General features: G+C 42.9%; 2 protein-coding genes across 3 annotated transcripts; one reads left to right on the top strand and one right to left on the bottom strand.

Moving 5' to 3' along the window:
- Positions 1 to 48,843: 48,843 nt before the first annotated feature.
- UGT8 (UDP glycosyltransferase 8) lies at positions 48,844 to 123,415 on the top strand. Of its 2 annotated transcripts, none has more exons than XM_069978455.1 (6): positions 48,844 to 49,063; positions 74,528 to 75,348; positions 112,788 to 112,930; positions 118,851 to 118,927; positions 120,475 to 120,694; positions 122,575 to 123,415. In XM_069978455.1, the coding sequence occupies exons 2-6, from the start codon at positions 74,530 to 74,532 to the stop codon at positions 122,921 to 122,923; spliced, it is 1,608 nt and encodes a 535-aa protein (XP_069834556.1). In that variant the 5' UTR covers positions 48,844 to 49,063; positions 74,528 to 74,529; the 3' UTR covers positions 122,924 to 123,415. The 2 variants fall into 2 exon arrangements, with proteins under 2 accessions (XP_069834556.1, XP_069834554.1); XM_069978453.1 differs by lacking the exon at positions 48,844 to 49,063 and adding an exon at positions 70,228 to 70,391.
- Positions 123,416 to 128,682: 5,267 nt separating this feature from the next.
- Positions 128,683 to 141,430, bottom strand: LOC138796600 (EF-hand calcium-binding domain-containing protein 14-like). Its single transcript, XM_069976210.1, has 7 exons — positions 141,353 to 141,430; positions 140,452 to 140,635; positions 137,216 to 137,260; positions 135,594 to 135,698; positions 134,153 to 134,329; positions 129,529 to 129,598; positions 128,683 to 128,701 (listed from the first exon to the last, which is right to left on the bottom strand). Exons 2-7 carry the CDS (start codon positions 140,522 to 140,524, stop codon positions 128,683 to 128,685), a joined length of 489 nt encoding a protein of 162 aa, XP_069832311.1. The 5' UTR covers positions 140,525 to 140,635; positions 141,353 to 141,430.
- Positions 141,431 to 144,179: the final 2,749 nt, after the last annotated feature.

Raw genomic sequence — 144,179 nt, 5'->3', positions numbered from 1 at the left:
ATACGAACCCGAACCTCGGCAGGTTCGGACCATCCTTACTTCCAGCATATGTCTGAAGCGAGTACTGCCGGCGCCGAGTTTTATATGGCAGGATCATCTGATCTGGCCAACCAATCGCTGCTATCGACATGTATGGGTCCTAAGTGATCGCAGGATGTACCAAAGAGTCTCCTGCATGTTTATTGGCATGTAAATAGCGCCCAATTTGCGACAGGTAAGCCTTAAGTATGTAGTTTATTAAAAAATATGTATTTATTTAGAGGGGAACTATCATCAGGTTAGACAAACCTAACCTACTGATAGCTTCCTATTGCACATGGGGCGCTGAGGATGAAGGTATGTCTTTCACCTTCATCTTCAGTGCAGTTTTTAATATAGTCATATGTCCGGTAAGGTCATTTGGAGCATTCCCCCGTTCCTAGAGTGCCGATCCGCGCTCTAGGGGCGGAGCAATGCTCCAAACGGCTTTACAGGACCTAGAGTAACATTAAAACTGCATAGGAACCACGCCCATGCACAATAGGGAGCTATCAAGAGGTTAGAGTCGGCTAACCTGATAGTTCCCCTTTAATTTATTCATAAGTATGTATTTTTCGTAAAAATCAGACTGTGATGAAATATGTTTACCCAATATAATTCATATGCAGAAAAATGCTGTAAAATCTTGTCTACGTCTATGCGCTCTTGAACACTATATAACGACATAAAATCTAAAAAGTTGCTTCTATTTTTGTTGAAATGGTAGCTAATAGTGTGTTAATAGAGGCTATTAGTGTTCTGGGAGTAATTCTACCCTAACCCCAGCTTACCCTCCATATCTAAACAAGGCTGAATAGACGTCCTAACATATAAAACTCTCATTTAGCCAATATCCCTAATTAAGCGCCATCTCTCCTTCACCCGCTGATGGGCTGCCACTGAAGGAAGGTCAGGTACAATAGATAGAGTAGCCTTTTCTTGGAAGGGTTGGATGACGTCCAGTGTTCCGTAAGTGCAAGGTCTTGTGGGATTACGTTAAAGTTTGTCTAACTGAAGCCATTATCCTAGACTCAAATAGAGCACATTGTGAATACATATTCCATCGGATACTCTGTATAGGTTTGTAGTAGGAAATGATACTATTTAAATTGGGATACTCACAGGGGAATTCATGTTTATGGTAAGGTTTCTTTTTCATATTACACTTATATTAATCAGTCATTGTCCAAATGTACAGTACCTTTTTTAATAAAGACTTCCCAGCAGAATAGATGTTTACTTGTAACAATTGTGTTACTTTAAATGAGTGTAGGCTCTGGTAAACTTTCTAATATAACACATAAGCTCTCAATTTTAGACTAAAAAGACTAATTTTAGACTAAAAAGTACAAAAGAGATAGAGGCCATGTTCACATGGCACAAGACACCGGCTGGGTCACAGAATGGCCGGTGTCAGAGAAGATCATACCTGATGGTACTGCAGTACCGGCCAGATAATCTTCACTGCTGCTGAATTCGGATGCAGGCGCATCAGTGTGCGCCCGCATCTGAATTCCTTGTTGCACTGACCCCGCTGCACTGCACTGACACTGATCCCGCTGCACTGACAGGTCAGTGTTTTGCGGCGCCGCTAGGGATTCCAGTTGGAGTGTATACTAAGGGGAAGATTTATCAAACATGGTGTAAAATGAAACCGGCTCAGTTGCCCCTAGCAACCAATCAGATTCCACCTTTCATTTTCCAAAGAGTCTGTGAGGAATGAAAGGTGGAATCTGATTGGTTGCTAGGGGCAACTGAGCCAGTTTCACTTTACACCATGTTTGATAAATCTCCCCCTATGTGTATACACTCCAGACAGGATTCCCTCAGCTGCAGTACAATGTAGGTAAAGGATTTATCACGTCCGTGTAGCAAATCGGCAACAACGGCTGTGATTAATCCTTTACTTATGCTGTGCAAACATAGGCAGACACTGTAATTTTACCAAATTTTTCATATGTACACATTTATGCCCCTTAAAGTCCCATGAAATGAAAAAAAAAAAGGCAGGAAGACCGGAGTGTGGGAACATAATAAACAAAGCATATTTACCTGTCCCCATACCCCTGTAGAGCGCCACTCCCAGGTCTCACTGTTGACGCCGGCTGTCATTTTTAGGCAGCATCCGGGTATGTCATGTATTTGGCTTCTCCAACCTTAATGTCACGCCCTAGTTCATTGATTGCCCGCTCAGCCAGTCAGTGACTGAAGCGATGTCCTGCCCTAGTTACTGATTGGCTGAGCAGGCAGTCATTCAGTTGGATATGTGATGTTGCAGCTGGAGGAGCTGCCGAAGGCTGGCAGCTGTCAGGAGCATCGCTACAGGGCACAAGGATAGGTAAGTATATCTTGTGTATTGTGTTCCACAGTGGAATTTTCAGCGCGGAAATTACACAGTGTGAACAAAGAAGCGGAAAGCCCATTAAAGCCAATGTACATTCACAATTAGGGATGAGCGAACTTTTGAAAAGTTCGATCCTTTCGTGAAGTTCGGATTCGTGCGAACCAAACCTAAAATGAACCTTGCTATAACGGCTGAATAATTGCAGCTACAAAAGTGGGAGTCTGATAGGGTATAGTTTCGTTTAGTTGCAGTTGCTATTACAATGAAAAAAGTGGAAATAATCAAAGTGCAAAAATAATGAAAAAGAATTAGCCAAGGTGTAAGTGATTACATGGGACATAGGACACAAAGTTCCTTAGACCCAGTAGGGTGGAAAACAGACATTTGACAGTGAAACCAGCAGCAGTAATAGAACTGTATTGGACCCAGTGTGGTTGAGAACAGACAATTGACGGAGGAGGAGGAGGCAGTAGCACTTGATTGCACCCAGCCCAGTATGATTGAGAACAGACTATTTGAGAAGGAGGAGGAGGAGGCAGTACCTGATTGCACCCAGGCCAGTATGGTTGAGAACAGACAATTCACAGAGGAGGAGGAGGATGTTCAGCCTTGGAGTGGTGGCCTGGGAATTCTCGCTGATGATGTTGTTCACTGCACTTTCTAAAACACAGACGATTTGGATAATGTTAATCCCATAGTCATGCCTGCTCACAAACAGAGTTGCGTCCTCAAAAGGGATCAAAAATTGGCAGGACATGTTCGAAGAAACCTTTGCATTATGAGATTTATCACATGTGCCATACAAGGTGTATGACGCAGCCCTCCCTGCTGCACTGCAGAGACAATGTTCCTCCCTTTGTGGGGTACAACACTTCCCACCGTTAGTTGACCTTGGGTCAGCCATTCATATATCTCCTTCTCCTCCCTGATGGTTAAGAGAAGCTCCTGCCCACTGTGGCTCCGTTCACCCAGGCTCACAAAATGGAGTACAGCCTGGGGCTGGGTTCACACTACGTATATTTCAGTCAGTATTGTGGTCCTCATATTGCAACCAAAACCAGGAGTGGATTAAAAACACAGAAAGGATCTGTTCACACAATGTTAAAATTGAGTGGATGGCTGCCATATAACAGTAAATTATTTACTGTTTATTTACTGTATTTACTGATTATTTCAATACAACGGCCGTTGTTTTAAAATAACAGCAAATATTTGCCATTAAATGGCGGCCATCCACTCAATTTCAACATTGTGTGAACGGATCCTTTCTGTGTTTTTAATCCACTCCTGGTTTTGTTTGCAATATGAGGACCACAATACTGACTTAAATATACGTAGTGTGAACATAGCCTTAGAGCGCCGGGCCTGACATTGTTGGTAAGACACTGGGGCAGGTTGGACTGCAGCCAAAGCGGCGGATGGTTGCAAGCTGGTGGAGGCAGAACTGGTGGCAAGAATGGGCTAACTTTCTGGTGGTCTTCTTGGGGAATGTTGACCCAATGGGCAGTAACAGACATGTACTGCCCTTGTCCATAATTAAAGGACCAGACATCAGCACTGGGGTGCACGGTCTTGGACACCAAGAATCCCAATGAATCCCAATTTTTCTTCAAAACTGTGCAGTGATGGGACATCCGATGGGACTTTTTTTTTCTCGGACAGTGATGGGACTTTTTTTGGACTGTTTTTTTTTTTTTTTAATTATTATTATTATTATTTTTGTTGCAGCTAAACGGCGTTCTCCTATTTTTTGAACCTTTATTGTAAAGATATGAACTGAGATTTTTCCCTTAATAAATTCGATAAGCTTGAACACTAAAGGTGCTTTCATGTGTCTTGTGTGATACTCACAGACAGCTGTCACATTACATTTTTGATGAGGCAGCACCCAGGTATATCTGAGGAGACTAATTTAAGGTCTCACCCTAACAGGGGTGAAGTCACACAGGGGTGATATTCACAGAAAACCAGGATACAAGGCATTATAGAAGTAATAATCCCTTGTATCCTGGTCTATTCTGTGAAAAAAGTACAATTTTGCTTCGCCATTGTTATTATTACCAGATTCGTAACAAACTTTTTGCAAAGTTCATAACGAATTCGGTTCGTAACGGTTTGGTTCGCTCATCCCTATTCACAATGTACGAGCAGAATTTCGGGCGGATTCCATATGCATTTTGACATGGAATCCGCCCGAAATTCCATGCGTATTTCTCAGTGTAAACATACCCTCAGGGCGGGTTCACACTAGGGATAAGTTCCGCCGGATTCCGTCACTTTTACCCGCTCGTGGAAGCAACGCGTCTCCACCCGTGCCATAGACACCATTATATGCACAGGCAGATTCCGCCGTCCGCTGAAAGAATTGACATGTCAATCGTTTCGTCGGACAGCGGAATTTACGCGCCCATAGAATAGTGTCATTGTGACGGACAGAGATGCTTGCCGTTGCGAGCGGGTACGAGTGACGAAATCTGCCGGAACTTATTCACACGGATTCCATAGTGTGAACCCACCCTTCGAATACTGGTGTGTATTACTCCATAGCTTTTTTTCCCCATTATGTGAAATAACCACTAACTGTATAGATCTGTATGGTAGCTGTATACTTTACTCCATTGTTCTATCTTTCATATAGTTGATTCACAAGTTAAACAATTATGGCCCCAACAAGCCACTGTATCTAAGATCTACAGAATTTTGCAGCAGCTTGTTTTCATAAGTCTGTCTGTGTCTGCCAACATCTTGCTTTCTCTGCTCCAGCACATGAATAGATGAGGTAAAGCTTGGAAGCCAATTATATACAGAACTTATGAATGCCATAAGCAAAACAAACGCTGACACTTTCTCACAAGCGCAATGAATATTAATGCATAAACAGAACGATAATTTTATTGCTTTGCTGACAACTGATTCTTTTCTAGTGTTTGTACAATATAAAGGAACGGTACGTTTACTGACACGGTATTGAATCCTACCTACAAATATGGAAACGTTCATACATTTTCATCATTTGTTTTTACATACATGTGTCTCTTATTAGGAATCAATAAGCATTATGGCCAAATATTGAACTATCAACCTAAAGTTAGAGGGGAACTCCAATGAAATGTTTTCCTTTCAAATGAACTGGGATCAGAAAGTTATATACAGTAGATTTGTAATTTACTTCTATTTAAAAATCTCAGGTTTTTCAGTACTTATCAGCTACTTTATGTCCTGCAGGAAGTAGTGTATTATTTTCTGTCTGACACAGCGCTCTCTGCTGCCACCTCTGTCTAAGACAGGAACTGTCCAGAGCTGGAGATGTTTTCTATGGGGATTTGCTACTGCTCTGGACAGTTCCTGCCATGGACAGAGGTGGCAGCAGAGAACACTGTGTTAGACTAAAAAAAAAACACCACTTTCTGCAGGACATACAGCATAAGTACTTAAAGTTAACCTGTCATTATAATTTTTAAAATCTCAATCAACAGTAGATGTGATATAAAGCAAGTTTGCAATTTGCATTCATTTCTTTTTTTTTAGTTATCATGGAGAACACGACACTTCCTGTGTATCCCAGGCCATCTGAGCGCTCACAGAGAGAAGGCAGTCATGTGACTGATGGACACGTTGAGCCCCGACTCTGTTTTGGCCGGAATTCCTCTGTTTAGTCTGTTTTTTTCAACCAGCAGAAGTCAGAAAATCTGCCTTCAGGAGACTGGACCTGGATTTCTGGTAAGTACAGCTTTGTTTTACAGCAGGATAACAATAAAAGAATAATAATGAATGTATATTACAAACTTTCTTTATATCACATATACTGTTGATTTAGATTTTGAAATTTATAATGACAGGGACACTTTAAGATTTTTAAATAGAAGTAAATTACAAATCTATATAACTTTCTGACACCAGTTCATTTAAAGAATAAAAAAAAGAACTAGAATTCCCTTTTAACTTCTCAAAAAGACATAGATAGAGGGAGATTTATCGAACATGGTCAAGTCGAACAAGTCGAATTATCTCAGTTGCCCCTAGCAACCAATCACATTCCACCTTTCATTCCTCAGATTCTTTGAGAAATGAAAGGTGGAATGTGATTGGTTGCTAGGGGCACCTAAGACAATTTTACTTTACACCAGTTTGATAAATCTCCCCCTAAATTTTCAGAAGACTGAACCCTATCCAGACCAGATTTCACATGACAGATTTTCAGTCCGCCATACAATATGCATAGTGGCCATTTTCATTGAGAAGACCACCCAATAGCGGATTACTTTTCAATGGAATTTTTTTTAAACTATTTTAACATTCTCATGAATTCCAGCTCTTATGGCAGAACATTACATTAGACATCACACTACTTCGGTCAGCTTGCCTTCTCAGATACTGTAGATGGTGGTGTGTGTTATCCAGGTAAAGCTAGGTTCACACTGCGTTTTTACAATCCATTTTTTTTCATCCTTTTTTTGCAAAAAATACATGAAAAAACGGATGCATTTGTGTGCATCCGTTTTTACATTGACTTGTAAAAAAAAAAAAAACGGATCCGTTTTTTTTTTTTACGGACACAAAAGTAGTGTCACCTACGTTTGTGTCCGTAAAAAAAAAAAACAACGAACCGTTTTGACCCTTTTTTTTTTTTTACAAAAAACGGATGAAAAAAACTGATTGTAAAAACGCAGTGTGAACCTAGCCTTCACATTCATATTCCAGCGATCCAAATAATGTAAGAAAAAATGTAATTCATCCGATCCGGACATCTTGTACAATTACTCCATTGTCCAGCCCAGTTCTATTGAACTCCAGGACCATATTATATATAGCACATACTCTACCTGAGAGGTTCTTTTGTACTACTGTTAGATCACTAAGTACATCTAGCCCACAGGTCTCAAATTCAGGGCCTCCAGCTATTGCAAAACTACCATTCCCATCATGCCTGGGCAGCCAAAGCTAAAGCTTTGGCTGTCCGGGCATGATGGGAATTGTAGTTTTTAGAACAGCTGGAGGCCCTGAGCTTGACACCTCTGATTTCTTGTAGGTTTACTGCCTTTAAAAAAAATATTTAGCTGCTTCCACGCAGTAATCTTTCATTCTGATACACGTGGAAACAAGCTTGTGTAACCTTTAGAATTTAAGGAGTGTGATAAATATTTGTATCCATGAAGAGCACTACACACTTCAAGGGATAATTTAGAAAAAAGTGTGCCAAATGTAATGCTTGGAGCACCACCTAGTGTGCACTGTCCCTCATCTAACACAGCTGTAGAATAATTATTGGACATCCCGGCTAGTTTGTTCTGTAACTTATTAGGACATGTCAATATTTGATTTCCATGTAAACCAATTATATAAACATAAATTCTGTAAATTAACAGAAAAGCTAGTCCAATTCATATATATATATATATATATATATATATATATATATATATATATATATATATATACACACACAGTATATATATATATATATATATATATATATATATATATATATATATATATATATATTGACTCTGACTAAACTATAAGGATAATTATTTAGTTGCTCGAATAATTTCTTGTATGTGCAGAACATTGTAAACTCTCCCGCACTTGCTTAGACTGACCCCTTCTGGACACATTGGGGGAGATTTATAGAACATGGTGTAAAGTGAAACTGGCTCAGTTGCCCCTAGCAACCAATCAGATTCTACTTTTCATTCCTCACAGACTCTTTGGAAATTGAAAGGTGGAATCTGATTGGTTGCTAGGGGCAACTGGGACAGTTTCACTTTACACCATGTTTGATAAATCTCCCCCTTTATTTCTACATATACTTATACCATATTTGCTGGCGTAAAAGACCACTGAGCGTATAAAACGCCCGCCAACTTTTCCAGTTAAAATATAGTTTGGGATATACTCGCCATGTAAGACTAATACTCTTCCAACGCACACCAAATAAAAGTTAGTAAAAGACCATCAGACAGCAGCGAGATCTGAGAGGAGAGAAGGAGATAGACACCTGCAGCTTGCTCTGCCCTTAATACAGCGGCGGTGCAGCCATTTTGGAGTTCCTCCCACCATACACGGAGACCGCAGATTCTCCAGTCCAGTTCCAGAGTTTTTCAGCACCCGCCCTATAAGACACCCGCTGTATAAGAACATTGACTTTGGAGAAGATTCTGGGTTAAAAAGTAGTCTTATACGCAGGAAAATACAGTACTTACTTTAGCACCCTTGCTCTGTAGCATTTGGGTCCTGGGATTTGAATCTGACCACAAAACATATTTGCATGGAGTTTGTACAGTATGTCCTCTCTATGTAAGGTTACGTGCACACTACGGAATATGCACAGAGACTTCAAGTGGATTCTGCCACATGGCCTCCACTTGAAGTTCTGTCCGTCCCATAGACTCAAGAATATTCATCAGCAAATTCCTCCATCTGCACAAAAAATCGACATGTCAATTCTTTGCGCGGACAGCGGAATTAGCTGGTGAATATTATTGATAGGACGGGCGGAACTTCAAGCGGAGGCTGGGCAGCGGAATCCACTTGAAGTCTCTGTGTGTATTCCGTAGTGTGCACATACCCTAAGTTTTTTCTCTGATACTCCAATAAATACACAAAAAAAATACTGATAGGTTAATTTGGCACAAATGTAACATGCAGTTTAGCTTGGTGACCCAGGCTTACTGCAGGGGATATTTAGAAAAAGATTTCAAAGGTATCAGCAGCCATTAGCTGGGTCTTTCAAACTAGGAAGGTGTTAGAGGTTTTTTTTTTTTTTATACCTTTGATGCTGTGGATTGGAACTTTATGAGACATCTCCTATAGTGACACATTGGCTGAGCACAACAAACTATATTTTTTTATTTGGGACTTTTGAAGGATTCTGGACTTTTACTTATGTTTGCTGTTGCTCCTAGGAGGTATTGATGTTGGTGGGGTGTTGGCATACTTTTATTTTATTCCTCTCTCTATGAAATTGTGGTATATGTGTGACTGAGGTAGAGAAATGTGATAGCGAGATCTGCAGATTATATTGGTGCTATACAAGCAGCATGAATAAAAATGAATAAGTATTTTCACTTTGTCCTGTGGCTGGGCCTGGGGCCCTTTGGCATTTAAGGTGGCACTGTCCATGCTGGTTTGCCCTTTTGTGCTCAAATAAGCATGTCGGCATTTTGCTTTGGACATAAGTAAGTAATACTTACTCAACAGCAATATATGTAATGATATCTGTGCTACCTTGATCTAGTCTGAATTTATTTAGGAGTCAAAAAGTTTATTATGGGGTGAAGCATTTTGTAGTTATTCTCGTGCTGTCACCCTTCTCGTCTTCGGGTACTATTATTTTGGCAGTATGAACTTTGAGCACACAAGGATGTACTAGGTATAGTAACAATGGCAGCTGAGGCAGTACAATGTTGGTGGATTTCACTGTTAAAGATGAGTGCTTGTGTTGGCTGGATGGAAACAAAATCAGAGAAGATGTTACCTGTTAGGCCTCTTTTACATGTATCAGGTGCTGGTGGGAAACTGATCCCATTCATTTGAATGAGACAGTTCAAACTATCCAGTGCTGGATTGACAAACACCAGTTTCAGACTGGCCCACCAGAGGATCGACAGATCCTCTGGTAGGCCCCCAGTCTGCACTAACACTGACTGATATGTCGTTTATCACTGGCTCTTCATTGGTGGCCCCCAGGATCATTTCCTCTGGTGGGTCCCAGATACCCCAGTACGACACTGCTGAGCATGCAGAACAGAAGAACACATCTTGAAGCTCTGTTCCGTCCATCATGTCCAACAACTGATGGTTAATGGGGAAAAAAGGATAGGACACCTGATGAAAACTAATGTATTTATCAGTTGTCATCGGTTTCTGGTAAAACGAGGGAGTCAGACTCCCTGATATATGTGAATAGCAATAGGATAGCATTGGAAGTCTTTCAGATGGGGTTATAAATGTAGCAGTCATCTTAAAAACATGTGAACTTTTGTTTTTGCAATGTGTTGTAGACTGAGTAACGTTTAGGTTTTTTTAGGCCTGAACCCTGGCTAAATATAGCATCATGTACAACCATTTACATGAACATGTTGTTTTCTCTTATGGATGAAGTTATCCAACAAATATATCACAAGATTCTGGTCCGGATTCTGAGCCCAATCTGGTGAGGCGTGCACTTTTCTAAATGTTAAGTTTTTTGCCGACAGGCGGTTGGTGCTGTTACTTCTCTGGACATTGAAGTTATCCAACAGTCACTGACAACATGCAATATTGTCTAACAGATTTTACCTCTAGAGGGCGACATTTTAACAGAAATGTGTAAAGGTATTATCTCACTGATCTATTCAGAGACTCAGTTTTTCAGTGATTTAATCTATGGCTTATCTTCTTTTTTTTACTCTTAGATATGTATAACATGCCGAATTGATGCTCATCGCTTAATATATTATATTATATTAATATAATATATAGCTTTTGGGGACATTGCTGAAAACATGATAGACTAATATATGTGTATTGGTAGCCATAAATGGAACTGAAAGAGACATGGAGCACTTCTTCGGAAACCAACACATATCCGATTTTTTTCTTCGAGCTGGAACATTTGCATTCAGCAAGGCATGACGATCATTAATACATAAGCCGGTAATATAACTAGCATCAGTCATTTATTCCTGCACCGCCAGATAATGCTGCCGAATCCTTTGGGGCTTTATATACATACAGTGGTACCTTGGTTTAAAAGTAACTTGGATTGAGAGCGTTTTGCAAGAAGAGCTCACAGGTTTTCAAAATTGTAACTTGGTGTAAGAGCATTGCTTTGGTTTAAGAGCTCCCTGTGCTGGGTGGGAGGGGGAAAGGGGGAGAGTCTGCATAGTGGGGTCTACAGTCCTGTACTCCGACCCAGGAAGTCTCCCTCACCTTCCAAATCATGGCAGATCCACTTCAGGCTGGGGCTTACATCAGGGGACAGGACTGTGGAGGTAATCTCTCCATAGCTGTAACCCCTCTCTCCCTGGAAAGAGTGCTGCATGTATGTGCCCACATCTGCCCTGCTTATTCCTTCATGCTCCCTGCAGTCTCTGTCCGCCCTTGTGTTTCCCATCCTCTCCATTACTGTACAGTAACTTATAATATCACATATTCTGCTGTTTCTTAATTATTTTTTTTTTTTTCATTTGTTTTACATGCTATTCAAAATAAAAAAATCATTATTTTTGGGGTGTGGAACCAATTGTCTGCATTTCAATTATTTATTATGGAAAAATTTGCTTTGGTTTAAGAGTGGATTTGGATTACAAGCACGGCCCCGGAACGAATTATGCTCGTAATCCAAGGCACCACTGTGTATGTGTGTATATATATATATATATATATATATATATATATATATATATATATATATATGTTCCTCTACCAGCACATCTTCTAGCTTTCAGGCTGGATATCCAGTGAAGTTAGCCTGGATTTAGGGGTCTTCAAGGCAGTCCTTATCAGCAAGTTTAGTGGATAGAATTAGGACTGGGGCGGCCATGTTGAGTCCAGCACTGCACTAGGTTGGACAGAATTCGTGTCCGCATGCCACTAAGCCCCAACTATGAAAGTGTCCATGCCCCCTCCGGTCAGTCTATCTATGGAATTTATTTAGAATTTTTACTATTAAATTCTTGACTGCGAGTTGAAAAGATGACCGTCAAGAGATAAAACAAAACGGCCTTAGTGCACAGATTGTAAATTCCCACTTTATAACCATCATAAAATGGAACAACCGACTCATTCTAGTTTGCATAGAAGATATGTTTGTTATCTGCTTCGTAGGATTCTGCCACTTCACATATGTGTTATATTCTTGTATTACCAGGCCATTAGATCATTTGTTTATTACACACACGCATTTGTATAACAGTTCTGTATGTTAGGAAACAGAGTTTCATTGTTACCTGTAAGGATACTTCAGGCTTCTTTTGTAGGCCCAGACAATAGTTTCAGATGTCATGGTGGTTTTAGCTTTCTTTTACTGGAAAAGGCATATAAATAGGTCTTTTATATACGTTCTACAATGTTAGTTGCTGCCACTTAATGCCAATATAGTATCATAGTTGGAAGAAGGTTGTATAGGGAGCTAAAGACTTCAAAGGGGTTGTCCAACAAAAATCTTTTTCTTTCAAATCAACTGGTGTTAGAAAGTTACATAGATTTATAATTTACTTCTATTTAAAAATTTTAAGTCTTTCCATACTTATTAGCTGCTGTATGTCCTGCAGGAAATGTTGTTTTATTTTCAGTCAGACACAGTGCTCTCTGCTGCCACCTCTGTCCGAGACAGGAACTGTCCAGAGCAGGAGAGGTTTTCTATGGGAATTCATAGAAAACTGAGACAGAGTTCCTGTCTCAGCCAGAGGTGTCAGCAGAGAGCAATGTGTCAGACTGAAAATAAAACATTTCCTGCAGGACATACAGCAGCTTATAAGTGCAGAAAGACTTGACATTTTTAAATAGAAGTAAATTTCAAATCTATGTGACTTTCTGACACCAGTTGATTTGAAAGAAAAAGATTTTCACTGGACAACCTCTTTAACGCCTCCAAAGCAGCATGGAACATTCAAGCAAGAACTATCAGCCAACCTGGGCATGAACTGACCCCTTGAAAAACATGGTGTGTTGTATGGTCCTTCAAGCCCTATAAAGAGACTGTCTACATAGTTTAAAAGCGACTGTTGAACTGTTCTCCTTTTAAAGTCTCTATTTTATATGTCTCATTTCAATCTGTCTCTTTCTTAGCTACGTGTATTTTTTATTGTACTTGTAAATCAGAAACTTTTAAACCCTGTTAAAAATTTAACTACTAAACTACTATAATCTATTGTATCACAGCAAGCAAGCATCTGGTATCACAGTATCACAATGTATTAAAAATTTATACAGGAGGTACTCTGACTAATGAAGAGGTCGAGACAATGAACAGAGGTTCTTTCTGCAGATTATTTATCGGAAGCAATCTGACCCCCCCAAACCACTTGTACCTTCAGACAGCTGCTTTTAATCCAAGATCTGTCCCGGGGTCCGTTCGGCAGGTGATGCAGTTATGGTCCTAAAAGACCATTTTTAAACTTGCAGCCCCGTGCCCAACGGCCAGGGCTTAGATTGTGTATGCATAAGGCTGGCACAACCTCTCTGTCCCTCCTACCCGCCCTCCTCATCATTAGTAATGCTCCAGGCAGATTGTCTCCTATTCATCAGCTGTGTTAGCACGGCACATGAGCTGGATTGTTAAGGCACCTGTGCAAATGTTCAGACAGGAGAAAATGTTCCAGTGGCATTCCTAATGATGAAGAGGGTGGGGAGGAGGGACGGTGAGGGTGTGCCAGCCTAATGCATACACAATCTAGGCCACAACCGTTGGGCACAGGGCTGCAAAATTAAAAGTTTTTTTTTAGGTCAATAACGGCATCACCTGCCGAACGGACAAATCTTAGATTAAAAGCAGGTATCTGAAGGTACAAGCGGTTTAAAGAGAACCTGTCACCCCCGTGCCAGGTCAGAGCCCGGCCGAACCCCCACTAGAGCCCCTTATACTTACCTTGTTCCCGAAGTTCCGGTCCTGCAGCCGCTCTGGGGATGGAGATATCACTGTGGGAAGTCCGACGCGCGCACTGCTGATATGAGTACGACGCTGTCATTCTCTATGGGCGTTGGACTCATCTTAGCAGTGTCGGACTCACCTCAGTCTTCACCTCTGTCTTCTTTCTTTTTTTTTTTTTACTTATTCAATGTTTTTATTAAAAAACAAAGTTTTACAAAAATACGATACACATCCTTGAGAAACTTGCAAAAGAAGCCAGCTGCTATAGAAAGTCCAACTTCATAATCCAATGTACGGCTGGTGAACATACAAATGTAGAAACATCATCAAAGTCCACTGAAAACTGAATTGATGATATAACAGCAATTCGGATCCTAACGGATCATATCATAGTACTAGAAATATAAAAAGGCTTGAAAAGAGAAGAGAAAAAGAATGAGAGAAGAAAGAAAAAGGTGCCAATGCAATCATTCCAAACACAAAAAGAGGATTTACGGTACACACTACACCGAAGGACCCAAATTAAGTAACAGACCAGGGATTATATCTACTATATTCCGGTGAGTTCAGAAAAGTAGACCAAGGTAGCCACAATTAGTGATGATCTAACAGTAACATGTTTGAGTCGAACCTGGAACCATAGTGGTGTTTGGTTCGAGGTTTGATTCAAACTCGAACCCCATTAAAGTCAATGGGAGATGATAGCAATAAAAATCACAGATTATGGCGCAACCAATGGGCCCCAATGTTCATTAGAGTGTTGTTACACAGTACTTTTTGGCTCTGCAGAAAACAAGCCCGTACATGGCTCTGTAAATTTAAAAAAAAAAAAGGAAAAAAAGGGAAATTTAAATCCAAAAACTTTAATTTTCAGGGTCCTTAAAGGGTTAAACATAAGAACAAACAGAATAATATAATTCTTGCCCAAGTGTTAATTATCAAATATATGTTCATGACTTTCATGACTGGAGTGGTGAACCGCATGTGCAAGCCCAAGAGCCGCTACTTAGGGAACAGTGTTCTAAAGAATTTAGTAAAATAATATAGTTTATTGAAAAGGAGAAAATCTATTTTATAAATCTGTGATACAGATCGATTAGTTCTGAAAGTTTGACATTGTTGCAGTGTTGTATGTGACAAGATTGTTATTGATATACTACAGCTATCTCAGTCTAGTAAAAGATCCCCCCGGATGCTTAGTGTTATTTTCAATATTAATGAAGGAACAATGTTGCTGATAGAATGAACCCTTGAAGGTAGATTTATCTGTGAAGTCAAGGGGTTAAATTACCAGCAGTTTGTACAGAGCTGCCTCAATCGTGACTAAACTGTATGTTACAATTCTTTTATAAATGCAGCCCTCTATATCTATATTTACCAATGAATCACAGTTAAAGGGGTAGTGCGGCGGTAAAAAATTATTCACAGAATAACACACATTACAAAGTTATACAACTTTGTAATGCATGTTATGTCTGTGAATGGCCCCCTTCCCCGTGTCCCACCACCCCCACACGTGTACCCGGAAGTGTAGTGCATTATACATACCTGATCCGCGCCGACACGCGTCCGCCATCTTGTGCCAAACGTCATCTTCAGCCGGCCGGCCCGAACACCTTCGATCCTCCCGAGTGCCGGCCGCGTCATCAGCTGCTCAGCCGCGATTGGCTGAGCATAACTGTGCTCGGCCAATCGCGGCTCAGCGGCTGATGACGCGGGCGGCGATAGATAGCACAGGTACTACTCCCCCATTATCTGCAGATTATGCCCAGCACCGAGCAGGGAGGGGGGAGGTAGATGGCACTTCTCTCCCTCCCTGCTTGGTGCCCTGCAAATGTATTTATTGAATACATTTATGGGATACTTTGGGGAGCAAGGACACTTGCTCCCCAAAGTATTCCATAAATGTATTCAATCGCAAAGTACAGTACATAACATTACATTACATACACACATCCATTGTAATTCCAATGGAGTGTCCAGCAGAGGCACACTATATATAAAAGTCAATGGTACTCATTGACTTCTATATATAGAGCGCCCCCTGCTGGACACTCCATAGGAATTACACCATTCGTCGTGACGTCACTGCTTCTGAGAGAATTCTAACACTTCCTGATACACTAAATTAAGGGAAATAGCAGTATATGAGCATTTCCCATAATTAATGCTCATTAGAAAATTGTATAACTTTCCATAAGTAATAACATATAAAAAATACATTTTGGCCGGACTTCACCTTTAAGTCAAAGTATAATTGACTTTAATGCAGGGATGTTCAGTGACTTAAAATTAGTCCTGGCAAATTGCAAGTGACTTTTTTGCTCTGGTTCACTTTTTCTTGCCCGGCTATCATAAAGACTTCTCCAGCCATGACTGCTCTCTGCAAGGCATCAACAACATCTATATAAAATGTCCCAAGTGTATTGCTTTACACAGTAACCATGCTCCCTCTGTGCCCTCATATAAGTAGTTAGGCCCAGTTTATGCCTCCAAATAGTAGTCTGGCCCCTCTTAGCCCTATATAGTATTATAGTATCGGGTCCCTTCTGTACCCTATATAGTAATAGGAGTCTTCTGTGCTGCGTCTTCATATAGTAATAGGCCATTCTTCTATGCCATAGGCCATTCTTCTTTAGTAAGTAGGCCCCCTCTATGCCATATTCCCTCTTGATGCTCCTATATATTATAGGCCCCCCTCTATCCCCACATAGTATTAGACCACCAACTTTGCCTGCGTCTGTATAATATAGGTCCCTTCAGTACGGCAGCCCCACATAGTATAAGCCCCCTCTTTGCAGAAGCCCCCATATAGTATAGATCACCCTATGCAACAACCTCTATATAGTATAGGCCTCTTCTGTGCCACATTATCCATATAGTAAAGGGCACCTATGCTTCAGTCACAAATATAATCTTCCCCCTACACACCCGGCTGCAGTCCCTATATAGTATAGTCCCAAATAAAATATGCCCCACTTTATAACATCCCCATAAAGAATCCTCCCCCCCTATAACATCCCCATATAGAGTAGCCACTCTTTGTAACATCCTCATATAGAATAGCCCCCCCTCTTGTAACATCCCCATATAAAAAAGCCCCCCTGCAACATCCACTTATAAAATAGACACGCCCTGCTGTGCAGCCCCTATGTAAAACAAAAATAAATATTTTTTTCTGTTTTTGCAGTACATTTTATGATAAAATGAAGGGTGTCTTTAAAAATACTATTGGTCCTACAAAAAACAAGCTCCTGTATACAAGTTTGCCAAAAATCTTTGACGTGGAAGGGGTTAAACATGAGCACATAACTTGTAATATCTATGTGCAGGGAGGATCTACATAACTTGCATCTATTGCTATTAATGGTGTTTTTAGGTATCTGGTTTAGGGCTCAGTAGCCGATTAACAATTGATAATGGTTTCAAATAGCTCACTTGATAGGTTTCCTTTTACTTCTTATATGCACATTCCTCTTTGTCAATGAATGAGGAAGGTCACTAAAAGGAAATCAGATATAAAGCAAAACAGATAGAGATTAAGGACTAGACATAACATTCAGGTAACATGGTCTTATTCTTCTTTAGTGCCGGCATAGACAAAGAATTTATAAAAGAAAAACTCTCTTGCCTCTTGTGCTTTAAGTCTTTCTTGCCGCCCTTTGTGTTCTTCCTTATTCCAGTACAATACTCGCTTTCTCTGGGTCCTTCCTTACTGCTCATCTTTTCTTTTTCTCCAGATTTTCTGGCATCTCCTGATATTTGAGTAGTGGAATCCAACATCCTGGCTGTGGCAGCTCTGCAAGTACTGAATTGATTAAATATTTTAGGTAGGGATGGTCCGAAACTGCAGAGGTTCGGGTTCGTATGAACCCGAACGCTCGGCAATGATTCCAGCTGTCTGCCCGCTCCGTGCAGCGGGTGGATACAGCGGGAGGACCGCCTGGAAAACTGGGATACAGCATATGGCTATGGCTGTATCCCAGTTTTCCAGGCGGTCCTCTCGCTGTATCCACCCTCTCCACGGAGAGGGCAGACAGCGGGTATCGTTGCAGAACGTTCGGGTTCGTACGAACCCGAACCGAACTCGGTTCGGACCATCCCTAATTTTAGGCTATGTTCACACTACGTACATTTCCAGCGGTAGTGCGAACCGCAAATATACGCCCGTAGTTTTGAGGTTGATGCGTACGCTTGGAAGTATACGATTTCCGTCCGCACAATGCACTCTACGTATGAGCCTACGGCCGGATCGTATACGGCGCCGTGAAAAATGAACAAGACCATTGTTTGCTGCCGGAACTGTTCCAACTCACGGCCGTGGATTTCAATGCGGTCCTGTACGGAGTACTTATTTCAGCCAATTTGAACTTAATTTTTAGATAAAAAATGTTCTGTGTGGTTTATTGGACTGGGCGAAGATTTCCAAGTAAATGACCTGTTTCAGATCGCTTCGAAACAAGCTAGGGAAGCATAACTGTACTACGGGCGTATGTTCGCGGTTCACCCGCATGTTCGCAATCCGGCCGCATGTCTGTTTTTCCCATGGCCGTAGTTTCAGCAGCACATGTCCGGCCGCATACGAACTACGGCCGGACATATACGTAGTGTGAACATAGCCTTACATAGATACAGTGTCATGCCTGTATAGGCTTCTGTGCCTGGTGCCATACCTGTCTAACATTCTGCTGGTCTGCAAGGGTCCTTGACTTCAGCTTTTAAACACTGATGACTTATTCTAAGGGTCCTGTTACACAGGTCGACTACGGTCTGATCATTTTAACTGGACCTAATAGATGGCCCGATAATCGGGCAATAAGGGCTGCATGGACATCGCTAACGATGTCCATGATACCTGATACCTTACCACTCCCCGCTCCAGGTCTTCTCTCCTGTGCTCCGCAGCTTCTTGCTCCTGGCGGCAGCAGCGTCTGAGCGGCCTGTCAGCTGACAAGTGCAGCCCTTGGTCTAAACTGTTCATACATTACCTCTCCACACTCCTGGTTTTCTCCTGCCCTCTGCTTCGTTCCTGGCAGCAACCCGTCCCGGCCAGTGATTGACTGAGTGGCCTGTCAGTGCACAATCCCGGGAAGCAAGCAGAGGGCAGGAGAAGACCGAAAGCGAGGTAATGTATGAACAATTTATTCAATTGTTAGCCATCGGACGTGCATTGCTATCACATGTGGTGATGCATGCCCGATAATTTTAGGTCTGGACCTAAAGAAACGATCAGCTGATGATCGTTTCATTGGCTGATCGTTGTCTCTATTATGGTCCGTTTACACAAAGCGATAATTCGCCCAATCAATTGTTTAACAATTTTGGAGCAACAATTTGGTTTTTATAACAATCAGCATTTAGACAAATAAATCGTTAGAAAAATCGTTAGAAAATTTGTTAGAAAAATCGTTATTGCGATCGCTTAAGCCCATCTCACACATAGGGTGAATTTTTGAAAGACTGTTTACACAAAGCGATCTGCGAATTTTTAGCGAACGACCAACGACGATTTGAGAACATGTTGGAAGATCACAATGGAAGATTTTTCGCTCGTCGCTTGATCGTTCGCTGTGTTTACACGAGCCGATTATTGCTTAAATGCGATAAGTTTTGCAAAAATTCAAACGATAATCGTTCCATGTAAATGCACCATTACATGGAAAGATGATTGGCCAAATCGGCCTGGTTTGGCCGATTATCGCTCTGTGTTATAAGGCCTTTACACAGAAGTGTACACCTGCTCCAGAGCAGGTGTAGAGTTCTGCTGCGGTTTCTGCCTCTAAATTGTGATAAATTAGGTGCGGGAGGAAGTCATGCCTCTTCCTAGCCTTGCTCTACCCCCCCCCCCCCCTTCCCGCACCCATCAGGCAAGTGGGGCTTATGCTTGTCATACGCCGCAGAAAAGATCAAGACCTGCGCCTTTCTTCGTGGTGTACGCAAGGGTGCAAGTTTGATGCGCCCCTTAGTGTTTATCTATGTATTGTAACTTAATGTGTTTATTATTCCTGTTTTACATTACAGTGTGCAGTATCCTTATCTAACCCCAAACATTTATTGCAGATGTGCAGAGTACACAGTGCGGATATGATGCAAGCTTACTAGCAGAATCCACTCCATACGCGGTGGTTGCCAGTTGTATGAACAGCTGACACTTGCCTGAGATAACTCTTATGGAGGCAATTAATCTCCGATATGACACAATAACCAGGTACTAAGGGTTGCTTGTCATGGCATCTTAGTATTCCACAGGCAGTACACAATACACTACAATACAGAAACTTGCAGAAACAGTGTATAATCGCCTGATCAGGAAATCACTTGTTCAAGTCTCCTAAGGGGCCAAACAAAGTTCAAGACTCCACAACAGCTGTGTATACATGGGTATTCTTAAGCATGAATGAGCAAATGTAGCAACCGGATTTGCCGATCACAGTGGGTATCAGGGCCGAGGCCAAGCGTGGAGATGTCAAAAGTTTAGATAAATTACACTAATGCTTTAATATACTACATAAATGCACACACAAACACACAAACAAAACTACACAAACTCACACATACATTATATATATAATTTGCACATGTAATTCAACAGTTTATGGCTATTGTGACTGCTAACGTCCTCCACCATCCTATTTGTTGAGCAGTGTAATTTTATATCAGCAGCAAGAGAAAAGAAGACTTCCATGTGTCTATAGGAGCGCTGGGGAGGTGGAGGTTTGTTAAGGAAACACATTATTAAAGGAGTCATCCAGGATTAGAAAAATCACATCTACTTTCTGGCAAAAACAGCACCACCCATAGCCATGTTGTGGGGTATTGCAATTTTGCTCAATTTATTTCACCAGTATTGATGTCAGGACTTGGGGACTGAAGGACACGCGACAGGTGATGCCATAGCACTGACACCCGCCCCACTGTCCCTGCCTAATTACCTCACCTGTCCTAACTGGCAGCGGATAACTGGTCGACAGTCCCTGGCCTGCACAGCTGTGGAACAAAAACATGGACAGGACAGATAGAATACAACAAAATGTAGTCAGAAGTCCTAGTCAGCAACAATCAGTCAGCGCAGTAGCAAACCGTAGTCAAAAGAGTAATCGAAAGTCAAAGCTAAAATCTGGTCACCAGGAACACCATTAGAATTTAATGATAGGGTAAGATAACACTCAAGAACTGAGGCTCTAGACTTGCAGGCAAGGAGGGACGGGAATAGACGGATTTATATGGGAGGCGAAGTCCCAGCCCCAGGACTCATTGGGGCCTGGGACAACAACTTCCTGCAAAGCACTAAAGCTGACTGGCAGCTTTATCTGCCAGTCAGCATCACAGTAATAATGAACAGCTGAAAGCCTGGCCAGGGAGCGGTGGGGCCCCAGCATTGTAGCTGGGGATGCCGCCGTCGCACCCCTAGCAGCCGGCTGAGGGACACCGTTGGCGCATCTCACAGGCCGGCCCCACGCTCCATGAACGATTTTTCGACAAAAAGATTATCGTTTAAATTTGAACAATATAACGATTTTCTGCAAGATAATTGTCCTGTGTAATAGGGCCCTTTGAATGATGATAGTTACTTTTAACTACTTGGAGTTACGACTTTCAGTGTAATACAGGTGCTCTCTAAGGAACCAATTCCTTTGTGGGATGGATACTGTACCTCTCCATCCCATTGTGCTATGACCTTGTTTTGAGTTCTATCACATTAAAACATGCAATGAATTTAATAAAAAATTTACCATTAAGAAAATTTTTGTTGATTCCCTGTGTGTTAAAACTGTCTACTTTCCCGACGATTAGTGGCCAGATATTTTATTTAATCCTATTCATAATGACTCACTTAACCAAAACTGACAACATCAATGTGAAGAGTTATCAAAGCGTGACTAACTCTCTCATGAGCCTAGTGTCTGGAAAATGATTAACCCAGCCTGGTAACCAATTGCAAAGCAACATAAACATCTAATATAGTCATTAGAAAAACAGATATACTCTAAGGGCCCTATTACATGGAAACATTACAGTGCAAAAAATTGTTAAATCTTTCGAATTTATGTGTGTACGCAGGCAATGATCAAACGACTGCCGAAAATTAGTTTTTGTGTCACTGATCGAATCTTTTGAGCTGACCATAAAATCATCAGTAATCATTCTTTACTAGTTTACAAATCTTACAGTGTATATTTATTCCTATGGAGACGCTGGAAAGAGCCAAGTAAGCACTTTTAGGCGGCTCCATAGGAATGAATAGAGCCGTGGGTCACATGGCGTACCTGTGGCTTTATTTTAACAAAGAAGCCAGGGGCCCGATAAGGCGATCAGGGGGTATGGAGGTCAGACCCCTGCAATCTCTTACTTGTCCCCATCCTGTGGATAGGAGAAGTTCACACAACGTAAGGATTCATTAAACAATGGCCGCTGTTGCAGGTTTGCAACCTTGACTGTTATTTAATGCAGTGGCCAATTGCATTGAAGTCCATGGAATTTCGGGTTTCTATGTGGTCACACAAATAACTGACATGTGAGTTTTGTGTGGCCGCTATTCATTGAATAGGGGCTGCACAAAACTGACAGTGCAGACAATGTAAAGTGCGGCTCCAGCCACACTTTACATTGTCTGCCATGGTTAATTGGAACCCGCACCCGCATTCCAATTAAAAAAAAAAGAAGGTTATCCGGCCAGTACTGCAGTACTGATCGGGATGAACTTCACAGACAGTGGCTGTTCTGTGACATGGCTGTGTCACAGAATGGCCGCTGTCATACACTGTGTCAATTTGGCCTATATCAAAACTAGGAGTAGGTGGAAAACACAGAAGACATGCATATCTTTCAATGAAAGTTTTTGTCTGTTGGTTCCACTCCTGGTTTTGTCTAAAAATGCTGATCAAAATATTGCAATAGTGAGCAAAATACTGTATGTGAAACCAGCTTAAATCTGGTCACATGCTTGAGACTGGGTGTGTCCAAAAATGTAGACATTTTTGTATGGAGGTATGGATTTTGGTGGAGCTACGCCGGGAACACAGACATTAGTCAAAAAAAAACAAAAAAAAACATATTAAAATGGCATGGCTAAATATATTATACCCCAGACCAAACTGTTCCAATGAAATTAACTCCAAATGACAAAAAAAATTCAGACCCCAGACCAGACTATTCAGAATGGTCCAAAAGTAGCTGGACAGTATGTGTAATAGGGTTATGAAGGGGAGATTTATCAAACATGGTGTAAAGTGAGACTGGCTCAGTTGCCCCTACACTCACGGGCGGATTAACTTTACCATAGGCTCCGGGCCAAGCCTGGGCCCCTCCACCCCACTGTAACTATGGCAGCACTTGCCTGTTGTTCATAGTACAGGATAGATAATGTCATGATTCCCTGAGTTGTGCAAAATTGAGATAAAAAGCAGCGATTGTTTGCAAATCTGGCAGAACTGTAGCCAGGAGACAATACACCACTGAAAGTATAGGTCTGTTTGGGCAGCCATGGGCCCCCCAGGAGCCTATTATAATCCACTACTGGCTGCACTAAATTCCATCCTTTTCACAGTGTCTCACTAGTAGATTTGCACATCAATATGGGTTTTCCTGGAGAGCCATTAGGTAGCGTATGGCTGACACCCTACTGTCATCAAAATGGTGTTTGGTTAGGTACTGAAACTTTTATGTACTGTTTAATATGATATATGTGTTTACTGTATAACATATATTTTATCAGATTTTTATCTTTAGATGTTTTAATATTTTCAATATGAAAAAAAATTAAAGAGATTATCCAACGAAAATCATTTTCTTTCAAATCAACTGATATCAGAAAGTTATGAAGATTTGTAATTTACTTCTATTTAAAAATCTCAAATCTTCCCATACTTATCAGCTGACGTATGTCCTGCAGGAAATGTTTATTTTCTTTCCAGTCTGACACAGTGCTCTCTGCTGACATCTCTGTCCGAGACAGGCACTGTCCAGAGTAGCAGAAAATCCCCATAGGAAACCTTTCCTGCTCTGGACAGTTCCTTTCTCGGACAGAGATGTCAGCAGAGAGCACTCTGTCAGACTGGAAAGAAAACACCATTTCCTGCAGGACATACAGCAGCTGATAAGTACTGGAAGACTTGAGATGCAAACAGGGTAATAGCATGCTCAGCAGCTGGTTCAGCAGAAAGTAGCCCTGAACTTATGAAATTGTGTGATCAATGTTCTAGTAAATGTAAGAATATCAGGATGGGATTATTAGACATGGAGAGGCCAAAGTATAGTGTAAGGTCCTTCCCGGGCATGAGGCCACCTAATCGTGGTGGGATGGTTCACACTATTTGCAAATGGTATGCCAAGAGCCTCATCATTTTTATGGAGATTTTTTAGCAGGTGGGGGCGGCTTTTAGCACTTTTCATATCTGTATTGGGACTGTGTCTTGCCATTAGTGGGGAGCTTTCTCATTTTTTGTATTTTTAGACTGTAAACACATCCGCAGTGGATTTCTCGCTGCGAATTCGCAACGAAATTTGCTGCGGATCCTTGCCCTGTAATGTCTATGGGAAGCCATACTTGCAGCGGGATTGACATTCCGCTGCGAGTATGTTAGGAGACCGCCCCGTTAAACCCTGCCGGCCGAAGCATATACATTACCTGCTCCGCGACCTGGCTTGCTTCAGGGGTTCCCGGCTTGATGTTACATTCAGCCAATCAGTGTGCTTCCCATACACATTACAGGGCAGGGATCCGAAGCGGATTTCACTGCAAATTTGCTGCTTCCTAATGTGAATGGTTTTATAGGAGAGCTGACCAAATATGTCTTTTTGCCTGTGTTCCATATTGGGGGAGTGGATGCCTCTACTTGGTGGTGCCCTCCACTCATCCCACCCAGGTGGCTATTTTTACAAGTATTAGTTGTATCCTGCATGCCCAGAGCATATGCTTATTATTAGCCAAGGAGAGACCAAAATACAGTGTAGGGTCCATCCCGGCCATGAGGCCACCTTAGGGTGGGATAGTTGTCAATATTTGCAAATGGTATGCCAAGAGCCTCATTATTTTTATGAATATTTCTTTTTTTTAGCAGTTGTCCTAAAAAAAAAAAATCTAAAATGTTATATTACTTTTGCTCTTCCATTTCATTGATCAGTAGGTCTCGGAATCCAGACACCCACAGATCAGGTCAGTATAATAACAAGGTACGTATTTGTCACCTACCTGTGGAAGAGTTGGCTTGTAGGAAAGAGAGGTTGTGTGATGCAGGAAACCTTTGGTCTATAAATATGGGGGCACTTGCCTAAGCATTGTTGCAGACCATGTATATCCCTTCATGGCAATAGTATTCTCTAATTGCAAGTCCAGGAATTTAAGAATCTGCGGCTGACATCTCAGTGCCAGTTACCACAGGGCTCAACGTACCTTCAAAGGCACTAATATTCATAACTAACTACCGTATTTTCCAGCGTATAAGATGAATTTTTAACCCCAAAAAAATCTTCTCAGAAGTCGGGGGTCATCTTATACGCCGGGTATGGTTGCCACATATGGTGGGAGAGCTCAAAAATGGCCGTAACCCCAGCATATGCGGCGACCGCAAAAAACAAACAAACAATACAACTCACCTGTGACCCTTTCCTGGCAGCTGCCTGTCTCCTGTCATGTTTCCGGTGCAGACAGTGTGATGCGGAGACATTGCCTGTGCCTGAGGTCCCTGAAGCTCTCCTGGCAGCCGAGCGTCCCATTGAAAAAGCTCGGAGATGCTCAGCCGCTGGGAGAGCTTCAGGAAAATCCCGAAAAAAAGAAGCCTTTGTCAACCTGAAGCTCTCCCGGCAGCCAAGCGTCTCCGAACTTCTCCGATGAGACGCTCGGCTGCCAAGAGAGCTTTGGGAAAATCCTGTCCAGAATCGACGGAAGTCCCCACAGCCTCTGTCAATCTCCCGAAGCTCTTCCGGCAACCGAGTGTCTCCGAGCTTCTCCAATGAGACGCTCGGCTGCCGGGAGACCTTCAGGGACCTCCAGCAAAGACAGTGTGCATCACACTGCCTGCACGCGGCTGCCAGGAACAGGTATCAGCTGAGTTGATTGTTATTTTTTTCTTCAACTTCAGTTAACCCCTGCCTGACCACAGCAAGGCTCCAGCTAGTAAACCCTGCTGCAGTTAGGCAGGGATTAACATTTTCTGGCGTTTAAGACAAACTCCTGAAAATCTTCTTAAAAGTCGTATACGCCTAGTCGTCTTATATGCAGGAAAATTCTGTATATAATTCAAATACAATATACTCCCTATACAATTAAAACATTTATGTCATTCAATGAACAGCAAAATATTAGTAATTCAGCATTACAATGTCTAACACTGTAATCAGGTAAAAGTTTGGACTTTCCAGACACAGACTGTTAATTGTACTTCTATAGCCCACATCTATGTCACAGCCTGTGTGTAGATGTATTGTTGTACTGATGCAGGACAACTCAGGCTCCTTGCACTGGACGCCCCTGGTTGCATTCCACTGAACACAATGACATTTTGAAGGGATGTGCTCTCAACAAAGAGTTATTCATAAGATTAAAATAAGGAATTGTAAAATAGTGACGAGAGCACATACTTTGTATTCTTTGCTTTTTTTCATCAAAGCCTTAATAAATAGGATAAAATCACAATAGCTTACAAGCATATTGCCAAATAAATACCATACTGTATGTGTCAAAATCACATCCCACATAAATGTTCTTTATTTTTGGCCCTCACATTTAAAAAAAAAAGAATTAAAAAAGGGCGTAGACCTCAAAGCAACGTTACTGTGTGTTTGCAAGCATGAGTAGACAGGATAAATGTAAAAAGCAAAATTTAATCAAATATGCTAAAAGGTAGATAGACTCATGCATGTATAAAAACAATATAAAACATTGCATAAATAAGATATAATGTACCCATAGGGCATATTTATACATGCATGTTTGCATACATGCATATAGTTCATTATGTGATATTTATATCTTATTTATACATTATTATATTGATTACAAGTAGGAACTTACCTCTCCCCATGCCCGCAGTGAGTGACGGGACCGGCCTCGGGATCCCCACCAGAAGGCCTTTTCCCCCACGAGTTGTGATGACAAAATCTGTCCCGGCTGATGAAGTGGAGTAGCGCCAGAGATCCCGGAACCCGACGGGGATCCTGAGGCTGGTCCTGCCGCTCACCGCACGTGCAGGGAGAGGTAAGTTAGTACTAATAGTAATAGTAATAATTTTCCCTCCAGCTCCTGCCAGCTGGCAGATTTTAGTGGATGGATATGGCATGCCACCACGGGTATTGTAAGTATTTTACACCCCTTGCAAAAGTCTGTACTTCAAGTAAAAATGGCAATAAAGTAGTACCTAAGTTTTGCCACTAGATGTCGCTACTGTATGTAACTGTACTTGTACATTACCCAGCTGTAGTAACTAAGGGGTTATTGTTTGTTATAATCTGGGCACCAATGAGATCCCTCTTTTCTCTTCACCTTTCTCTGTGTTCCTTTTTCTTCCCACTTTCTTCTCCACCACTCACAGGGGACATTACACCTCCTGTAGGACGTTGTCACATGGGGAGAGGAAGTACACACCCACACTTAGTGAGTCTTACCTAAGTCTTGGTAGAGAGAGGACGCAAGATAGGACTGTCTCTGCTGTAGTCCAGCTGGGCCCTGGCTTTGCCAGGTCCCCACCTAGTCAGTGTCCAGTGTAGTCTAGTCCGTGGTAGTGGATAGACGCACATGGGAGACGCAGACACCAGTTTCTTGAAAGCACTTCTACTCACTATGCAGTGTTAAGCCACTAAAAGAGGACAAGTCGGAGATCACCCCAACCCACGTCATGAAAATCTCTAACAGTGAAGGACAGTATCCTGATAACAATAAGAACTGATCCGGATAGAGCAAAGTTGCTAGAAGCCTTATTACTCTATCTCACAGCGTGGGTGTAACCAGGTAAACTTGGCCACTCTGCTCAACTCAGGTAACGAGGTCTGGGGCTTGTGTCACCCTCATAGGATGGGTCACCCGACACTGTAGGGCAACAGGTGGTGTAACGACAGCTAAGGCACAAGTAAACTTCTATTTTCAAGTCTTCAGTATTCTACTTTTCCTTGTTCTTCTAAAATTCCGGCAGAGGACACACTTCTACCCTGGGTTTGTACTCTCAGTACAAACTCCTCTCCACTGTTCTGGACTCTCAGTACAAATTCCTCTCCACTGATCTGGAGTCTCAGTTCAAACTCAGTTCACAGTAGTCTCAGTTCACAGTAGTGACGTCACATAGCATGATTTGGCAAGTGACTGGTCAAATGCCCCCGTGGGCGCACACCACATGGATGCCATTTTTTCTAAAGTGGCAGCCATACTGTGTGTCACCTTTGAATTAGCAACTCAGTAATTTTTATTTAACTATAGTTTACAAGTGAGAAAATACCATATAGAAAATGACATCCATGACAAAACAGAAAAAAATGTCTCTTCAAATCTCTAATGTCTCTTTGAGTAAAAGAAATAATTACAGAAGTTTCCCAGCTGCTGACTTACTAGGATTTTTACATTTGGGAAGAATACCTCTTACCTCCTGGCATATTATTGACCAGATAAAAAATATGAACACTGAGTTCTTCTTTACTAAGTTAAAGGAGAAGTCCAGCCACAGGACCTTTTTCCCCAAATGCAGGGGCAGTGGGAAAAAAAACAAACCTCACCTCCCCCCGTGCCTGTGTAGCAATAGGTCCCTAATCCGGGACCCCCACCGCGCTCTGGGATCTCTACCAGAGCCGATGTCACAACCTGGTTGATGGACAGCCCGCTGAGCCAATCAGTGACTGGGATGGGACACCACTCTAGTCACTGATTGGCTAAGAGGGCTGTCCATTAGTTGAGGCGGGCATTTCCCCCCGAGTCGTGATGTCATTGCAACTCGGGGGAAAATGCCTTCTGGTGGGGGTCCCAGAGATGGTGAAGTGGTACAACGTCGGCATGGGGAGAGGTAAGTAAGGACTGCTTGTTATCCACTCCCCTGCTGCCTGTAGGATCCTTCATACAGCTGCACTTCTCTGTATGCTAGCCTCAGGGCTTGGCAGGGCTTATAAGGGAAACGGAACTTTCAAACAAATGAATTAGAACAAGAAAAATAAACAATAGTAAAATGATCAGAGTTCATATGAAATCAGTTAAACAGGTTATAGAATGTCCAGAAAAATAATTATGTCTACTATGTTTTTACTATGTTTAACTTCTGTTTAATCAACAGATAAATTATATTTTCTGAAGATTTCTATTGCAGATATTGCATGAAATCTGTTGCAAAATAATTTTTTGCTGCAGCAGAAATTCTGCCATGTATATTATGCCAGGGATATGAAAATGCAGTATGCCATAAAATCTGTACCGATTTTCACTCAAATTTGTATTTTACTCGGAATGAAGAATCTGCATGTCTTACTGCCACCTGCATGGCAAATAACTGCATGATTTTGACAATAAACACAGGGGCAGGCACTAACTGCAGAGGACCCCTGTGCAAATAATGTGCTTGGACCCACCATAACCCACTAAGGCCGGATTTACATATGACTGGTGGTGCAGCTGCGTTTCCCTCTGGTGCAGGAGGGAAACGCATCATTGAACTGATCACATTGTTTTCAATGGGACCGTTCAAAACATGCAGCGGGGAAATAGTGTCAGGACGTATCTTGCAACGTCCTGGCACACAGCCGCTACGGCGCCGCACCCATTTAAACGTATGCCATTCGGCTCTGGCTTCTGGCGCTTAGCCCAAGAGGAGTGCCCTGTCTGTATAATACCAACATAAACATATCTCTCCCCCAGTAATATATAGCCCTCGTTGCTCCCCCAGTAGTATATAGCCCCCCCTGTTGCTCCCCCAGTAGTATATAGCCCCATTGTGTGCTCTCCCACAGTAGTATATAGCCCCCTGTGAGCTCTCCCCCAGTAGTATATAGCCCCCCTGTGCTCTCCCCCAATAGTATATAGCCCCCTGTGCGCTCTTCCCCAGAAGTATATAGCCCCCCTGTGTGCTTTCCCCCTCCCAATTAGCCCCCCTGTGTGCTCCCCCAATTAGTATATAGCCACCCCTGTGAGCTCCCCCAATTAGTATATAGCCACCCCTGTGAGCTCCCCCAATTAGTATATAGCCCCCCTGTGAGCTCCCCCAATTAGTATATGGCCCCCCTTTGAGCTCTCCCAATTAGTAAATGGTCCCCTGTGAGCTTTCCCAATTAGTATATGGCCCCCCTTTGTGCTCCCCCATTAGTACATAGCCCCCTGCTGCCACTATACTCGCAGCGCGATGACAATACGCTGAAAGCACCTTAAAATCCCATTGAAAATTACAGGAAAACATATAGGAAAAAAATGTCAACTGATGAGAGAAAATTGTGACAACTGATGGAAAATGATGGAAAATGAATGAAAAAAGGATAGAAAAACTGATGACAACTGATGCATTTTTGGCATCAGTTGTGGTCAGTTTTTAGAAAAAAACTGAAACTGACGCAACCTTATATATGTAAACCCAGCCTTATAATACCCCACCCTCCTTTCCTATATAAATAATTACAGTGCAATTACATTCAGTGACTCACAGGGGGCATCTTATCTATGCCAATGAAAGGTGACGATTTCCTGATTGGAGTTAATTTTTTTTATTTTTCATGTTAATTTATAGATCTACCTTTTGTAGAGGCTATATTATGTGGTCTACTAAAGCACTAGGGACGGGGCTTCCATTTTTTTCTGAAGCTTTCCTCTCTTATGACCCCATGAAAGTTGATTTACAATTAGTGATTACTTGTACTTGCTCAAAAGCACTTGTCTAACACAAATCATTTCAATCAGAAAAGAGAGCTGGCTGGTACATTAAAATTAAAACGGTACTGTCATTTCAAAAAACTTTTGCCATGTCACTCACTACACCAAGTCCTGCCCCCAGTGCACCAAAACACCATTCTAGCCTCGGGTTAAACTGCAGTGAAACGGCACAGAAGATGAAGGTAAGGAATGTACTGTACCTCCATCCTCGGCCTGTGCGCTACAGGGACATATCAGCAGGTTAGATTTGTCTAATCCGAGAGTTTCCCTTTAATTTTAGTATATATATATATATATATATATATATATATATATATATATATATATATATATATATATATATATATATATATATAGTGACATTCTGGGGGTTACTCACTTGCTGGGATCGCCATCTCCTGGGCCTGAGACGGTTGGCACATCACAAATTGCAGTCCAGTCAGTGCTGTATGCTTTATACTGACCTCAGTCAGCTTTATTTATCCGTTCAAAAAAACACAAGACATAGGCAACACTGCCAATAAAATAAAACCTAGGCCGTCTAGCCACTGACTAACACCACAGCTTCCCTAGCTGTCACTTATGAGCCTAATGCTCAATATCACCAGCTCCACTGGTCTTACCCAGACTTCTTGTCTGCAGCTCCCACAGGCCTAGTGCTGCCTGTTCTCCCACCCTGGGAGTCTTCACCTGGGAGCCCTCACCTGGAAAGCTCTGGGGTCTCTAATAGATCTCCACCAGGTGGTTTCAGAGCCTCATTAGCTCTTGGACTGGAGTGGAGTATCTGGAGCAGGAGCTCCACCTGAACTCCAATTCCCACTCCAGAGGCATAGAACTGCCTCTTACAGCCCCACCATGCCACATATCCTCCCCCCCTGACAAAGGCCATAGGACTTGTCACTTTATTAACACCCCCTCCTGGGTCAAAGGTCCTACATTGGGGTAAGATGTGACACCATTCATGCCTCATTTTCTTTTTCTGGGGACACACATCACACTTTTCATGAGGTTTTTGTTTCCCCCGCATTTTCCATAACACAGAACCACCGTACCCCACTTTCTCACTTTGCCGTTCATTTCTTTCATGACCACATCCATAAGTGGAGACATGCATCGGACGGCTGTACTGAGAACCATTCTCAGCGTGCACACAGTCCTTGTTCTCATATGTAATTTGGGTTCCCTTATTGGTAACATCCAGGCTGTTACCCTTGGCAACATGAAACCTCTCACTTCCAGCTACATTGGATGGGACTGTATGAGTGACACTCGGCTCAGACATTGACTGACAGTTCTCACTACCTCTCACTTCAGACAGGGCAACATACAGACTGCATTCACTCTCAGTCTCCAAAGTGAAAGTCTTCATATCAGCTCCTTCATGCACATCTTGGTACTGAGGACATGATTCCTCCAAAGTTACCTCTTCATTATTCACATCAGCCTCAGTAACTTCAAGACTCCCTGTAAGAGGTAATGTGTGAGCCAACACAAGCTCTTCAGCCGGACATTCTCTGGCCACCATCTCATCATCTGCTACTTGAGGCATGTTCACATTAGTCACAGGAACAGCTTCTGGGACCTGACAAAGAAGAGATTCTATAACAATAAGCTGTGGCTGTTCTACTACTGTGTGACCACCACTAACATCACTGGATGCTGCTGCTGTGTGACCCTCACTAACATCACTGGAGGCTACTACTGTGTGACCCTCACTAACATCACTGGATGCTGCTACTGTGTGACCCTCACTAACCCTACTGGATGCACCACTCAGGTCTATCTGGCTCTGCATTGTAACATGGTCACCCACACCAGGCTTACTGTCAGACACAGGGGGCGCTCTCAGACAAACCACGTGCATACGGCTTCCTACCAGGCCAAGCACATCTGGCTATCTCCATGCAACATTTCAGTCTACAACCATATTCACACTGGTCACTTTTTCCCCTTCTTTTATTTCGGAGATACCTATTGGGCACAGCACAGCTGTTGTAGGAACATAGTTTAGGTTTGAGAATACACAACACATTTTCACAATGTTTCCGCACCACATGCATTCTCACTGCATCACTTTGGGAAAAACGTGCCCCACAAACCCAGCATACATACCGCTTACTGCCACAGTCACTTCTCACATGCTGTTTGACTTTGTAGGTCACTCTCTTGGCATAATATGAACCCATAGGCTTGTGAGTCTGCTCACCCTCCTTGTTATCATCTGCAGCAGATATCTGGTTGTCACTAGCAACCACATTGGCCTCACTTGACTCAGTAAAGGCCACCAAACTCTCTGTATTGCTTTCAACCACAGCACATGCATCCCATGCAATACTCTGGTCCTTACACACCATGACCTCTAGGGGCAGCACTGCACCTTCATCACATGCAATCATCTGGTCATTATACACCATGACCTCTAGGGGCAGCACAGCACATTCATCACATGCAATCTTCTCGTCATTACACATCATGACCTTTAGGGGCAGCACTGCACCTTCATCCCATGCAATCCTCTGGTCATTATACACAATGACCTCTAGGGGCACACTAGAGCGAATCCCCTCTGCTGCTTTTTCTGCTTTAGAGGTTAGTTCACACTCTGCATTCATTGGAACTAACGCTGTAGTACACCCATCATTTACCTGCTTAGGTTGTGGGACATAATTATGGGTTAAATGCATGTTAGGCAGCAAATCTGACATGACCTTACTGCTATCACATAACTGCTGGGTGACATTTTCAATACACATTGCATGCAATACATTATCATTAATTTCATCTGACTTTTCAAGTCCATGTTCAGACTGTGCAATAATCTCATCAGACATCAGGATGGTCTTGTCAGCCACAGGATTCTTCTCCTCACTTGGTAGCATTGCTGAACATTTGGACTTATTTTGGTCACAGTTCACACAGTAAGATAGTGAGGCTCCACCCACTGGTAACACTGGGACGTGTGTATATGGTTCTCCTGGTTCCTCCCCCTTAGGCAGTGGTACAGTACACTTTACTGGGGACTCTCCCTCCCACAACTGCCAGAAATAAGGAAAGTCTCTGAGTATGAGTATGAACTCCACCTGAAGCTCCGCACAGACCTCCAGCACATGATTTACTGTCCCATAACAGGTTTTAAAGTCAATTAGAATAGTCTTACCATACGGCTCTGGTCGACTCTTCACAAACAGTATAATATCCGGGTGGACCCTGGACACCTCCTGGCGACAGTCCAGGTCAACCAGCAGTGGGATGCCACCCACCAGCAATTCACAGGTTTTTGGTTTAAATTTCTCTGATCTCCTGACCAGAGGACAATAAGATGCACAGACCCCCGCTCCCATGCACCTCCAACATGGCTCCCTCTGCTCAGTGACGGCCACTTGCTGGTGTGGTTGGTTGCTCCTAGCAACAACATCATGGCGCCTCTGCAAAAGTGACTTTTTAACACTTGGGCACTGGGCAAAAGCACATCCAACTATACAACAGTCCATTCTCATACATCTCAAGCCTGGCTCTGGCTGGTTGGCTTTAGGGACGGCACCCTCACGCTTTTTATCTGGAGAATCAGACCAGGATGCAACTGGGACCTTGGTACAGCAACCACTGGGCTTGGACCCCTGTGCTTTCTGGTTAGTAGCCCCCTGCAGTGCAGTGCGGGTATTTGGACACCAGCTCTGTGTAGCAGTACATGCACTTTGTACAGACGCTCGCTTATCCAATGTCCTTTGCAGTTGGGCCTCAACAGCCTCCCGCTCTGCTTCAAACTGCGCAAGGTTATAACCCATTTGTTTAGCCATGTCTTCACGGCGCTGTATGTCCCATATACGTCTGACATAGTCCTCTGCTAGACCCATGGCAATTATATTCTTTATGCAGCAGAAACACCAGCTTCAAACATAAGCAATACTGGCCTTATCCAGACAAGACAGTCTCTGTATGTCTCTCTCCACAGCAACACAGTCTCTGTATGTCTCTCTCCACAGAGACTCAATCTCTGTAAGGCTTCAGGCTCTTTAAATTCAGCCACAAACTTCATGTGCCATTTTTCTGCCCACAGCAATCCTCCACCATATGTGACAATCTGGGGGTTACTCACTCGCTGGGATCGCCATCTCCTGGGCCTGAGACGGTTGGCACATCACAAATTGCAGTCCAGTCAGTGCTGTATGCTTTATACTGACCTCAGTCAGCTTTATTTATCCGTTCAAAAAAACACAAGACATAGGCAACACTGCCAATAAAATAAAACCTAGGCCGTCTAGCCACTGACTAACACCACAGCTTCCCTAGCTGTCACTTATGAGCCTAATGCTCAATATCACCAGCTCCACTGGTCTTACCCAGACTTCTTGTCTGCAGCTCCCACAGGCCTAGTGCTGCCTGTTCTCCCACCCTGGGAGTCTTCACCTGGGAGCCCTCACCTGGAAAGCTCTGGAGTCTCTAATAGATCCACCAGGTGGTTTCAGAGCCTCATTAGCTCTTGGACTGGAGTGGAGTATCTGGAGCAGGAGCTCCACCTGAACTCCAATTCCCACTCCAGAGGCATAGAACTGCCTCTTACAGCCCCACCATGCCACAATATACATACTGCATATATATTTAGTGTATACACTACAATTAAAGGGAAACTCTCCGGTTAGAAGATAGATAGATAGATAGATAGATAGATATTGATATAATTTTTTTTCTTACTGGTAGTTTACTTGGCTGGTGTTCAGCATTAGAAATGCCTGCAAAATTTTTATTAGGAATTAAAAAAAGGTTGCGGTAACTGCTAAGAATATTCAGCTTTACTTAATTGAACCATTTTAGCCATTGCTGAAATATTCATGTCAGCATTGATTGTTATCTAGATCATGTTTCCTTGCTGGCCTGAATGTATCACAATGATGATGTTGTTAGCAGGACTCTGGCTGAATCACATTTTATACAAGAGATCTATTCAACCCTATACAGAGACTTTCAGAATAGCTAATCTACTGATGTATGTGGAGTCTTTTTTTAGGCTCATTATTCATTGCCTGTTTCATTACAAACTATACCATAGCTACAGTAGCTTCAGAATTCCTCTTGCAGCCCTATGGGTTCCTCTTAGATTGTTCTTTCTATTAAAGGGGACAAATCTAATAAAAAATATTACATTTGAAATAATTTCCAGTGGCACAATACATATGAGGGGTGAAAATTAAATATAGAGTAAATATAGACTAGGCTAGGAATATGTCAGATTTTTACTGTGGCTATTTGCTATTTATGTGTCAGAATGTGGTACACTGTTAGGGTACTATTACATGGAAAGATTCGGCCGATTGCCGCTCCGTGTAATAAATACAACAATCAGCCGATGACAACAATCAGCTGATGACAACGATCATCGGCTGATCGTTGATATAGGTTAGAACCTATATTTGTCGAGCGCCAACCGCGCACCGCTACGTGTAGTAACGGTGCACGGCCGGCAACTGACGATATACTTTACCTATCCACGCTCCAGCAAGGGCTGCAAGGATATCGGTAACAATGTCCGTGCAGCCCTTGTTAAACGATTATCGGGTTGTGTAATAGGCCCAGCCCCGTATAATACCACCCTTATTGTATTTAAAGCGGTTATTCAGAGATACAAAAACATGGCCACTTTCTTCGAGAGACAGCCCCACTCTTGTTTCCTGCTTGGGCGGGGTTTTGCTGCTTATTTCCATTGAAGTGAATGGAGTTTATTTGCAAATCACACCTGAACTGTAGACAAGAGTTGTTGTCTCTGAAAGAAACTGGACATGTTTTTGTAACACAGGATAACCCCTTTAAGGCCATGTTCACATGTCGTAAGAGACCGGCCGTTCCGCGACCCGGCCGGACTCTGAAAAGATCATCCCAGCCGATACTGCAGTACCGGCCGGATGATCTTACCTGCCACAGAGTTCTGATGCGGGCGCATCCATGCGCGCCCGCATCAGAACTCCCCACTGCTCACTATTGAGCGTGCGGCCCATTCACTCCTTGGTGTGCACTGAAATGGTTTTCTGCGGACGCTATTCACTGAAAACTGACATGTCAGTTCTTTGCGGTGCCGCTAGGGATCCCGGCCGGAGTGTATACTTTGGGGGACATTTATAAAGTCCGCCGTTTTTTATGCCGGGCTTAAAAATATCCCCGCAGCTCCGGAGCTCAGGGGATTTATGTAGAGGCGCATTGCCTCTACATAAATCCTGATCGCACGGAGAGGGTGGCGTAGATTTTAGTATTGTTTTTCGTAGCGAAAAGTGATAAATGAAGCGCACTTCCCCCCCGTTCTCCACTCTCGACACACCCCCTCCCCGCCCCACTGGCAAAGGTGGCGTAAAATGGCCATTTGCAAATAAATTAATTCGCATCTGGCCATTTTACGCCACAAAATACAACTTGGGCTAGTGCAAGATCCCTGCTGATTGGATGTGTTCTGGGCATCATGGGAAAGCGCTTTTCCCGCCCGGAACACTTCCTGCTTTCTAAAAAGTCGGCTTCCATTTTAGAAAGCAAGGAAAAAAAAATTCGGAGTGGACTTCCAAAAATCCGATTCCGACCGTACTCAGACTTTTGGAAAAATCCGAACCAGATCCCATACCGGCCGAGCCAGTTCACTCATCTCTAGTCATAGTGTCTGACTGGGTTCCCAAACTATTATGTTATTCATATGGAACGTTGGAAGATGATACTGCTTTCCAAATAAAAAGAGTAGATGCTGCTCCATTACTGATCGAGAATAAGGACTGAGAGCAGTCTAAAAGACTTTCTACATATCACATATATAACCACAAGATTAAAAAACCATAGCTCCTTTGTTCCAGAAACAACACCCCCCCTGTCCTTTTGTTTGTGTGTGGTTGTGCAGATTACTTCCTGGAGCCAAACTGCAATATCACATACAATCTGGCAGGTATGGTGCTTGTTTTGGAAGGAAGCAGCTATTTATTTATTTTAATCCTGGAGAACCCCTTTAATCTTTTCTTACATATAATGGCATTGTAACAAATAACAAAAAAAATAACAAAAAACAAAGCTTCTCCAAATCCCTTTGTAATATGATATTATCCACCTCCTCCAGGTATGGTGCTTGTTTTGGAAGGAAGCAGCTATTTATTTTTTTTAATCCTGGAGAACCCCTTTAATCTTTGCTTACATATGATGGCAATAACAAAAAATAACAAAAAAAATTTCCGTCTGTAATGTGATATTATCCTCCTGTGTGCTGATCACTTTACTTTACTGAGCCCTGTGGTACCTCACTAGTAACTGTGACCCAATCAGAGTATGTTCCATCAATGACCACCCTCTGTTTTCTATCACTCAGCCAGTTACCCATTTACATATATTTTCTCCTAGTCCCAGCATCCTCATTTTATGGACCAAACTTTCATGCGCCACAGTATCAAATCCCTTTGTAAAGTCCAGATACACAACATCCACAGCCTCCCCCAGGTCCAGTCTATAACTGACCTCCTCATAGAAGCTGATCAGATTAGTTTGACAGGACCGATCCCTCAAACCCATGCTGGTGCTGCGTTATAAGATTATTTTCATAAAGATACTCCAGTAAAACATCTCTTACAAAACCCTCAAATACTTTACCCACTATAGATGTTAGACTTACAGGCCTATAGTTTCCAGGATCACTTTTTTACCCCTTCTTGAATATTGGTACCTTATTAGCTATGTGCCAGTCCTGTGGAACAATCCCTGTCATTATAGAATTTTTTAATATTAGGAATAAGGGTCTGTCTAACACAGTATTTAATTCCTGAAAAACTCTAGGATGGATACCGTCTGGGCCTCCTTTCTGTATCTGGGCCTCCTTTCTGTTACAATTTCTGTTTCATTCTCCTTTCTGTTACAATTTTTGCTTCTTTCTTTTTTTTTTTTTACACAATTTATTCTGCCTATAATTGCTCAATGCTTCCCCACTACCTTCTTGTTTTAGTAGTCTGAATCCTTTTTTTTTTTTATCATTTATTGCATCACTAACATTGGTTTTCTTCTATTTTTACTATGTGTATTCCCAGAGATGCTCTGAAAAATATCCATTTCTCTTGTGTACTCTTACTTCTAAAGGCATTGTCCCAGCAGGTAAGAGCGGAGGGAGGCGCGCGGAGCTGTGGGCAGATCATCCTGGAAGGCTATAGGAGATAGCGGCCTGCTGCCGCTGCTCCTATTACACGGATGGACAGCCGGCAGACCTAATGCATGACGGCTGATCGTTGCCTTTTAACAATAGCTATCACACCAAGCGATTATTGGCCTTAACGGCTGATAATTGGCCAAATATGGCCGATAATTGCTTGGTGTAATAGGGCCTTTATAAAGTAGGATTTACAAAGTGCATTGTTTGGGGCACATAAGTAACGCTCATAGAGATTACTTATATGGCAGGAAACAGACCAAATAGTAATGTTTTTACAGCTGCAGGGGGGATTTAATAGTGATTGTTTCCCTCTTACACAGAAAGATAATCTGACAGATTATCTGCCAAAGATTTGAAGCCAAAGCCAGGAATGAATTTAAAAAGAGGGGAAATCTCAGGCTTGCCTTTATGACCTGATCGCTGTTTATAGTCTGTTCCTGGTTTTGGCTTCAAATCTTTGGCAGATAATCTTTCTGTGTAAATGCTCCGTAAATGGACCCTTAACCCTTTCCCGCACGAGGATGTAACTGTACGTCCTCGCGCGGGTGCGGGCGTTCAGAGCTCAACCGCCGTGGTGCCCCGGGTGCCCCCTCCCCTAATAAAAGTCTGAATCAATCCCCTTTTCCCAGGTTTTAAATAAAAGTAAATAAATAAATAAATAAATAAACATGTTTGCTATCGCCGCGTGCATAATTGCCCGAACTATTAATTAATCACATTCCTGATCTCGCACGGTAAACGGCGTCAGCGCAAAAAAATCCCAAAGTGCAGAATTACTAATTTTTGGTCGCATCAAATCCAGAATTTTTTTTATAAAAACCGATCAAAAAGTCGTATATACGCAATCAAGGTACCGATAGAAAGTAAACATCATGGCGCAAAAAATGACACCTGACACAGCCCCATAGACCAAAGGATAAAAGCGCTATAAGCCTGGGAATGGAGCGGTTTTAAGGAAAGTGTATTTGTTAACAATGGTTTGAATTTTTTACAGGCCATCAGATACAATATAAGTTATACATGTTACATATCGTTTTAATCGTAACGACTTGAGGAACATGCATAACAAGCCAGGGTGAATGGCGTAAAAACACATTCCCCTCAAATAAAAGAAATGCGTTTTTTTTTTTCAATTTCACCACACTTTGATTTTTTTTCTGGTTTCACAGTATACTTTATGCAAAAATTCAGCCTGTCATTGCAAAGTACAATTAGTGACGCAAAAAATAAGGGCTCATGTGGGTCTGTCGTTGTAAAAATGCAAGTGCTATGGCCTTTTAAGCACAAGGAGGAAAAAACAAAAACGCAAAAACAAAAATTAGCCCGGTCCTAAAGGGGTTAAAGGGCTAAATAAGGTTCAAGAAGGAAGTGTTTTTAATAACACACTGAATACAAGAGCAAGGGTGCACAAACTCAGGTTAGTTACGAGAAAGATCAGATGCCATATGAGAAAATATTAGTTTATTACCTGTGTTATTTTTTATACGCATTCAATATCACAGCCTGTTCTTTATAAGCATCAATTAAAGTACATTAGGTGTCTGAGAAGGTTTACATAAAAATCCCGATCCTACCAGACTTACTGTATACAGCATTTACTCGCTGTTCTGTTATAAGGGTGTGATGAAATTTTAGACTATACAGTGTAGCAAGAAGATCTTTTCTTCTATACTATCCAGTTTCAGCAGGGTTGTGCATACGAACCTGCTTATAGTTTCTAGTAGCCCCTTACCTTCACTTACTGGTACAAGTCTCCTGACACTTGTAAAGCTCCTATTACACGGGGCAATGCAGAGGAGCTGTCAGCGCTCGCTTGCTCCTCGTTCCCCACTTGCTGCTGACACTATTCCATGCGTAATAGCATATAGCAGCGGTCTACTGCCGCCGCTCCCACGCTGCTGAGCGGCGGCAGCAGATTGTTGCTATATTAGCCATTTGTCTTTCAACATGTTGAAAGACAGACAACAGCAAAGATCAACCAACACATCGTTCATGTTGGCTGATCGTTGTCTTCTATTACACCTATATTGGCCGAATATGGGCGATAAACGTTTTGTGTAATAGCGCCTATTAAGTCCCTATTAAGTCAATCTTTAAAAAATATGTAAATTTACTTGTTAGGGGCACTGGGGGTGTTTCTTGGCCACCAGAACACTGTTCAGCCCACCTGCTAGCTCAGATGCTCACACCTACTGATGCATATGCGTAAGCAGGCAGGCTGGAATATGCGTTAGGCTGGGTTCACACTACGATTTTCCATTCCTTTTTATTTTTCATTTGTTTTTGCGTTTCCATTTTAATATGGTTTTTCCATTGACTTCCATTGACTATAAAAAAAAAAAAACGTATCTAAACGCATCCGTTTTTCTTTACATAAACAAAAATGAGGTCGGCTACATTTTTGTGTACACTAAAAAGACGAATGCATTTTGATCCTTTTTTTTGTAATTGATGTTTAATTCAGTCAGTTTGTGAGAGCGACGCCAGTAACAGTTAAGTGACTACCAGAAACTATCACCAGGTTTTTGATGCCTTTAAACGGGAAATTTTTACTGCAGCTGGAAAATATGTCCCAAACTGCTCACATGGATACATAGGGGAGATTTATCAAACATGGTGTAAAGTGAAACTGGCTCAGTTGCCCCTAGCAACCAATCAGATTCCACCTTTCATTCCTCACAGAATCTTTGGAAAATTAAAGGTGGAATCTGATTGGTTGCTAGGGGCAACTGAGCCAGTTTCACTTTACACCATGTTTGATAAATCTCCCCCCATAGTTTTGTAAGCAGTAAGAAGCCATTTCTAGTTAAGCTCCTGGGCAGAGGTTTGTATCTGTGACTGTCCATGTGCTGAGACCCCTGGCGATGACTAAGAAGAAAGGGCAGACACATTCAGTAGCATCAAGTAGTATCAAGCAGTCTAAGGCCATGTTCACACAACGTAAGTTCCGTACTAATCACGGTCGTTGTTGCAACAGCCGTGATTAGTACGAAACTTACGTTGTGCTGCAGGCAGAGGGAATCCCGGCCGGAGTGTATACACAGGGTATACACTTTAGCCGGGATCCCTAGCGGCGCCATAGAAAACTGACATGTAAATTTTCATTGAATAGCGGCCGCAGAAAACCCTGTCAGTGCAGACTATGGAGCGAGCGACTCCGGCCGCATGCTCCATTGTAAGCAGTGGGGAATTCTGATGCAGGCGAGCACGGATGCGACCGCATCAGAATTCTGCGGGGCTAAAGATCATCCCGGCCGGTACTGCAGTATCGCCCGGGATGATCTTTTCTGAGACCGGCCGTTCCGTGACCCGTCCGGGTCACAGAATGGCCAGTCTCTTACAAGGTCTGAACATGGCCTAAAGGATTTTAATGGAAGTCTATAGAACTTCCCGTAATTCTGTATACCGGAAGTCCCATAGGCTACTGAGCATGTCTGCCCCTTTGTTGCGATTGGCGGTGATCTTAGAATCCAGATCACCACTCATACATACGTATGACATGTCGCTATTATAGTTACACTTTAATCTTTATGTTGCTACCCTTCCCCAAATCATGTTCTAACAAAAACATTTTTAGGTTTTTACAAGTGACCTTTTCTTGTGTACAGAGATAGGTGCCGATATGTATGGACAGAGGTATGTTCTTCTGAGGTTGTTTGTGGGTTGCCCCTACTTTGATTTGCTCTGATATAAAAGACTAACGGTATGACCACCATTACACTCATGGGGAAGCTGTAGGGCAGGGGTACTCAACAACTTTTAGTGAAGGTCCACTTACCAGGGTCTATTATCAGGTGAAGGTCCGAGCTGAACATCAGCAGGAAACGTGTTTTGTTACTTTTCACAAACGTTGTTGAACTATTTACATACAGAATTGCTAGTGGGAAAACTGGCATTTTCTCTCTCTCACCGGCCCTTTAAAATTAGGTACACAGGGGGTGACTGCCTTAGTAGTATATAATTCCCCCTGTAGAATATAGCTTCCCTGTGCTCTCTCCCAGTATATAGCCCCCCTGTGCTCTCTCCCTGTATATAGCCCCCCCTGTACTCTCTCCCTGTATATAGACCCCCTGTGCTCTCTCCCAGTATATGACCCCCCTGTGCTCTCTCCCAGTATATAGCCCCCCTGTGCTCTCTCCCCCTGTATATAGCCCCCCTGTGCTCTCTCCCAGTATATAGCCCCCCTGTGCCCTCTCCTAGTATATAGCCCCCCCTGTACTCTCTCCCCCTGTATATAGCCCCCCTGTGCTCTCTCCCAGTATATAGCCCCCCTGTGCCCTCTCCTAGTATATAGCCCCCCCTGTGTTCTCTCCCCCTGTATATAGCCCCCCTGTGCTCTCTCTCCCCCTGTATATAGCCCCACCTGTGCTCTCTCCCCCTGTATATAGCCCCCCTGTACTCTCTACCAGTATATAGCCCCCCTGTGCTCTCTCCCTGTATATAGCCTCTCTTTGCTCTCTCCCACTGTATATAGCCCCACCTGTGCTTTCTCCCCCTGTATATAGCCCCCCTGTGCTCCCCCCTGTAGTATATAGCCCTTCTGTGCTTTCTCCCCCTGTAGTTTATAGCCCCCCTGTGCTCTCTCCCCCTGTATATAACCCCCCTGTGCTCTCTCCCCCCCGTGCTCTCTCCTCCTGTAGCATATAGCTCCCCCTGTATATATCCCCCTGTGCTCTCTCTCCCTGTATATAGCCCCCCTGTGCTCTCTCCCCCTGTAGTATATAGCCCCACTGTGCTCTCTCCCCCTGTATATAGCCCCCCTGTGCTCTCTCCCCCTGTATATAGCCCCCCCTGTGCTTTCTCCCCCTGTATATAGCCCCCCCCGTGCTCTCTCCCCCTGTAGTATATAGCCCCCCTATGCTCTCTCCCCCTGTATATAGCCCCCCTATGCTCTCTCCCCCTGTACCATATAGCCCCCCTATGCTCTCTCCCCCTGTATATAGCCCCCCTATGCTCTCTCCCCCTGTATATAGCCCCCTGTGCTCTCTCCCCCTGTAGTATATAGCCCCCTGTGCTCTCTCCCCCTGTATATAGCCCCCCCCTGTGCTCCCTCCCCTGTATATAGTCCCACCTATGCTCCCTCCCCTGTACATAGCCCCCCTGTGCGCTCCCCCCCTCCTCCCATATAGCATAAAAAAAAAAAGAAACCACTTATACTCACCTAAGTCCTGGGCGTCTTCTTCTCTTCCTCCTGTGGCCGCACTGCAGCAGTCACTAGAGACCGCTCTCCCCACCAGCGCAGGAACGTCACTCGGCGCCGACACCAGAGGGGGAGCGCGGCCTCTTGTGACCGCTGCGGCCAGTGAGAGGTGACTGACAGGGAGGGAGCCAATGGCTTCCTCTCTGTCAGTGCTGCTGCCGCTCGGTGTCTATGAGCGCTCGTTACAAGCGCTCATAGATACTTACTGTGCAGGGAGCAGCGCCGCAGCCAGGGTCCGGACAGCTGGCCGCCGCGGTCCGGGTTCGGACCGAGGTCCGCCAGTTGAGGACCCCTGCTGTAGGGTATGGTGGAACGTGTGGGGTGCTCTTTCTCCTCCGGGACCCTTACCTTTTCCCACACATGGTGACATACAGTATGAACTACATTTTTTTCTCTATTATTTATGTTATCATCAGCCATTTGTAAGGGATTCATTTTGTGTGTTTAGCGGGGCTAGCTGTATGTTTGGGGGTACCCTTGCTTGGACGCTAGCAGGGTATATGACTTTGCACTTTAAGTGATTTTAATTGTCTATTGGTGGTTAATTCAGGAGGCTTGTCTCTCTTCCTCCTGCTCCCTTTTAGTATTTTGTATAGAATGATTCTCAAAGGTTTTTTTTTATGTGCAGCTTACATGTGCATATGCTGTTTCTTTGTTTGGTGATGGTAGCTTTGTTTTAAAACATGATAACTAAAAGAAATAGTTAATGTAATTTGCCTGTGGCAGACTCTATTAGAAGATGACCGAGCTGACTGCACAGAGGTAAGTGTTAGGCTGCATTCACACTTTCGTGTTCCGCATGGAACATGAACGTGGAATTCCTGTAATTTACTTCTATTTAAAAAATCTTAAGTCTTCCAGTACTTATCAGCTGCTATATGTCCTGCAGGAGGTGGTGTATTATTTCCAGTCTGGAGAGCAGGAAAGGTTTTCTATGGGTATTTGCCACTGCTCTGGACAGTTCCTGACATTGACAGAAGTGGCACTGTGTCAGACTGAAGAGAATACACCACTTCCTGCAGGTCATACGGCAGCTGATAAGTACTGGAAGACTTGAGATTTCTCAATAGAAGTAAATTACAAAGCTCTGGCACCAGTTGATTTGAAAGCCCTTCTTCCAGCAACAAGGCAATATTACTTAAGCCCTAAGTCATCTTTCTTGGATTAGGCCATCAAGATTATACTCAGGGCATATAGAAGGCAGCTAGACTTATAGGCTGTAGTATCGGCTGGATGAACATCACTTTATTTGAAATGAAATGTGGCCACACTTGGGTGTGTCCACGCTCGAATTTGCCATAGCTCACAATGTAAAGTACGGCCGGGAGCCGTACTTTACATTGTAAGTACAAAACTGCACAAATTAGTGAACGATTAACATAGTGGATAAAACCTATGATGTTGGTGATTCTCCATTGCAGAAAGGAAGGCCAGCTAGGAATGTGAGGGGAATGGCTCTGATAATATAAGGCTGCAATAAAGGAGAATTTGAGCTTCTACCCATATACAGTAGATGTTATATATATTGAGAGTGATCCAATTCCCTATATCTTCCTGTGATGGCAAACCTATGACACACGTGTCAGCACTGACAGGCGTAGCCATGTTCGCTGACACGCGGCCACATCCAGAGAAGTATGCGGTCACATGCTCGAGAAGGACGCCAGCATGCACTGGTGGGGCCGCAATAACGGGATCAGGCCTCTGGCAGTGCTCCCAGGCCTGTCCCACCCCACGTACTGCCTGAACTGTGTGTGTTCGATGTTACCCGGCGCTGTGATTGGATGTGCCGTCTGTGCCACTACGCCGTGCTCCACGCTTTCCTGCACTTTGATTGGATGTGCTGTCCTGCACACCTACGCAAACTATGGCTCCACACTCTTGCTCAGCGTAGTCTGTGTCTCAAAGGTGCCAACGCTCCTTCTTGTGGACCTGACCATTCAGCAAGTTGTTGAGTATGGGGGAGGGGGGAGAGTTGCTGGTGAAGGGATGGAGACAGGGGCACTGAAGGTATATGGTGGCGAGGGGATAGAGACAGGGGGACTGGGATGTGTGTGCTGGTGAAGGGAAGGGGGCAGGAGAACTGGGGGTGTATGCCGGTAAAGGAATGGGGACTGTGGGAGTATGCTGGTGGAGGGATGGGGCAGGAGGACTGGGGGGGTGTATACTGGGGAGGGGATGGGGCAGGAGGACTGGGGGGTGTATACTGGGGAAGGGATGGGGCAGGGGGACTGTGTATGTATGCTGGTGAAGGGAAAGGGACTGTGGGTGTATGCTGGTGAAGGTATAGGGATAGGGGGACTGGGGGTATATGCCTGTATTGGATCAGTGCTGCACACCTCTGCCTTAGATTTTAGAGCCGGTGCTCAGTGGTAAATGGGTTCTTCAACCTCTGATACTGTACAGTAGAAACCACGGCACTCGTTTTACGTGCAAGAATAGGTGAAGGTTTTATTGAATAGTGTGATACAAGGTATATACTCTGACCATTGACAGAAAGTACATGAGATGAGACCAATAATGTATTGTGCAACGTTTCGGTCCAACCTGGACCTTCCTCAGGCCATAGGGTCTCTCTTGTGCTACATGTATGAAGGAGAGGGGTCGGTATATGCCGATGAAGGTATGGGGGCAGGGGGACTGGGGGTGTATGCGCTGGTGTAGGGATGGGGCAGGGGGACTGGGGGTGTATGCTGGTGAAGATATGGGGGCAGGGGAACTGGGGGTGTATGCTGGTGAAGATATGGGGGCAGGGGAACTGGGGGTGTATGCTGGTGAAAGGATGGGGACTTGGTTGTGTGCTGGTGAAGGGCTGGGGAGCAGGGGGACTGGGGGTATATGCCGGTGAAGGTATGGGGGCAGGGGGACTAGGGGTGTATGCGCTGGTGAAGGGATGGGGGCAGGGGGACCAGAGGGGTATGCTCGTGAAGGTATGAGGATAGGGGGACTGGGGGTATATGCCGGTGAAGGTATGAGGGCAGGGGGACTGGGGGTTTATGCGCTGGTGTAGGAATGGGGCGGGGGGAGTGGGGGTGTATGCTGGTGAAGATATAGGGGCAGGGGGACTAGGGGTGTATGCTGGTGAAAGGATGTGGACTTGGTTGTGTGCTGGTGAAGGGCTGGGGGGCAGGGGGACTGGGGGACTGGGGGTATATGCTGGTGAAGGTATGGGGGCAGGGGGACTAGGGGTGTATGCGCTGGTGAAGGGATGGGGGCAGGGGGACCAGAGGGGTATGCTCGTGAAGGTATGAGGATAGGGGGACTGGGGGTATATGCCGGTGAAGGTATGGGGGCAGGGGGACTGGGGGTTTATGCGCTGGTGTAGGGATGGGGCGGGGGGACTGGGGGTATATGCCGGTGAAGGTATGGGGGCAGGGGGACTAGGGGTGTATGCGCTGGTGAAGGTATGGGGGCAGGGGGACTGGGGGTGTATGCTGGTGAAGGTATGGGGATAGGGGGACTGGGGGTGTATGCGATGGTGTAGGGATGGGGCAGGGGGACTGGGGGTGTATGCTGGTAAAGATATGGGGGCAGGGGAACTGGGGGTGTATGCTGGTGAAAGGATGGGGACTTGGTTGTGTGCTGGTGAAGGGATGGGGGCAGGGAGACTGGGGGTATATGCCGGTGAAGGTATGGGGGCAGGGGGACTGGGGGTGTATGCACTGGTGAAGGTATGGGGGCAGGGGGACCGGGGGTGTATGCTGGTGAAGGGATGGGGTAGGGGACCTGGGGGTGTATGCTGGTGAAGGGATGGTGACTGGGGGTCTATACTGGTAAAAGGATGGGATGTAGTTGTGTGCTGGTGAAGGAATGGGGCAGGGGGACTGGGGTTGTATGCTGGTGAAAGGATGTGGACTTGGTTGTGTTCTGGTGAAGGGTTGGGGGATAGGGCGACTGGGGGTATATGCCGGTGAAGGTATGGGGGCAGGGGGACTGAGGGTGTATGCGCTGGTGTAGGGATGGGGCAGGGGGACTGGGGGTGTATGCTGGTGAAAGGATGGGTACTTGGTTGTGTGCTGGTGAAGGGATGGGGGCAGGGGGACTGGGGGTGTATGCTGGTGAAGAGATGGGGACAGGGGGTATTAATTTTTGTTATTTATACTATAAATAGTATAAAATTATTATTATTTTTTTTTTTGTCCAAGTGCCCCCCCCCCCTCTAGTTTTTTGCTGAACTTGGACACACCAAGCTGAAAAGGTTGCCCATTACTTGCCTAAACAGTTACTAATTGTAAAATACATATCTTAGTTGATGACAGTATTAGTATTGGTAATATCCTACAACTCTCATATATTCCCCTGTATACAAAGGTGAACCTTCCTTTTTAATTATTTATCTATTCCTTTGTACATATAAATCTATCTAGGTGTCACCGTGTCACCTTGAAAATTGACACCGTCTGTTGATTGAATTCAAGTCTTTCCAGAAACATCAGCTTCTGACTTCTCTCACCGCGCAACCCGCCGGCTCTGCATACTTGCCGCACACTTGTACCAGCACTACCTGTTACTTTCCTACAAAACAGGTTTTTGGTTTAAAAAACTCCAGGATAAGAGTGTCACCAAGTTTCAATGAGAATGTGTCTGCGGAATAGAACTGAGGGAAGGAGGAGTTAGATCTGGGAAAGTGAGAGAAAAAAAAAGGGCACAGAAGCCTGAGAGCAGGGAGGGCACAACCAGTGACTATCAACCTCACACCCATTCCTCAGGCACAAACAGATAGCAGGGAATTACTGAAACATCAAGCTGGGATCCCCACCTGAATTGCACTGGCAACCTGGCTTGTGGTTTCCTTGTCCTGCACTATACAGTACAAGGTGCTTTTCACCTTGATCCTCAGTCATTGAGTGGACACACTGCAAGAACACTCCAGGACTCCTCTACCCACTCATCTCATTACCTGTGGAAACTTATTATTTGCTGGTCTAGATCAATCATATGAGGTAAGGCACCAGCCATTCATGCTACTGTGTTATATTAAATAATTTTTGCCATAGCATCTAATAACGGATATAGTAAGAATTGGTATAAGAATTGGGATACAGGTGGCAGAACTGTCTAAAAAAGACTAAAAAATAAAATAAATAGGTGTCCCCAGTAACTATGATACTTTAGCTCCTAGCTCTAAAGCATTAAGGCATAAAATATGAATACAGTGGTACCTTGGGTTAAGAGTAACTTGATTTAAGAGCGTTTTTCAAAATTGTGACTTGGTTTAAGAGCATTGCTTTGGTGTAAGAGCTCCCTGTACTGGGTGGGAGCGCAAGTGGGACATGGTCTGCATAGCGTGGTCTACATCACTGTACTCCGACCATGGAAGTCTCCCTCACCTTCAAAATCATAGCAGATACACTTCAGGCTGGGGCTTACATCAGGGGACAGGACTGTGGAGGTAATCTCTCCATAGCTGTAACCCCTCTCTCCCCGGACAGAGAGCTCTGCATGTATGTGCCCACATCTGCCCTGCTTATTCCCTCATGCTCCCTGCAGTCTCTGTCCGCCCTTGTGTTTCCCTTCCTCTCCATTACTGTACAGTAACTTATAATATCACATATTCTGCTGTTTCTGAATGTTTGTTTTATTAGTTTTACCTGTTATTCAGAATAATAAATCATTATTTTTGGGATGTGGAACCAATTGTCTGCATTTCTATGATTTCTTATGGGAAAATCTGCTTTGGTTTAAGAGTGGATTTGGATTACAAGCACCGTCCCAGAACGAATTATGCTCCTAATCCAAGGCACCACTGTAATTGCATAATAATTCTTTAGGTGGTTGCCAGCTGGATCCCTATAATAATAACTGGCTCATTGCCCCATTGACTTGAAAAGGAGTGAAATAAATTAACCTGCTATGTTCATGAGCTATTAGGGTTTTATGTTTCTAAGTACAGTATATAGGGGGAAGTTTTTTTTTTTTACTATTTTACCCAGTAACATGCTGTCATGTTAGCATAGAGATGATAGATGTGTCACTTTTTCCAATCTTCTACTGAAACTTACATCAGCTTACTATGTGTCACTGCAAGTTGCAAGATAATAATCTAAATGTATACTACTAGATGAGAACTGTGATTCTGCTTCCACCCTTCTGGGTGATCTCACGGAGGTGGATATCTGTCAACTGAACTGAGTTAATCATTTTGCATGGGTTGTGTAATGCACTGTGCACTACTGTCGAAACTTTGCAGAATCGTGTACTGTGTCGCTGTCATAGTGACTTTAGGACCATTGCACGTAAATGATAGTGTTTTGCAGATAGGCTTAGAGATATGAGCTGGTCTGAAACTACATGTGCTTTCTGGTTAAATGATTTGATTTAGTTTGATTATAAATGTTAAAACCACAGTAGTAAGACATAGATCTAGATTCTAGAATTTTTTTGTTGGTCACAACCGAGTTCTGTGCTTGGCGAGTGAAGTTAATTTGTAGACATAAATGAATTGACCCGTCCCAATTTAAATCTATACTGAATTTCTCAAAAAAATGTGTTTATTATGCAAATCTGAAAGTTTTTCGTACGAATCAGAAAATGGCAGCTGCTACTGCTAGCCCTACACGACCACACGACCACACATCTCCTGCCTTGCCAAGAATGTTCCATATTATATTGCTGTTGCTAGGAATCCTACCCTGCATAGGATATATGTAAATATCCTCTTACCTGGTTATGCGACACCATCACCGCTAGCCGTGAATGGGGTCATCTGTCTCCAGGAAATACATTTAGGCCATGTTCACTCACTCTTTTTATTAGTAAAATAACGGACGTTATTTGGTGTGCAAAATGACTTTCATTGACGTCTATGGAAACAATGGCCATTAGTTTACACAATGCATAGAATAGAATAGATTGTCTGCAGGGGCCATCAGAATAATGTTCAGGACTTATTGGGGGACGTTATTTTGCAAACAACAACTGTTATTTTATGTTGTTCACACGCAAAATTTAGTCATTTTTTTGGCTGCCTTTTTACCTTTGAGACTCAAATAACGGCCGTTGAGAATTTTTGTGTGAACGTAGCCACAGGGTGGAATTTTTGTGACTGCAGAGTCACAGTTACATTTGCCTGTCAATGGTGCAATGCAGCCCCATCGACTTCTATAAGTGAGGAGTCACATGACAGGCAGTGGGACATAGTGATTCCTGGTTACGCAACCAAGAATCGGCATGTGGCACCATTGTTACAGGTGATTAGTTCTCCCCCAATCTGATGAAAGTTGAGCTAATGTCTGAGCCATGGAGGAGATTTATCAAACTGGTGTAAAGTGAAACTGGCTCAGTTGCCCCTAGCAACCAATCAGATTCCATCTTTCATTTTCCAAAGAGTCTGTGAGGAAAGAAAAATGGAATCCGATTGGTTGCTAGGGGCAACTGAGCCAGTTTCACTTTACACCATGTTTGATAAATCTCCCCCATGTGACTACTTTTTCTCGTGGTTATGGTCTACTACAATCAGCAAGCTGCTAAAAATTGAAGATACCGCAGTTTCTTAGCATCGTATTAGACAAAGCAATTTTTAACCATTACCGATTAATGCTAAATGGTCGCAAACAAGAGCTTATGGGAACGGCCTGAAATCATTCACCATAACACACAGAACAATAAAATCATTACTACAATTAGCAAACGTTTAGTGAACGATTAGCAATGATTTTATGGTCAGCTCAAAAGATGCAAACTACGAGATACAAACACATTTTTCAGCATTGCCTGTATACACACAAAACGATTATCGTTTAAATTTAAGCAATATAATGATTTTTCTCAGGATAATCATCCGGTGTAATAGGACCCTTATTGCCATATTATAGGCACACCCATACCAGAGCTAGAACATTTAATGGGGGACTCTAAAAGGTTTTCCTTTTCAATAGCTAACTTGGCACACAGTGGTGTAAAATAAAACACAAACATGTACTTTCTGTACCTTCTTTGCTCCCCCACCATCACCGCTATCACAGAGTCAGTTCCGGCTACACAACACTTCCCCCACTGCTGCAGTCACTGATTGGCTGAGTGGGCAGGTCCTTGTGCTGACACAAGGCAGTGCTCTTGAGTGGGGTCAGATGCCATGACAATGGTGCCACCAGGGGAGTGGGGAACATAAAGGGAACCTGTCACCCCTCAGGGTGAAGGCCGCCCGACCCCCCGCTAGAGCCCCAGATACTTGCCAAGCCCCGCTCCTGGAGCCGGTCCCAGGACAAAGATATCCTTGTTGGAAGCTCAGCGCACCCGCTGCAAAGATGAGTCTGACACCCATAGAGAATGACAGCTCCATTCATTCTCTATGGGCATCGGATTCACCCATGCAGCGCGCGCGCCGGGCTTCCGGCAAGGATATCTCCGTCCCAGGACCGGCTCCAGGAGCGGAACTTGGCGAGATGGGGTAAGTGTCCGGGGCTCTAGCAGGGGTTCGGGCAGCCTTCACCCCATCACGGGGGGTGACAGGTTCCCTTTAACAATTAGGCCACCCTGGACGTACCCGTACGTCCAGGGCCGCCTCCCTGCGTTCAGAGCGGGGCCGCGCGGTGGCCGCGCTCTGAACCGCCGCGATCCCGGCTGCTGCATGTAGCCTGGGATCGCGGCTATTAGCAGGCACGGTGTGATCACCATGCCCGCAAATCAGGTAATCGGAGGCAGCTGAAAAAGATGACAGCTGCGTCCGATTACCAGCTGCAGCACTTCCCTAGTGTCTAGTGGGTGAGATCGCTCCTCCGGGTTGTTGTCCCGGAGGAGCGATCTCTGTACCTGATGCTGGCCGGGGACCGCTCCAAGATTGCGCCGTCCCCGACTCAGCACTCGGATGCTTTCGGCAGCAGCAGCCGAAAGCAAACGAGTGCCGATCTAATTTATATTTGCTGTATAACTATACAGCAAAGATCTCAATGAGAGATCAAAGTGTATATACTAGAAGTCCCTCAGGGGGAATAACCCTAACCCCAGGGGGAATAACCCTAACCCCAGGGGGAATAACCCTAATTCCAGGGGGGGGAACAACCCTAACCCCAGGGAGAATAACCCTAACCCCAGGGGGAATAACCCTAACCCCAGGGGGAATAACCCTAACCCCAAGGGGGCTTCTAGTATATGTGTAAAAGTAAAAATAAAAGTGATGTTATAAGTAAAAAGCCCCCTCCCCTAATAAAAGTCTGAATCACCCCCCTTTTCCCATGTTATAAATAAAAATAAACAAATAAACATGTTTGCTATCGCCGCGTCCGTAATCGCCCGAACTATTAATTAATCACATTCCTGATCTCGCACGGTAAATGGCGTAAGTGCCAAAAAATCCCAAAGTGCAAAATTGCGCATTTTTGGTCGCATCAAATCCAGAAAAATTGTAATAAAAAGCGATCAAAAATTTGCATATGCGCAATCAAGGTACCGATAGAAAGAACACATCATGGCGCAAAAAATGACACCTCACACAGCCCCATAGACCAAAGGATAAAAGCGCTATAAGCCTGGGAATGGAGCGATTTTAAAGAACATATATTTGTTAACAATGGTTTGAATTTTTTACAGGCCATCAGATAACATAAAAGTTATACATGTTATATATCGTTTTAATTGTAACTTGAGAAACATATATAACAAGTCAGTTTTACCCCAGGGTGAATGGCGTAAAAACACAAACCCCCAAATAAAAGAAATGCATTTTTTTTTTTCAATTTCACCACACTTTGAATTTTTTTCTGCTTTCGCAGTGTACTTTATGTGAAAATTCAGCCTGTCATTGCAAAGTACAAATAGTGGCGCAAAAAATAAGGGCTCATGTGGGTTTCTAGGTGTAAAAATGCAAGTGCTATGGCCTTTTAAACACAAAGAGGAAAAAACGAAAATGCAAAAATTTAAATTGGCCGAGTCCTCTAAGGGTTAATTATATGTGTATGTTCTGTTTTCTCTGGATTTACTCATTGCATTACATTGCAATAAAAAAAATCTTTTAGGCTATGTTCACACTGCATATGAATCCGTCCGTAGTGCGAACCGTGAATATACACACGTACTTTTGAGGTTGATGCGTTCGCTTGAAAGTATACGATATACGGCCGCACAGTGCACCCTACGTATGAGCTTACGTGCGGATCGTATACGGCGCCGTGAAAAATGAACAAGACCATTGTTTGAGGACGGAAATGTTGAAACTCATGGCCGTGGATTTCCATGCGGTCCCGTACGGAGTACTTATTTCAGCCAAATTGAACTAGATTTTTTGATCCAAAAGGTTCTGTGTGGTTTACGGGGCTGGGCGAAGATTTCCAAGTAAATTACCCTCCTCAGATCGCTTCGAAACAAGCTAGGGAAGCATAACTCTACTACGGGCGTATGTTCGCGGTTTGTACACATCCGGCCGCATGTCTATTTTTCCCACGCCTGTAGTTTCAGCCGCACATATACGGCGGCGTACGATCTACGGACGGATTCATACGCAGTGTGAACATAGCCTAAAGCTGTGAGTGAAGGAAGTTATCTTTCTAAAAGAGTCCCGTTACACAGGCGATTATGTGCCAAATCAGGCAGAATCGGCAAGATATTTCCCTGAGTAAGGCTATGTTCACATAAAATAGAGAAAAGGCTGCCAATTTTGATATTTAAAAAAAAGTGTGTTTTTGCCGCGACTGACTGCAATGGCAATGCATTGAAGTCAATGGGAAGACGGACATCCAATGCACACAATGCATTGAATAACAGACGTTTTTACCGCAAACGTCAAAATAATGAACATGATCATTATTTTCGGATGTCTTTTGCAAACAGCGTACATTTTTTATTAGTTGTTCACACACAGTTTTTCTTTTGTCACCGTTCTTTCTCCGTTTTTACTATTAAACTCAATGGACTTTTCAATTAATCCACATCCAAAGGGCAATTAGTAACCACAAACTAGAATAATGTGCCAACAGCTGTCATTGCACTAAGGGGAGGCCAGACAACTGAATGACGTCTGTTATTTTAGACTCAAAATGACGGAGGTTATTTTAAACAGAGCTGAAAAAAAATTGTGTGAACATAGCCTAATAAAGACGATGATCAGACAAGGAGCTGATCCTCAGCTGATCATAGTCTTTCTCTGCATTGCTCTGTGTAATAGGAGCCCCATTCAAGCAATATGTCTTCAATTTTTGACATAAGAATATTCCTTTTAGGAAACAGAAATGCTTCTTTAAAAAGAGTTTTTCAGAGAAATGTTTCTACATTTAAAATTGTTCAAGGGTGGGAATCATAGAAACAGCAATGTACTCACTTGCTGCCAATCCCATTGGAATCATTCACTGTGCTGTCAGCATTTCCTTTCCTGAGACCCATCACATAGGTAATTCATTTTCAACCAATCAGTGACCCACCTCAGTCATCCCTGATAGGGTGAGTACACGCATCTTTTTTCTTTTTTGCCCCAATTCAGAGCAATTTTAGATGTAGAAACATTGCCTCCAGAATAAGGGCCCAATGACACGGAGCGACAATTAGCCGAATCAGGACGATACAGACAATTATCGCTTCATGACTTCGGTTTCTCATTTCTTTAGGTCCAAACCTAAAATCATTGCCCGTCGGGCGGGCATTAAGACTTGTAATAGCGATGTGTTGCCGATGACTGATCATTGTAGTAAGAAATAGTAAAATATGTACTTACCTTAACATGTTCCCCCGTGTCCTCAGGGACCTTCCCTGGTCTCTGCAGCTAGGCCTTATGATCCTTTCTGTTCAGGTCTCTGCACTGACAGGATGCCAATTGCCACTCAGCCAATCGCTGGCCGGTGGCCTGTCAGTGTACAGACTAGAACCGAATGCAGTGCTGCATCTACAGACACTGCAGAAGGCCTCCAAGGACACCAGGGAACGTGGTAAGGTAAGTTAATATTTAATTATTTTACACTAAAGGCAAGGGCTGCACAGACATCGATTATGATGTCCGTGCAGCCCTTGCTGTCTGATAGTCGGCCCTTGTTATTGCTCAGTAAATGAGCGCTGATCTAGCAGATTCGTACTTGTTTCCAGTTTATGATCAGGCTGTCTAATAGGACCCTAACTCTTTAAACTTTAAAGCTTCTTCTTAGTTAAGCTCCCAGGCTGTGTGCTGATACTTTTTTGTATTGTGTCTGAATAGAAGCCTTTGTTTGTGAAAGGTTTATTTCCTTTTGTTTATTGTGGTTACTCTAGAAGTGGATTCTCTTGCAGTCCCTTGGAAAATCTCAGATGTCATCCATTGTCAAATCTTTTTTCCTAGGATAGGGTGGAGTGGTGACGTGCATCAGCAACATAGTCATACTAAAGAAATTGTTGCAGTCCAAAGACAGAGATTTGTTGAAAACTTTGCAGAATAATTGACTATTATTGACTTGTACGGAAAAAAAAAACATGCAACAAAATAATAAATAGATAGGCACACCACTGCATACTACATGGAATACAGCATGACAGTTCATTGCTGCCTAAATATATTTATTAAATTACATTGTAGTTCCCCACCATTTTTTTTTTCTTTCAAATCAACCGGTGCCAGAATTTTGTAATTTACTTATATTAGAAAATCTCCAGTCTTCCAGTACTTATCAGCTGTTGTATGTCTTGCAGGAAGTGGTGTATTCTCTCCAACCTGGCACAGTGCTCTCTGCTGACACCTCTGTCCATGTCAGGAACTGTCCAGAGCAGTAGCAAATCCCAATAGAAAACCTGTAGGGAAAAATACCACTTCCTACAGGACATGCATCAGCTGATAAGTACTGGAAGACTTGAGATTTTTTTAAAAGAAGCAAATTACAAATCTTTGTGGCACCAGTTGATTTGAAAGAAAAAAAATCTTTGCAAACAACTTTAATGATTATACTTAGAATTCAAAGTGAAATAATAGCACCATTGTAGTCAGCCATCGTTACTTAATTGTAAATAGATTCTTGGAGATACCAGCAATTCTGGAGGTTTTGGTCCCAATGGACTTTTGTCAGCGGGGTATGTCTTGTGCATATTTTGATCCTCCTCGCTCCACCTCCTCTAAGTGGAGTCTATCTATTTATTAGAAATGTGACTTTTCTCTAATAAAATAGTGTCAAATTACATTCACTTGCATTAAATTCACTGGTAGCAAGGTTAAGTGACCCCCCTCCCTTTTTCTTTATTGCTGCTGATGCATATAAAACAATAAATATGGTATGCCTACCTGTCTGCGCTCCCCCTGTCTCCTGCTGACTGCAGCACCTCCACTTCTGAGACTTCCTCATCTCGGGACTGACAGCCCGCTCAGCCAATCACTGGCCGAGGGGCTGCCTATCTCAGGCATTGATTGGCTGAGCGGGCTTTCACTCCTAAAACGAGTTTGTCTCGGAGGTGCAGTCAGTGGGGAGACATGGGGGAACGCAGACAGGTGAGCATTACATGTTTATTTTTTATATGCACCAGAAGCAATATGTTAAAAAATGGCTAACATTGGACGACACCTTTAAAGGGTTGTCTGGATAAGGAGAGTTTTTTTTAATATATGGCTGAGGCTTCAGTGGAAATAACAGGCATACCTACCTGACCAGATTCCTCAGCTCCCTGAACGTCCAGTTCTCCTACTGTCCTCTTCTTCCTAGTTCGGGTGATGTGCCCTGCAGACATATACACCTCTTTGTTATTTTAGCTGCAACCTGTGCCACATATTAAAGACCTCCTTTGTCCAGACAAACACCTTTAATTCCTCCATGTTCATGGATTTTATTGCCTTATAGCTTTTGGCTGCTGCCCAGAAGATGTCAATGGTCACCTAATGGAATCATAAAGAAAAGTAATGATTGACTAACCTTGTCTTGGACACTGAGTCACTATGCTATTGTTCATTTTCTATGTATTGATTTCGCACTTGGATCACCAGGTGTCAAGTTAATTGTTTTTCTGGTTTGGGAGGATCTGCACTTCATTTTTTTGTTTGTTTGGACGAATTCTAGGAGCCAAGTTACCAGTTCACACTATGGAATTTGTGTGGATTCCGTGTGCTCGTCCCCCTCGGCGTCCCGCTTGAAGAATCAGCCTAACCATAGGATGGAGCCTATAGGACGGCTAGATGCTCCAGCGGGGACGCAGGGGGGTGAGCAGGGGGGTGAGCAGTTTCCAATTGCCTTTTACAGAAAGCAAACAAACTGTGACATATTGCTTGCCAAGACCTTTTAGCAAGGTAGACATGTTTAAAGAAGAATCCTTATTGGGCCATGTTCACACACTGTATTTGTTCTTAACACAACGGGAGGTTGCAACAACGGCGTTTTTTTTTTATTAACACTGCTTAAAGGGGTTATCCAGCGCTACAAAAACATGGCCACTTTTCCCCCTACTGTTGTCTCCAGTTCAGGTGCAGTTTGCAATTAAGCTCCATTTACTTCAATGGAACTGAGTTTTAAAACCCCACCCAAACTGGAGACAAGAGAGGGGGAAAGTGGCCAAGTTTTTGTAGCGCTGGATAACCCCTTTAATTGAATGGCAGTGAATGGGACAACGGCCATAATGTATATACACTATTTACACTACGGCTGTTGTGTAAAATTACAGAAAATAATTGACATGGCTATTTTCTACGGGCGCAGTTTGGTTAGCAGCGGCCATAGAAAATAGTCTGTGCTAAGGGTACGCGCACACTAAGAAATGATGATGGAAAACCTAAGAGAGTCATTGTCTTTTTTTTTTTTTTTTTGCTTCCTCTGACACCCTTAAAAATAACCCATCTGTAAAAGTGATATCTTACTATATGGTGTTTCCACAAAAATAAGATAGGGTCTTATATTAATTTTTGCTCCCAAAGATGCGCTGGGTCTTATTTTTAGGGGAGGTCTTATTTTTCCATGAAGAAGAATTCACATGTCATATACACAGCAGGGACAGAGCAAATGGTATGGCGGCTTCCAGTCACCAGGGGGAGCTCAACACAGCACATTGGTACAGTGCAGCAGGGACAGCGTACGGTATAGCAGCAGGCGAGGGGATAACGGCAGACTATGTGCAGCTCTACATCTGGCGATAGGGGACATCAGGGTTGGTGGCAGGTGACGGTCTTCATCTCCTGCATGCAGCTGCTCTGCAACAGACGGTGAAGGTAGGGGACAACAGCGGTGGGCTAATAAGAATTAAAGCTGCATGCCCTGGTGTTCTGTTTGGCAGATATTCTTCCAAACAAAAACTTTGCTAGGTCTTACTTTCAGGGAGGTCTTATATTTAGCAATTCAGCAAAACCTCTACTAGGTCTTATTTTTAGGGGATTTCTTATTTTTCAATGAAGAAGAGTTCACGTGTCATATGCATAGCAGGGGAAGACGAACGATATGGTGGCTACAGTCACCAGGGGGAGCTCAGCACAGCACACTGGTACAGCACAGCAGGGACAGCGTACGGTATGGCGGCAGGCGCCGGGATAACGGCAGACTGTGTGCAGCTATACATCTGGCGATAGGGGACATCGGGATTGGTGGCAGGTAACAGTCTTCACCTCCTGCATACAGCTGCTCTGCAACGGACGGTGAAGGTAGTGGACAATAGCGGCAGGCTAATAAGAATTAAAGCTGCATGCCCTGGTGTTCTGTTTGGCAGATATTCTTCCAAACAAAAACTTTGCTAGGTCTTACTTTCATGGGAGGGCTTATTTTTAGCAATTCAGCAAAACCTCTACTAGGTCTTATTTTCGGGGGATGTCTTAGGGTGGTATTACACGGGCCGAGCAGGGCCCGATAATACTTGTAAACGAGCAGCGATCTGCTAAATCGCCGCTCATTTACTGGGCCTATTACACGGCCCAATAATCGTTAAACAAGGGCTGCAGGGACATCCTTACCGATGTCCTTGCAGCCCTTGCTTAACTATATACCATACCTATCCACGTTCCAGGGCTGCTGCTGTGGTCTTCTTCTCCCCGGGTCCCGCGCGCTATAACTTCAGAGTGGCCTGTCAGCTGACAGGCCGCTCAGCCAATCACAGGCCGGGACCGCCGCAGCCTGTGATTGGCCGGGCGGCCTGTCAGCTGACAGGCCACTCTGAAGCTAGAGTGCGCAGGACCTGGGGAGAAGAAGACCGCAGCAGCAGCCCTGGAACGTGGATAGGTAATGTATATCATCAGTCGCCGGCCGCGCACCGCTATTACACGTAGCGGTGTGCGGTCAGCGCCTGACGAAAATAGGTCCAAACCTATATCAACGATCAGCCGATGATCGTTGTCATCGGCTGATCGTTGTATTTATTACATGGAGCGATAACCGGCCGAATCGGGCCGATTATCGTTCCGTGTAATAGTACCCTTACTGTAGAATCTAGGTTGAGGAATCAGATGTAACACAAACTAAGCTTGGGTAAAAACGTCATTCTTCTTGACCCCATGAGCTATCGACGAGTTTGTATTGTACAGAAAGCTCATTATATGATAAGATCTATTTTCTAGGTGGTTATGTGGCTCTTCTCCAGACTGGGCGATGCGTACTGACATGGTGTGACTACAATTTTGTAAACACTGCTGAATGGTAATTAGCAATAGAAATAATTGATGAGAAAGAAATCAGGTGCGTTCATGCCGTAAAGGTGTGTTACTTCATCCATTAGAAACAAAGTCAAGGAGACAGCTACCTTGGTAAAACGATATTCGAGGATTGACCTACTATAGTTATAAAAGCTGTCGCTGCCCCGCACCATTCTTATCAATGATCTTTGCCTCGTGCCTTTTTACTGTGTGTTGACTTTGTACTTTTCTGTTGATTTTCGCTGTCGTACTTGTCCTGCCTGTAGTATACATGTCAATGACAGCAGCCTGCCAAACCAAGGAGAACTTCTTGTCAAGTTACGAATTCAGATTTTCTATTTAAATATTAATTTCTAATAATTTTAACATATAGAGCTCTTTGGATACTTTTACTTTGACGATAAGCCCCTAGTGTCTATAACCTTGCAATGCTGCTTTATCTTTTATTCAAACACTATTGAATTCTATTAAGTGCTGTTTTTACAAGCTTTTTACTAAGACAGGTTATAATTATTTTTAGTATAATTACAGTTAGGTTAGCTAAAGTTAATTAGATGGTAACGCTAGCCAAATATGAAGACTTGACTGTGCTCCAGAATCCTTGTATGATTTATGCAAGTTAGGTTTACTACTATGTGTACATATTGGATTTTCTGGACAGGAGTGCCTTTGTATTTTTGGGTGAATTTAATGGTAATTTGAGATGAGCGAGAACTAAAATGCTTGAGTGCTCGATAATTGAGACAAATATTTCCTGATGCTCAGGTGCCCGTTTCGAGTAACGAACCCCATTGAAGTCAATGGGAAACTCGAGCATTTTTGCAGGGGACCAAAGCTCTGCACAGGGAAGGTTGTGTGAAAACCTGGAAACCTCAGAAAATGATGGAAACACCGCGGAAATGGACAGGAAACAGCAGGAGCAGGGGACGCCTCTGGGGCTGGCTAATTGCAACATTACACCAAATTATGGGCAAAAGCCAGGTGGTCGTATAGAGTATGAGGGACATTTATAAGTCCGGCGTTTTTTACGCCGGACTTATAAATGTCTCCGCATCTCCGGACTGCCTCTACATAAATCCCATGCGCATCGGTGCGCACAGACGAAAACCTACGCCACCTGAAAGGTGGAGTAGGTTTTCGGCGTATCTTTGCACTGAAAAAATGATAAATCGCACGGACTCTGAGCCTGCGCCCCCCCCCCCCTAACGCCCCCCCCGGCGTACCGATATGCAAATATTTTATTCGCAAATCGGCCATTTGCAAATAAAATGATTTACATATCGCACTTTACGCCGAAAATCATCAGTACGCCGGATGATGCATGTGCCCTAAGTGTGTAACTGGTGCTTTTTTTTTTTTTTACGGCACCAGAACTACAGATCCCAGCCAGCCAAGAGAATGTAAGCAACAGGACAAATTGACTACTGAGAGCTGCACTACAAGTCCAAGCCAGCAGCCAAGAGTAGCAAAAAAAATCTATGTTTTAAAAATTTTAGGTTGTTTTTTTTGTGTCGGATTCCTGCCTAACCGCACACTAATTCCCTGCCTAACACTCTCCCTGACAGACAGCAGATCTCCCCCTAATCTCTTCCAGCCTGCGTCTGACGCGAGCATCGCGGGACCTGATTCTTATATGCCCAGGTCATCCGATCTGGCCAGCTAATTGCTGCTATCGACATGTATGGTTCCCACGTGATGCTTCGGGCTCCCAAAAACTCTCCTGCATGATGATTGGCTGAGAAAAAGCCGCAAAACATGCAGGAAGAGGAAGATGCCATTGTCTTGAGGACTGCGAGATACTCGTCTGAGTAACAAGCACCATCGAATACCCTAATACTCGAACGAGTACCAAGCTCGGACGGGCATGCTCGCTCATCACTATTGGTAAAACATATTAGGGGATATGGTAATGAGGCTGTGTAAAGGGGGTTATCTAGCATTAGAAAAACATGGCCACTTTCTTCCATGGATAGTAACATTCTAGTCTCTAGTTTGGGTGAAGGTTTTGTAACTCAGTTCTATTGAAGTGAATGAAGCTTAATTGCAAACCGCACCTGAATTATAGACAAGAATCATGTTTCTTTTTTTTTTCTGGAAAAAAAAAAGTGGCCATGTTTTTCTGACACTGGATAACCCCTTTAGGCGTTATTCACATGGTCAGTGATTTTCAAGGTTCATGGATGAGGTCCGCTATCTACCTCTGTGTCCCATGAAAAACCATTGCATCCATGTCCGTGTTTTTCACAGATTTGTTTAAAGCTTTGTAAAATTACACTGATTACATCACATCCGTGTTTTTAACGGATGGCACGGACGTCTGAAACCGTGCAATACATGAAAAATACGGATCTCTTAGACTTCTATGGGGGAATCGATGCCGTCATCTTTTCATGAGTAAAACAAATCCGGTGAATCAAGATTGACTGCGAATGGCGCTGTCAATTCGCCTCATTCTGTAAAGGAAATTTCTAGCGTTCATTAAGGAAATTCTCAAAAACAAAAAACAAAATGGCAGCTGCACATGCTCTCGGGAGCATCACTGGGCGGGAGAATAGGATTAACCATACTCCCTAGCACCCGTCCAATCAGCTGCAGGCCCCTCTGTGATGTCAGCTCCTCCCCCTCTATATAACACGGTTCGGTAATGGAGGCGGCCAGTCGGCTGTGTGTGGAGGAGAGAGCAGGATGGCAGCAGGCAGTTACAGCAGAGCAGGGAGAGACTAACAGAGCGATATAGGGACAGAGAGAAGAGGAATAGCGGAAATTGGATGAGTGACTGGCCGATTGCAAATTTTTTGAAACAGTGATTTTCCGATTTTTGATACTTTTGCAACAACATGCTTCAATAAATTTGCCCTTCTGTAATAGTCCCAGTATTGTAGCTATTTTCCCCAATCATTCTTTGGTCATGTGATTCAAGGATTTCTATTTAGCAATGTGAGTGAACGCCATATTGGGCCGGGGTGGGGGTGGTTGGGGCCACCACACAGCATACTGTATGTTTGAAAAACTTCCACTGACCCAAGAAGGGCAATTCACAGGAGAAAAACTCCATCAACCACAAAACTCATTGTAGGTATACAAATTATATTAACTATATTAATTCCCAGCTAATATCTGGAGGCAGCTCCTTCCTGAAAAACAAAAAACAAACAAAAAAACCCTCACAATGTGTAGTCCATTTTTTGTTTTTAGGGCGTGTGTGAAACGACCCTAAGGCCATGTTCAGACCTCTTAAGAGACCGGCCGTTCTGTCTCAGAAAAGATCATCCGGGCCGATACTGCAGTATGGCATCAGGCCGTAGTTTTACGCAAAATATACTTAGTGTGAACATAGCCTAAGGCTATGTTCATACTACGTATATTTTCATAAAACTATGGCCATTGTTGCCGATTGCAACAATGGCCGTGATTAATACAAAAATATACATTACGTTGCCGTCTATAGAATCCCTACCGGAGTGTATACACTCCGGCCAGGATCCCTAGCGGCGCCGTAGAAAACTGACATGTCAGTTTTCTGCGACCGCTATTCAGTGAATAGCGGCTGCAGAAAACCCTGTCAGTGCACACTATGGAGCGAGCGGCTCCGGCCGCATGCTCCATAGTGTGCAGTGGGGAGTTCTGATGCGGGCGCGCCTGAATGCGCCCGCATCAGAACTTAGCGGTGCTAGAGATCATATGGCCGGTACTGCAGTACCGGAACGGCGGATCTCTTACGAGGTCTGAACATGACCTAATACTGAAATGTTCCTGCTTGTAGCTTGCTGCATGAATGCAGCAGAGAACTCGAAATCCTTAGGAAAAACCAATGATGCAAATCAGCAAACAGTAGCCGCCAAATTACAGGCATTCCAGTGTTTCCCGACAGAGATCAGACTATATTTAAAGTTCTATTTACTTTTCCTGGAAAGCGCTGATGATATCTTTACCGTCTATTTTGTGGCATTAAAACTATCAGTATTTTTAGTCAGCTAAAGTAGAAGTAGGAGTAGGAGATCGTGTCACCACAGCAGATTTGTAAGCCTGCCAGATACCATCCTGGAGCAGGGTGAGTCTGTGAAGATGTGCAAGGGTCTGCTGCTAGGGGCTGTCGGTTCCTGTGTTACTTAGGTGCTGCAGAGAGCACGTGTTAAAAGGGTTGTCCTGCAAAAATCTTTTTCTTTCAAATCAACTGGTTTTAGAAAGTTATATAGATTTGTAATTTACTTCTATTTAAAAAGTTTAAGTCTTCCCATACTTATCAGCTGCTGTATGTCCTGCAGAAAGTGGTGTATTCTTTTCAGTTTGACACAGTGCTCTCTGCTGCCACCTCTGTCCGAGACAGGAAAGGTTGTCTATGGAAAGACTTGAGATTTTTAAATAGAAGTAAATTACAAATCTATATAACTTTCTGAAACCAATTGATTTGAAAATATTTTCGCTGGATAACTCCTTTAAAGGGGTTATCCTGCACTTAAAGAGGACCAATCACCTAAATGTAACTGTCCCTATTATGAAAGTATATCTCTCCCTAACTCTATTCATGAAGATACAGACTGCATTTGCAGTCTGTATCTTTATACTTTACCTGATCCTCTGTTCCCTGGCTGTTCCGGTGGGCGCCGCCATCTTGATGACGTCACTTGCGTTCCAGCGGTGCGTTCCAGCGTGACGTCATCAAGATGGCGCCGCCGCCGGAACAGCCAGGGAACAGAGAATCGGGTAAAGTATAAAGATACAGACTGCAAATGCAGTCTGTATCTTCATAGATAGACTTCATGAAGATACAGACTGTATTTGCAGTCTGTATCTTTATACTTTACCTATCCTCTGCTTCAGTGCCGCACGTCCGGGCGCCGCCATCTTGATTACGGGCCTTGCGTTCCACCGCTGGAACGCAAGTGACGTAATCAAGATGGCGGCGCCGGCCTTGCTGCACCGAAGAAGAGGATAGGTAAAGTATAAAGATACAGACTGCAGAGGCAGTCTGTATCTTCATAAATAGATTAGAGGAAAGGGACTAGAAAATACACAGCGATCTTGCGCTGTATAGCGCGAGATCACTGTGTATTAACGGAGCGGCGGGCAAAGGATCATGGGAACCTTTCCTGCCGCTCTGCATGACGGGAGTTTCCTGTCTCGCGCCGGCTCTTTTGAAAAGAGCCGGCTCGAGACAGGAAAATAAAAATTGAATAATTAAAAAACGTGACAATAAAAATAATGAATTATATTTACAAATGTTAATAAAATGATGATTTACATCTAATTAGGGAAAAAATTTTTTTTAACTTTCGTCCATGATTGGTTCTCTTTAAAGAGGATGTACCATCAGGTACATCCTCTTTAATCTGACCCAGGGATAGAACGACACCACTACGGGGCCCTGTACGGTGCCGTTTTACCCACGGGTACCAGGCCGGAGCTGAAGCACAGGAGGCGGGCCGGGCACCCCCCAGTGGGAGGGAATTCCCTCCCCTCTATGACACGGCTTTATTAGAATCAATGGAGCCACGTCAGAGAGGGGCTATGTTGCTGCCCATGTATAAAACCTAAACATCTTCTCCTTCCTTATTCTCACTCCTATGGTGTCCTCCTGTAGCGTCTCAGGGTCCCCAGCTGATCGCAGCCATTGCCACTTCCAGGACAAACTCACCTCAGGAGTGAGTGCCTGCTCAGCCTATAACTGACCGTAAAGCTGTTCTGTCTCAATCAGTGATAGGCTGAGCAGGCTGTCACTTCCGAGGCGAGTTTGTCCTGGAAGTGGCAGCAGCTGCGTTCAGGAGGGGACCCGGAGGGGCTGCAGGAGGACACCGGGGGAGAGTGGAAAGTTAAGGATTACATGTGTGTTATGTTTTATATAAAAGCTGCAATATATAAAAAAAATGTAAGTCCCTTTAAATACAAAAGTTCATCTAAGGCTATGTTCACACTGTGTTTTTTTCCGTTTCACTGGTTTCTATTTCCTTACAATTTTTTTTCAGTAAAATAGTCTGTGCTAGCATCCCTTTTAACCCTTAGGCGACCCTAAGGGCCACCTCCCCGCGTTCAGAGCGGGGCCGCGCGGCGGCCGCGCTCTGAACCACCGCGATCCCGGGTGCCGTATGTAGTCCGGGATCGCAGCTATTAGCGGGCACGGTGTGATCGCCGTGCCCGCTAATCAGGTAATCGGAGGCAGCTGTCAAAGATGACAGCTGCGTCCGATTACCGGCTGCAGCACTTCCCTGGTGTCTAGTGGGTGAGATCGCTCCTCCGGGACGTTGTCCCGGAGGAGCGATCTCTGTACCTGATGCCGGCCGGGGACCTCTGCAAGATGGCGCCGTCCCCGGCTCGGCACTGCAGCAGCACCGCCTGCAGCAGCTGAAAGCAAACGAGTGCCGATCTCATTGATCTTTGCTGTATAACTATACAGCAAAGATCTCAATGAAAGATCAAAGTGTATATACTAGAAGTCCCCCAGGGGGAATACCCCTAACCCCAGGGGGAATACCCCTAACCCCAGGGGGAATAACCCTAACCCCAGGGGGAATAACCCTAACCCCAGGGGGAATAACCCTAACCCCAGGGAGAATAACCCTAACCCCATGGGGAATAACCCTAACCCCATGGGGAATAACCCTAACCCCAAGGGGGCTTCTAGTATATGTGTAAAAGTAAAAATAAAAGTGATGTTATAAGTAAAAAGCCCCCTCCCCTAATAAAAGTCAGAATCACCCCCCTTTTCCCATGTTATAAATAAAAATAAACAAATAAATAAATAAACATATTTGCTATCGCTGCGTCCGTAATCGCCCGAAATATTAATGATTCACATTCCTGATCTCGCACGGTAAATGGCGTAAGCGCAAAAAAATCCCAAAGTGCAAAATTGCGCATTTTTGGTTGCATCAAATCCAGAAAAATTGTAATAAAAAGCGATCAAAAAGTCCTATATGCGCAATCAAGGTACCAATAGAAAGAAAACATCATGGCTCAAAAAATAACACCTCACACAGCCCCATAGACCAAAGGATAAAAGCGCTATAAGCCTGGGAATGGAGCGATTTTAAGGGACATATATTTGTTAACAATGGTTTGAATTTTTTACAGGCCATCAGATACAATATAAGTTATACATGTTATATATCGTTGTAATCGTAACGACTTGAGAAACATATATAACAAGTCAGTTTTACCCCAGGACGAACGGCGTGAAAACACAAACCCCCCAAATAAAAGAAATGCGTTTTTTTTTCAATTTCACCATACATTGAATTTTTTTCTGGTTTCGCAGTGTACTTTATGCAAAAATTCAGCCTGTCATTGCAAAGTACAATTAGTGGCGCAAAAAATAAGGGCTCATGTGGGTTTCTAGGTGAAAATGCAAGTGCTATGGCCTTTTAAACACAAGGAGGAAAAAACGAAAATGCAAAAATTGAAATTGGCCGGGTTGTTTTATTTATGTTTTAATTTTTCATTCATGTTTTCAAATATCTAAAACATATACATTAAAAATAAACAAATATACAGGGTGAAAGTATGATTCGATGCCAAGGCTTCAGCAGCAATCCCGACACGCATGTATGGTAACAGGGCAGTACTAGTCATGGCAATATGCTTCATGCTGAGGAAGCAAAATTACAAAACTTTTTTAGGGTGCGTTCACACGTACAGGATCTGCAGCAGATTCGATGGCCCAGAATTGATTTGCTTTGAATCTGCAGCCTTTCATTTTCCAAAGAGTCTGTGAGGAATGAGAGGTGGAATCTGATTGGTTGCTAGGGGCAACGGGGCCTGTTTCACTGTACACCATGTTTGATAAATCTCCTCCACACTGCGCTTCAATCTTTTACATTCTATATGTTAAACGTTCACGGCACATGGTAAACACTTTACCTACGTAAACCGATATATTCCTGCAAACCATCAACAGAAGAGAGTTATATGCTGCTGAGGATTGCCCAGGCTGGATATATGTAACAAGCTGTCAGCTAGGAGATTTATTTGCACTGTACTAAAGGCAAACACAGATGTTTTCAGTTGAAATACAAAAAGGAAAATATAAGACGAGCATTTTTACACGTCTATTTTAGGGGTCATCCACACGTCCTGTGATTATGATCTGTGCAGGGAAGACGTGCCACCGACCGGAATGTGGAACTTTCGGCATCATGACTTATTATGATGCCGGGGGGCTTTGAAATATTTTAAATCTTCACGCTACTGTACTGACACAGCCACTAACCACTTAGTTGCTGGAGTCCCAACTGAACGGTGGTAAGACTGAAGTTATTTCTGATCCTGACTATACAGCAGGTTGTCCCACAGCAATGTAAATGTATGGCAACTGGAGAAAGGGATGCAAGTAGGGGCATAGTGTATATGCATGTGGGTGTGGATAATGGACCTACTGGGGGATTCTACTTAATAGGGGAATTACCTACCTACCTACTGGGGGAATCTATATAACGGGAGGAGATCTGTTTAGCGACATCTGCTTAAATGAGGGGAGGATTATCTACGTACTAAGCAATTCAACATAATGGGGGATAACCTACCTACTGGAGGAATCTATATAATGGGAGGAGATCTGTTTAGGGGGCTTCTACCTATATGAGGGGAGGATTACCTACCTACTTGATGCTTCAGCCTAATAGGGAGATTACCTACCTACTGGGAAAAAAAGAAGGAGATCAACTACTTAAAGGGGTTGTCCAGCGTGGGGGCTATTTTTTCATATGGCCGGGAAGGAAGGTGGCTGAAAGTAAAGACGTCCACTCACCTCCGCTGCTGGAACCGGGGAGGTGAGTGGACGTCTTTTCTTTCAGCCACCTCCTCCCCGGCCATATGAAAAAATAGCCCCCACGCTGGACAACCCCTTTAATTAGGCTTCTACCTAACAGCAGAGAATTAGCGGGGAACATCTACTTAATTGAGGGTGCGATTACCTACCTTTAGGGGATTTTTACCTAATGGGGGAATTATCTACGTACTTGAGGGTTACCTACCTACTGGGGAATTACCTGGTTGAGGGGGAATTACCTCCCTCCTGGGGCATTTGCTGTATAGGGAGCTTATCGACCAACTGGGAACATCTATTTAGAAATGTGTAGAAATGTCATACGTATATTTGGCATCCTCATAGGGGTAATAACCTAAGCACTGGGGACATACCTACCTTTTGCCCTCGGGGCTGCCAACCCACACTATGCCACTAGATGCCAGTACCTAGGGACAGGGGTGACTGGTTGGATAATGTCAAATAGAGGGTACATATAAATTAACAGGGAAAAAAACTCACTTGTGAATAATAATAATAATAATAATAATAATAATAGTAATAATAATAATAATAATAATAATAATAATATTTTTGCCGTTTTAGACGTACACTTTGTATACCTATTTTGCAGTGACAAATATAACATACAGTATATCTAAATTTATTGGTCATGCCTAAAAAGCTTTATTGATGGTTAATTCTAACCAAGGGGTTATCCAGCGCTACAAAAACATGGCCACTTTTCCCCCTCTCTTGTCTCCAGTTCAGGTGCGGTTTGCAATTAAGCTCCATTTACTTCAATGGAACTGAGTTCCAAACTCCACCCAATCTGGAGACAAGAGAGGGGGAAAAGTAGCCATGTTTTTGTAGCGCTGGATAACCCCTTTAACATTTAGTCATAGATCACATAGATCATTGAGGCAAACACGTGCAGTGCTAGTTATAGACTTTGGACAGGTTGTATCTCAGTACAATGGTGCCTGATACGTGACTGGGATAGAGCGTTCTCTAACCATGGAGTGTGGCTGGTCTGTACATACAGCACATGCACTGGGTAAGGACTTGGTGAATATATTAAACGTATCCATAGGCCCCATTCACCCTGTGGATTGTTGTTTTGATTCTCAAACCTTTTTTTTTTTTTTTTTACTTTAAAAAAGTATAGTTTATATCTTCTTTGAGCCTACAGTATATGAGAAGAGACTCTGTTTCAAATATTTCTACTGTATCCTGAAGGACGGCATCTCTTGTAGTTTAGCTAATCCCTTATATAAGCCGTGTCCAGTGAAAAGGCTCCTCGCGGTAAGATACTAAGGACAGCACATTTATGTGATTAATATGTTATTTATAAAACGTATTTAGAAGGCTTTTCCATACTCGTTATACAGGGCTGTACTGGGGCTGACATTCAGCTATGACATTTGCAAGTGAAATCTGTTTATGTGCTTGTGGGTTTTTACCTGATCTGGGTGCATGTCACATTTAAAGAACACAAGTTACTGTAAACCGTACACTGTGACTTATAGACAAAACTTTTCACTGTCTACAAAATAAGCACATTCTCACTCTCTAAATCTAAAAAACTTTTCTCCTACCCCGTACCCTTCTGGTGTACTTGGCGCCTTCCATCGCTCCACAGAAATGAATAGAGCCGTGGTCACATGAAGTGTTGTTTCATTTCTGGTCTGACACAGTGCTCTCTGCTGACATCTCTGGCTGAAACAGGAACTGTCCAGAGAAGGAGATATTTTCTATGGGAATCCCTATCGAAATCCTCTTCTGCTCTGGACAGTTCCTGTCTTGGCCCGAGGTGGCAGCACTGTGTCAGACTGGAAATAAAACAACACTTCCTGTAGGACATACAGCAGCTGATAAGTATAGCAAGTCTTGAGATTTTTTAATAGAAGTAAATTACAAACCTACATAACTTTCTGACACCAGTTGAATGAGAGGAAAATATTGTCGCTTGACCGTCATCCGGTATTGTGGCGCAGAGCCTGCCCGACCCCCCTTTACCCTTTGCTGCTCCTGGAGCCGGTCCTGTGACGGAGATCTCGCCGTTGGCAGCCCTGCGCGCACGCTCCACAAATGAGTCTAACGCCCATAGAGAATGACGGCTCCAGTCATTCTCTATGGGCATCGGACTCATCCCTGGTATTAGCACACAGCACGCTCTCACCTTCCGGCGCCGATATCTTCGTCCGGGGACCAGGTCCAGGAGCGGGACATGCAGCAAAGGCTAAGTTTCCGGGGCTGCACCGGGGGGTCTGTTTCTCATATAGAAGCATGTTTCCTACTTCCTTTTGTTCCTTTGTTTCAAATTTAAGAAAAATTTTAGGAATAATTAGAAACAAATATCAGAAGGGTGTTTTATTTCTTTTGTTATTTTATTCAGGTCAGGTAAGCTTGCTGGAGTTTCTAGTGTAGGGCTTAAAGGGGTATTCCACTGAAACATGTGTAGGACTTAAAGGGTCTGTCCACACATACAGACTCGCAGCATAAATCTTGCTGCGAGTCTGTCAGGTCCTAGCAGTTCCCTGTCACTACATACTCGCAGCGGTCTGAACGACCGCTGCGAGTATGTAATTCTGCCAGCCCCTTAACCCCTTCGGCTCCCACCCCGCTGTGTCTGTATATACGTTACCTGTCCTCACTGCACGGGGTCCCGCTGTCCTGCTCTCCCGCCCAGTCAATCAATGTGTTGCCCAGCCGCAGCCACTGATTGGCTGGGTGGGAGAGCAGCACAGCAGGACCCCTTGCAGCGAGGGTATTCCACTCAAACATAAAGTTGTTTTCTTTCTGGGACAACCTCTAGTATTGTAAGCAGTTTAAGTTAGCAGTCATAGCAGGGACTCTTTCAACCAAATTTGAAGACCAAAATAACTAATTAGAATAACTAAGGAGATAAGAACATATAAAAAATTCCTGAAATTTTATTATCATTCATTGTAGTGTTTTGCACCAAAAAAGCAAAACGTCCTGAAAGAAAGGTATTTGCTTCTGAGGGTAAAGATTTTCTTTCACCTTGCAAATTCACCTTGAAATGTTCTTCATTAAAGTTTGTTTGATGTTTTATTAATATCTAATATCTAATTTCCTTGCACTATGTGTGGGGTTTTACTTGCAATTAACTTATACAGTGGTACCTTGGTTTAAGAGGAACTTGGATTGAGAGCGTTTTGCATGAAGAGCTCACAGTTTTGGGTGCTGGGTGGGAGGGCAAGTAGGGGAGGGGAATGGTCTGCATAGCGGGGTCTACAACACTGTACTCTGACCCAGAAAGTCTTAATCACCTTCCAAATCATAGCAGATCCACATCAGACTGGGGCTTGCATCAGGGGACAGGACTGTGGAGGTAACGTCTTCACTATAATGTGCCTGCACTCACACTCAACTATACACACTACTGCTATAATGTGCCTGCACTCACACTCAGCTATACACACTGCTGCTATACTGTGCCTGTACTCACACTCAGCTATACACACTGCTGCTATACTGTGCCTGTACTCACACTCAGCTATACACACTGCTGCTATACTGTGCCTGGACTCACACTCAGCTATACACACTGCTGCTATACTGTGCCTGGACTCACACTCAGCTATACACACTGCTGCTATACTGTGCCTGGACTCACACTCAGCAGTTAATACTGCTGTAGAGAGAAAATTATGTCACTGTTCTTTTGCACAGCTCTGTGATTCTCAATTCCTGGTCCATGCTGAATATAGACCCCTTCCCCATTGCAGTCATGTGACCACACAGACCTCTGATAGCAACCTTGCTTCTCTACTCTAGCCTGTTGTACTACGCTACTGCATTATGGGGATCTGCATTTCCATCCTGTATCTACAAACTGCTGCTGTTTTTCAGGTTTATGCAGTTACTATACATTATACACCACATGCTGATTGCTATACTGTACAGTAACTTCTAATGTCACATATTCAGCTGTTTCAGAATGTTTGTTTCATCTGTTCTACATGTTATTCAGAATAAAAAAAATCATTATTTTTAGGGTGTGGAACCCATTGTCTACAGATCAGTGATTTCTTATGGGAATTTGCTTTGATGTAAGAGTAGATTTGGATTACAAGCGCAGACCCAGAACGAATTATACAATTACACAGTGTGCACCGATTTTTGGCCTCGGGTGTGGTGTGTCTCAGTAAGGGAGCGCCTTAAATCCCCTGTTTCATGAAGCTCCAAACAAAGTGATAGACACAACTATTGCAGTTTTCTTTTTGCTTTTATATTCAGTATTCATCAAGTTACAATAAATAATTCAGAATATTCACCCCCAAGTGCACAGGATACTCAAATGGACCTCCATGATGGTCAGGAGGCCAGATGGTGGTGCAAAAACCATCTTTGCACCACCATCTGGCCTCCTGATCATCATGGAGGTCTCTGCTTTGTGAAGGATACAAGGACTTTAACAACAACCATGCCGGGAGCAACGACGAGTATCCTGTGCACTTGGGTCCGAATATTCTGAATTATTTATTGTAACTTGATGAATACTGAATATAAAAGCAAAAAGAAAACTGCAATAGTTGTGTCTATTACTTTGTTTGGAGCTTCCAAAAGGAATTATGCTTGTAATCCAAGGCACCACTGTGTATATAAATGTGTATACATATTTTCTCATATGGCAACGTCAGTATTAAAGGGGTTATCCAGCGCTACAAAAACATGGCCACTTTATTCCAGAGACAGCCCCACTCTTGTCTCCAGCTTGGGTGCAGGTTTTGCTGCTCAGTTCCATTGAAGTGAATGAAGCTTTATTGCAAACCGCACCTGAACTGGAGACAAGAGTCTCTGTAAGAAAGTGGCCATGTTTTTGTAGCTCTGGATAACCCCTTTAAGGAGCTGTAGAGACTCTGCCTGTCTGCCTACATACAGATTCCATACACATACTCTAGCTCTGATGGGTACTTGGGGACTGACAAAGAGCATTCATTTCTTCAAAGGACGTTATTATCTCTACAATTCTATTGTTTTAAAGCATGATGACATTCAGATGATGGCAATGTTCTAGTTTACATTCTATAAATATGTTTACTACCAAAGATGGTTTCACCTACAAGTCTAATAAATCTTAGTGATTTCAATCTTTACAGAAGACAACCCAATTACAAGTTTATATTATTATTCTGCTTACATTGTCTCTCTTTCTATCAACAGCCATGAAGTCTGCTGCATCTGTTACTCTACTCTTGTTCACACTTGCACTAACAAAGGCTGCCAAAATGATCATTGTCCCGCCAATAATGTTTGAAAGCCACCTGTATATATTCAAAACAGTGGCCACCGCTCTACATGACAAGGGCCACCAAACTGTCTTTCTGGTGTCAGAAGGAAGGGACTTACCACCCTCAAGTCATTACCAAATTCAGCGTTATCCAGGTATTTTTAATAGCACCTCATCGGACGAATTTTTGCAGTCTAAGATGAAGAATATATTCTCGGGGAGATTTACAGCGTTAGAAATGTTTGACATTCTCGATCACTACTCCAGCAATTGTGACGTTTTGGTGGGGAACCAAGAAGTGATGCAACGTCTAAAGAACGAAAACTACGACATGGTGATTGTCGATCCGAATGAAATGTGCGGACTTGTCATAGCCAATATTTTGGATATTAAGTATGTAGTGTTTTCTACTGGACTTTGGTTCCCTGTTGAGGTTGGTGCCCCTGCACCTTTATCCTATGTTCCAGAATTCAACTCACTTCTCACCGATCACATGGACTTACTGGACAGAGTAAAAAATACAGTTATTTATTTGGTCTCTCGATTTGGTATCAATTTTATCGTTCTTCCTAAATACGATAGAATAATGAGGAAGTACAATATTTTGCCGGAAAGATCTATGTATGAATTAATTCAAGGATCTTCTCTTTGGATGCTTTGCACTGATGTTGCACTGGAGTTTCCTAGACCCACACTTCCGCATGTCGTCTATATTGGAGGAATTCTCACCAAACCAGCCAACCCATTACCAGAGGTAAGGTTTTGTCACCGCTATAATGTATGACACAGTGTATTTAATTTTTGCATGAACATGTTTTTTCTGATTGGTCTCGATAATAGTGAAGCAATAATATATACAACGTGTCTTACGTGTGCTCTCTGCGGACAATTGGCTGATGTTGTCATATTTGGTGAATCTTAGGGTGGTATTCCACGGGCCGATGGGGGCCCGATCAACAATGTAAATGAGCGCCTATCTGCTAGATCGGGTCTATTCCACAGCCCAATATTAGTTTAGCAAGGGCTGCAGGGACATCATTACCGATGTCCTTGCAGCCCTTGTTTAGCATACATTACCTACAATGCTGCAGGACTTCTCCTGCGCTGCTTCTCACCGGGTCACGCGCACAGCAGCTGCACACGGGACTCGGGTTAAAAGAAGCAGAGGAGAAGCCCTGCAGCATAGTAGGTAATGTATGCTGTCTTATGAAATCGTTGGTCGCCGGCCGCGCACCGATATTCCACGTAGCGATGCGCAATCGGTGACCGATGATTTTAGGTTTTCACCTAAATAAACGATCAGCCGATGACACGATCAGCAGCTGATCAGTGTCTCTATTCCACGGAGCGATAATCACCGATTATCACTCCGTGGAATAGGCCCCTTAGTTAAAAGGATTGTCCAGTGGGCAGAAGATGGCTGAAGTATTCTGCTCACTGGCTTTTACTTTCTGAGATCCCAAGTCCCTTCGGAGGTAAGCCTTCTGAGACGTGGGGGGCATGGCTAAGTCGTGATCATCAGGTCCGCGAGAAGCTAAGTCCACATGTGATGTCAAATAGCTGCACAGTAAATCTATCCTAGAATGTAAGTAGAATGGATTTTTTAGGCTATGGTGGGTATGTAGCATTGTTTTACATATGGTTTTTGACCTAGAAAAGTCGCAAATCCTTGCACAATCGCTTCATTTCTCAAAAATGGGCGACTTTTCTAAGGTGTGCACAACTCACGTCTGTTCTCAGAATAGTTCTTTTTGTACATACAGCATATATTCAGTGCTAGATCTAATTTTTGAAGTGCAACTTTTTTAAAATGGTGCTAAACCAGTCTGGATTACACATATTTCACTTCAGATGGAGTAAACCATCCTAGTAATGATCGTAACTAATGACTATCGTTCTGTGTAATATGGTGAATAATTTTAGGTTAGTGATAAACAATCTCATTTGAGATAGTTTAGTTTATCGTAAGTCGTTAATCGTTAAAAATCGTTTTGTGTAATAGGACTCTTTTAGAAATGGTGTTCAAACCTCCAAATCTCGTCTGCTCCAAATTTATGATGTTGCCTGTGCCATTTTGACAAATTTGGCACGGGAAAAAAAATGCCCTACGTGCAAAAGGCATGATTTAGAGCCCTTTCTATTTTGAACAATTTCGATAAGTTCCCCCCTATGTGTGGATTATGGAAGTGTGGTGGTGGGCAGGCTTGTTCATGCTTACTAGTAACAAACATGAACTGTAGACCAGTCGATCTGATTAAAGGGGTTATCCAGCGCTACAAAAACATGGCCACTTTTCCCCCTCTCTTGTCTCCAGTTCAGGTGCGGTTTGCAATTAAGCTCCATTTACTTCAATGGAACTGAGTTTGAAACCCAACCCAATCTGGAGACAAGAGAGGGGGAAAAGTGGCCATGTTTTTGTAGCACTGGATAACCCTTTTAATGTTCCACAATCAATGGCTGATGGTGCAGCCACTGTCTATGCCTTCAGATTTCTGTCAGGATGACTGAGCTCAATGCCAGGTTAGGTTTGCTGCTCGTTAGGCTGCATTCAGATGTCTGCAAATTTGCGGATGTTACGGACGGGGAAGAAATGTAATGGATTTGTTCCCTGCCCGGCATGATGTATGAATATCATGCCAGCAGCGGGGAAACTCTTTGAATCACTGTAGTGAAAGAGCCAGTGCCGCGGCAATTTAAAGAGTTTTCCTGCTGCCGGTATGATATTGACACATCATGCCGGGCAGGGAATAAATCCATTATATTCCTTCCCCGTCTGTAACGACGGCAAATTTGCAGACGTGTGAATGCCCCCTTTGCCCAGGCTAGGGATAATCCATTATTAAAGGAGAAATCTGACAAAAATCTTTATTAAAGTATTGTAGTGCCCCCAAAAGTTAAACAAATCACCAATATACACTTATTATGGGAAAAAAGTGTATTTTTTCCCCTGCACTTACTACTGCATGAAGGCTTCACTTCCTGGATAACATGGTGATGTCACTTCCTGGATAAAATGGTGATGTCGCTTCCTGGATAACATGGTGATGTCACTTCCTGGATAAAATGGTGATGTCACGACCCGACTCCCAGAGCTGTGCGGGCTGTGGCTGCTGAAGAGGATAATGGAAGGGGGACACTGAGGAACACAGGGCACTGGAGGGACACTGAGCATCCCTCTGCCATCATCCTCTCCAGCAGCCACAGCCCACACAGCTCTGGGAGTCGGGGTGTGACATCACCATTTTATCCAGGAAATGAAGCCTTGATGCAGTAATAAGTGCAGGGAAAAAAGCACTTCCCGAAATAAGCATTTCCCGTAATAAGTGTATATTGGTGATTTATATATAACATTTGGGGGGCAATACAATACTTCAATAAAAATGTTCGCCGGACTTCTCCTATAAGCTCCCACATCATTCATCAGAGGATCATGTAGTCTTAACAAGCTCAAAAGTCATCGGCTGTTGGCCGCACATCTTCCTTTGTAATAGACGATGTCCTGCTGAGAAATCATGGCAGCAAAAAGCCACTCAAATAGGGATGGTCCAAACCTGCCGAGGTTCGGGTTCGTACGAACCCGGACTCTCGGCAATGATTCCCGCTGTCTTAAACCTCTGTGGAGAGGGTGGATACAGCGGGAGGACCGCCTGGAAAACCGGGATACAGCCACAGCCATAGGATGTATCCCAGTTTTCCAGGCGGTCCTCCCGCTTTATCCACCCTCTCCACTGAGGTGGAAGACAGCGGGAATCATTGCCTCGGCAGGTTTGGACCATCCCTACACTCAAACAATCCAGCAATTGATTGTGTGGCCCATCCCACATGCTGGTTGAGCCTTGCAATAGGCTCTTAGAATGATTGCTGATCTACAAGATCAGTTCTCATTTAGAGTATGCAATGGGCTATCTAGTAGAGCCTTTGGCCATGATCACTTGTTCTATTTACACAGTGATTACCCTTCATACAAAAAAAAGAATTCGGTCAATTAAAGGGGAAATTCCTCATCAGGCTTCCATACGTTATAAATGACTTGTTAATTTGTTTGAGATCAGGGAAATGATATGGGTTTTATCCAAATATCCTAACCTAAAGCGAACAGTCACATTTCCATCTGCATAGATATTGCACAGATTGTGGAACCACGTAATGTACTATTACATTAGTATTCAATTTGTATAGGTAATTTGTACACTTATGAACATACATTTTAATGTATTTTTTTTTTTAACATAATAATTGAACACAAGATTATGTTCTTAAAAGACATTCTAACATTCTATACAAAAAACATTGGGATACACCCAAGGTAGGAATCTGAGTCTGCTCAACAGAGAGTGGATCCAAATAAGCTTACCTTAGGCCATAGGTGACTCCCTTGTGTCATAGTAAATCTATGCCATGATGGAAGTTGATACTTGGACTCTTTTTATGTTTCTTAATCATACATGCTATTACACGCTAGAAAGGTGTAGATAGCTTTTCCTGCACATGGAGCAAAGATTCAGTTTGGTGCTTTTTATTCTGCGGACCCATTCACTTCTATGGCCACATATGTACCCACATCTGTAGGTAATACGGATCTGTGTTACCTACAGTGTAAATGTAGATTGTTACAGATGCTCATCTGTAGGCCTGTCTGTGAGTGTGAATGAGGCCTAAGTCTCATCTCTGCAGGGTTTGAATCCAAGACATCTCCAGATCATCTATTTCAGGGGTACTCCAACCAGGACCATTTTTTCTGCATTGTTTAGGGAAGGGGTGGTTAAAAAACAATTGTATCCACTTACTCCCCCCTGGCTCCTGCGCTGTTGCCCGCATTCTGGCGCTCCTGTCCCCCAATGTCTAGCCGTTTTCTGGTCTGAGACGGGATTTGACATGTGATGTGGCAGGCCCGCTCAGCCATTAAGCGGCTGTACAGTGTCTGAGCCACATCTCATCCCAAGACCCTGCTCACTACTAGAAGAGTTTGGCCTCCAGGGGACAGGAGCGGAGGTAAGTGAATGCAATTGTTTTCACCCACCTCCCCGGACATTGCAGAAAAAAATGGTTCTGGTCAGAGCACTCCTTTAATAAAAAAGCACTGTACCCCCCCCCCCCCCCGATTGCTGAAAAAAAGTAAAATGAAGACAGTCATGTTTCAGTAAAATGTCTTCTTTCATGAAGCAGAGTTGTGAAGCACCTTTCACACTGTGAGACGAGGCAACATCACTTTACCTGTTGCCACAACGTTTTGCTGCCACTCTTGGAGAGAGTGAGAGAGGTCCCTGTCATGGCAGCAGGTGCAGTGATGTTGGCTCATCTCACAGTGTGTAGGGGCTTTACGACTCTAATAATTCTACAGTAAACAAAGAAATACTACTGAAATGTGAATGTCTTTGTTTTCCTTTTTTTCCCAAGTGGAATGGGACTTAGGGTCCTATTCCACAGGCCGAGCAGGGCCCGATCAACGATGTAAACGAGCGCCAATCTGCTAGATCGCTGCTCGTTTACTGGGCCTATTCCACGACCCGACAATTGTTAGCGAGGGCTGCAGGGACATCGTTACCGATGTTCTTGCAGCCCTTGCAGCATACATTACCTAGCAGGGCTTCTCCTCCGCTCCGTCTTCGGCCACCACGGCCAGTGATTGGCTGAGCGGTCTGACAACTCAGTCAGGTCACTCTGGAGTTGATGCTGCGCCGCGGGACCTGGAGAGGAAGACGGAGGTAATGTATGCTGCTTCTCAAATCGTCGGTCGCCCACCGCGATTGGTGGGTGACCAATGATTTTAGGTTTGGGCCTAAATAAACAATCAGCCGATGACACGACCATTGGCTGATCGTTTTCTCTATTCCACCGAGCGATTATCGCTCCGTGGAATAGGCCCCTTATTGATTGGTGTCATTCACATTTGAAAATGCTTGACTGAAGTGGAGGTGTTAGGGTGCGTTCACACTTCGGAACACGCGCAGAGAACTTCCAGTGGATTCCGCCACTCGCCCCCGCGCTCTACTCCTTGAATCTCTGCCCATCCCATTGACTCCATTCTATGCTCAGATGGATTCCGCCCAAAGAATTGACATGTCAATTTTTTGGTTGGACGGCGGAATCTGCCTGTGTATAGAATGGAGTCTATGGGATTGATGGAGATTCAAGTGGGGGCGAGCTGCAGAATCCACTCAGCATGGATTCCGGAGTGTGAATGCACCCTTACTGAGATACTGTGTCACCCACCAGTACTGTAGACCTTAAAGTGGTGATCTGGCGTGGAATAACTTTAAACATATTGTTGCAGTTATGTAGAAAAAAGTAAAGATGCTATTTGTACCTCACCGCTGTCCCCCATGTCCTCCTGTGGTGTATCCGGGTTCCTGACTAAACAATTCCCGCCGCCATCACCAAGACGGACTCACTGACTGAGGCGGCAGAGTGTCGCAGACAGTGATTGGCTGAGCAGGCTGTCATTGCAGAGATGAGTCCATCTTGGAAGTAGTGGTGGGACCATTCAGCAGGGGAACCCGGGGAGCACAGTCAGGTAAGAATATTTTTTTTATTATCATACTAGGACAAGATCCCCATACAGCCACACACTGTGTCCCCTTACTAGAATACTGCCACATACTGGGTCCCCTTAATTTAATACTACCACCCAATTGTGTTGTACTGCTCTGTCTATAGCCTTAGGCTATGATCCCACTCTGTAAGACAACGGGCGTTCCATGACGCGGCCAGATTGCGGAATGGCCAGTGTCAGAAAAGATCATCCCGGCCGATACTGATCTTTCCAGCCGCTAAATTCGGATGCGGGCGCATCAGTGTGCACTGGAGCGTGCATTGTGTGCACTGACAGGTTTTCTGCGACCGCTATTCACAGACATGTCAGTTTCCTGCGGCAAAGCTAGGGATCCCGGCCAGAGTGTACACTATGTGTATACACTCCGGCCGGGATTCCTTAGAAGGCAGCATTATGTACAGTAAGTTGCGTAGTAATCACAACCGTTGTTACAATGGCTGTGATTACTACGCAACTTACGTAGTGTGAACATAGCCTTATGGATCTTGGCACCTATCTTCTGTGCACCATTTACCCTGTTTACGGCTTTGTATTAAAACGATATTTCTCAGGGAAATTATTTCATTTTCAAAAATAGAGGCACGCCTGAATAATGCTAAGCCATGCCCAAATTTGCATACAGTTGATCAAACTTAAGCTTCTTCAACTCGTCTAAGTCCCATAATTTATGAGAAATGCACAAGGTCTTGGGGCTAGGTTTCACCCAGATACGTCCTTCACTTCTTATGTTGAGTATCTTGCACAATTCTTCTAAACACCTCTAGAATCCAAAACTTTTATTATTGCAATGATTCTCATATTGATTTCTGTAACTCTTTACACAAGCCAAACAAACAGTGCTGTTATTAAGAGGTGACGGGGTCTGGTCTCCCTATCAACACCGGCAGGAATACAGGGAAAGTTGATACCGTTATATAGGTATATACAGTATATAGATAGCACTATCTCTGAGTAAAAATTATTTGTTGCTGTGAAGCATGTACTAAATGCTGTTAAAACAGCTCTGGAAAGAATGTAATACAAATATGATTTAAAAAAAAAAAAGGAAAAAAAAAATTGCCAGTATTTGGTTCTGATCAGTAAAACCAAATTTGGGTTATACATACTCTTAAAGGGGTTGTCCAGCAAAAATCTTTTTCTTTCAAATCAACTGGTGTCAGAAAGTAAGATAGATTTGTAATTTACTTCTATTAAAAAATCTCAAGTCTTCCCATACTTATCAGCTACTGTATGTCCTGCAGGAAGTGGTGTCTTATTTTCAGTCTGACATAGTGAGCTCTGCTGACATCTCTAGTCGAAAGAACTCTCTAGAAAAAGGGAAGGCTTTCTATGGGAATCCCCATATAAAACCTCTTTTGCTATATATACAAACAGCAAGCCTCTTATTACATCACTCTATAACCATCGAGAACATTTATGTCACAATTATTTTATTATCTTCTTACACCACAATAACTCCCATACATGAAGAGAAGAGATGACATTAAACTATTTCTCACCCTTAACTTGTTTTACTTGTTTCTCCACATGTTTAGTAGTTGTGATGGCTAAATGAAGAAGAAATGTGTATAGTTCCGGCTCTGCATTGTTGGTCGAGCGCATATACAGAGATACCTAGTGTATCTCTTCAGTAAGACTTGTCTACAGTAATTGTGTAATCCTGGTGAAAGACAAGGGCTTGCCTGCTAAAACATACAAATCCATGTGAAGGTCAATTGTTCATGTTCTTTAACAGAGTTGGGCTATGTTTACACTAAGCAAAAAAGAAAAGGCTGGCGCTTTTTCTTTTTAAAATGATGTTCGTTATTACCGCATTTCAATTGGCCTCAATGAAATGCAAATGCACAATGAAATGTCCAATGCACAGTGTCTGAAAGCGGATGAAAGCATAGGGCGAAGGGGGGCGCAGGGTAGCGGATGAAAGCACAAGGCAGATTGCGGGTGGTGCCAGCGAGCAGATGAAAGCACAGGGCAGGCTGGGGGTGGGGGAAATGAATTGTGCCACAGATGAAAGCAAAGAAAGGGATCTGTTATTTATTACATGTAATTTCTACATATACTGTGCCTCCTGCTGAACTCTTTAGGTATAGACCAGGGTCGTGACATCACATTTTTTTTTTTTTTTTTTTTAAGAGAAGTTGAAGCCTGCCTGATTTATTAAATTGAGGGAAATAGCACTATATGTGCATCTCCCATAATCAGTGTACATTAGAAATTTGTCTAACTTTGCTTATGAAAGAAGATATTAAAAAAATTGATTTTGGCCGGAGTTCTCCTTCAAATAATGGACGTTGTCTTCGCGGACGTCAAAATAATGATCATGACAATTATTTTTGGACATCTTTTGCAAACAATCACAGCAAAACACGGACGTGGATTGCCTGTAACTGACTTCTCCCCCCGCCCAGGCAGCATCTGTGATAAGATGCTGGGAGCGGGGGAACAGCACAGATATGGACCACCTGTAATGACAGAGCAGCGTGGTGCATATCTGTACAGTTCCTCCGCTCCCAGCATCTAACTACAGATGCTGCCGGGGTGGGAAGAGAAGTCCGTTACAGGCATTCCACGTCCGTGTTCCGTGCGAAACGCGGAACATGTGAATGCAGCCTTAGTTGACTATGTTTAGAGCCTCCATTGCAGATACCATCACATTTGATAGAAAAAATAGTGCAGGATGCAGCCTTATTTTGAGGGCGGCATTTTTAACAATGGAACCTGACGGACCAAACTAAAAGCCACTGGTGTCTGACGAATGAGGGATCTGTCATAGCTTCAATGCAGTTTTTCTGTTGCTGGAATAAAGAGCACACATGTTATTTACATAAGCAAGTGAACTCTAGTTCCAAATGGACTGTGGACTCCGTCATATTCCATCTGCTTAGCTTACGGAGGGAATCTGGCTAGATATCCGTGCTCTTGTTGACACCTTTTATATTAGAAAAGTGCTGGTGGCATACATCACCGACGGGCTACTAATATTTGTGCCCCCTGTATTATCTATCAGCAGGTGGCTATCATTTCTTAGTATATTGTCTCCTAACAGTTTTCTCCCGTTTTATTAATATATTTTCTAAATTATATTACAGGAAAGTACACATATTGTGTGCTTAAAGTGTCACTGTTGTTATAACTTTCAAAATCTAAATCAACAGTAGATGTGATATAAAGCAAATTTGCAATATACGTTCATTTTTTTTTTTTTTTTTTTTTTTGCTGTTATCCTGCTGTAAAACAAAGCTGAACTTACCAGAAATCCAGGTCCAGTCTCCTCAAGGCAGATTTTCTGACTTGTGCTGGTTGAAAAAGAATTAAACACATGAATTCCGGCCAGTACACAGAGTCCTGGCTCAATGTGTCCATCAACCACATGACTGCCTTCTCTCTGTGAGCGCTCAGATGGCCTGGGATACACAGGACTTCCTGTTTTCTGTCTGTTTCCTGTTTCTTGAGAAAAAAAAACAGACAAAAAACAAGAAGTACCGTGTTCTCCAAGATAACAAAAAAAAATAAAAATAAAATAAAATAATGAATGTAAATTGCAAACTTGCTTTATATCACTTCTACTGTTGATTTAGATTTTGAAAGTTATAACGACAGAAACACTTTAATATATTGTGGTAATGTTGCACAGCTCAATCACACTCTGTTGTGAAACAGCCATTAAAACAACAATAAAACAACTGAGTTCAGTGATTGTTGTGTTTTGTTTGTCTATTTTTTATTGCCCCCGGTAGCCAGAATCCTACTCCACACTGACAAGGGGAAAATACCCTGAAACTGCAGTCTGTGGATGGATGCCTGCCTTGGTAACCCTTGTCTTATGTCGTTATACTCGCCACAGAGTTAGACTTTGACTTTTAGGGACCACCCTGGTGTTTCTCTATTTAGGTTCCAAAGCTCGCAACAGCGTGAGGACCTGAGGGACTACGTATCAGGGTGGTTTGGTGTTTTCCCCACTAGGAGGCACCCCTTGGTAACAGGCTTCCTTTTCTAGAGAGAGGGATATCTCGCTATTCCCGTGTTTTGAGACTCGCAACTGAGGCTCCACGTACCTCTTCTTTGCATATTGAAATTTTGTAGGGGACAATCAGTGGAGACTCGTAAATGAGTACTTCATTGGATTTTTTCGCTGTTCTCCCTGAGTTCAGTGATTGTTGTGTTTTGTTGGTCTATTTTTTATTGCCCCAGTAGCCAGAATCCTGCTCCACACTGATGAGGGGCAAATACCCCGAAACTGCAGTCTGTGGATGGATGCCTAGCCTTGGTAACCCTTGTCTTATGTCATTATACTCGCCATAAAGTTAGACTTTGACTTACAGGGGCCACCCTGGTGTTTCCCTATTTAGGTCCCAAAGCTTGCAACAGAGTGAGGACCTGAGTGACTACGTATCAGGGTGGTTTGGTGCTCTCCCCACTAGGAGGCACCCCTTGGTAACAGGCTTCCTTCTCTGGAGAGAGGGATATCTGGCTATTCCCGTGTTTTGAGACTCGTAACAGAGGCTCCACGGACCGCTTCTTTCCATAAACAATGAAACAACCACTGGGAGTTACCAGATTTTCAATTACCGTGGCTGATTTGCAGAGGAGCGGACGCCAGAGATTAAGTGTTTTCATAATTTCTGTATTGTTATTTGATGACATAAGAGCATATGACTCATCTAGAGTCTTAGTAAAGATCTTATGTCCCCATGATGGTAGTGAGACATACAATGAAGGTGAACTAGTTACCTATTTATAGGTAACTTGCACAAGAGTTCGTGACTAAGTGTGAAATACGAGCTTCCAGCATTCCTTACTGGTTCTATTGATGACCAGTCTCAGCACGGGATTGGCCGAGCAATCATTACTGACATTTATACAACACATGAAAAGCTGGACAAAGGCTTGGTCTGTGATGTGATCTATCTATCTCTACCATCTATCTATCTATCTATCTATCTATCTATCTAGTCCACAGAAATCCGCAGCACTCCAACATGTGATAAGAAAATTTATTCCATCAACACAGGTACAAAAATGGCGACGTTTCGACCCTCTCACAGGGTCATTCTCAGGCCGTCCCTGTGAGAGGGTCGAAACGTCGCCATTTTTGTACCTGTGTTGATGGAGTAAATTTTCTTATCACATGTTGGAGTGCTGCGGATTTCTGTGGACTGTGTTTGGGATCCCTGGCCAAGGGACTTTCTTCGCTGGCACCCACGTCTTTGCCCCCGGATGTGCGGCTTTTTTCTGTGCTATCTATCTATCTATCTTAGCTAGGAGGAAAGGGTGTGAAAGTCGGCACTCCTGGACGTAGAAATATAAAGTTTAACTTTTATTCGTGCATATTAAAATTCGATGGTGGGCATAGCAGGACCTACGCGTTTCGCGCTACTGCGCTTAATCATGGTCTAATGTTAAATTAATCTCTTAACGAATAAAAACAGGTGACCAACCAATGAAAAGATGCCTACATCATGGATCATGTGCCTGAGCAGCACAGGTGTAGCATGAATACAACTTCCACTCATTACATATATATTTGGATAAATCCTAAAACACTTATGGAGTGAAAGTGCATGCTAGGTTGTGAAAAGAATTTTAGAAATAATGATAAAGTAGGTCATTTTTGTAGTTAAGACCTTTGGGATACCTGGTATATAAACGAAAAATCATTTCTGCTTCCTTATGAAAAACCTGTTTGTGCCAGTCACCTCCTCTCGGTGGTTTTTTAACCCTTATGATGGCATGTGTACTAAAGGTGCTGACATCCCCTCTGTGTGTCTCAATAAAATGTTTCGCCGCCCCTGATACGTTGGTCTTGTGTTGCTTCCTGATGCTTGTGAGATGTTCACTAATGCGTTGTTTATATTTTCTTATAGTACATCCCACATAAGACAAATTGCAAGTAGTGCAGTTGATAATGTAAATTACATGATCACTATTGCAATTCAGGAAGTCACTGATCTCATAAGTTCTTTCCCTAGAACTGAAAGTTCCTTTGTTATGAGTCACAAACTTGCAAATCGGGCAACGTGTATCTCCGCATCTATAGCAGCCCGTAAGCCTACGGCTGGTTTGTGGTGTCTCTGGGTGCAGCATACTTGGTGACAAAAGATCCCCTAGCGATCTGCCTCTGCGTGGTACGCATCTAAAACCCTGATTCAAGATCTCGGACAGGGTTTCATCCTGACGTAAGATGGAAATATTTTTCCTGAGGATGTCTATAATTTGTTTGTATTGAGGTGAGTATGCAGTAGAAAATGTTATCGGAGTGGGTAACTCCTGTACACTTTGTGCATTGCTGGCAGATTTTGAAAGCAATGAATCACGGTTTTTGGTAGCAACAATGCTTTGGGCTCTACGTATTATTTGTCTGCTATAGCCCCTCTTGGCTAAGCGGGTTGCGGTTTCTTTGCATTGTGTATCAAAAACCGTGCTGTCTGAACAGATGCGCTTTACCCTTGTAAACTCCCTTACTGGAATAGCCTGTATGGTGTGAAGGGGGTGTTCACTCGTAGCGTGTAATATAATGTTTCCCGCAGTGGGCTTCCGGAAAACTGAAGTAGTGACAGCTTTTTTGGGAGCCGAAGCCTGTAAATTAATGTCCAAAAAGGTAATTTCTGTTTTGTGGAAATGATGGGTAAAAGATAAATCAAGTACATTATTATTTATATGCTGGACAAACTGACGTGCCTCCTCCTCCTCACCTCCCCAAACCAATAGCAGGTCATCTATGAAACGGATATACCATTTAATGTGGTGGAGAAATGGATTTGTTGGGGTGAAGATGAACTGCTTCTCCCACCAGACCATATAGAGACCTGCTAAAGTTGGGGAGAACCTGGCCCCCATAGGGGCTCCCTTGGTCTGCAAGAAGAATTCATTGTTAAAAGAAAAATAATTATGTTTCAATAAATATGTGGTTAAGTCAACAATGAATTCCTTTAGCTCATGACTATACCTACTATATTTGTACAAATGATGTGACAAAGCTGTAATGGCTAAGTCATGAGGTATAGACAAATATAAAGCTGTCACGTCACAACTCAACCAGGAAAGATTGGGGTTCCACACAAAATTTTTGAAAATGTTTAACACTGAGCCTGAGTCCTTCAGATACCCTGGTACTCTCACTACCAGGGGCTGAAGTAATGAATCCAACCACGCACATACCCTTTCATTAAGGGAGCCAACCCCCGAAATGATGGGACGTAAAGGAGGGGGGTTGGCTCCCTTATGAATTTTGGGAAGACCATAAAAGATTGGCAAGGTGGGATTGGTAGGGACAAAATAGTTGTATTGTTTTTCCTCCATTGTGCCCAATGCTATTCCCTCCTGGACTATGTTAGACAAGGTCTCTCTGAACGTCACAGTGGGATCAGACTGTAGTCTGCGGTAGGTGGTAACATTATTGAGGATTTCATAGGCACTATCGCAATAGGACATGCGATCGAGTAGTACAATCTTTCCACCCTTGTCGACCATTTTGATTATCAAATTTTTATTGGCCTGAAGTTCCTTTATTGCATTTCTCTCCCGGTTTGTTATGTTATTTTGAATGGAATTGATGGATAGTTTCTTTAAGTTTCGTTCCATGGCGTATTGGAAATGATCCAGCGCCTCAACACGGGATTTGAACGGGTAAAAAGAAGGATTGGATGCCATGGTAGGTACGTTGTGTATTTGTTCCTGCTGTTCGGTTTCACCATCTATGCCAAGCTCAATTAACTGTAACAGGTCCACCCACCTGATCCTGGAAGAGTAAATCCACAAATTCATTGTTTGCTATTTCATGTTCCTTCATGAGTATGGAAGAAGGCTCTAAGCAGGAGTAAAAGAAATGTCTTTTAATTGTAAGTAATCTGGCAAAACGATTAATGTCCATAAGGGTACGAAACATGTCAAAATGGCTTGATGGCACAAAAGTGAGACCCTTTTTAAAAATATTAATTGTATCTATCTATCTATCTATCTATCTCTCTATCTATCATCTCCTTTCTATCTCTACTATCTATCTATCTATCTATCTATCTATCTATCTATCTATCTCCTTACCAGGGGTGTAACTACCACTATAGCAGCCATAGCAGCTGCTATGGGGCCCACCACATCAGGAGGGCCCCATTGCCCACTCCTGCAATACACTGGGCCTGTTGAGCTGTCATAATTTGCAGCACCAGGTGGACAGCTTAGGGTCAGTCGGGAAGGAAGGGGGGGCATCTATCTATATCTATCTATCTATCTATCTATCTATCTATCTATCTATCTGTCAACTGCCATTTTTTAAGTATTATCACACTTCCAATATTGCTGAGAAAATAAGTTTATTTGTAAACAACATAGCATAAATATTTACACTTAGGATTTTGTGCAATAACCCTGATTTTCGATCTGCATGCTTTCCACCGGATATACATTGCTGTTGGGTAACTTTACGCTTGTGGTTTGTGAACAATAAGCAATAAACATTAATCAAACCATCTACAATGTTATCCTGAAAAAAATTTTTTTACTTCCTTTTGTCCAACCCTGACAATAGTTTTTTTTTCAATAGCGCAATGTCCCATGTAACCCAGCCAGGTCAATCAAGGTATAGATGAAGGCCTATATTTTTTAGCTGTCTAGATTTGCATTTCATACCTGCGCTGGCATAGTGGGAGATCAGCTGTCAGTATGACAAACGGGCTCTACCTGGGAAACAACCTGGGGTGAAGTATCCTTGGATTAAGAGCAGCTATCTGACGGTACAAGTGGCTTGTGTGTGTGTGTGTGTGTGTGTGGGGGGGGGGGGGGGTAGATTGTGGATCCTGAGTTGCTTTAAAGACTCAGGTTTTCAAAGGCCTTTAGGTCAGGGTTACGCAAAAGGAAGTCCATTTTTTTTCAAGGATAACATTGTACATGGTTTGATTCATGTGTCCTTCACAACAATAAATCTGCACTATTTAACCTTGCTGAAACCCCCCCACTTCCACATCGACCCTGCACCAAATTTCACTTTGGCTGCAAGACACTCTATGTCTTCGTCTAACCATTACGTGACCAGGTGTTGAGCAAAACTGACTTTGCAATTCATCATAAAAGATAAACTTACTTCAGTCCTCTTGCTTTTTATTGCTTCATCAGTGATGAAAGGCCATTATTAGCCGTGTATGATTTCCGCCCTGCCTCTAGGACCATAATTTGACCTGTCTCGATCTGCATTATATACCTGTGCTGGCATAGTGGGAGATCATCTGTCAATATGACAAACGGGCTCTCGATGAAACTACCCGGGGTGGAGAATCCTGCGCTTCGGATAGTTTAACCTTGTACATGCCGCTGTAAAATGTATGTATGTATCTATCTATCTATCTATCTATCTATCTATCTATCTATCTCTCTATCTCTCTATCATCTCCTTTCTATCTCTACTATCTATCTATCTATCTATCTATCTATCTATCTATCTATCTATCTATCTATCTCCTTTCTATCTCTACTATCTATCTATCTATCTATCTATCTATCTATCTATCTATCTATCTATCTATCTATCTATCTATCTATCTATCTATCTATCTCCTTACCAGGGGTGTAACTACCACTATAGCAGCCATAGCAGCTGCTATGGGGCCCACCACATCAGGAGGGCCCCATTGCCCACTCCTGCAATACACTGGGCCTGTTGAGCTGTCATAATTTGCAGCACCAGGTGGACAGCTTAGGGTCAGTCGGGAAGGAAGGGGGGGCATCTATCTATCTATCTATATCTATCTATCTATCTATCTATCTATCTGTCAACTGCCATTTTTTAAGTATTATCACACTTCCAATATTGCTGAGAAAATAAGTTTATTTGTAAACAACATAGCATAAATATTTACACTTAGGATTTTGTGCAATAACCCTGATTTTCGATCTGCATGCTTTCCACCGGATATACATTGCTGTTGGGTAACTTTACGCTTGTGGTTTGTGAACAATAAGCAATAAACATTAATCAAACCATCTACAATGTTATCCTGAAAATTTTTTTTTTACTTCCTTTTGTCCAACCCTGACAATGGTTTTTTTTTCAATAGCGCAATGTCCCATGTAACCCAGCCAGGTCAATCAAGGTATAGATGAAGGCCTATATTTTTTAGCTGTCTAGATTTGCATTTCATACCTGCGCTGGCATAGTGGGAGATCAGCTGTCAGTATGACAAACGGGCTCTACCTGGGAAACAACCTGGGGTGAAGTATCCTTGGATTAAGAGCAGCTATCTGACGGTACAAGTGGCTTGTGTGTGTGTGTGTGTGTGTGTGTGGGGGGGGGGGGGGGGTAGATTGTGGATCCTGAGTCGCTTTAAAGACTCAGGTTTTCAATGGCCTTTAGGTCAGGGTTACGCAAAAGGAAGTCCATTTTTTTTTCAGGGATAACATTGTACATGGTTTGATTCATGTGTCCTTCACAACAATAAATCTGCACTATTTAACCTTGCTGAAACCCCCCCACTTCATCATCGACCCTGCACCAAATTTCACTTTGGCTGCAAGACATTATAGCTTGTAGACCTCTCTATGTCTTCGTCTAACCCTTACGTGATCTGGTGTTGAGCAAAACTGACTTTGCAATTCATCATAAAAAATAAACTTACTTCAGTCCTCTTGCTTTTTATTGCTTCATCAGTGATGAAAGGCCATTATTAGCCGTGTATGATTTCCGCCCTGCCTCTAGGACCATAATTTGACCTGTCTCGATCTGCATTATATACCTGTGCTGGTATAGTGGGAGATCATCTGTCAGTATGACAAACGGGCTCTCGATGAAACTACCCGGGGTGGAGAATCCTGCGCTTCGGATAGTTTAACCTTGTACATGCCGCTGTAAAATGGGTTCCAATTGTGGGATAATGTTATACTATTGAAAATCCACCAGTAAGATTTCTGGATTCCAGTCATCATCATCTCATCTCCAGTCAAGGCCCCCGGCCCTACCATGGATATGCTTCTACACAGCCATGTTAGATGCATGGCTGAGTAGATAGCCTGCCAGCATAATGCTGACATACACAATACACTGCACTACATTGGTACTGCAGTGTATTGTATTAGTGATCACTAGATCACCGGTAAATGTTAACAAAAAAAAAATAATTAACAAATAATGTTAAATACAAATGTAATAAAAATGCCCCATTCTACCTTTCAAATATACCCTATACAAAATATATAGTTACAAAAAAAAAAGAATAAAAAAAAATATACAAATATATATATATATATATATATATATATATATATATATGTGTCAAAAAGTCATATATATGTAAAAATTGGCATCAATAAAAACTACACATCTTCCCACGAAAAATGCCCCTGGGTAGGATCTCTCCTATTCATCACTGTGCACATGAGCTTTAACGATCCAGCACATGTGCAGTGTTCAGACAAGTAGTGATTAGGAGAAATTCTGTCTGGGACATTCCTAATGATGAGGAACATGGGTAGGAGGAATGGAGGAGCTGTGCAAGCCTAGGGCACAGACACTGTAGGCCACGCCAGTTTGACACAGGGCTGCAAGTTTAAAAGTTGTTTTTTAGGACAATAACTGCATCACCTGCCGAGTGGATCCCAGGATAGATCTTGGATTAAAAGCAGCTATCCGACTCTCGATGAAACTACCCGGGGTGGAGAATCCTGCGCTTCGGATAGTTTAACTTGTTACATGCCGCTGTAAAATAACTGTGGCATGTAACGGGTTCCAATTGTGGGATAATGTTATACTTATCAATTGGAAATCCACCAGCGAAATTTATGGCTTCCAGTCATCATCTTATCTCCAGTTAAGGCCCCCCGCCCTACCATGGATATGCTTGCCTGTCAGCATAATGCTGACATACACAATACACAGCACTACAATGGTATTGCAGTGTATTGTATCAGTGATCAGTAGATCACTGTTTTTTTTTTGTTTTTTTTTTGGGGGGGGGGGCAGATTGTGGTTTCTGAGTCGCTTTAAACACATTCCAAAGGTTTTCAATGGTCTTTAGGTCTGAAGGTTGGGCAGACATGGCAGGGCCTTGATCTATGCCTTGATTGACCTGGTTGTGTTGCATGGGACATTATCCTGTTAAAAGAAAAACTATTTCAGGGTTGGGATAAAGGAAGTACATTTTTTTCCAGGATAACATTGTACAGGGTTTGATTCATGTGTACTTTACAACAATAAATCTGCACTATTTTAGCCTTGCTGAACCCCCCCCCCCCCACACACACACACTTTAACATCGACCCTGCACCGAATTTCACTATGGCTGCAAGACACTATGGCTTGTAGGCCTCTCTATGTCTTCGTCTAACCATTACGTGACCTGATGTTGAGCAAAACTGACTTTGCAATTCATCATAAAAGATAAACTTAGTCCAGTCTTCTTGCTATTTATTGCTTCTCAGTAGTGATGATCGAATACTGTTCGATCGAATAGATATTCGATCGAATAGTGAATATTCGATATTCGTACTAATATCCCGCGAATATTCGATAAATATTCGATAAGCGTTCAAATCCCCCAGCTTCCGGTTTTACCCTCCAAATGGTCAAATAGATGTTTTTCACTAATCGAATATTTGTTCCCATAGACTTTAATGGGATCGAATATTCGAACGAATATTCGAATATTCGCGGGATATTCGTACGAATATCGAATATTCGAATATCTCACTATTCGCTCATCACTACTTCTCAGGGATGAAAGGCCATTATTAGCTGTGTATGATTTCCGCCCTGCCTCTAGGGGCATAATTTGAGCTGTCTGGATCTGCATTTCATACCTGCTCTGGCATAGTGGGAGATCATCTGTCAATATGACAAACTGGCTCTCGATGAAACTACCCGGGGTGGAGAATCCTGCGCTTCGGATAGTTTAACTTGTTACGTGCAGCTGTAAAATAACTGCGGCATGTGACGGGTTCCAATGGTGGGATAGTGTTATACTTATCAATTGGAAATCCACCAGCGAAATTTCTGGCTTCCAATCATCATCATCTCATCTCCAGTCATAGATATGCTTCTACACAGCCATGTCAGATGCCTAAATGAGTGGATTACCTGTCAGGATGAAGCTGACATACACAATACATGGCACTACAATGGTATCATAGTGTATTGTATTAGTGATCAATAGATCACTTGTTATTGTTAACAAAAATAAATAAATAAAGTGTAAAATAAAAAATGCCCCATCCTACCTTTCAAATAATAAAATTTCATTTTATTCCCTATACAAAGTATATAGTTACAAAATAATAATAATAATAATTATACATGTTTGGTATTGATAAGTCTTTTCATAAGTCCATAATGTGTTTTGTCAATCCACCTTAAAAAAACAACATAAAAGAGATAAAAACAGCATATACCGTGTTTCCCCGAAAATAAGACATCCTCCTAAAATAAGACACCCCAACTAGCCTACTAATTAACCTAAAATAGGGCATCCTATCTGACGGTACAAGTGGTTTGTGTGTGTGTGTGTGTGTGTGTGGGGGGGGTGTAGATTGTGGATTCTGAGTCGCTTTAAAGACTCAGGTTTTCAATGGCCTTTAGGTCTGAAGATTGGGCAGGCATGGCAGGGCCTTGATCTAGTCCTTCATCTATACCTTGATTGACCTGGCTGTGTTACAAGGGACAAAAAAAAATTTGGTCAGAGTTACGCAAAAGGAAGTACATTATTTTTTCAAGGATAACATTGTACATGGTTTGATTCATGTGTCCTTCACAACAAAAAATCTGCACTATTTAACCATGCTGAAAACCCCCCACTTCATCATCGACCCTGCACCGAATTTCACTATGGGTGCAAGACACTATAGCTTGTAGGTCTCTCTGTGTCTTCGTCTAACCATTACGTGACCAGGTGTTGAGCAAAAAGATAAACTTACTTCAGTCCTCTTGCTTTTTATTGCTTCATCAGTGATGAAAGGCCATTATTAGCCGTGTATGATTTCCGCCCTGCCTCTAGGACCATAATTTGACCTGTCTGGATCTGCATTATATACCTGTGCTGGCACAGTGGGAGATCATCTGTCAATATGACAAACGGGCTCTCGATGAAACTACCCGGGGTGGAGAATCCTGCGCTTTGGATATTTTAACCTTGTACATGCCGCTGTAAGATAACTGCATACTGGTTCTGAGGAAGGGATAGTCTTTTCCCGAAACATGTTAACCTCATGCTTTGTTTTGTAAATAAATCCTCTAATATCTTAACTATCGGAATCCTGTGATGGTCCTACGGTAGCAGCGCTGGAGTCACTGTACCTGTGTTTTTTATCACTTTCTCTGTAAGATAACTGCGGCATGTAACGGGTTCCAATTGTGGGATAATGTTATACTTATTAATTGGAAATCCACCAGTAAGACCAGTCATCATCATCTTATCTCCAGTAAAGGCCCCCGGCCCTACCATGGATATGCTTCTACACAGCCATGTTAGATGCATAGCTGAGTAGATTGCCTGTCAGCATAATGCTGACTTCCCTGTCGTCCTGTTAGCATCACAACGGATGGGGTGTCTCCATGGGCTCGCAGGACGAGAGGAAATTTAATGATTAAACACTTAAGACTCCACCCCCAGTATCCATATAGCCTTCCCGGTCCCGGATACCTCAGTTTTTTCTTTCCTCCTTTTCTTGCAGGGCTGAGGACGTGTGCGGGAATCAGAGGCCCGGGAGCTGGGGCCCTGATTCCTGTTCGGGAGGTGGCTGCTTGTCCGCCACCTCCGTGTAGGCGGAAGTAGGTCTGACGTCACTTCCGCCTGTTTGCCGTGCGACAGGTCTCCACTCATGGCGGGCACCATTTTGTTGGAGTCCGGTTATGAATAACACTGCCGATATCCAGCAGTGTTATACTTTTCTTTTGGAAACTATATGGGGGAAGTTCCCTGTCCAGTAGCTCCCCTGCGCCTGTTTATGGGGACATACTGTCAGAGCTAAAAAATAAAAGCGCCCATTTTAAGTTCCCCTGAACGCTGGAATCTTGCTGTCTGTTTATCCTGAGAGGGTGGACTACAGCTTTGGGTCAGCTCTTAAACGATCTTCTCTGCAGCCTGTGAGCAACATTACTACAGTAAGGTACAGAAGTTTAGAGCTGGTGGTATGTTCCTTTTTTGCTTGGTATATAAATTTTAATAAGGTTCTACAGATGTCTTCTAGAGAGGGATCCAAGGAAAACTCTGCGAAGTCAGTCAGTAAACGTAGACATCTTACCTGCTACCTTTGTGGTAAGTGACGTAGGATGTCTTATCCGATCATCCTGCCAGGATTTGTTTAATATTATGTTCTTTCTTTAAAGAAACCACTACCTGACGGATGGGAGTATCTGAAGTGTCAGGAGTGTAGATCCCATCCTGTGGACAGAGAACCGGACGTACAGGATGTTGTGGTGTGGGTCAAGGATTACGTAGCGCAGTCTATGAGCGGTCTACAACAATCCATTGAGGACCTAAAAAGCTCCTTTCAGCGTCAGTAAGGCATATGGGAGCGAAGTCGGTGCGAGAAGGTTTGTTACTCATTTTTCTCCTCCCTTCTTTTAAAAAGCCGTAAGAGACCCAGAAGAGGTTCCCCGGGGGGAACAAAATATACCGTAATTGATGAAGTCGAGTCCTCAGATGATGATGATGATGATGAAGATCTGAGAGCTATGCGTTTCTATTTTCCAGCAGAGAAAAGCTCTAAGCTTATTAGGGCTGTAAGAGCTCAAAACCAACCGGAGGAGGATGGAGAGGTGCCCTCTACCTCCACTGAGAGGGCCTTTGACATAGAGGATCCTATCCTTAATATGATTACTAATAAATGGCAGAAGCCTGAAAAGGCGCCTGTCCTTTCTCGCAGATTTAAAAAGATTTTTGTTCTAGCGGAAGAGAAGTCTAAATCCTGGGTTCAGCCTCCTAAGGTGGATGTGGCCATTGCTAAGATTTCTAAGAGGACTCTTGTCCCAGCAGAAGACAGATCAAGCTTGAAGGATCCTATTCACCGCCGCATGGAAGTGTCCTACAAAAGAGCATATTCTGCAGCTTCTGCTCAGATGGCAGTAGCCAATTTTTCATATGAAGTTGGAAGGGCACTTAGGAAATGGCTGATGAAGGTGCAGGATGACATTGAGAATGGAACCAGGAGGGATGATATCTTATCATCATTTAAGAACATCAACATGGGGATAGATTTCCTTTGTGACGCCGCATCTCAGCAGGTGAGACTTGCTGCTAGGTCCATGGAATTAGCAACTGCAGGCCGTAGAGCTTTTGGCTCCGCCCTTGGTCAGGTGATTGTCCCTCAAATTTTTTTCTTTGTAACCTGGAGTATATTCCAGGTCGCCTCTTTGGGGAGGAGTTAGACAAATTAATGCTTGATTTGTCTGACAAGAAGGGGAAGTCTCTTCCTTATACTCAAAAAGCTCCTTCCCGCAGACCATTCAGGAGGGATAGAACACCTCAAAGGGTTAGGCAATTCCGCTACTCTACAAGAGGGAGAGGCTATGCCACTAAAAAAGGTCCATCTAGGCAACCTCCTAAGGGAGGAGCCAAAAAGTCAGATTTTTGACGGTTCAGATATTCCGGTAGAAGGTCGTCTTACTTTCTTTTCAGAAACTTGGGAAGCCAGGATCAAAGATCCGTGGGTTTTAAATCTCGTACGGGAGGGTTACTCCCTGTCCTTGGAAAACCTACCTCCGGGAAGATTTTTGATTTCTCGTCCTCCTCCACCTCCCAGGGGAGATATTTTGGAAGAAGAAATTCTATCTTTAATTTCAAAAGCAGCTCTGGAGGATGTTTCCCCAGAAGAATGGGGGAAAGGAGTGTATTCTCCAGTTTTCTTAGTCCCCAAGCCCTCAGGGAAATGGAGATTAATTATCGACCTCAGATTTCTGAATCAGTTCATCGTGAAGAAAAAATTCAGGATGGACACAAAAAGGTCAGTTTATCAGGTAATCCTCAGGGAAGATTTTTTTGCCTCCCTAGACTTACAGGATGCGTACTTTCACATCCCTATATGGCCTCCTCACCGGAAGTATCTCAGAATAGCAGTACAAATAGACAGTCAACTTCGTCATCTACAGTTCAAAGTTCTACCTTTCGGCATAACCACAGCTCCCTTTGTGTTTACCAAAGTGGTATCCTTGGTGGTAGCGGAACTTCGTCTACAGGGAATCAGAGTCATTCCGTATTTAGACGACTGGCTCATCATGGCGGCCACGGCAGACCTCCTAAGCACGCAGATCTCGTCGGTTCTTCTTTTTCTTCAGTCCCTAGGATCATCAACCGAGAGAAGTCAGAAATGATACCAGCCACAACCAGAACTTTTCTAGGGTTTGTCATAGATACAGTCCAGATGAAGATTTTTCTCTCTCCTCAGCGGAAGATGAGAATTTACAAAGGGTGCAACTTTCTGTCCAGCCCCAGGCCTGTTCCTATCAGGACAATAATGCGTTTTCTAGGTCTTCTGTCCTCGGCCGTGGATGCGGTACCTTGGGCACTCTGGCATATGAGAACAATTCAACTCCAGGTGCTAAGATCGTGGGACAGAGACCTAGCAACTCTAGATTCCAAAATAAGTCTTTCTCCCGAAAGCAGAAGATCCCTTTTTTGGTGGAAAGACCTCAGGGACGGTGTGGATATAGAGGAACCGGGATGGAATATACTTATCACGGATGTTTCAGGGACAGGCTGGGGAGCTTACCTACAGGATCTACAAGTTTCAGGCACTTGGGAGTTGGAGGAATCTCAATTCTCCTCAAATGTTCGGGAACTGAGGGCAATCTTCAATGCCCTCTGCCACTTCGCTCCTTACCTTCTTCACAAGGCAGTGAAGATTCGAACAGACAATATTGCTACATGTTTGTTACATAAAAGAAGGCACCAGATCTCGCTCACTTCAGAACGAAGTAGAGATCTTTACCTGGGTGGAGGGGAGGATAACCAGGTTATCTGCAACCCACATAAAAGGGGAACAGAATATCTTGGCGGATTGCCTCAGTCGGGGATTGACAATTCCAGGGGAATGGTGTCTTCATCCAGAAATCTTCAGCCAGATCGTACAGAAATGGGGATTACCTCAGATAGACCTGATGGCAACAAGAAGCAATGCCAGACTCCCGAAATTCTGTTCCCTTTACAGCAGGGACAGCCCAGTGGTGGTGGATGCGATGACCATACAATGGAACTTCAACCTAGCCTACATCTTCCCGCCTGTGGCAATGATACCGAGGGTATTGAAGAAGATCAGGCAGGATCAAGCGTCCACAATTGCCCTAATGCCGTTTTGGCCGAAGAGAGCCTGGTTTTCCATGCTGATGTTGATGAGTCAGGGGAACTATTGGAGGTTACCCCTTTGGCAGGATCTGGTAACACAGAACAGTCACACATGCAAGAGCCTGAAGGCCTTCAATCTCACAGCATGGAGACTTCAGAGCCCGTTTTGAGACCTGCAGGGTTCTGTACTAGAGTGTTGGAGACCCTTTCTCACTCTAGGGGTGAGGCGACTAACAAGTCCTATAAGAGGATTCGGAAGATATTCCACACTTGGGCTATGCAGAAAAAGATGGATCCAACATCCCCCTCCATTCCACACCTTCATGACTTCTTACAGGAGAGGTTTGATAAAGGGTTGAGACCCAGCTCGTTAAGAGTTCAAATTGCGGCCTTATTGGCTTGTTTGGGGAAAAGATTCTTCCATGTCCAGGAAGTGAAGGACTTTGTAAAGGCTACAGAAAGATTGAGACCTACGTTAGTCAAGCCAGTCTCATCCTGGGATCTCGGTATGGTTCTGAAACAATTGTGCGTACCACCCTTTGAACCTCTGCAAGACTTAAAATTCTTGTCACTTAAGGTCAGTTTCTTAGTGGCGATAACATCAGCCAAAAGGGTTGGAGAACTACAGGCGTTAGGTTCTTCAGAGCCATATATTTCTTTCCTCCAGGATAGCGTGATCATGCGACTACTACCCTCATTTAGACCTAAGGTACCAACCTTCTGCAATTTAAATCAGTCTATTGTGTTTCCAGCTTTCTCCCCAAAAGCTCAGGAGAAAGGGTCAGACTTTGTGTCATTGGATGTGGTCATGCAGTGTCCCAGAACATGCAGACTACTACTCCTATTATGGCCATTTCTATTGCTGTATCCATGCCTGTTCTGGTAAGTGTTTGCACTGCAACTGCTGCTGGTTTTCCCCTAGTATTCTCTAGTAATGTGCATTCTCATGTGTATTCTCATGTATTCCTGTGTATTATTGCATTGTACAGTGGTATGCAAGGCTGTTGATCACGTGACCTGTAACCATGGTTCCTCCAATGGCCGACTAGCTCTGGCCAGGAGCAACCATGTGACCTCCCACTTCCTCCTAACAAGTGAGTCTTCCCCCTGCTTCCAAGCAAGGAGGATGTGTGTCGTCCCTCTCCTGCCTCAGAGGAGTTGGGCTTCTTCTCTGCAGCTCCCACTTCACCACTAGAAGTGTGGATTAGGTGCTCTGCTATATTCCAGTCTTCGGCTGTATCTGCCTGCTCAAGTGATCGGAGTCTTCTCTCTCATCTGGGTGTCATTCCGTTATCTCTCCTCATCGCTGCAAGGATTCACAGCAAGTATTATTCTCAAGCTAATCCACCCAGCACCGCTATTTCTCTCATACTCCTACTCCCATCATCCGGCACGTATGCTCACAGCCTATGCAGCACCACTCCTGCTTTATTTGTCAAAGCCTGCTATATACCCGGTTGCATCCGGACAGAACTGTTGCTACTAGTTACCTCATCTATAATAAAACCGCTGTTACTGAACCCTGGCATTGGTGTCCACTAACTGGTGCCCTGACTAAGTGCAGCGTAGAATCGCGTGCCCATCGTCACCCGCAGATTCCACAGACCGGCCCTGCAGCTGTGCCGCCCTCAGGCCTATACCGTGACAAGTATACACCCTGCAGCTGCCCAGGTCATTGCCCGCTCATAACACCAGCACTGCGGAAGTGGCCCCCAGGGGCCAGGGCATCGCATTTTTGGCGTCACGAACAGGATCTACCCGCCACGCGGTGTACCAGATCTACAGTTTAATATCGTCTCCAGAGACTGTGCTAAAATTGCCATGGGAGTTCTGATAACTGAGTCGCTGCACGGCTTGGACTGTACACAAAATGGCCGCTTCTTGCTGTTATTTCTACCTGCGCCATCCCCCGGTGACGAGGGGGTTAACTGCCATACGGCCGAGAAGCGGGAATTGCTTGGCGCCATTGATAATGACTGTGTCTCTCCTGATTGGCCGGCTGCTTCCACTGACGTCATTGTTGCTGGGCAGACTTTGGAGCCTGATCCTCCAGCCTGGCGCTCCTCCCCTTCCTGCTACAAGTTCCGGCCAGTGGAACGCAAGATGGCGGCCTATGAAGAGCACCTGCCTGCAGCCCCAGCGCTTGTGATGCCTACACTGCCTGAGAGTCTGCCTCTGCTCAATCCTGCGTGCCTGCTAATGCCGCTACCCTCCGACAGCGATATCAGTTGGGGCTCTACACCAGTCTCCAACGGTCCGGAGGAAGAGCCTGTCTCCATCGCCAGCGTCTCACCGGGATCTCGTTGCTCCAGCACTCCCGAGGTTGCCTTCTCCACAGGAGGATCGACCTCGCCAGAAAACGATGGATCCGTGAGTACCGGGGTTCCGGGCGCCCCTCTTCCTGCCTCTAGCCAGGGGGATAACTTTAAGGCCACCTGCTACGCCAGTCCCTGGAGGCTCCCCGGGCCCGGGACACCATCCCTGCCTCAGTGGGTGTTTGGGGACGACCCGGTTATCAAGAAGTTGGCGGATGAGATCAAGCAGGCCCTAACCTTGCTACCTCCGGTGGCTAAAGCCCCCCTCACCATGGCTACTACGGTGACTCCCCCTACCACTGCCGTGGCTAAAGCTGCGACCACCACCACTACCTACCATGTGGCCCCTACTGTCTCTCCTGTGACCACCGTGACCCCTAGCCTCGTGGTCACCACCGCACCAGATGAGGCTCCTGCTCCGGCTTCCTCCCGGTATTACCCCTGGGAGAAAAAGAGGGGTGCCACTTGGGGTCCTCCAGGACATTTCTGTTAAATGTCCTCCCAAAGGCTGAGTGCTATGACTGTTTATTTTTGTGTGGTTTCACCATTCCAGTTCCTGCAACGTTCAAGGTTCGTGCCTGGTCCTCCTGACCAAGTTCCCTGTACTAACCAGCCATGAGCTGATGGACACTTACAATAACAAAAGGTTCTCTAGTGCCTGTCCCAGAGCCTTTTACATGGACGATGTCTAATTGCCTAAAAGAGACTCTACCTAACAGAGACACTTAACCCATTCCTTCCTCATGCACTTTCCTGTGATTGTGTGTTCCACACAGAGTATTATTGCACTTATTTCATTATTGCATTTTTTTTTTCTACTATGGCATTTCAGTGTTATCAAAGTCTTTGTATTTCCTCCTCTGAGTAAGCAAAAGGTTACATAGATAGCCTCAGAGTAGAGTGCCTCTTTTGTAAAACAGTATATTTTTCCAGTGTCTAAGTCAGATAGCTCCTCCTCTGAGTAAGAGAAGTCAGGTTACATATACCTCAGAGAAAGCCTAGTTTATGTAGGAGTGTATTTTCTCATCCAGTCTCATTATTGTGTATTATTATCATATCTATAGCTGGAAAGATTTAGTTGAACCAGTTTGTATGCAGATTTTTCTCAGATTTTCATTCAGATTTCTCTCAGATTTTCATTCAGATTCATGTGAGCCAGTTCTCCTCAAGACCTCGCAGTATTTGTTGTCTGTTGTGTTTCCCTTCCTTTTTGTTTCCAGTATTTGTTCACCTCTGTCTTGTCCCAACACAGTAGTTATCACACATAGTCATACCTAACCTTCACACTTGTCCATACATATCGCACCTTGGATACCTTTTCGTGTGTTTGGCCTGTGGAGTGCTTGTGTGTGTGATTGAGTGGTATGAAAGGGAGCTCCCCATGTATGTTTGCTTTTATTATTTTGTTCTTTTCTCTTCCAGGTATCCAAGACACTACTCAGACACGCCAAGGTAGTACACAGGTCTTCACAGTTCTCTTTTCCAGTAGGGTAACACATTTAACAGAAAACCTACTGTCTAACTGGCTGGAATATTGAGGGTCACCCGCCAGCAGTTAAGTTGTCCTGGCTTACACGTCAGATGGTTCACGCACTAGCTACCTGGTCGCCAGAGTACGTTAGGCACCCCTAGGTGAAGTCCTGCCACTAGGGTTTCTCATCTTCTCTCTCTTCTCACCTGTGCCTTGGGCGTGGGAAACACACACCTCATCACACTCACTCTCATCATTCATTCCTGTTGTTTGATTGTCCAGTCTATTCATGTTTGCTGCCTTCTAGATTCGCCGAGGTCGGCTCAAACTTGCTAGGGAGGTATGCAGTGTCCCAGAACATGCAGACTACTACTCCTATTATGGCCATTTCTATTGCTGTATCCATGCCTGTTCTGGTAAGTGTTTGCACTGCAACTGCTGCTGGTTTTCCCCTAGTATTCTCTAGTAATGTGCATTCTCATGTGTATTCTCATGTATTCCTGTGTATTATTGCATTGTACAGTGGTATGCAAGGCTGTTGATCACGTGACCTGTAACCATGGTTCCTCCAATGGCCGACTAGCTCTGGCCAGGAGCAACCATGTGACCTCCCACTTCCTCCTAACAAGTGAGTCTTCCCCCTGCTTCCAAGCAAGGAGGATGTGTGTCGTCCCTCTCCTGCCTCAGAGGAGTTGGGCTTCTTCTCTGCAGCTCCCACTTCACCACTAGAAGTGTGGATTAGGTGCTCTGCTATATTCCAGTCTTCGGCTGTATCTGCCTGCTCAAGTGATCGGAGTCTTCTCTCTCATCTGGGTGTCATTCCGTTATCTCTCCTCATCGCTGCAAGGATTCACAGCAAGTATTATTCTCAAGCTAATCCACCCAGCACCGCTATTTCTCTCATACTCCTACTCCCATCATCCGGCACGTATGCTCACAGCCTATGCAGCACCACTCCTGCTTTATTTGTCAAAGCCTGCTATATACCCGGTTGCATCCGGACAGAACTGTTGCTACTAGTTACCTCATCTATAATAAAACCGCTGTTACTGAACCCTGGCATTGGTGTCCACTAACTGGTGCCCTGACTAAGTGCAGCGAAGAATCGCATGCCCATCGTCACCCGCAGATTCCACAGACCGGCCCTACAGCTGTGCTGCCCTCAGGCCTATACCGTGACAAGTATAACCCCTGCAGCTGCCCCGGTCATTGCCCGCTCATAACACCAGCACTGCGGAAGTGGCCCCCAGGGGCCAGGGCATCGCAGTCAGAGCTATTAAGGTTTATCTCGACAGAACAGCCGACTTCAGAAAGGAAGAAAACCTTTTTGTTACCTATCAGGGAAGATTCAGAGGCAAGAAAGCATCGAAACCATCCCTGTCCAGATGGATATGTGACTGTATCAGGATCTGTTACAGCGAAGCCGGGGTCCAGAATCCGGAATTTGCGGAGGCACATTCAACGAGATCGGTATCTACGTTCTAGGCGGAGAGATGCTCGGTGCCAATTGATAAAATATGTCTAGCAGTGACGTGGTCATCTCCGTTAACGTTTGTTAAACATTATCATTTGGATACGTTTCTGTCTGGTTGAACTGCGTTCGCCAGATCTGTCTTGAGTGCTGTAGCATTTGAGGGCCCTCCAGATGAGGGTACTTCTTGCTAAATCCCCACCCGTTGTGAGGCTAACAGGACGACAGAGAACTTAACATTTTGATGTTAATGTGTGTTCCATTAGTCCTGTTAGCATCACAAAGGTTCCCACCCTATTAGTATTTCTTTTCAATTAAACTGAGGTATCTGGGTCCGGGTAGGCTATATGGATACTGGGGGTGGAGTCTAAAGTGTTTAATCATTAAAATTCCTCTCGTCCTGCGAGCCCACAGGGGCGGAGACACCCCATCCGTTGTGATGCTAACAGGACTAATGGAACACACATTAACATCAAAATGTTAAGATACACAATAGATCAGTAGATCACTTGTAGATCACAAATCAGTAGATCACTTGTTAATGTTAACAAAAAAAAAAAAAAATTAACAAATCGTGTTAAATACAAATGTAATAAAAAAAAATGCCCCATCCTACCTTTCAAATATTAAAATTACATTTTATTCCCTATACAAAATATATAGTTACAAAAAAAAGAATTAAAAAATGTGTATATATATATATATATATATATATATATATATATATATTTATTTATTTATAAGTCCATGTCCATGTCGGGGGGGGGGGGGGGGGGTTAGATTGTGAGCTCTGAGTCGCTTTAAACACATTCCAAAGGTTTTCAATGGCCTTTAGGTCTGAAGATTGGGCAGGCATGAGAGGGCCTTGATCTAGTCCTTCATCTATTCCTTGATTGACCTAGCTGTGTTACATGGGACATCGTCCTGTAAGAAAAAACTATTTCATGGTTGGGCAAAAGGAAGTAAATTTTTTCCAGAATAACATTATAACAAAAAATCTGCACTATTTCCACTATCTCCACTTCATCATCGATACTGCACCAAATTTCACTATGGGTGCAAGACACTATGGCAGTACAAGCATTTTTTTTTTTTGGCGGGGAGGGGGCAAATTGTTCTGAGTCGCTTTAAACACATTCCAAAGGTTTTCAATGGTCTTTAGGTCTGAAGATTAGGCATACATGGCAGGGCCTTGATCTAGTCCTTCATCTATGCCTTGATTGACCTGGTTGTGTTGCATGGGACATTATCCTGTTAAAAGACAAACTATTTCAGGGTTGGGAAAAAGGAAGTACATTTTTTCAAGGATAACATTGTACAGGGTTTGATTCATGTGTACTAGAGATAAGCGAACCTGGAGCATTCTCGAGTCCATCCGAACCCGAACTTTCGGCATTTGATTATCGGTGGCTGCTGAAGTTGGATAAAGCCCTAAGGCTATGTGGAAAACATGGATATAGTCATTGGCTGTATCCATGTTTTCCAGACAACCTTAGAGCTTTATCCAACTTCAGCAGCCCCCGCTAATCAAATGCCGATCGTTCGGGTTCGGATGGACTCGAACCCGAACCCGGTTCGCTCATCTCTAATGTGTACTTTACAACAATAAATCTTCCGCGCCCCCCCTCCCCACTTCATCATCGACCCTGCACCGAATTTCAAATGGCTTTTGGCCTTTCTATGTCTTCGTCTAACCCTTATGTGATCTGGTGTTGAGCAAAACTGACTTTGCAATTCATCATAAAAGATAAACTTACTCCAGTCCTCTTGCTTTTTATTGCTTCTCAGTGATGAAAGGCCATTATTAGCCGTGTATGATTTCCGCCCTGCCTCTAGGACCATAATTTGACCTGTCTGGATCTGCATTTCATACCTGCTCTGGCATAGTGGGAGATCATCTGTCAATATGACAAACGGGCTCTCGATGAAACTACCCGGGGTGGAGAATCCTGCGCTTCGGATAGTTTAACTTGTTACATGCCGCTGTAAAATAACTGCGGCATGTAACGCAGTTACCCAATGGTGGGATAATGTTATACTTATCAATTGGAAATCCACCAGCGAGATTCTGGTTTCCAGTCATCATCAACTCATCTCCAGTCATGGATATGCTTCTACACAGCCATGTCAGATGCCTAAATGAGTGGATTACCTGTCAGGATGAAGCTGACATACACAATACATGGCACTACAATGGTATCACAGTGTAATGTATTAGTGATCAGTAGATCACTGGTTAATGTTAACAAAAATAGGGCATCCCTCCAAAAATACGGCACCCCCACCCTAAACTAAGGCATCCCCTGAAAGTAAGGTGTCCCCGAAAGTAAAGTCCCCTGCTGCCCACCACCAACCGCCACCCACTGCTCGCAGCTTCCCAGGTCACACCTAATCCCCTTGTGGAGCTTCACAGTCGGCACTGCAGGTATACTGGTCCATGGCCCTGCGTCCTGACGCACGCCGAAGGTCATCTGATGCCCGTCCCACTGCTGTTCATACTGAGGACGTTGGTGAGTATTTCGGGGGGGGGGGGAAGGAGAAAAATTAAACATCCCCCGAAAAGTGAAACTGGCTCAGTGGCCCCTAGCAACCAATCAGATTCCACCTTTCATTCTCGCAGATTCTTTGGAAAATGAAAGGAGGAATCTGATTGGTTGCTAGGGGCAACTGAACCAGTTTCACTTAACACCATGTTTGATAACTCTCCCCTATAGTGCCTCTTTGGGAGCAAAAATTTATATAAGGCACTGTCTTATTTTCGGGGAAACCCAGTATGTTAAAATTGGTATAAAAAAAAATTTACATCTTCCCACTAATTTTTCATGAAAATAGTTTCTATTGTGCCAAAGTGGTAATAGTTAAAAAAAAAAAAAAAAAAAAAAAAGTATATAAACTAGTGTTATAGTCTTATCGTTAATCTTTAAACTCCTTGCAAGTTGCTTTTCCAAGACACATCAGTGGTTTAAGTGTTAACGAAAGCACATAATAATACTGTCATAGAAAACATTTACAAGCCTATAAAATGACTATTTGCTGTTTTGGCTTATATTATATGACTTTTACTCAGATAGTGTTTACTTTGAATGTACTGACTATTATGGTCCTTTAAGACGGAACGATTATCGTTTGAATCTGCATGATAACGATCGCATTTGAGCGATAATTGTTCCGTGTAAACACAGCGAGCGAGAAATCGTTCATTTTGATCTTTGAACATGTTCTTAAATCGTCCTTGATCGTTCGCAAAAAATTTGCAGATCGTTCCGTGTAAACAGTCTTTCAACGATTTGACCTATTTGTGAGATAGGCTTAAGCGATTGCAAAACGATTTCTCCGTACGATGTATCGTTCCGTCTAAACACTGATTGTTATAAAAAAACACATCGTTCATTCAAAATCGTTAATCGTGCAATCGGGCGAATTATCGCTCCGTCCAAAAGGACCATTAGAGGCAAAGTCGTCTGAGAGGAGAGCGAGGATGATTGCCTAGATTTCACTTAAAGGAGTAGTTCAGAAAAAAAAAATCTTTGAAATCAACTGGTGCCAGAAAGTGCCAGAGATTTATAATTTACTTCTATTAAAAATCTCAAGTCTTCAGTACTTATCAGCTGGTGGGTATTCTTTCCAGTCTGGAGAGCAGGAGAGGTTTTCTATGGATAGTTGCTACTGCTCCGGACAGTTCCTGACCTGGACAGAGATGGCAGCAGAGAGCATTGTGTCACACTGAAGAGAATACACCACTTCCTGCAGGGCAAACAGCAGCTGATAAGTACTGAAATACTTGAGATTTTTTTTAATAGAAGTAAATTACAAATCTCCAGCACTTTCTGGCACCAGTTGATTTAATTATTATTATTTTTTTTTTTTGTGAACAACCCCTTTAACCTTTTAATGACTATAATATCTTATTCTGTGTTATAAAGGCAGCATAGGGAGTTTGTTTATATAGGCTCCATTATACTTTATGTATTGTTACTGAATGTGATAGGTTACTGATCCTATCCAGGGGTCAGAATGGTCTTATTTTTCCTTCAGGAAGGGTACTAATTTTGTACTATACAATTTCTTTAAAATCTTATGTATTATGCTAAAAAATGTTAGACATCTGAGGTTTTTTTTCAATACATGTCCCCTACAAGTGATGACAATGCATATGCTTTGTAGTCATAGGCCATGTTCACACAACGTAAGTTCAGTACTAATCACAGCCGTTGTTGCAAAGGCCATTATTGGTACGGAACCTACATTGTGCTGCAGGCCGAGGGAATCCTGGCCGGAGTGTCTACACTTGGTGTCCGCTACGGCCGGATCCCTAGCGGTATCGTAGAAAACTGACATGTCAAACCTTGTTAGTGCACACTATGAAGTGAGAGGCTCCCGCAAACTCCATAGTGTGCAGTGGGGAGTTCTGATACAGACATGCACGGATGCGCCCGCATCAGAACTCAGCAGCACTAGAGATCATCCGGCTGGTACTGCAGTGCAGTACTGATGATCCTTTCTGAGACTGGCCGTTCCGTGACCTGGCCAGGTCGCGGAACGGACGGTCTCATAATACGTGTGAACATAGCCCTATACTGTACAGGCTCAGTGGAGGACACTGAGGGGCACAGTCACATGCTCCCCTATACTCGGCCATATTATAGACAGAATCACCCTTCAGCATATAGACCTGGACGCCACAGCCTGGAGGAGGGGTGCCTAGTTACTAATACTGTATACTGAACAATTTCACTATAAAGTGGCCAACCCCTTTAAGCTTTTCCTCCGGGACCACCTAAAAATATCTCCAAAATTCATAAATGTCACAATGTGATTTAGTTTGCAAGGGTCTTCATTTTGAGTTTGCCAAAACATATATGGGACACTCCCCAAATATATATAGAGGAAGGTGCTGCGGTCAGAAGAGACCAATATTTAACTTTCCAATGAAAACACTATGGGGGAGATTTATCAAACTGGTGTAAAGTAGAATTGTCTCAGTTGCCCCTAGCAACCAATCAGATTCCACCTTTCATTTTCCAAAGAGTCTGTGAGGAATGAAAGGTGAAATCTGATTGGTTGCTAGGGGTGACTGAGCCAGTTTCACTTCTCCCTCAAAATGTACAAAATTGTCGGCAAGTTGTGAGGTAGCCAAACACGTGTACGGTATACTTCATGCACAGTGGTTTGTGCAAAAGTATCTATTCTCTATTGTTTTATTAAGAAACTAGCAAGAAACACCCACAGCTGTGGACGGGTATGTTTTTATTGGCATTCCCATAAGGAACTGAAACAACACGTGCAGTCATCTTTTTAGTATTTAAGATTCCCAAGTGATCAAGTATCCCCTTTAGAGCACCCTTTTCCATTGAGTGGTGTAACCCTGTACCGGTTAGTACCAGCTGAAGCCTTGCTCAGTAACTGCAGCTGTACGTTAAAGTCCCAAAGTCTGCAGAGAATAGCCAAGGGATGAAACAAAGAGGACACAGTGCCATGAATCAGTCCCTTTTTGTCTTTGATTGGGACTTTTATGACTTCCGCATCTATTTGGCTCAGGGCAAAAAGATAGGAAAACTGTTGTCACTTTGTCTTTGAGCAGAAATGATGGATTTTCATGCATGTGCACAGTACAATAATTTATAGTGTTAAGTGTGGAAACACCGAAGGTTACAGAATAAGCCAAACTCTTTCTAGATCCCTCTGTTCAAATTACACATTTGCTAACTATAGTTTACAGTGCTTTACATGCATTGTACTGAAAACACACACACACACACATATATATATATATATATATATATATATATATATATATATATATACAGTTGGGTTGGATGTTAAAGGGGAACTATCAGCAGGTTAGACCAATCTAACCTGCTGATAGTCTCCTATAGCGCCAGGGCGGCTTAGGAGAAAGGTATGTATGTTACCTTCCTCCTCAGCACCGATCCCTTGCTGTTAGTTGGTAAACGCCGCTCCGGAGCACCCTTAGGAGCGCTGACCCGTCATCCGGCCTGACCCTCCTTTAGGAGCACTGATGGAGAAGTGCTCCTGAGGGTGCTCCAGAGCGGAGTTTATCCCAACTAAAAAAATGGGATCGTTGCCGAGGAGGAAGGTAACAGACATACCTTCCTCCCGATGCTATAGGATTCTTCTAACCTGCTGATAGTACCCCTTTAAGGGTCACTTCCATGGGTGAAAGGGACAATGCAGTCAGCGTGGCTCCAGATACCTGTGACAACCTACCAGCATCTTATTGACTGTATTAAAAGCCTATCCAGTTGCTGTTTATGCTGTACATGATGGTTATGGTTGTTATCCACAGGATAGCTGATCAGTGACTGATCGGCGGGATGCCCACACAACGCCTTTTGGCAGCATAATACACAGTGCATGGAGTTTGTCTCCATTCACTTGGTAGCAGCTGGGATGTGTAACTGCAGCTCTGGTCCCATTCACTTGAATATATGCTGAGCTGCAGTTACACATCGCCACCGCAACGCAACGAATGGAGACAAGCTCTGTTCACCGCGTAGTGTGGCTCCAAACAGTTGACCGGTTACTGATGAGCTATCTTGTGGTTGGCTAATCTCACATGTCCATTGTAGACAGTTTTAAATGAGGACTAAAATCATGGGCACTCCTACTGGTCTGAAGCTATGCAACCTTCTGCCTTAACCAAGATGAACTTTTTTTTTAGTAATTTGTGCTCTTATGTGAGATTCAACCAGATGGGCTAGCTTTTGACCGAGATGTATATCAATTAGTTATGGGCCCCATGGTACCATCCACTGCAAACCAAGAACACTCCACAAGACCTGCCATTTTGGATATGATCTTACCTAGCTGTCTAGCTATAATTTTGGCCCCGCTTTACTATGAGTGCAGTGAGTATGTTAAGCGCCATGCTCCTTAACCCACTGCGGCCTGGTAATTACTTTACCGGTCTGCGCTTTGCCATGCTTCTGTGGCTCCCAGCTCCCTGACATCTGGCTCAGCCAATCAGTGGCTGCGACAGTGAAATTTGCTGCGATTCCAGTATGTGTGAACCCACCCTATAGGATAGTTTATTAGTTTATAATTTATTAATTTATACGTTTGTATACCAGTTTTTTTGGTGTACATAAGTTGCACAATTTTGCACAAAGCCTATTTGCACATGTGTGGCTTTTAGGTGGTTTTATAACACACTCACTTTTTTTTAGAAAGTGGGTGGGCTTTGCAGAAAGGGGATTGTCCTTTTATGCCCTACCATATATACTATAATATATGCCTGAAACTGGGGTAAATTGTAGAAGAAATCAATGACAGTTTATACATTTGCAGACACAGACAGCCCTAGATAAAAAATGTATTGGTTGGCCTCTCCCTCTAAATAAATTAGTAGCTGTTTACATCAACGGGACTAAGCTAATGACCGGCAATAAATTAAAGGAGTTGTAATGACTGGCAATAAATAAAAGGGGTTGCTCTGTGGTGTCTCCAGTGTCCCTACTATTTGTAGCTGCCGCCACTTCCAAAACAAACTAATCTCAGGATTTACAACCCACTCAGCCAATTACTGACTGAGAGCACAATATCAAAGACTTTAAAGTGCCTGATAACCCCTTTAATTACAACTGTCTAAATTAAGATAGCTTAAAGGGAATGTGTCACGTTGCAAGGAGCGTTGCTAGAAACACTAATTATGACGATAATCGGGCCATGTAAAGGTGTTAGCAATTGGGTAGAAGAGCAATAGGCAATGGGTAAAAATGTCTGCTATTTGCCTGATCCCATCTTTTGTGGGGAGGTAAGATCTATTGCTATCGGCCACACATCTCCCTGTGTAAAAAGGATTTTGTAGCCAATAGTAATATAGTAAAACGGATGCACGAACAATACAATGATCGTTTGTGCAGCCCGGCTACATGATTAATTGTGCATTCTAAAGGCATCTTGCTGATCATTGCTCGCTTATGTCCATGCACTGCCCCATATCTGGCTGTGTAAAAGGACCCTTACTAATGGACTATCCTGTGGATAGCTCACCAGTACATCTTGCGTAAAAAAAACCTTAACTTGATGAGCCCTACAGGTTTAACTATATTCGTTGAAATGAAAATGTCTTATTGTGAATTTTTAAAATTTTTCTTTTTCTTTTTAAGGATCTTCAGACCTGGGTGGATAATGTGGATGAACATGGCTTTGTACTGGTCTCATTTGGGGCAGGAGTGAAATATTTATCTGAAGACATAGCTGAGAAACTAGCAGGAGCCCTCGCGAAACTGCGTCAGAAAGTCCTTTGGAGGTAAGATGTACTAGATTCCCCCTGAACTGGGATAAAAAGTAAAAAAAGTGACCCCCCCCCCCAAAAAAAAAAAACAACAAAAAAAACCCCACAAAAACCCAACTGCATGCATTTTTTACATTGCACGTTTTGAACAGCATCTGATAAAACCTGATTTTGCACTTATTTAAACCTGATTAACCCTGGTAATGCCGATCACATTGTAAGGCTGATATTTTCAATGCAAATGCATCATTTAACTGCAATAATTGATCATTTTATTATTATTTTTTTTTGCATCACTTCATTGCATTAATTAACCATTTAATTTCCATACAGCTACTCTTCATTGCATTTAAACAATGAAACTTTAAGAGTATATTCACACATTGAAGGGGAAAGTTTTCTGCTTAAAATTTCTTTTTCTGTAGCTCCTGCGGAATAGGAACGGAATTCGAGCGGAAAGCTGAAATTTAAAGCCCCAATTACTTCTATAGGATTTCTCTGGTGGAATCTCCCCAAAGTGTTGACATGTCAAATCTTTTTGTGGAAAGTGTGTCTGCATGAAAATTCCGCCGTGTGAACACCAGAGTGGAAATCCCATTGAACACAATTGGACATTGCTGTGTATATATTTAACGGGTTGAATTTTAAGAAGAAAATTAAGCACGGATTCAACTTTAAATTACTCACCTTTTCCTCAGTGTGAATTTACCCTAACGTGTGCAAACCTACCCTGAGGCTATTTTTACACATTAGCAATAGGGATGGTCCGAACCTGCAGAGGTTCGGGCTCTTACGAACCCGAACTCTCGGCAATGATTCCTGCTGTCTGCCCGCTCCGTGGAGAGGGTGGATACAGCGAGAGGACCGCCTGGAAAACTGGGATACAGCCATAGCCGTAGGCTGTATCCCATTTTTCCAGGTGGTCCTCCTGCTGTATCCACCCGCTGCACGGAGCAGCCAGAATCTGATGCCGAGCATTCGGGTACATACGAACCCGAACCTCGGCAGGTTTGGACCATCCTTAATTAGCACTATTTTGCTACAAATTGTGCAATGGTGATAAAATAACGCTATTTATCAGCAATTTTCATGGAATCACAGCAAAAATAGGGATATTTTACCGCAATGGTACAATTCATTGCTAAATATTGCTAATTAAAGAGGACCTGTCACCCCCCGTGGGGGGGGGGGGGGGGGCGGGAGGGGGTGTGAAGGGGACTCAGAGTCTGCACGATTCACCATCCGTTCTGCCAAAAGACGCCGGACTTAATAAATGTCCCCCTATGTGTGAACACAAGCTAAAACAAAAATGCAGTGAGGGGACACAGCTTTAGGCCAGGGATACACTGTTGTTAATGCACTGGTGCAGGTAATGGATAATCATTTACTTGTATAGATAGATTTGTATAGATTCCAGAGCGCTTTATATAGCACATGATAGGAGTGACACATGGTAACAGGTCCAAGACAAACTAAACATTGTTTACGATGTACAATAAAACCTCTTTAGGCTATGTTCACACAATGTGGCGGACGCTGATTGCAATGAAATTGGCGTCCATTCTTTACTGCAGGGGCAGCATTGCATTAAAGTCAATGCGATGCCGGCCGATGTGTTTCGACATGGTTATTTTAACTCCCGTTCTTTAGAAGGGGCGTTAAAATAATGTAAACACACAAAAACACAGAAAAATGCAACAGCTCACCGCAACAGCAAGATACAGACCCACCATAGACATGAAAATAATTAAAAGCAGCCCCCCCAACTGCCCAAAAAATTCCCACAATAATAATGAGTCTCTTGGTTACTATTTGCAAACAGCGTAAACTGCCTCACCACGATAAGGTGGACTCATAACGAGGCAGACCCTACACTGTATTTTTTCTGTGTTCCAGTTGGGGGAGTGGCTGCCTCTATTTGGTCGTGCACTCCACCTGTCTCACCCAGGTGATGCAATTATTTTTGCAGGTATTAGACGGATCTTGCATGCCCAGAGCATAGGCGTATTATACGCCATGGAGAGGCCATAGTGTACATACAGTGTAGGGTCTGCCTCGTTATGAGTCCACCTTATCGTGGTGAGGCAGTTTACGCTGTTTGCAAATAGTAACCAAGAGACTCATTATTTTTGTGGGAATTTTTTGGGCAGTTGGGGGGGGCTGCTTTTAATTATTTTCATGTCTATGGTGGGTCTGTATCTTGCTGTTGCGGTGAGCTGTTGCATCTTTCTGTGTTTTTGTGTGTTTGCAATTTCAGCCATGGCAACGTGCTCCTGCCTAGTGTGAACAGTGTTCTAGGAGAGCTGACCAATTTTTTTTCCTTTTTTTTCTGTGTTAAAATAATGTACATGCTTATCTTTTTTTTCCGTAAATAATAGCTGTTCACAAAATGTAAAGTCAGCCAGCAGCCGTACTTTACATTAACCCATAGCCGCACCATGCAGTTATAGTACGTCCTGGCAGGAGGTTAGTTTCCGCACCAGGACGTACTATAACTTCCCGGCTCCCGGTGCTCACTGTTTATGTAAATAGTGACCGGGAGCTGAAACTAAACTGTCAGCTGATAGCTGACAGTTTAGTGAAGCCGTTCCTGGAGGCAATCACCGGCATCAGGGGATCGGTAACGATCCACTGATGCCGGTGCACAGTCATCAGTAACCCCCCGGGTCCCGGTCTCTGCTGAGATCCGGGACCGGGGGAAGCTGGGGCAGAGATCCCTCCCTCTCCTCCTCCCCTGCCTCTGATGACCACCCCCCCCACGATCGGAGCCCCCCCCCCCGCACTTGATCGGCGCCCCCCTCCCCCCGCGATTCCCGCGGCCCCCCCGCCCGCGGTAGCCACGCCCCCATCCGCAATAGCCACGCCCCCTGGTCCCGGGACTCACCCTGAGCTCAGGGATCCAGGGACGGCCTCCTCCTGGGAAGCATGTGACCAGCGTTTGTCCAATGACGCTGGTCACATTGCTTCTCTGTACTGTGATTGACAGCTCTGTGATCAGAGCTGTCAATCACAGTGTCTGACAGTGAGGACCAGAGGCTGGATGCAGGGTCTGATCCCCCACTAGCTGAATGCTATGTGAGGAGATCAGAGCCTGCATCCACATAGTGTATACACAAAACACACACACATAATAAATACCCCCTCCCCTGTGATCTCCCAGTGATAAGGGAGATCTTAGTCAGCGTCAGTTAGAAAGCGCCAGTCAGTGTCCGTTAGTAATCGTTAGTCAGTGTCCGTTAGTAACCGTCAGTCAGTGTCTGTTAGTAAGTGTCAGTCAGTGTGCATTAGTAAGCGTCAGTCAGTGTCTGTTAGTAAGCGTTAGTCAGTGTCCGTTAGTAAGCGTCAGTCAGTGTCCGTTAGTAAGCGTCAGTCAGTGTCCTTTAGTAAGCGTCAGTCAGTGTCCGTTAGTGTCAGTCAACGTGCATTAGTAAGCGCCAGTCAGTGTCTGTTAGTAAGCGTCAGTCAGTGTCCGTTAGTAAGCGTCAGTCAGTGTCCGTTAGTAAGCGTCAGTCAGCGTCCGTTAGTGTCAGTCAGCGTGCATTAGTAAGCGCCAGTCAGTGTCTGTTAGTAAGCGTCAGCCAACGTCCGTTAGTAATCGTTAGTCAGTGTCCGTTAGTAAGCGTCAGTGTCCGTTAGTAATCGTTAGTCAGTGTCCGTTAGTAACCGTCAGTCAGTGTCTGTTAGTAAGTGTCAGTCAGTGTGCATTAGTAAGCATCAGTCAGTGTCTGTTAGTAAGCGTCAGCCAGCAATTGTTAGTCAGTGTCCGTTAGTAAGCGTCAGTCAGTGTCCGTTAGTAATCGTTAGTCAGTGTCCGTTAGTAAGCGTCAGTCAGTGTCCTTTAGTAAGCGTCAGTCAGTGTCCGTTAGTGTCAGTCAGCGTGCATTAGTAAGCACCAGTCAGTGTCTGTTAGTAAGCGTCAGCCAGCGTCCGTTAGTAATCGTTAGTCAGTGTCCGTTAGTAAGCGTCAGTGTCCGTTAGTAATCGTTAGTCAGTGTCCGTTAGTAAGTGTCAGTCAGTGTCCGTTAGTAATCATTAGTCAGTGTCCGTTAGTAAGCGTCAGTCAGCATCCGTTAGTAAGTGTCAGTCAACGTGCATTAGTAAGCGCCAGTCAGTGTCTGTTAGTAAGCATCAGTCAGCGTCCGTTAGTAACCGCCAGTGTCTGTTAGTAAGCATCAACGTCCGTTAGTGTCAGTGTCTGTTAGTGTAATTCAGCGTCCGTTAATAAACATCAGCCTTCGTTAGTGTCAGTAAACGTCGTTGCATTTACTGCTACAGTAGGAGTGCACACACAGACAGAGGTGCTCCTTCTCTTCTGAGCCGTGTTGTGCGTCCGTACAATTTTTTACGTTCACAAATTGGGTATTTTCTTACTCAGGAGAAATTGCTTTACAAATTTTGGGGGGCTTTTGCTTCTCCAAGCTTTTTGGAATTTGGAAAATTTGGGGTTTCACTAACGTGTAAGTGTGAAAAATGTGATTTTTAATGTTCATGGGCCCCTTTTGCAAAAAACTGTGAAAAACTTATGGGGTCAAAATGCCCACTGTACCCCTTGTTACGTTCCTTAAGGGGTGTAGTTTTCAAATTGGGGTCACTTGTGGGGGGTTCCCACTGTCTCAGCACTAGGGGGCTCTGTAACTGTAACATGGTCTCCTACATTTATTCCTGCCAAATCCACGCTCCAAAATCCAAAGGGTGCTCCCTCTCTTCTAAGCCATGTTGTGCGCTTGTGCAACACTTTATGTCCACAAATGGGGTATTAATAAAAACTGCAGATTCAGAGGAATAAATGTTTTATTACATTTTACTTTTTATAGCTGGTTTGGTATGAAAAAAATAGGATTGAATTGGGATCTCTGCAAAGAAAGTGGAAATTTTTACTTTCCACACTTTCTTTGAAGTTATTCCTGTGAAATGCGTAAAGGGTTAAAAAACTGTATGAATGTCAATTTGAATACTTGAAAGGGTGAAGATTTCAAAATGGGGTGAATTATGGGCGTTTTCTAGTAAACAAGCCTCTAGAATATGCTTCAAAACTGATCTGGTCCCTAAAAAAATCTGAGTTTAAATTTTCAAGTTGCTACTAAACAAAATGCAATAATTTTTACATTTTTCACAACATTTTGGAGTTTTTCACAAAAAAACGCTAAAGGTATCGGTCCAAATTTACCACTAACATAAAGTAGAATATGTCACGAAAAAACAATCTTGGAATCACAAGGATTGATAAAAGCATTCCAAAGTTACAGAGGCATAAAATGACACATGTCATATTTGAAAAATTTGGCTGTGTCATAAATGCCAAAACTGGCTGTGTCCCCTAAGGGTTAAAGTGAATGGCTAATTGATTTATCAACACGTCCGAAGGTGGCTGCAAGTCAATTTAACAGAATGTTCCTGCAGCCGATACAGAGGTATGCGCTGCAGGAATGTCCTGAATGCAGCCTGGTGGCCGGCAGTCTAACCGCATCCATTGCTATGTTAAACGTTGCGTGAACATAGCCTTAAGGTGACCAGTCAACATTGCATAAAAATAATATAGTTCTTCCATAGAAGAAGGCCGATGTACAGAGAATATGATGAAACTCAATGACTCTCACAGGAATTCTAATGTAGATAAAGTCTAATAGTCGTCATTTAGTGTTGGTGCAAAGTCCAGTTTCGGATTGCTGTTTGCATTATACCCATAGACTCACACCTTATTTGCACAGATAACTTATATTTGCATATTGGACATCAATAATGTGACATCAAAGTGCTGAATTCATTGTCAACCCCACCCCCATCCCCCCACCCCCGGAATGTTTTTTATCATCTGTTCTTTTTTGCAGAATAATTGTTCGAAGCAATAAATAGGATAGACTAAGCAATAATAATTCTATTTCAAGTTAACATTGTTTTATTTTTAAACCTGTAAAAAAATATATATTTTTTTTAGATTTACAGGGCCAAAGCCTAGAAATTTAGGGAACAACACAAAACTGGTGGAATGGCTGCCTCAGAATGACTTGCTTGGTAAGTAAATGTTACAATATTGTGCCCCCTTGTTCTTGCCTTCAGTTTTCTTTTAAAAGCTCTTCCCTATATTGAACCTTATTAAGTCTTTTCCAGGTTTTTTAAATGTTAAAATAAGCTAATTAGGAATATGTGATAAAATAACAAAATGTTATTGGATTCACATTATGTTTACTCAGTTTATCGGTGGTCCGCTATTTCTCCAACATATATGTTTAAAGGGGTACTCCTGGCTGGGGTGATTTTTATTGTATGGACTTAGAAGGCGCCGGTCACTTACCTCTCCGATTGCGGCGCCCCGTTCTCCCTTCTGGCTGCCGCTTCCTGGTCTGAGCTGTGGCTTAAGGTGTAACGTCGTAAGGCAGCTCAGCCATTTAGCAGTCATAGCGGAGTCCCATCTGGGCCGCTAAATGGCTGAGCTGCCTTGAGACATCACGTCTCAAGCCGCAGCTTAGACCAGGAAGTGGCAGCCGGACGGGGGAACGGAGCGACGTGATCCGGGACCCTGCGCTGGAACCAGGGGTAGAGATGAGTGAATCTGCCGGATTTCTGGTTCGTATGAATCATGCCTTCTATACCCATCTCCTCCCAGGCCGTAAAATAAAAAAGACCCCAGCCCGGAGTACCTCTTTAAGTTGGACTCAAATTTGCAGTGGATCATGATCTTGAATTCTAATATTTAAAGTACACTTGCAGCAAATGGCCTATAGTCACTAGTTGACTAAATATAGGCCATTAAACTCAATGGACTTACTGTAAGTATGTCTTAGTATATGGCTATGTTCCCACTATGTTTTTTTCCTCTCCATTTTTGAAAAGAAAAAATTCTAGTTTAGGTAGACTGGCTTTGGATGTGTCTTTATTTGAAAAGTCCATTGAATGTAATAATAAAAATGGTAAAAAGATGGTGAAAAAAGAAAAAATGTGAGTGAACAACTTAACAATAATGTTCGGTGTTTGCAAAGATGTACAAAATAATTGTCATGATCATAATTTTGACGTCCGCACAGAAAACGGTTCTTATTTAATACACTGTGTGCATTGGATGTCCGTCATTCCATTGACTTCAGTGTATTGCTAGTCAACGCAAGTCAATTAAATCGCTGCAAAAACGGAAGTCTTTTTAAACAGTAAAACCGCCACCTTTTGTCTTTTTTAAATGTAGTGTGAACATAGCCTATATCAGCATATCATTTTTTTTTTTTTTTTTTAATCAGCAGAAGGGGAGGGGGCTAAAATGAATGGTAGCTGAGCTACAGTTTCCTCTCATGACCACTACACACTCAAGCGAGCCATCTGATTTTGGCCTCATTTACTGTGTATATACTGAAGCTACAGCTCTTTTGAACAGCTGATCGGCTACGTTGTTTGCCTACCCTTTGGATAAGCCACCAATGACTAAGCCCTGGAACACCTCATTGCTAATTTTCTTCGTAATTTTACCATTATTTTATTAGCAAATGGGTATAAATAAGCAAAAATCAATGTATAAAAATGTGTCATAAATGTAAAATACTGACACATTGTTTTATAACATTTTCTTTTAGGACATCCTAAAATTAAAACCTTTCTTAGCCATGGAGGACTGAACGGTATTTTTGAAGCCATGTACCATGGGGTTCCAGTTGTTGGAATACCTCTGTTTGGGGACCATTACGATACTATGACCAGAGTTCAGGCTAAAGGCATGGGAATCCGTCTGGATTGGAGTCGAATGACAGAAGACAGTCTATATAAGTCTCTCTCAGATGTTATCCATAATCCCAGGTAACATAACATACTTGTGAATACTGCCAATTGCATACTACATATGCTAGTCCTTTTTCCAAAGTGTTGTATTGAGAAAAAAATCAGCCCTGCAAAACACAGAATCCTGCAATCTTCTCTCACCAAGTTCCCAGACTAGCAGTGATCTTTCTAACCTGTGAATCTATGCAAAAGAAGGGTCCGTGGAGTCTCAGTTACGAGTCTCAAAACACGGGAATAGCCAGATATCCCTCCAGGGGAGGGAAGCCTATTGACAAGGGGGGTGCCTCCCAGTGGGGAGATCACCAAACCACCCTGATACGTAGCTCCTTAAGTCCCGCTCGGTTGCGAGTATTGGAACATAAATAGGGAAATACCAGGGTGGCCCCTTTTACGTCAAAGTCTAACTCTGTGGCGAGTATTGCAACATGACAAGGGTTTACAAAGGCAGGCATCAATCCACAGACGATCGTTTCGAGGTAGTTGCCCCTCGTCAGTGTGGAGTAGGATTCTGGCTAACCTTTAACCTTTGAATCTAGAATTTTATCTGACCAGACAGTCCCCAAACTGTACAGCTGCTTGTCTCCTCCTTCTGCTCACTCATCCCCCTTGGCCCCTCCATTCTTCATAGGTTATAATGGACACATCAGAACCTGTCTTTATTGTGCTTCTCTGTAATGAAGATGGCTTTGCCTAATAATGAACAGATAAGACGTGAGGTTGGAGGCTGCAAAACAGCTATTTAGGAACAGAAAGAGGCATTTTTGCCTAATAAAACCTATTGCAAAGTTTCTGCAAAAATATTTTAAAAGGCAGTTACACTTAAAAGCAACCCTGTACACACAATCTGCCCCCTCAAACCGCTTGTACCCTTAAATAGCTGCTTTTAATCCAAGATCTGTCCTGGGGTCTGTTTGGCAGGTGATGCAGTTATTTTCCTAAAAAACTACTTTTAAACTTGCAGCCCTGTGTCAAATTGGCGTGGCCTAGATTGTGTGTGTGCCCTAGGATTACGATGCCCTCCTCCTCATTCTCCTCATGATTAGGAATGCCCCTGGGCAGGATTTTTCCTACTCCTCACCTGTCTGAACACTGCACAGGTGCCTTAACGCTCCAGCACATGTGCAGTGTTCAGACAGCTAATGAATAGGAGAAGTTGTTCTAGGGGCGTTCCTAATGATGATGAGGGCGGGGAGGAGGGACGGAGGGGTGTTGCAATGCTACGGCATTGGTACTCTAGGCCATGCCAATTTGACACAGGGCTGCAAGATTAAAAGTTGTTTTTAAGGACAATAACTGCATAACCTGCCAAATGAACCCCAAGACAGATCTTGGATTAAAAGCAGCTATCTGACAGTACAAGGGGTCAGATTGTGGGTACAGAGGTGCTTTAAGGAACGGGCCACTCAGATGTCCTGGGTGCATTGCTCCCATGAACTGCTCCAATTTACTATCCTCCCCTTCTTATTTACTTCATTATTCCTATGTAATTTTGTGTATAACTATATGACTCTTCAAATATTGTGATAATTTCCGCCAGATAACGTGACCTAGGTAGTCTGTATAGCTTGCCCTTTGTTATCATCTTTTCAGAGGGGCTGGGTTCACACTGTGTTTTTCTGTCCATTTATTGCATAAGTTAAAATGGGGGGGGGGGGACACGAATGCTGCTGTATGCCATATTATAGAATTAGTTTCTCATTGACTTTAATTATGAAAAAAAGGATCAAAATGTTTGACTACTTTTTTTGTGATTTTGAAATTAAATGTACTGAAAGGAAACAATGAAATGGATGGAAAAATGCATTGCCCCCGTTAGCTTCAGACCACTGACCTAAGTTATGTTGCAGACAGAAAATTTAAGTTCTTAAAGTAATCTTTTTTTTCTTCTTCTAACACAGTTATCGACAGCGGGCACAAACGCTATCAAAAATCCACAAGGATCAGCCAGGTCATCCTGTCACCAGAGCTGCTTTTTGGATCGATTACGTCATCCGACACAATGGGGCTGAACATCTTCGTGCTGCTACCTATGACATTTCTATCGTCCAGTACTTCTTGGTTGATATTGTTTTACTCACAGTGATTGTTATTATTTTATTGTGGTATATGCTTTCAAGAATCAGAAGATACCTGCAGAAGAGACAAGTTACAGACCATAGCACCACCAATGGATTCCACCATAACGGCCTAGCGAATGGAAAACACAAAAAGAACGGTCACATTAAGCACAAAGAGAAAGTGAAATGAATCGGTGCAAGCCGAAACGAAAGGAATCACTGTAACATAAATTCAGTACTAAGGGAATCTGTACTGCACTGATGGAAACACATTTGTATAGTAGGCCGAAGCCCCAATGGCCATTCATTTCAATCATTATTTATTCTAAGTTTTTTTTACTGCATTCACAGTCAATGTTTTTTTTAGCCTTTCCAAGCACTGAACAACGTAAAGTTTAATCCTGACTAACTTTTATAAGGAATCAATATTATCAATCTGCTTCTTTAAATAATTTGTATCAGAACTCAGCAAAAACATTCTTTTTTTTTTTTTTTTTTTTTACTAATGTACATATTTCACTACTAGAGTATAAAAAACTGTATGACAGATCCATCTTTTGTAATACATACTGTGTGAGTGTGCCTATCTCCTTTTAATACATTGTCTATGGACAGTATTTGGAGTAATTCCATTTACTTGGGCCTAAACTAGTATTTTTAAAATTAAACACGTGAGTTGATATGTCAGTGGTAATAGAGCTACATTTGAATTCCCTTTTATTACCGTTATGTGCGTCTAGGCTTAACACAATTAAGAAACAGTATATCTTTATAAGAATTTCGATTTGGGCTATGTTCACACAACGTTTTTTAAGCTCCATTTAAAATAACGTCCGTCATTTTGAGTCTATAATAACAGACATTATTTAGCAGCCTGCCCTCCCCTTAGTGCAATGAATGGTGTTTGTACATTATTCTAGTTTGGGTTACTAAGTGCCCTTTTAATTGAAAAGTCCATTGAGTTTAATAATAAAAACAGAGAAAGAACAGAAACAAAAGAAAAACTGTGCGTGAACAACTAATAAAAAAAAGTCAGCTGTTTGCAAAAGACGTGCGAAAATAATCATGTTCATTATTTTGACACCCGCGGCAAAAACACCTGTTATTCAATACATTGTGTGCATTGGACGTCCGTCTTCTCATTGACTTCAATGCATTGCCATTGCAGTCAGTTAAATAGCGGCAAAACGGACATTAAAAAAAAAAAGAAAATCGGCCACCTTGTCAAGATTTTTGACGTCTTTGAACATAGCCTATGTCTGTTTAAGAATTTTCGATCTGTCATGGAGAGACACATGGAACAGAACATTTCATTTATAGCTCTTCATTGGGCAGCTTCACTTAAATCAATTGGGGCCGATGGATGGAGATGATTGACAGTGAGGAGGTGAACACTTGGAAAACACTCATGGGAAACATGGGACTTCCTGTGTTTAGACTCCGAAAAAAAAGAAACTAAACACAGAAAGTCCAACATAAGAGTAAAAAGCTGCCTTCAGGAGACTGGACCTGGATTTTAAAGTGAATGTACCACTAGAAATGATCGAACAGCGGAAAATCTTAGGTTCTATAGAACTCGAACCTTGTCAAACCTTCCGCATTTGATTCCCGATGCCTTTCTGGCCCATGGGGAAGGAGACAGCCCGGGTACCGCTTGGAATTTCGGGATTCAGCCTAGGTTATAGGATGTCCAGGCAGTACCCGGGCTGTCTCCTTCCCCACGGACCGGGAAGGCATTGGGAATCAAATGCGGAAGGTTCAACAAGCCTCGAGTTTTATAAAACCTAAGATTTTCCGCTGTTCGATCATCTCTATGTACCACCAAGTACATTGCTTTGGGTTTTTTACATTAACAGACCAGCACAAGTGCAGGGGTGCTGGTGGCCCGGTTATTTTTTTGAACCGCCGCCCAATTTTCCTGCACGGCACCGGTCTATTCCCGAGGACCAGCACCCCCTGGAACACTGGAGGCAGGTCCTCTGGCCTCCAGTGTGAAAAAAGACATTCCCATTCTGAGACATGGCTCCATTAGAATGAATGGAGTTGCGTCATAGAGGGGAGGGGAAATCGTCACATTGGGGGGCCCCCAGTGCTTCATGCCGGGTCGGTGCTTGAGAATAGACCAGCATCGTGTTTCGGGAACCGGGCAGCTGTTCAAAAAAAGTACCGCCGGACCTGCATTGCCACACCTGTGCCACTCTATTAACGTAAATAAAACAAAGTCATGTACCAGGTGGTACATACATTTTAAAAGTAAGTATAGCTTTGTTTTAAAGCTAGATAACTAAAAATAAATATTCATGTAAATTACAAACTTGCTTATTTCACATCCCTTGTTGATTTAGAATTTTAAAGTTATAACGACAGCGACACATTACGTTTTTTTTTCTGTTTAATGTCCTAAGCCCAACATAAAAGAAAAAAAATAATTTTAAAAATGAATAATACTTTAAGAAAATGATGCACATATCTCCATGTAATCTCCATTTAATGAGATGCCCATAGTCTTAATAACCAGAACGAAAAAGTAAATGAGATTTTTTGCAAGCAAGTAGCACCAAATAATATTCACACTAAAAATAAGATTTCCTTTCGTGTACAACCACCAGCTTACCTGTGTACAGTGCTGCTTTATGGCTCTGGTTAGTTAGTTATTTTTTATGGGAACTAACAGATAAAATATTATAACAAGTGAGAAGTAGTCAGTGCTTACTTTTTATTCTTCCTCCATTCACTGTGTCTCCTATTTATTGATGATATATGTAACATCCATTGCTTGCCATTTAAAAAAATATATAAATGTCCTGCCCTGATGCCCTCTCCTATGCATTTACAAAATGGAATACTTATGCATACAGTCGCAAGAGAAGTCTAACAGATATCAGTATCTTAAAGGGGTATTCTCAGGTGCCGAACTTTCAGCTCAGAACTGCTGGGTCCCCTCTCACTTTCTGGTTTGGAGGACAGGGCTGAAGTAGTAAGGACACAGTAGTGACCTCAGAGGGAGCCATAGAAGGAGGGAAAACTGCATACTTACCACTCCAGATGTCCTGACCACCCGAGTTGAAACCTAGACAACAAGCTGTCAACTATAGCGAGAGAGAAAGTGACCAAAAAGCAAAATAAAGCAATTTTGTTAATGCAAAGCATTTTCTAAAATTGCTTACTTTTGCATTTTTCCTCACTTAATAAAAGTGAGAATGCCCCTTTAAAGTTATACAGGAAAACCTTGGCCGGTCCCTTCCCGGAGGGATATCTGGCTAGTCCCGTGTTTCGAGACTCTTAAATGGGGCTCCACAGACTCTTTCTTCCATATTTGTATTTCCCAGGGAGCAATCTTCACTGTATTGAGCGTTCTAACTGGCACTGTTATCAATTGGCTGGTCTCCCTGAGATCAGTGATCTGTTTCTCTTATGGCTCTACTAGGCATTGCTCCCACCTAGCCAGAATCCTGCTCCACACTGATGAAGGGCAACACCCCGAAACAGCTGTTTGTGGATGGATACCTTGCCTTGGTTTTTCTCCTGTCAGTACATTGACTTATAGGGCCACTTAATATGGTGGTTTTGGTGGTTTCCCTACAGGAGCCACCCCTTGGCTGGATCCTTCCTGGAGGGATATCTGGCTAGTCCTGTGTTTTGAGACTCTTAAATAAGGCTCCACTGACTCTTTTTTGCATACAGTACCTTTAGGGTTATATCTGTGATCCTATGCATGAATGTTAAAGTGCATTTTACTAGTAGTGAGTTTTTCCTATTATTCTGCTATATACATCTAAAAAAAAGCATGCATGCATCATGTAGTTAATTCATTATGTTTGTCACTAGTGTTATAGTAACACTCATTATTGTAGCACTAGTCCAAATTAGTAAAAAGTGATAGACCTGTGTATAGTATTGGCCGTTAATAAAGAACTGGATCCAAAGTTAAAGGGGTTATCCAGTGATACAAAAACATGGCCACTTTTGCACCAGTCTTGTCTTCAGATTAGGTGGGATTTAAAACTCTGTTCCATTTAAGTGAATGGAGCGTAATTGCAAGCCACACCTGAACTGGAGACAAGAGAGGGACGAAAATGGCCATGTTTTCGTAACACTGGATAACCCCTTTCAGGCGTCCTGACATATTAGTGAGAAGTCATCTGAACCCATATGGGGACTTCCTGACCATTCCGTAACAGATAGTGTCAGGGGAAAGAAGGAGCAGGCATGTTACATTTCAACAGAATTTCATCCACCTGACCCCATTGTTCTCAGAGAGATAAACTGCCTCCAGAGGAGTCTGGCAATAGATTACCCCTTACTTTTCTACTAGGAACACATGAATGTTTACTCAGCTGGGAAACCATTCAAGAGTATGGAAGGACTGTGAGTGATAGTTGTTGGCTTAAGTGATGTTCAACCTATAGCTATTGAAAATATATGGCCACCTTGACATCAAAGCAATCTATGATCTATCTGTGATTATCTTTGTCCCATTTTGCTCTGTCAAAGAAAGGATCTAGAAGGGGATATAAAATGGCCATTTGTACGTAGCCTTCGGGTAACATGACAGCATAGTGAATGGTGTGCAACCTTTCAGTCTCTGTCTGGAACGTCACATTCATTGAAATGGAAAAGTGTCTGCTCATGATGCAATGACAAATTTTACATGGAAAGTATGATATTATGGCATGTAGCAATTTGTTGTACAAATCATTACAATGTAGCAGTATCTGAACAGCAAGACGCAAGACATAGTGTCACTCATGGGAATTGCTACCTCATTCTATGTTAATGTAACCTTGTGATTTGTCATTCAGATCTTGGAGGATTTATTAAACATGGTGTAAAGTGACACTGGCTCAGTTGCCCCTAGCAACCAATCAGATTCCACCTTTCATTCCTCACAGACTCTTTGGAAAATGAAAGGTGGAATCTGATTGGTTGCTAGGGGCAACTGAGCCAGTCTCACTTTACACCATGTTTGATAAATCTCCCCCTAATTAGTGTTACAGCAAACTCACAAACAATGGTTCTGAACAATGACACAAAAGGGTGTTTTATGTATGTCAGACAATTTGTATTGTCTTTTTACAGAAAAATAAATATACTGTATGTAACATAAGGCAAAGGGTGGGGATCAGCTATGAATTGTACAGTATTCTATTATAGGGGTTATCCAGCGCTACAAAAACATGGCCACTTTACACCTACTGTTGTCTCCAGTTTGGGTGGGGTTTTGAAACTCAGTTCCATTGAAGTAAATGGAGCTTAAAGGACAACTCCCATGAAAAACATATTATAGAGTTAAATAACTTTGTAATGTGCTTCAATTACTGGAAGTTGTCCTTTAACTGCAAACTGCACCTGAACTGGAGACAACAGTAAGGGGAAAAAGGGGCCATGTTTTTGTAGCCCTGGATAACCCCTTTAAGAAAATAGAATGGCAATGGGAAAAAGATTAATCAAAACATGGCTGCTTTCTTCTAGAAACAGAGCTACTCTGTGACCGTTGGCCATTGGATGTGCCTGGTATGATAGTCCAGCCTTGATTTATTTGAATGTCTGAGATGCAGAAACCATGCATAGCCTGTTAGTTTATATACACACACATTTTTCATACAAAACTCATATACTTACATTTTCAAGACATTTTGATAAATCCAACACTTTTACTCCTGACCCTTAAAATTTGTATCCTTATTAATAACGGAAACAAGTCATTTTTTTTTTATTCTATCTATCTATCTATCTATCTATCTATCTATCTATCTATCTATCTATCTATCTATCTATCTATCTATCAATCTATCTATCTATCTATCTATCTATCTATCTATCTATCTATCTATCTATTATCTATCTATCTTTTTATCTATATCTCCTTTAAATATATGGTTACTTCAGATAAAGGAAGTCATGTGTGATAAAAAAGCCTTTAAGTTGCATTTTATACATGGGTTTCTCTCAGAAGAAAGACATTGTTCTAAATACAAAAGCAAATATCATATTATTGTATTTGGATAGGTTCTCTTAAATCCAAGTGTAACTTAATAATCTAAAGATCTTATTTTGCGCATTTGTTTGTGACCTATATACAAGAAAAAGTGTCCCTGTCCCTTTGAATAGGATAAGCCAGGGATGGGCAACCTTCAGCCCTCCAGCTGTTGCATAACTACAATTCCCATCATGCCTGTACAGCCAAAGCGAAACGTGCGAGCCCTCCCATAGACACACTTAGGGAGATTTATCAAACATAGCAACCAATCAGATTCCACCTTTCGTTCTTCACAGACTTTTTGGAAAATGAAAGGTGGAATCTGATTGGTTGCTAGTGGCAACTGAGCCAGTTTCACTTTACACCATGTTTGATAAATCTCCCCCACTGTTTAACACTGAGGCAGGCGGGATTCCGCGGGGGAGAGCTCCGCCGCTTAATTCCTCTAAATTTGCTTAGTGTGAACAGGCCCTAAACTAAGAAAACTAGTAGAGATGAGTGAAGCATGCTCATGTTTCCGAGCACATTTGATTACCAGTGGGTAAAGAATAGTGATGAGCGAACATGCTTGTCCGAGCTTGGTACTCGATCGAGTATTAGGGTACTCGATGGTACTCATTACTCGGACGAGCATCTCGCGATACTCGAGAAGATGGCATCATCCGTTTCCTGTAAGTTTGCGCCCTTTTTCACAGCCAATAAACATGCAGGAGACTCTTTGGTACATGTCGATAGCAGCGATTTACTAAAGAAGTTGGATGCAGCCCTAAAGAGTCATGGAGCGTGCTAGAGGCTCACTCATCCCTAAATACTACCTTGGTAAAATGGACGATGAACACATCAAGGTGTTTACTTTTTTATTGGGAAGTATTTGGCGACTTTCAACTAAACAAAAAAAAAAGAGGAAAAAGACATGTTTAATGCAATTATCCAATTATGCAATTTTTTTTATTTTTATTTTTTCATATTTTAGAGTTCTACATTATTGTTATCAATTTAATTTCTTTGGTGGTTCACAATATGGAAAATGAAAGGTACTGCAGTCATAAAAACTTTGTAAATTTGTACACAACATTTTTCACGCTCTGAGTTTAGCATTTTTTCCAAAAAAAATTTCTCCCAAAAGCTTCACTGTAGGACTTAATACATTTTTTAACACACTTTATAATGTTAGAAATATAACATTATGTTAAGGAGAAGGAGTAGTATTGTGAACTGTTCACAGCAGTTTTTTTTTTTTTGTGGCCTAAGTATGCAATGTTCCCCGATACATTTGTGTTAATTCTGGTCCGTTGCCTATTTTCTACATTGGATAATGTTAATAAATCACTGTCTACTTTATGGTACTGTGCAGCTGAAATCCACGCCATGCTCGGTTTATGATTTCATATTTCCAGACAAGTATTGTAAAGGAGACTGAGCGCACATGAAAGTATACTGTAAATACCACATATAAGAAGGTTAGCTAGGAATGCAGATTTCACATAAGGTATATGTACATAGTGAACAGTGCTGTATTTATTAATTTCATTGAGGTTTATACTTTCACTCCACCAGGAGCTTGGTCAATAAACTGTATCCTATTCAGAAAGCAATGATCGGTGGAGACAGTTATGTGTGTGCAAACATTATTATAGTACTTGAAAATAAAAACAAATGGTTTAACTGTATATTTGTCTTAATGCCTGTTTAGCGATTGTATATCTCATATATATGTCCTGTATATTGATAATGCTGGTCCTCACATTACAACAAAAGCAGCGTTCAGTTACTGGCATTCAGCACAGCAGCTGATGGATTAGAATGCACCGCTGCTACATGAAACCCTCGCTCTCTTATAACAACATTGTGTAACTCCAGGAACAGAGGCCGCATTGTAACATCAATAGGTGATGTGGAAAGTCTACACAGTTTCATAGCAATAACTCAGTTGTCTATGTACATGCAACAACTACATGGTACTGAAAAAAAGAAAAAGAAAAAAAAAATTACAATAATAATTTAATGGGTTAAAACAGGGGTGTCAAACTCAGGCCCTCCGTCTGTTTTAGAACTACAATTCCCATCATGCCAAAGCTAAAGCTTGATGAAAGGCATGATGGGAATTGTAGTTTTGTAACAGCTGGAGGGCCTGAGTTTGACACGTCTGGGTTAATAGGTCACATGTCTAAAGAGTAGAGTTGTTTGAAACTCGGAAAATCCTAGGTTCGATCGAACTGGAACATACCCGAACCTTCAACATTAGTTTGCTGATTCCTTCCTGCTTCGTGGGGAAAGAGGACAGTGCCCGGGGAATGCCTGAAATTCCGGGATTCAGCCTATTACCTAGGCTATTACCTAGGCTGAATCCGGGAATTCCAGGCGGTCTCCTTCTGCACTGACCGTGAAGACATCAGCAATCTAATGCGGAGGTTCGGGTATGTTCGAGTTCGATCGTACCTAGGATTTTCCAAGGTTCGATCAACTCTACTAAAGAGGGACACTTATTACAATGTAATTTACAAAATTAGGCAAAGTTTACACAATGTATTTTTTTAACGACCGTTGTCTGACAACCGATTACGTTACAACCCGTGGAATCATCTATACAGACTGGGCTTCCATGCAACAGCACATAAAACTGACATGTCTATTTTGTGCAGCCGCTATTCAGTGAACAACGGCTGTCTGTTATGGCTAATTGGAGTGCGGGCATTCCCAAATGTGCCCGCATTCCAATTAAGTTGAAGTGATAACCTGGCAGTATCAGCCAGGTTGAATATCTCAGACAGCGGCGGTTCTGTGACACAGCCATGTCACAGAACAGCTGCTGTTTTGCCGTGAGTGAACAAGGCCTAAGGCTAGGTTCATTTTATATCTGAATAAACTGTGTCTTGCTCCATCCTATCCCAGATTAATTTTTTTAAAGCTCTAAAGTCAGAGATATGGATATTGTACAGTATGTTTACTTAAGGGAAAACCAATTATACATCCTCTTTATGCACCAGCCAGTATATGTTCTAGTTTATTTTAACACAATAAGGATTAATTATTTACGTATGGAATTACCCCAAATTAATCATACTAACAACATGTTTAATTTCCATATCAATTTGTGCTATTATTCTACACTCCATGTCTAAGATGATCACAATAAAAAAAGGCATTACATGAGGAAAATATGACAAACATGACATTTTAATTAAATCTGCTAAAAGGACAATATAAGAAGTACTCGTAATCTTATTCTACACAAAATGTTGCCTTGTACATTGTAAAACTCTAAACACTTAAATATTACCATTGCTTGTGAAATTTAGAACAGAAGAATGCATTTCACTTGAGTACATGCAGTAATAGAAATAAACTAATTCTTTACAAACAATGTTTCGGAAGACTCTGTATATTTGTTCCCAATGGTCGGTTAAAATCAAGAATATAACTTCTCCTCTTGATTCTCCTATCCCAACAATGCTGTTAATCTGGAATGACAATGTTTTCAAGAACATATTATTTCAATACAGTACATACATTAATGCTATCTCTCTCAGCAAACAGAATATTGCAGTCAAAAGTAAATTTGGTTACTTCTTGCCTGTTGATTGGCATTGATTAGAAAGTATGTTCCAATATCAATTTGGAATTTAACAATAAATTTTGCGTTTAACCTAAAATATTTTAGTAATGAGGCATATTCTTTGTGCTATATTATATGGCAGCATTTCTTTAGTATCACTGCAAGGGAAATAAATATTATACAGCTGCAAAGGGAAGGACCTTCTATGGCCTCCAGATCAATAACTTCTCTTTGCAACCATTCTCTACTCCAGCTAAGGGTATGTGCACACTACAGAATTTCACAGCAGTTCTGCCTGTCCCATAGACTTAATGATATTCTGAAGCTCAATCTGCTCTCTGCCCAAAGATTTGACATGTCAATTCTCTGGGTGGACGGCAGATTGAGCTTCAGAATATCATTAAGTCTATGGAACAGGCCTAAATTCCATAGTGTGCACATACCCTTATAGAAAAGGAGCACCCATATACTCAAGGGGGGACATTTATGAAGTCTGGCAGTTTTTACGCCGGGCTTACAAATGTCCCCGCAGCTCCGGAGCTCAGGAGATTTATGTGGAGGCTCATTGTCTCTACATAAATCCCGATCACACGGAGCTGGTCTGTGCGGAAATTTTTAGGTTTCAGTGTAATTTTTTCACGGAAAAAATGATGAATGCGGCGCACGCAGAGGCCACGCCCCCTCTTTATGCAGCCGCACCCCCCCGTAACGCCCCCTCTCCACCCCACTAGCGAAAGTGGCGCAGATGGGGCAGATGCAAAAAAAATATTCGCAAAAATACCATTTGCGAATATTTTTACGCTGATTTGCCCCATCTGCGCCTAAAAAAGGCATTTACGCCTTTTCATACATGTCCCCCAAGGGTTTTTTTTTCCACCTATCCACAGAATAGGTCATCAATGTTTGATCGTTGAGGTGCTGAGACCTGGTATCACCCTCACCTGATCTACATTGACAGAGCCACAACTCCGGCACATGTCTGGAAGCAGTTGGCCTTCTTCATTGTGTAGTGGTGGTGCTGAATTACTGCAATACCTGGCACCACCACTACACAATAAATGGAGCCATCTGCTTACAGCTATTCATTGTGTATACACAGAACTATTAAACAGACCATTAATATAAAATGCTTAGAAAACCTCTTCAACTGAGATTTCTAGATCAAACATAACTACATAATTGTAGGAAGGTTTTTAATAGTTCTCTTTATTTATAGTTATATATCGTTCTAAAACATAGAAAAATTCCAAATCACCCTCCACAATTCATTTGTCTAACATCTCTTTTCTCTGCTGGCCCAATGCTTTTGGCACAATTGTTGTTAATCAATGTGGACTACACAAAGAGCATGCGCTCAGTAGTACATGATATTCATGAGCTGCTGCTCCCTCCCATTCGCCAGCGATTGGAAGGGCTCTGTCTGACCAATATTCACAGAACCTGACATCAATACAATTATGTGCGAAAGCTGCCTAATACTTTTTGAATCTCTGAATTTAAAATGGTCATATCTAATCTAGTAAAGACTGCAAGATCCAAATCCTCAGTGTTACACACAGTTGCGTTGTACTAATGTTGTTTCACTGCAGCAATTCATGAAGGCTGGAAAGAAATGAGGAGAATTTGGAGGACTGGACCAGATTTAAGAAAAAAATCGCACATTTTTGTCTGAGACTTGATAAATCTAAGCAACTGTATCCATTTCCCAAATACGGAAAAAAAATAAAAATAAATAAATTCTTCAGCCTCTGGACGTAAACAAGAATATATAAAAAGCTGCAGAAGAAAATTCCCATTAAACAATGAGCTTTATTTACAAAAGTTCTGAAACCACCTGGAAACTTTGTTACCAGAAAATATATTGTGTAATATTAAATATTTACCTTTCGAGAGAAATGTTCTCATAAGCTCAGTGTAAGAATACAGTGTATCCTGGTCAGTGTCAAAATGTTGCAGCAACTCCTCACTTGGGGTCTCTCCTCCGAGAACATTCTTGATTTCTTCGTAGGTTAGATATCCATCCGCATCTTTGTCTGCGCCGTAAAAAAATACCTGAAAGTCTGAACAAATAGAAATGGGTCAAACTTTATTAGAAAAAACAAGATTGATCAAGTGAGGCATAAAGGTTCCTCAAATGATAATAAAACTATAAGAAGCTATTTTCAGTGCTTCATGTGCTCACAATACAGTTTAAAGCGACTCTGTACCCACAATCAGACCTCCCCAAACCGCTTGTACGGCCGGATAGCTGCTTTTAATCCAAGATCTGTCTTGGGGTCCATTTGACAGATGATGCAGTTATTGTTCTAAAAAACAACTTTTAAACTTGCAGCCCTGTGTCAAATTGGTGTGGCCTAGAGTACCCATGTCCTAGGATTGCATCGCCTCTCCATCCCTCCTCCCCGTCCTCTTCATCTTTAGGAATGCCCCTAGAACAACTTCTCCTTTTCACCAGCTGTGTAAACACTCCACATGTGCTGGATCGTTAAAGCACCTGTGCAGTGTTCAAACGGGTGATAATTAGGAAAAATTCTGCCTGGGGCATTCCTAGTGATGAGGAGGGCAGGGAGGAGGGACGGAGGGGCGTCACAATTCTAGGGCACACACACTCTAGGCCACGTCAAATTGACCCAGGGCTGCAAGTTTAATAGCTGTTTTTTAGGACAATAACTGCATCACCTGCCGAACGGACCCCAGGATAGATCTTGGATTAAAAGCAGCTATCAGAAGGTACAAGCAGTTTGAGGGAAGCAGATTGTGGGTATAGAGTCACTTTAAAGGGAAACTGACAGCACGGATATCCATACATTTGTGCTGCGACTTTTCAGTTACCAGTTGGTGTCCTTGGAATATCATCTTTGGAAAATGACTCTTTATTCTGCGCTGATGTTGTCACAGAGGAGCCCACCCTGTTCTCTGACCACTGAAAGCTGGAGGATGCAGGGGTGGCCTTAAAACAGAGCCATGGCTGGAAAGAGGGGTGGTTGCAGACAGTATCACAGACAAACCTCTTTAACACTGTCAGAGCAGAATAAAGAGGTATTTCCCAAAGACGCAGGTCAAAATTATCATGTGTTTCAATGTCTTTCCATCATATATTTTCTTATAACATCTTATATGTACAGCAGAAGTACAGTCTAAAATAATAATAATAATTATAATAATAATTAAAAAAAAAAAAAAAATATATATATATATATATATAAAATTATTATTATTATTATTATTATTATTATTATTATCATTATATGTATATAATTCTACTGGTTATCCTGATGTCTCCCATGTCTTTGAAAAACAAGGATAACTAATCCTGACCCTTACCTGCTCGGGTTTTTAGGAAAGATGTGAGTATATTATGCTGTTCTCTAGGCTCTTCCTTTTCTTTTGAAACTGTTGGGACTGTGCTTGGTCCATTCAGGATACTTTCTGCAAAGTATATCACATGACAGTTTTGTGTATTAAACATGTCATACAATAGGGATGATGATGATGATGAAAGTATTATCCTATTTTCAAATTCAAGCTCCGTAAAATGTACAAAATGTGTGTGTCAATGTGATACGTATCGGTGTTACTATTGAGGCAACCACTTGTGATTTTGTTTTGCTGTCAATCAATTGCAACACTATGACAAATGTTTTCTAAGTATATGCAGTACACAAAGGAAAAACATATACCCTGGGGATGTATTATGAATAGATATTTTTTGTTGTATCTTGCATAATGTGTATTGAGGCGTATAGTTTCTACTAGTGATGAGCGAATAGTACGCTATTCATGCTATTCGATTGGGTTCGAATATTCGAATGATAATGCAGTAAAAATTTGATTTAACCTTTAACTGTGATTGGCTGGCTAAACTACATCACCTTCTGAATATGAGCATAGTGATTTCAGATTTGTGTCACTTGCTGGTTGGAGCTAGAGAGGGACAGACTGTATACCAGGGAGAGAAAGCTTTTAGGTGAAGTTAGGTAGGAAGGGACCCCCAAAAGCCCTTGTTAGGACTAAAAGTATAAAAACCAGAGATTTTTAAGCTGCTGTGAGACAGGACGTGTGTTCAGACATCTACTGATAGTGTATACGGCTGTATACTGTGAGTGTGGGATAAAACCTTTTATCTTGCTACTACTGATTTGCACAATCTGCGTCCTGTACAGGCTTTGACCAGCCCTTTAATTTTATTGTTTTAAAAACCAATAATATATTCGGTATACGGCTCTGTACTGTGAGTGCGGGATAATATCTGTTATCTTGCTACTACTGATTTGTAGTTACCATTAATTTTCGTTATTACATATTTTAAACTGCACCAGACCTGATACGTACGCAAGTGCGTACCACTAGACCGAAACGTACGCTTCTACTTTACGTTCATAATTTGTTAGTGAATTTTCGGCATACTCTTGGGAAAATTGAGATGTTCGCTCATCACTAGTGTTACATGTACCCAGGCATGCTTCCCCTGCTGTCCCATATGCATCCAGAGGTGTTGGCATCATTTCCTGAGGTGTCATTGTGTACTTGGTGATCTCCTAGTGGTCGAATATTGATTTCCAGGTCCCAAGTATTTTTCTCCCATAGACTATAATGGGATTCGATATTCGTTCGAATATGCGAATATCGGGAGCTATTCAAATCGAATTTCGAATTATGGAATATTTCACTATTCGCTTATCTCTAGTTTCTACATAAAATGCACAGATTGTCACACAACAGATTATCACACATGCAGGAACCTATGAACATGCACACATTAGCTCTTTGTTTTCCTAGCGTTCTCCATGACTATAACCAGCGGACCCATTACAGTGTCATTGCCTTCCTCCCCATTCATATGGCATCCCCAGAGTTACAGTATCCTATTATTTATTATGGCAATAAAAAAAATCTCCAAAATCCTTCTGTATGCAGTGCTATATACTTTAGTATATTAAACATACCAGTTGGTAGACTATCTGGCACTTCTGCATTTGTGGTTAATGTTGCTGTAAAAAGATACAGGGTGTTACTAAACGCTGTAAGATGGGTAGATACAACGGCGTAGCATAAATTGCCTCAGGACTGTATTACATGAATATAATAGAGAACTTCACAGAAGAGCACCCAGTAGGTTGAATGTAATCTCAGCAACTCATGCTTAGAAACAGTCTAGTGATGCCCTCTTCCGTAAGAAATATTCAACTCCTCTAGTTTCTCTTGAACAGACTGAGCAATAGGTTTTATTTTTTTCTGGACTTCCACCACAGATGATGAGGTCCCGGCATCCAATTGGTCAGTCTGGTGAGGCCCTGGCATCCAATTGGTCAGTCTAGTGAGGTCCAGGCATTCAATTGGTCAGTCTCATGAGGTCCAGGTATCCAATTGGACAGTCTGGTGAGGCCCAGGCATCCAATTGGTCAGACTGATGAGGCCCAGGCATCCAATTGGTCAGTCTGATGAGGCCCAGGCATCCAATTGGTTAGACTGGTGAGGCCCAGGCATCCAATTGGTCAGACTGGTGAAGCCCAGGCATCCAATTTGTCAGTCTGGTGAGGCCCCTGTATCCAATTGGTCAGTTTGGTGAGGCCCAGGCATCTAATTGATCAGTCTCATGAGGCCCAGGCATCCAATTGGTCAGTCTGGTGAGGCCCAGGCATCCAATTGGTCAGTCTGGGGAGGCCATTGCATCCAATTGGTAAGTTAAGTGAGGCCCAGGCATCCAATTGGTCAGTCTGGTGAGGCTCAGGCATCCTGCTGTTATGTCCCAATAGCACACGAGGAGCTGAGGATGAAGGGAGGTTTCATCCTTCAAACAGCTGTAATGTTATATCCTTAAGCTAATATGGTGGTTTGGAGCACTGGAGATGGGATTATCTTCATCCTCAGACCCTCGTGCACAAAGTGGACCCATCAGCAGGTCAGATTTGTCTGATCTGCCGATAGTTTCACTTTAAGCCAATTTCACATGAGAATAATATGGCCGTATTTTAATTCCTTTATTACTGCCTGGAAATCATGGCCTGACTGCAGTTCTAATGACTAAAACTAACATGTTATCTTTAGTTCTGATCACAAAATCTCCAGACGTACCAGGATACAAGGCAGCAGCACGCTGTATTATGCTCATGAAAAACGTGGAAAAATATAGTTTAAGGGTCTGGTGGACATGGGGTCTGGGAAGGGACAAATGCCCTCCAACCCCTTCCCCTCCAGTTCACCCATCAGATCATATTGTGGGTGATTTGGTAGGACTCCTAGGCATGAGGTTCCGGGGTGCCTAAGACAATCTGAACTACTCACTTACTGTCTGCTTTGGTGCGAGCTTACCGGAAAATCCAGGAAACTTGTCCCAGATCTCCAGGCCAGCAAGCTCCACTTTTAACTGTATACACATGCACATGTATACAGTTAAAAGCTGTCAGTGTAGGCTACAGGGTCCCATGAAGGCCCGATCAATATTGGAAAGAAGCTCCGATCTAGCAGATCTGGGCCTATTACATGGCCCGATAATTGTTTAGCAAAGGCTGCACAGACATTGTTAGTGATGTTCGTGCAGCCCTTGCCCAAACATTTAATACCTGTCTACACTCCTGGTCTTCTCCTGTGCTTTGTATGCATCCCAGCACTGTGCGCTCCAGCTGACAGGCTGTTCACTCAATCACTGGCCTCTGCTGTCCTGACCAGTGATTGGCTGAGCAGCCTGTCAGCTCAGACAGGGCTCATGAAACGGTCAGCCAATGATCGTTTCGTCAGCTGATCGTTGCCTCTATTACACGGCCCTATAATTGTTTGGGAAAGGCTGCACGGACATCGTTAGCGATGTCTGTGCAGCCCTTGCCCAAAAATGTAATAGTTTACCTGTCCACGCTCCCTGGTCTTTTCCTGCACATGGCTATTACGTGCATTTCGGCCTAAAGAAACGATCAGCTGATGATCGTTGCATTAGCTGATCGTTGTCTCTATTACACAGAACCATAATTAGTGGAATCGGCCCCATTCTGCTGATTATCACTCTAAGTAATAGGGCCCTAATGGTCCGTTTACACGCCCAGATTATCTGACAGATATCTGACAGATTTTTGCAGCCAAAGCCAGGAACGGACTATAAACAGGGAACAGGTCATAAAGGAAAGACTGAGATTTCTCTTTTTTTCAAATCCATTTCTGGTTTTGGCTGCAAAAATCTGTCAGATATCTGTCAGATAATCTGTGTGTGTAAACTGACCCTAATGGTGCATTTACACAGAAAGATTTATCTGACAGATTCTTGAAGCCAAAGCCAGGAATGGATCTGAAAAGAGGAGAAATCAGTCTTTCCTTTATGACCTGTTCTCTGTTTAGAGTCTGTTCCTGGTTTTGGCTTAAGAAATCTCTAAGATAAATCTGTCTGTGTAAACGCAGCATTAGACCTGCAGCCTCCTCTGACATCATACTGTGATCCTAACCCCTACACAGTGCAGACATTGATGATGTCACACACCGGCGCCTGCACCGCAGAGGAGGAAGGAGGAGGAGGACGAGGAGGAGGAGAAGGAGGAGATCTCTTGTGGGGGAGCAGGTATGTGTTACAGGTTTTGTATTGGGTCTTATATGCTTTCCATTATTCCTTTTAATATACTTATAGACTATGTTCACACAACGTCAAAAATAGAGAAAAGGCGGCCGATTTTGATATATAAAATAACGTACGTTTTTGCCGCGATTTAACTGAGAGCAATGGCAATGCATTGAAGTCTATGGAAAGACGGACATCCAATGCACACAATGTATTAACGGACGTTTTGCTGCGGACGTCAAAATAATGAACATGATCATTATTTTCAGACGTCTTTTGCAAACAGCGGACGTTTTTTATTAGTTGTTCACGCACAGTTTTTCTTTTTCCACCGTTCTTTCTCCGTTTTTACTACTAAGTTCAATGGACTTTTCAATTAAGCCGCATTCCAAAGGCCAATTAGTAACCAAACTAGAATAATGTACAAAAACCAGTCATTTCACTAAAGGCTGCTAAATGACGTCCGCTATTTTAGACTCAAAATGACGGACGTAATTTTAAACAGAGCTGAAAAAAGGTTGTTACAATGTAACGTTTAAAAACAGAGCTGGCGATGTTACTAAACTGAAAAAAACCCACATTGCATTGCTTCTCTTCTCTGCTATAAGATATAGAGTGAATAGATGACAGCAGACTACATACTCGGTGGGGCGTGAGTCAGGGGCTCGGTTACTGACTGTACAGTACTTCTACTTCTACTCTGCGTTGATTTCATGGCTGCTTCATTCTCTCCTAAACGTTCTTGCTTTGTTCGGTTTAAAGCGTTCTCAATAAAGTAGACATCATCTCTGAGCTGTGATATTTGAGAAAAGCTGAGCTCCAAACCCTGGAAACAGAAAAAAAAACAAAAAAACAACTAATATTTTATTGAATATGGTACATCAGTGAGAAGAAAGGAATGGAAAAATAGAGACATTAATCATTTGGACTTAAACGTGACAACAACTGTCGCAGTGTTGAATCTGGACCTCAGTTGGGATGACGTGCTATAGTATCAGTGGTTTCTGTACTTAAACCTTATGTAAGGCTATGGTCACATCACACTTTTACATCCTTTGATTTGTATCCATTTTTCTTTTAAACTTTTATATAAACATATGATTTGTGAGGGCGATGTCACACTGTGTCATACATAGAGCCTCGTAGTAAAAAAAAACAAAAAAAAAAAAAACCCTATACCACACTGTATACATCTGTGACGTGGTCCAGCTCAATGAAGTTTCCATATTTCCTGTAAATCAAATGAATTTTGAGGGAAACGAGTAGAACGGACGAGCTAGTGTTTGAAAATAAAAATACAAAAAATTAAATGGACACAGAGTAAAGTTATCCAAACTTGATGTTAAAAAGTAAAACAAGTACTGAAGTAAGAACAATACAATTAAACAAACAAAAAAACTAATTGGGAGCAAACTTTGCTGTGTTTGTGCTTGATTATGTGGCCTAGAAAATGCAATCCATGGTCATGTGCTGCCACCTTGTGGTAGCTTAGTAAATCTATATTACTTGTTTTAGTTCAGGAGTCCAATAAAGAGTGAATTACCTTAAATATATATATTCTCTATGTCTTAGAACAGAGTAGTGGTCAGTAACCTAGACCCTGGGATAAAAAAACAAGAGGATAAAAACAGTGGGCATATCAGGAGATCATGTAGAAAGCAAATGGGAAAGCTGCTATAGCACTGCATGAGCAAGGATTTGATTTATTTTAACTATAGTTTCATTTATCTTTGTATCACCATTTTCTTCAACATGGCTCCATTTTGCTTATACCGAGCTTCTAATAACCATATAGTGATGTATGATATTGTAAAATAAGGCTGGCTTCATACAGGTACACGCATGCCTGCATATGCATAAGTTACATATAGGCAGCATGGGCATGTATACTTGTATGTATGTACAAATAAGTAAGCACACATATACACAATGCTGAACAATGCACATGGGGGGGATTTATCAAACATGGTGTAAAGTGAAACTGGCTCAGTTGCCCCAAGCAACCAATCAGATTCCACCTTTCATTTTCCAAAGAGTCTGTGAGGAATGAAAGGTGGAATCTGATTGGTTGCTAGGGGCAACTGAGCCAGTTTCACTTTACACCATGTTTAATAAATCTCCCCCTATAGTGTAAAACAATAACCATAGAGTACCATATAGTTTTGACTAGGGTTATACAGTGCCTTGGGACCACAATGCTTTGTCTAGTCACAGTTGTTTAGTGGCTATAAACCCCAATTGTAAGCCAGTATATAATAAACAGAGATCATCCGTGCGCGCCCGCATCAGAACTCCCCACTGCACACTATGGAGCGTGCGGCCGGGGCCGCTCGCTCCATAGTATGCACTGACAGGGTTTTCTGCGGCTGCTATTCAATGAATAGCGGCTGCAGAAAACTGACATGTCAGTTTCTCGCGGAGCCGCTAGGGATCCCGGCAGGAGTGTATACCATAATAACAATGCAATCGGCAACAACGGCCGTGGTTTTACGAAAATATACCTTGTGTGAACATAACCTAAAAGATATCCCTCTAAAGACAACTCAGTTCACATTCTCACTTCACTAATATATTGATATTAAAAGTGGCCATATAATATAGTACCAACCATAGTTCCCATAAAATTCTAACATACTATAAAAAAAAAAACTAACAAACTTAATTGTCCCACCCCAGTGTGTGTGGATCAGTAAAAGTTTTAAATAATTATATATAATTATATATATACACTCACCGGCCACTTTATTAGGTACACCTGTCCAACTGCACGTTACCACTTAATTTCTAATCAGCCAATCACATGGCGGCAACTCAGTGCATTTAGGCATGTAGACATGGTCAAGACAATCTCTTGCAGTTCAAACCGAGCATCAGTATGGGGAAGAAAGGTGATTTGAGGCCTTTGAACGTGGCATGGTTGTTGGTGCCAGAAGGGCTGGTCTGAGTATTTCAGAAACGGCTGATCTACTGGGATTTTCACGCACAACCATCTCTAGGTTTTACAGAGAATGGTCCGAAAAAGAAAAAACATCCTGTGAGCGGCAGTTCTGTGGGCGGAAACGCCTTGTTGATGCCAGAGGTCAGAGGAGAATGGGCAGACTGGTTCGAGCTGATAGAAAGGCAACAGTGACTCAAATAGCCAACCGTTACAATTAAGAATGAAACACCAAAAAAGAGATATGGGGAACCCCAATGAGAAAAATCAGACCAAACTGATAATTACAAATACCAAAATTCATTTTATTAAATAGTATACAGAAAAAAACACATGCAACATTAAAAACAAGACCTGGGGAGGCGGGGGACCAGATTTCTGGGACTAATTGTAACAGTAACCCTCCATCCACATACATACTAATGTAGGGCATATGTAAACATTCATACAGCATAAAGTGCAAAAGGTAAAGTGCTAGTGCTATGTTGCTACAGTATGCTGCTTAGAATAAAACACATGTGTAAACCCAAACACGGATGCTGGTTACCAATACCAGTAGGTACTATATGTCCCAGTCCACTGGTCACCCACCTCACACTCCAACGCCGTTTCGCACCGCTTCGTCAGGGAGTAATGAGGTGGGGGTCCAGGGATCTTAAATATCTATCCCCATGTGGTGATTGGCTGAATGTAAATTAACACCTGGAACTGTTTAGTACCTGGCGGTGCAGGAGCGCCATGACGCGCGGTGCGGCAAACAGCGCCGTCGGCGCCGGACGTGACGTCAGGCGTGATGACGCCATCCGCCACGCAAGCGCCGCCAGAGCCGGCCGCCGCCCCGCGCATGCGCACCGCACCGCTCACATTCCGGCGGCCATTTTACCTAAGGGAACAGTTAAGGGCACATGTGGTGCAGCCATGCAATGAAATACAGAATAGGACCAAGGCTCAAAAAGGGAATAATAAGTAATACTCTATAATACAATGTCATGTAGTCATATACCATCCTAATCATAATGATTTAGATTGTAGTAACGAATATGCATATTGAAACTAATCGAATTCATAACCATACTAAACCAAACCAAACAAATATACAATCGTGATAGTGCAAAATTGATACAAGCGCATGCAGTGTTGATGTGAATAAAAAAGTGCCAGTGCTCAAGTGCAAACGTAAAGTGCCAGTGCTGGAAAGTAAAATAATGATTAAACATAAAATTATATAATTGTGTATGAATAAAAATTAAATTTAAACCAAAGTATCATGATAAGTGTGATTGTGTGTATATATAATAAAATGTGTAGTGAGTGTTAAGATGCAATAGTGTGAGTGTATACCCAGATATCATAATAAGTGTGAGTGTATGTGTAAATGATGAGATATGTAGTGAGTGTGAAGTGCATAGAATGTGGTAGTGCTAATAATATATAC

The sequence above is a fragment of the Dendropsophus ebraccatus genome, chromosome 7 (assembly GCF_027789765.1).
Source record: "Dendropsophus ebraccatus isolate aDenEbr1 chromosome 7, aDenEbr1.pat, whole genome shotgun sequence".
NCBI classification, from domain to species: Eukaryota; Metazoa; Chordata; class Amphibia; order Anura; family Hylidae; genus Dendropsophus; species Dendropsophus ebraccatus.
This window is presented reverse-complemented; position numbering and strand designations above follow the sequence as displayed.

What these genes read in the sequence shown, in the direction of transcription:
- LOC138796600 (XM_069976210.1), bottom strand. Translation starts at nt 140,524, where the DNA reads ATGAAATCAACGCAGAGTAGAAGTAGAAGTACTGTACAGTCAGTAACC. An exon ending in TTTCCTAAAAACCCGAGCAG is followed by an intron (nt 134,330 to 135,593) that starts GTAAGGGTCAGG and finishes CTATTTGTTCAG; the next exon opens with ACTTTCAGGTATTTTTTTAC. An exon ending in GAGAACATTTCTCTCGAAAG is followed by an intron (nt 129,599 to 134,152) that starts GTAAATATTTAA and finishes TTTTTTGTTTAG; the next exon opens with TTGAAAGTCGCCAAATACTT.
- UGT8 (XM_069978453.1), top strand. Translation starts at nt 70,352, where the DNA reads ATGGAGTGTGGCTGGTCTGTACATACAGCACATGCACTGG. An exon ending in CAGCCAACCCATTACCAGAG is followed by an intron (nt 75,349 to 112,787) that starts GTAAGGTTTTGT and finishes TTTCTTTTTAAG; the next exon opens with GATCTTCAGACCTGGGTGGA. An exon ending in GCCTCAGAATGACTTGCTTG is followed by an intron (nt 118,928 to 120,474) that starts GTAAGTAAATGT and finishes ATTTTCTTTTAG; the next exon opens with GACATCCTAAAATTAAAACC.